General features: G+C 40.7%; 1 protein-coding gene and 1 long non-coding RNA gene across 2 annotated transcripts; both read left to right on the top strand.

Annotated features, from left to right (window-relative positions):
* The first annotated feature begins 27,843 nt into the window (after positions 1-27,843).
* LOC129643162 (uncharacterized) lies at positions 27,844-117,074 on the top strand. The gene is made up of 3 exons (XR_008710126.1): positions 27,844-28,033; positions 28,334-28,510; positions 116,877-117,074. It is a non-coding gene; the product is annotated as an uncharacterized LOC129643162 (long non-coding RNA).
* A 15,865-nt stretch (positions 117,075-132,939) lies between these two features.
* Positions 132,940-144,038, top strand: TLR3 (toll like receptor 3). The gene is made up of 5 exons (XM_055570170.1): positions 132,940-133,134; positions 135,589-136,040; positions 137,547-137,738; positions 140,615-142,464; positions 143,234-144,038. Exons 2-5 carry the CDS (start codon positions 135,597-135,599, stop codon positions 143,460-143,462), a joined length of 2,715 nt encoding a protein of 904 aa, XP_055426145.1. The 5' UTR covers positions 132,940-133,134; positions 135,589-135,596; the 3' UTR covers positions 143,463-144,038.
* Positions 144,039-144,179: the final 141 nt, after the last annotated feature.

Genomic DNA, 144,179 nt, shown 5'->3' with positions numbered 1-144,179 from the left:
CAGATCCGCAGAGGCCAGATTATGCAGAGCCTTGAGCCTTACAGGTCGTGGTACAGGATTTAACTCATCTGAGAATAAGTGCAGAATGGCCACGTGGTTTTCGGCAGGAGCCTAAAGAGATAAACTTGACTGAACAAAGCTTGCCATTTCTGTGACTCCAGGGCAGAGAGGGGTGGGAAGGTCACCAGGCCTGAGCTCAGCACAGAGGTAGGAGAGCTTCTCGAGCTGTTTGCTCCTGAACCTTGAGCCTTGAGTCCCTCACGTGGCAGAGATCACCGCCTGCCCTGCTGTGTGATTATTTAGACATGGCCCTCACCTCTCGAACTAAATTCTTTGTGCATTGAGGGTAGCAGCTTATGTGACTCATTCCCAAAGCATTTGACAATAATATTCAAGAAAACATATTTCTTGAATGAATGTTCCAGTTACAGGGTCCTTCTTGCTCTGAGGTGAAGCTTGGCGACTCCGCCTCTTCTTTCTCTGTCCCTGATTCCCAGGTCCCCCTCGTGTTTCCCTTACTCTGGAAGTGGTGACGGGGGTGTCTTCCCTCCTCACACGCACCTGCCACCTTCTGGACAGGTGGCTAAGTCTGGATGTAATTGCTGTCGAGCAGCTGCTGAAACTCATCTTTGTACCCTCCCAGCCTGTTAGAACCCCTGCACCTTTGCAGCTCAGCAGCCCAGTGGTCCAGTGCTATCCTCTGCATCCTCTCATCCCCACCAGGGTCCACCCCTGCACCCCAGGCCAGTGGAGAGATGGGCCAGGGAGAGGGTAATGGAAACCTCTCAAATAGCATCAATTATCTGTTATTCTAACATGCTCAGTGCTGAGGAGATTAAATGCATGATCCCCGCCTCCCACATGGCATTTGCATTTTTATAATAGGAGAGGCACGATACTAAAATTTTTTCAGAATTATAGGATCTGCCTTCTTTCACCAATGTCTATAATCTGAACAACAATAAACATTTATCCAGTGTCTTTATATGCCAGGCAATGTGCTGGATACTTTTTTGTTGAAAACAAAAAAGAGATTAAAGAAAAAAACTATGCAGTCCTATGAGACTACAAAAACTATTTTCATTTAGTCAGGGAGACAGATAGGTGAATAGACAATTGCAACCCCGTGCAAAGCCCTGTCCTCATTTCATGAGGGAATTTATCACCATTTACCATCCACCATCCTTGCAGCTTTAACTCATCATCAAAAGACCACATGTTAAATGTACCATTATCATATCCATTTGGGATTAAGTCATTTCATAAATTAGTTTATGAATATCAGTGCTACTGCATACAATTATTATAATTATTCAGTCTCTAGGTTTCTTATTTAGTCAGGCACCTTAATTTTATTTATTATTCTTCCTTTTGTTTGGGATTGAAATTCCAAACAGCCTTAATGGTATTCTTGTAATTTTTAAACAGAATAGGGTCCCACAGGAAAAGTGGAGATAATATGTCATCTTCAAAGGGAAAGAACAGCTTGCCAATTATCACATTTTTATTAACATATCAAATGTTTATGATTATGAATTCAGTGTGACCACTTCATTATAGGATTTATTTGCTCTTCATTTTAGGGTTATTTAGAAAAGACTATATTCAGAAAAACTGTATTCTTTGTTTAATTTTTTGGCTGTGAAATATAGCATAAAAGGAAGATAAAAGTCCCTACAGGAACACAGATTATCATTTACAAAGACTTAACAGCAAGTTCACATGCTTTCCACCCTATTTATTTTGCTCCACGAGATAAGGGGAGGCATGCAATGGCTAACTCTTACGTTATAGTTAATTTTAACTCCCATATCAATAAGCAGATGCCTTTTCAAGTTATAAAAAGTATGTCATTATTATCAACTGGAGAGAATGAGATCATTGTGCTTATCATACTATAAAAAGCCAGAAGGGCGAAAACATACCTCAGGAAAAAAAAATCTCATCCAACCAACGAAATACCTTTGAGGCAAAGAATATCACACTGAATTTTCCCCACGAGAAAGGGTTCAATTCAAAGAAAGAGATTAAAAGCCCCGAATGAGTCACAGGAGTGTAATGTACAACTTAGGGAATATAGTCAATATTTTATAGTCAATATTTTATAATAACTTGGTCTGATGTTTAATCTATAAAAGTATAGAATCATTATGTTGTATACCTGAAACTAAGTCAACTGTACCTCAGTAAATGAAAAATAAAAATAAATAAAAGCCCCAAATGAAAATGATCTCTCAGAAACAAAAGGATTGTTGTATGTAAGCTTATTTCATGATGCTGTATTTGTTTCTTGTATGGTAAGGTTTTCTCCCTATTGATTTACGAACTCTTCTACAAAGCAGAAAGATTAGGATAGAAATATCCAGTTGACAGTTGGATGATTATCACGTTTGAAGATTGAAATCATCACCCCTATCACTAGATTGGTTCCATTGGATTAAGCTCTATGGATTTGGGAGGGGGAAGCAGGAAGGATATTATTTAACGATTTACCAAAAGAAAGTAACGCGATGGAGACAAAGCAGACATCCTGTGGAAAGTGGGTTGTATGTAATGAGAGTGGGAGGTAAAGATTAATAGAAGCTGGCACACAGCAGAAGTTCGGGTGGGCGCTTTAGGATAAACCTTCTCCTTGCCTTGCCCAGTCCATGTTCTTGTAGCTCTCCTATCTCCCCAAATAAATGCTTAGTTTAGACATTACCTAAGGCATCTTTCTGGTCTGTATTTTCCTGTCTTTGATGTGGCTGCCAAGGTGGAATAATTTAGAATTGCCTTTCACAGTAAAAGAGAATAATTCACATAAGTTTAATTATCAACCTCCAACTCAAGTGACTGCAACGTCAGCCACGGAAACAATGGCACAGTGGCTGGGCCCTGCCCAGGAGCAAAGCAGCCCAGGGCCCGTGCGACCCGGGACCTCTGCCGTGTCTTTCCTCTGCCCCTTACTCCCTGCCCTTGGCACCCCTGCCCTCACCAAGGCCCGCTAATTAGCTTAACAATGCTGGAAATAATCCTCTTTGCTGAAGTGCTGTATACAAATCTCAGACCTAAAATCAGATTAACTATTTCCTATTTCTATTTACTCTTTCTCCCCAAGACCCAGAAAAAAGTAAAACTCTGAGGGATTTAGAATATACACACACACACACACACATAGGCTTTGAAGAATATTTTATATACTTTTATTTATGTATTTGTGTATATATGTGTATATATATATGTGAGTGTGTGTATATATAGACAGATAGGCTTTGAAGGTTATCACAGTCTAGCTAGGCTGTTGTTATTCAGTCACTCAGTCGTGTCTGACTCTTTGGGACCCTGTGGAGTGCATCATGCCAGGCTTCCCTGTCCTTCACTATCGCCTGGAGTTTGCTCAAACTCATGTGCACTAAGTCGATGATGCCATCCAAGCATCTTATCCTCTGTCACCCCCTTCTCCTCTTACTTTCAATCTTTCCTAGCATCAGGGTCTTTTCCCATAAGTTAAGTGGAAGGCATTGAAAATCCCACCATACCTTTCCAAGAGTATCCTTACTAAAACAATTATTCACCAACTCAGAAAATATTCATCTTATTCCTACCTTCACCCTTAAGAGTTTCCTTCCATTTCAAACACTTTGCGTTTTGTGTCTAGTTCTCTTTGATGTAAGCTCTGGTTCTAGTCTCAAAGAACCCCAGTCAGGGTGTAGCACCATCAGATTTTAAATTCTGCTCCCAACTTTTATCAGATACCCAATGCAAAAGTTCTAGCTCTTTCTTCTTCTTCTTCTTTTTTGGCCACACGGCATGGGAGGGGGTGGGTCTTGGTTCCATGACCAAGGATCAAACCCGTGCCCCTGCAGTATAAGCACCGAGTCTCAACCACTGGACTGCCAGGGAAGTCCCTCTAGCTCTTTCTGGATAAACGTAACTTAGTTTCTCTTGCCCATGGTGCTAAGATTTTTATTTTAGCAATGAAACAGCTCAGAGCTACAGACTGTCTACAAGCTGGTCTCAAACGGCATGATTTAACTAGGACTGTTGCCAGGTGTCGTCCTGAACTCTCATCCAGGAAATGCAGATCACGATTCGGACAGATTTCTAAGGGAAATTCTAGGTTTAGAAAGTATCAGAACTGTAGTCATGTTTGGGAGGGTTTTGATCGTTGTTGATCCCTGCGTTGGTTTCTGTAGTTACCAGCTGGTGGGCATCGTAAGACACAGATCACTATTACTAAATGGCAGCTGAAGGAAGCTGGTGTTGGGTGGGTACCAGGAGAGACAAAATGGGCCAGTATTTCCAGCTGCACAGCAAACAAAGCAAGTACATCAAACAAGCCAAAAAGGAAGACTTGCTCCAAATCAAATTTCATTTCACTTCTAATTCAATTAATTTGTTAGCAACAACACTTCATTAAAATAAAACATTTTACAATGGAAATGAGATCAAGTTAATTGGATACACACAGTTAAACTCAAACGCACATACATAACATAATGCACATTCGGTTTTTAAAAGGCCATGAACTTGATTCTAGAGGCCTAATTTTTCTTCTTCCTGTTTCTTGTCCCATCATATATGTGAAATAATAACAGATTCAATGGACATTGTTTTATATGCTACAAAATGCATTTAGTTCAAATCACTTAAAAAAAATTTCCGGATGAGGCAGAGTCAGTTTTTTTTCTCATTTCCCCTTCTTTCTCCATCTCAAGATTCTTAATTCTAATCTGTGAAACAAATCATATTTTATGACCAATGTATCTGTTTTCCATCCTGATGGCTGGCTAGAAACCTCAATAAAAGACATAGATTTGTAAGATACACATTTGCAGATCTTTCATTTCCTCTAGAGATGATATAGGAGGTGAGAATCTCTGCCTAAGAAGTCAGGTAAGAAGGAATTGTGGTGACCCAAGGACGAAAGAGCAGATAAAACCAAGGAGAGTCTTGGAATTTGCAGGAGGGGAAAGACCAGACCCTTATTGTCCTTCCCTCCCCCATGTTGTAACCATAAATGGAACAGTACAACCTGTCTCCCCTCCCGCCCCAGAGGGAGAAGGGATTTTCCCTACTCTTCCCCCACCCAGTATAAGTGCCTCATCCAATTAGCAAATGACCCATAAGACCCCATCCCACTCCTTGTACCCTGGGTATAAAAGTGGACTAAGGACCCCTGTTTAATGTCGGTTCTCCCTTGAGCTGGCCTGCTGTTCTAACAGCATCTCCCACTTGAATAAGCTTTATTTCCCTCTCATTCTGTCTCATGTCCGGAAATTCTTTTCCAACCCGCGCCCAGACCACGACAGGAATGTTTGGTTTAAGTCAACTTATATTTGATTTCAACCACTGGTCTGGCAAGAATTAAAACCTTAGTCATTTTGAGCGATTTTTTTCTTGAGCCCCATCCTCGCCTTGCAAAGAAGCTGGTGTCTTTATTTGTTCAACAGGAAGCAGCAAAGTGGCAGAGAAGAAAGTAGCATGGAGTAATAGAGCAGAAATAAAATGCTTCCACTTTCTACAGAGCAAAACCTTCAAATCTCAGAAAAAAGAGATTCGTATTGAGGGGAGGCGCGTGGAGATAAAAAACAGAGAGAACACAGACACTTTTAATATTTTAATAAATTACCTTACCACTATTTAAGATCTCGATTGTTGGCTAAGGACCAACCATCTTTTTTGTTCTATCTCCTCTTGTAATTTTTTCCCCTTGACCCCTTTCTATAGAGCCTGATTAGTGGAAGAGAGGAAAAACCAAAAGTATGGGGCAAAATTCTGAGGCAAGGAAACTGTCTCCATGATCAGGAGGATGTCACATGGTATCCGATTCCCACCAAAAAGTATTGCTTCTGAACCAGTATGCCAGATCCCTTGTCTTGGGCAGTGGTTGGACAACTTGTCAGATAGAAATCTGATGTTCATTATAGATAGGTCAGAATGTTCTGCTATGAGTACACAATGATAAAGACAAACAGAGTCTCCTGGAGTTAAATCCAGAGGCGAAACAATGGTGACTTTCTGAAGCATAACATAAATACACAATCACCACAAGGTTCTGAATGCTCAGGAGGTTGGGAAAGAATTTGCCTCTGGTGGTGAATGAGATTTAGAAAACACAGTGGACAAGGATTTGGGGGAAGGATGGGGACCACGGCAAAGATGCTGAGACAGTGCTAGGCAGGCAGTTTTCTATTCTGAGCAGCAAAATCTAAGAACAAAGCTGATATAAATAATTGATAAAAATGCTGTTTTTCTAACTTTTTGATTTACTAAAGACTGCATTGGGATATGCTTTCAGTTAGGATAGCCACTCAATTGATTAAAAAAAAAAAAAAAACCTGAAAAGCTACCGCTTAAACAAAGGAAGAGTTTATTTTTTTTCTATCAAAAGTAGTAGGTAGGCAAGTCAAAATTCATATGAAGAATCTGCTACATTATTACTGTTGCAGGCTCCTCTGTTTTTTGCGTTTTGCCATCCTCAGTTTTATGGCCTCGTACTTGGCTCATACAGGATGGCTCCTGCAACCTCACCTATCAAAGCAAGAAGGAGGAGCAGGAAGCTAAGGCACATATTCATGAAACCCAGGCAGTAGCGGCCACTCCCATTTCATTGACTCAAATTGGCTGCAGTGGCTGCTGGGAAATGTAGTTTTCACCCGGTCATGTTTTCACTTCAAATGCAACTGGGGTTCTCTTAGTAGGAAAGGAGATCGGATATTGAGTAGACAACTTGGGGTACATGCCAGAGTCACCAGGCCCGGAATAAAGTCTCATGGACAGTTTCAGGAACTTGGAGATGGAGCTTTATTTCTGCTTTTGACTCTGCATATTAGCAAATTTCCCAGCTATAAAATGAAGGGTATTTTTTTTCTGGTTCCTGAAAGAATGAGTTTCTTTGAGGAATCATTTAAATGTGACAGTTATTTTAATAATATTTTCTTCAAATAAAAGATAAAGTGAGGTGAAGTCGCTCAGTCGTGTCTGACTCTTTGTGATCCCATGGACTGTAGTCTACCAGGCTTCTCTGTCCATGGGATTTTCCAGGCAAGAGTACCGGAGTGGGTTGCCATTTCCTTCTCCAGGGGATCTTCCTGACCCAGGGATTGAACCCAGGTCTCCTGCATTGCAGGCAGATGCTTTAACCTCTGAGCCAAAAGATAACCATGATGATAAATAATGCTATTGAAAAGTATTTAATCATGTGGAAACTGTAGCTACATTATAAGTATAAAATATTCACACCATGGTTTTACTTTTGTGAAGAAATACATACATAAATGCAAAGAGAAAAGAAAAAACAGCTAAAGCCCAAACTATAAATTTTAGTTCTGTATTAAGTGGTAAAATTATGGAGAATCTGTTCATTAGAACATAAGCCTCCTGAGGACAAGGATTTGGGTCAGTTTTTCCCACTATTTCGTTCAACTCCTGGGACAGGGTCTGGTACAGTGTAAAAACCCAATAAATGCATGTTGAGTGACTTCATATTCTGTTCTCCATATTTATATTTTTAATTTTCTATTGCTTATTATAGTTAAAATGCATTTTCAGGAACCTACTAATGTTAGGCATAACCTTTAGGGCCACATCATTCTCAAATACCATCTCCCCACATATTTTCAACTCCCTATTGCTATTTTTAGATAGTTTAGATAAAGGACCTAAGGATAAATGAGTTTTGCATATCTTTAAGTATTCTAACAATTGTTTTCAGTTATTTGTTGACCTCAAACTTCCATTAGTTGCCCTTGACTATAATTGTGTGAATGACCTTGCTACGAATACAGGGACAAGGCCATTTATTTGATTCCAAAGTTAAATAGTTATTATCACATTTTACCATATTGTGTTTAGTGTAACACTTCACACGAATGAACATTCATGTATTTTAAACTTCTGGATCTTTTTTATGACTGAATATCTGGTTGAATGGAATCAGATTTCATTATAAAAGTGTAGGGGTGATTTAGAGAATGTGCTAGGGAGGCAGTGTTCTGGTGATGCCCTATAAGTTCTCACATCAGAAGTCAGTCCTGAGTCTCTTGTTTTATAATCTACCCAACTCTGAGGTTAAAACTCTGCTAGATAAAAACCAACCAAACAAACAAAAAACAACAACAAAACAGAAACCTCTCTTGGAGCCTTTGGAGGCTTTGGAAGTCCCTCTGTGGTCAATCCGTGTTGCTGAACCTGAGTGATACTTCATGTTAAGAACATTGGCCGATGACCATGGTTAGTAGCTTTCCAAGTGGAGCTAGCATAAAGAACCCACCTGCCAATGCGGAAGACATAAGAGACGTGGGTTCAATTCCTGGGTGGGGAAGATCCCCTGGAGAAGGGCATGACAGCCCACTCCAGTATTCTTTCCTGGAGAATCCCATGGACATAGGAGCCTGTTTACAGCAGAGTCAGATGTGACTGAAGCAACTTAGCACGCTCGCACAGAGTGGCTTTTCTTTATTCTGTGTTTAGTTTTTAAAGATCATACACAATAGATGTGATTGTATTTTCTCTGTTAATATCTCAAACAACATAGCTACAGAAAGAGTAAATATAGATGTCAACTCCTTGGCTTCCGCCTTCCACTCATTTCTCTCTCTAAAGGTCAAGGCTGTGAACAGTTGTGCCTGGCTGCTTCCAGGACTTTATCTGCGAGATGCTTACACATACATATCACATGTACACACTGACACGTGTATACAGTTGTTGCTTTGTTCATCATAAATGTCATTCTAGAATCTATATTGCTTTTTGCTGCCTTGCTTTTTTTTTTCCATTTAATAACATAACTTGCAAGATTTTTTTTTCTTACCTCAATATATACAAATTTAGTTGTTTCTAAAAGTTTCATAGTGTGGTATAATATGGAACTTATGTACTTGAAAAACTGCAACCCACCCTCTGATGTTCGTTCATAGTCTCAGGTTTTCTTCAGGAGAAACGTTCTCTATATTTGTCCCTCTTCTCCATACGCCTTTTGGTCTGAGTCTAAAGTACTTATGTGTAACAGAATTGTAGAAGAATTGCAATAACTTTTATTTTAAGGTTTAAATATTTCATGCATTTTAGACTTTGACTTTTACTGGTTGAATGCCATAACAAAAGGGGGTTTCCTACTTCATACTTCCACTAAGACTAGAAGGCATTATCTCCCCCTGGCTGCTTATGTACCCCATGCATTTCATCATGGAGTACCCTTCATTCTATATTTGAAAGGGATTGATTTTAATATGGCGAAGAGTTTTTCTAAAAGACAGAAAGGTTGTCAGTGGTCTGCTTTCAGGTTTAGTCCCATTCTAAATAAATCCTCTTTTTCTGCTAGTATATCTTACACGTGAACAGACCAGACCATGGCCGAACCTGGAAGAATACAGAATATAATAGTAAGTATTATACTATGGGTTTATTTAAATGAAAATGCTAATAACAAATGTTGTTGCAATGCAAATACTAATGCACTGTGCTGTTAACAACAACAACAAAAATAAGAATTCTGTTGAAATGAAAATTCCAGGACAAATGCTAAACCAGTTGGGATGCTGGAACAATAGACATAAGTTTGTACTGGGTAGACTAGAGTGTTATCAAACTCTTCATGTCTCTCTAAAACCAAACTTTAAGAATCAGAGAAGGTGCTGATGACATTAAAATAACATGGTATCTTTTAAGTCGATTAATACTTTATAGTCATGATTTTGTTTTAGGATTGTTTTCAGTTTTGAAATGCTTTTTCTCTTGGATGATGAGACCGTAAGTCAAAGATCTGCTTCGAGAAAAGAATAAAATTTTTTGTAATAACCTCTGGATCATGAAGGATAAAAACATAATTACATTCCTTTAAAAATGGTCTCCTGGGGGCACAAATAAACAGCAGCCATAGTAATGTCATATATATAACTATCCACGAAAGAGCCAGAAAGATAAAACCTATTATTACAATTTGCAATCTGTTAAACCATTAGCTATAAAATTAAAGGCTGGTTTTTTAAAAACTTAAAATTTATTTTTTATAAAAGAGCCAAGATAAGCATAAAAGAGAGATTTGTTTAATAAGTTGCTTTTTAAGGAAATTACTTCAGTTATATAACAATTCAAATGCATTTACAAACCATATTAAACTAACTAGTAGTTTAATCCAGGAGTCAGCATCACATATATTTGATTTGATAATTTTAAAAGTACAACTCTCTCTCCTAAAAATCATAGAATTTTTAAAATCAGATAATCATTGAAAAGGCAGAATTCAACAGTCAATACTCATTAAAAATAGAAATAAATGGAGACAACCAAATACAGCAACTCTTTACCAAAAATCAAAAATACATATTATCCAAAAAGGCATGACATTAAAATATTTTTAACTAAGATAAAGAACTAGACAGGAATATTTCCTACTCCTATTATCATCCCTGAAGGTTTCAGTATATATCATTAAGTTATAATGTGACTGCATAAGCATTGCAAAGAAAAAGATCAAACTTCCTCTTATTCCTGGTGATATAATTTTATATCTAGAAAAGCCAAATGATTCTCCCAAAAAGAAAGATATGAATGTGTATGTATGTCAGATAAATAATAAAAAATAATATTTGCTCTACTTGAGTGATTGTCGAAGTGGGGATGTAAAAAAAAAACTATTAATATAATTTGAAAAGCTGTAAAATTTTCAGGAAATCCATATGTGAAGATCACTATAAAATTTTGTGATGAAACATAAAGCAAAGCATTTGCTCCTAGCCCATTCTCTTCCCACCCCCACCTTGTCCCTTCCTCCTTTATTCCCTTCCTGGTAAATAACACCTCCTTCTACCCAATTTCTTAGGCCAAAAATCCAGGAGCCACACCTGGTTGCTGCCCTTTTTCTCATCCCCACATCCAAGCCCTCAGCCAGTTTTATTGATTTCATCTCTAACTACTTGCTGAATATAACTACTTCCCACCACCTCCAATGTCAAGATTTTAACTTCAGCCATTTCGGTCTCTCCAGGATCATGGCACCCGCCTCCTAGCAGGTATTTTTGCCAACCCTCTTTCCCTTTTGCAGTACATTTTCCACCCAGCAGCCAAAGTAATCTAGAGCTCAAATCTGATTCTATTGCTCCCCAATGAAGACCCCACTGTAATGGAATGAAATTCCAGCTTCTTATCTTAGTCTGCACAGTCTGGGCTCTGCTTCCTTCCTTAACATCGTCTCTTGCCCCACCCTCCACTCATTTAAGCCACTGCAGCCGCACCCATGTCTCTGTCCCTTGACCAGGCCAAGTTCATGTCTGTGTCAGGTCTTTCTACAACCGCAGCAGCTACTTTAATACCAACTCTCCAATTTCTTTTTGTTTTCTTCATGAGTACTTACAACCATCTGAAATTATTCATTTATTTGATCTTGGTTAAAATACCTAGCACCAACACGAGAAAGTAAGCACCATAAATGGAGGATGTTCAGGTAGCTGTCTCGTTTCCTGCTTTACCCTGGTGTCTAGACGTACTGTGGCATGTAGTAGGCTTTCAGTGTATGCCAGCTGTGTGACTGAAAGAAAGAATAAGCGAAAACTGGAAATGTTCTCATTTTACAGACTGAAAACTCGAGACTTGGCAAGATATGTCAATTGCACATGATTCAGTAGCTAAGATTTGGCGAAGTTCAGACTCAAGATCAGTTCAGTTCAGTTCAGTTCAGTCGCTCAGTCATGCCCGACTGTTTGCGACCCCATGAATCACAGCACGCCAGGCCTCCCTGTCCATCACCACCTCCCGGAGTTCACTCAGACTCCCGTCCATCGAGTCTGTGATGCCATCCAGCCATCTCATCCTCTGTCGTCCCCTTCTCCTCCTGCCCCCAATCCCTCCCAGCATCAGAATCTTTTCCAATGAGTCAACTCTTCACATGAGGTGGCCAAAGTACTGGAGTTTCCGCTTTAGCATCATTCCTTCCAAAGAAATCCCAGGGCTGATCTCCTTCAGAATGGACTGGTTGGATCTCCTTGCAGTCCAAGGGACTCTCAAGAGTCTTCTCCAACACCACAGTTCAAAAGCATCAATTCTTTGGCGCTCAGCCTTCTTCATAGTCCGACTCTCACATCCATACATGACCACAGGAAAAACCATAGCCTTGACTAGACGAAACTTTGTTGGCAGAGTAATGTCTCTGCTTTTGAATATGCTATCTAGGTTGGTCATAACTCTTCTTCCAAGCAGTAAGCATCTTTTAATTTCATGGCTGCAGTCACCATCTGCAGTGATTTCAGTCCTGTCCAATTCTAATTATTGCACAGTTTCCCCTATGCCTGCTACCTCCCCACTCTACCACATTGCCATCTATATCTTGATTTTTCAGATTCAACCCCTCTAGAATCAGACATCTTATTGTTTAGGGAACCCAGTTGCACTAAATGATTTTAGGAGCCAATTGTATTTTGAATCTTCAAATCAAACATGGATTATGCTGAGTCTGTGTAGTTGGAGAGCATGTGAAGTTTGATATGGTTTTCAGATGCATTTGAATTGGTCTATAATTGCATTGATTTCTCGAGAAAAGCAATCTTATTAAAATAAAATGAGGAATATTATGCCCTGTCAAAACTGATCTATCATATTATAACAAGAATAAAGTAATGAATGGTGCCTTGAGGAAAAGAACATGGTGTGATTATTGTGGCGGTAGTCCTTAAAGACAAAGAATGTCTTGAAAACATATTTTTACACGAAGAACTCTAGACTCTGAAAACAAACCTTCTACAAAAATTGCAATTTGTTATTTATAAACAACAAGGATAAATGCAAATTTCTCATTGATGTTTTCTAAAAAACATTGTGCTTAAGGCCACTTGGCACTTTCTTTTCTTGCCAGACTCTCAAACTACAGGAAACTAAATAGAACACAATTGCCAATTTCAGCTGATAGCCTAGAGGAAAATAGACTTTGGAGACAAGGGCTGATAAGTGGTAACTGGTTCGGGATCTGGAAAGTATTGCCTATGGTCAGCATAAGCATCGTGAGAATTGGGATGATAGCTGTACAAACACAACACTGAGAAGAAGGAGGAGCCAGAGGAGGGGGTGAAGAGATAAAAGATGAAAAGGAAAGAAGAAAAATAGAGAAGAAAGATAATGAACGGGAAAGGAAAGCAAACAAGGAATCAGTGAGTACATGTCTGAATTTAGAAAGTAGTAAAATTTAAATGATGTTACACAATGAGACGCCTTTCAAATTCTTAGCGCTGTCGAAGGATCTAACATAACTTCAGTAAAACAAAGTTTGCTGCTGCTGCTAAGTTGCTTCAGTCGTGTCCAACTCTGTGTGACCCCATAGACGACAGACCACTAGGCTCCCCATCCCTGGGATTCTCCAGGCAAGAACACTGGAGTGGGTTGCCATTTCCTTCTCCAATGCATGAAGGTGAAAAGTGAAAGTGAAGTCGCTCAGTCGTGTCCGACTCCTAGCGACCCCATGGACGGCAGCCCACCAGGCTTCTCTGCCCATGGGATTTTCCAGGCAAGAGTACTGGAGTGGGGTGCCATTGCCTTCTCCAAAACAAAGTTTAGATGGTCATATAACAAAACTATGATTTAAAAAGTGATATTTCAAGTTAAGTAAATTGAGAAACCCAATAATAGCCTTCTACAGAACAGTGCGTTAGAGACAGCAATAAACAGATAATGAGAGCAGAAGTGCTGGAAAAGAGATTAAAAGCAAATGGAGAGAAGATAATAGGTTTGCAGCCTAGGCAATGGTGATCAGAAGAAAGAGTATTGAGTTGGCCAAAAGGTTCGCTTGGGTTTTTCCAAGCGAAAAACCCATGGGTTTTTCCACAAGATGTTTCCAATATTTTGGAAGAAAGAGGCTATCATAGCACCCAACATTTCCTTCTTTTCTGTTTTTTTGTTTTTGTTTTCCTTTCTAGAGTTTGTTATACAAAAATGCTTTTGTTTTATGTTTTGGTTTTCTGGTTAAGACACATGTGCAGTCTGAGCTTCCCAACCAGGGATCAAACTTGCTCTCCATGCATTGTAAGTCAAAGTGCTAGCCGCTGGACCGCCAGGGAAGTCCCTCAACATTTCTCTCTCTAAGAATGTTGTACCAGTACTCTTTACGCTGATCACCATTGTCTAGAAAATTCTCTGAAATTAGGGACAGAAACTCTGTTCCTGGAAAAATGCATATAGAACAACTCATACCAAAATACATTCTTTTAAAATGATTTAACATCAAACATTAAAAAAAGAAGAATTTTTAGACATCCAGATAGGAAAAAAGGAAGTTATCTACAAGTGATGGGAAATTTGGGCAAGTCACAGACCTCTTCAGAATTCAGGGAATATGGAACAAATGAATTCTTCTTGGAAAAAAGTGCCAATGACTTTTGACTAGATATCTGACAAAATATGTTATTAATCAAAGCGAAAATGTCAGGAATAGAAAAACAGTTATGAGAGGATGGGTGTGAGGATGAATTTTTTTCTTACAATAACACTGAATTTAAAGTATATTAAATCTTTGCAAAATGAATATAATAATATAACCAAAGAGCAGCATGTAAGAAAAGCAAAAGAAGAAGGTATGAAGTTGTTAATTTCCTTAGTCTTTCACATGATTGAGTTCATCGATAATATCTAAATTTAAAATGAAAGTATAAAAAACTAAATGAACCTAATTGCTTAATGATTTTCAAAATATTTTTTCATCTTGATGTGATCTTTTATACACTAATATTTCATGTGACAAAGAAATATTTATCTGCATTTCTACAATTCACTCAACTTTATGTAATTTCTTGCTTCCATTAGTGCAAAGTAACTTTTAGTACCTATTGAAAGTTAAACTGGTGAAAAAGAAATGAAAATCATACTGATTGGAAAGGAAGAAAAAACTGTCTTTATTCAAAGACAAATACGATTGCGTGCATAAAAATTCCGGAATAATCTACCAGAAACTACTATATTCATGGATAACAAGACTCAATATTGTTAAGATATCAGATCTTCCCAAACTCATCTGGAGATTGAATGCAATCTCAACAAAAATTCTTTAATATATATATATATTATAAAGAACTTTCAGAATTCACTAAGAAAACAAGTAAAAAAAAAAAAAAAGAAAACTCAATTTGAAAAATGGATAAAAGCTTTGAATAGATTCTTCACCAAAAAAGGCATATTCATAATAAATGAAGCATGCTTAAAGTAAGTCATCAGGAAAATGCAAATTAAAGCCATCAGGAGATACCACTACGCACCCATTAGGTGGCTCAAATTACAGCTTGACAGTACCAGTGCTGATGGGAATGCAGAGAACTATACCACTCGTACATTGCTAGTGAGATTGCAAAATGGTTCAGCTGCTTTGGGAAACAGTTTACCAGTTTCTCATGGCATTGAACATCTACTGACAAGAGCAATTCCACTTCTAGGTTTTTGCCCAAGAGAAATTAAAATATTTAACCAAAGTCCTGAGTACAAATGTTCAAAGAAGCTGTATTTATAGTAGTCCAAACTCAAATGTCTTTTGACTGGGCCTTTGAGTTTGAACAGATAAACAAAATGTGCTACATTGATACAATTCAGCAATAAAAATGAAGATACAAGCTATTATTACATCAATATTGAGGTAGAATGTCAGAAGCACTATGCTAAGTGAAAGAAATCAGACACAAAAACTGCATACCGTGTGATCCCATTTACAAGACTTCCTGGAAAAGCAAAACTAGTGTCAGAAATCTGGTTAGCTTTTCCAGGATCTGGGGGAGGGAGAAGGTGATTGACTAGAAAGGGGCACGAGGGAATTTATGGGGTGACTGTGATATTCTGATATTTTGATTGTGGTGCAGCTTACAGGACTGAATTTGCCAGAACTCATAAAACTGTACATTTAAAAAGAGTGAATTTTATTGAATGTAATTATTCCTCAGTAAGCCTGACTGTAAAAACTAATTTGACATGTTTGTAGCTCCTGTATATGGAAATTGTTCCCATTGATCTTTTCTATCTGGATGTCCTTATAGAGAGATAAATATTAATAGTAACACTAATGATGATTATATATCAAGCTGACGGGACTTCGGGTGACATTTTGCATTCTTTATACACTTCTGTACTGCTTGATTTTTAATATGAATATATATTATTTTTAATAAAACAATAGTCATCTGTCTTTTGTTAAAAGTTCAAAATAAAGGCTCAAAAAATAGAAAGGATCAATAAGATCTGAACAAAGGGAATCCAGACCATCACTGAGATTCCCGAGAGAGAAGATATATTTTCACTGGGGGATGAAGTCAGTCTTTTTTCTGGGTTTCAGGTCACGAGATGGGCAGGTATTTTGTAGATGAGTCATCATATAGGTTGTTACATCTTCACAAGATGACCTGCTTCCTGTTATCTCTCAACATTCTTTAGTTCTAAACATACGCCTGACTCATAAGTTTCTAACATTTAGTCTTTTTTGAAGTCAGTGTATTCTTGGAATGCTCATATAATGGAAAGTTTCTTTAGTATTTTTATGTTGTCTACACAATCTTTTCTCAGTCTTTGGGAGAAATAATTACACATTATACATATATATTAAATATGTAACAATAAATAACATGTACAATTGTACTCGTACTTATGTTAGTCACTCAGTCAAGTCTGACTCTTTGCGACTCCTGGACTGTAGCATGGAATTTTCCAGGCAAGAATATTGGAGTGGGTTGCTATTCCCTTCTCCAGGGAAGCTTCTTGACCCACATAGCGAACACAGGTCTCCCACATTGCAGGTCAGTTCTTTACCATCTGAGCCATCTGGGAAGTCAATAATTATGTAATAAAGCTATAGTCATGCTACTGATTCCCCTACAGAAAAGCTAGCAACTAACCTAGTAGCACTGAATAAATTGATATATCATATCCACCATCTGATCTCAACCTGTGCATCAGCTCTTCCACACCTGTCCTACAGTTATCTTGGGAATGACATCAATAGGAAGAAAAAGAAAAACCAAAATGTTCAAGTAATGTTGCTAGAAACGATGGTACCAGTTAGTAAAACTGAACATTGCAATCATTGGAACCAGTTCACAGGTTTCTCCTTAAAGCTCTCAACACTTGAGCTAGAAGCAAAGATTCATAGTTCTTGTTTGTGGCCTTCTGATGGCATGCTGCAGATGTGTAAGATGCTCTTTTGTGAATTACATAATCTGAAAGCGAGGCCAAAGTCCACTCCTGCCCTTTCACGTTCCTGCCTCCAAAATAAGATGCAGCCCCCTGGGGCACTTGCTGCTTTGGCTTATGCAAGCCTTTCAGAGTGGTCAAGACCATAATGAAGGCTTAGTTCAGAGTACTGGAGTGTTCTACGGCCACCCACTGAGGTTCAAGGGCCAAATCTTACCCCAGATCCCTTCTAGTCTCATGGATCCCATTCAGCTTATGAGATTATCTTCGTTGCCAAATACACTTCAAAAGGCTAGCATTTCATAGTTTACTTTTCAAGTTCTTTAGACCTACCATCTATGTTACCATATATAAACTCAAAAAAGAACTAACCAGTTATTTTTATCACTTCTCATCACGCGCTTCAAAATTTTTAGGAAAGGATAAAACGTGTAATAATGTAGGCATGAACTTGAACACTTGGCTCTTTGTTTAGAATTTCTCTAGAATATCCTTGGCATCTCTGTAGAGAAAAAAAAGGGTAGGGTGATGAGTGCCAAATCGTGCTTCACACACACCCACTCCATTTTCCATTACACTTTTCGGGGATATCTTTTTTGGAGGAAAATAATTTGGCCTTATTCATATAAGTTTCCATAAAGATGCTTAACCTTAAAACTTTATATTTTTTAATTGCAGTATAGTTGATTTACAATATTGCGTTAGTTTCAGCTGTGCAGCAAAGTGATTCATCTGTATATATATTTTTCATCTTCTTTACCATTATGGTTTATTACAAGATATTGAGGATAGTTCCCTGTGCATGTGTGTTCAGTCACTCAGTTCTGTCCAACTCTTTATGACCCCATGGACTGTAACCCTCTAGGCTCCTCTGTCTATGGTATTTTCCAGGGAATAATACTGAAGTGGGTTTCCATTTCCTCCTCCACAGATCTTCCCCACCCAGGGATCAAACCCACATCTCCTGCATTAGCAGGAGGATTCTTTACTACTGAGCCACCAGGGAAGCCCGATAGTTCCCAGTGCTATACAGTAAATCCTTGTTGTTTATCATCTATTTTATATCTGTTCATCCCATACTCCTAATTTATCCCTCCTACTCTCCCCTTTTGCAGCCATAAGTTTGTTTCCTATGTCTGTGAGCCTGTTTCTATTTTGTAAATAAATTAGTATTATTTTTTAGATTCCACATAAATTATATCATATGATACTTGTCTTTCTCTGTCTGACCTACTTCATTTAGTATGATCATCTCTAGGTATATCCATGTTCCTGCAAATGGCATGATTTTATTCTTTTTTATGGCTGAGTACTATTCCATTGTATATGTATCCCACATCTTCTTTATCCATTCATTTGTCAATGTAAATTTAGGTTGCTTCCATATCTTAGCTATTGTAAATAGTGCTGCTTTGAACATTGGGGTCTGTGTATCTTTTCAAATTAGAGTTTTCCTCTTCTATGAATATATCTAGGAGTGGGATTGCTGGGTCATATGGTTGGTTTATTTTTGTTTTTTAAGGAAGTTCCATACTGTTTCCCATGTTGATGTAATTTACATTCCCACCAACATTATAGAAGGGTTCCCTTTTCTCTACACCCTCTCCAGCCTTTACTATTTGTAGACATTTTGATGATGGCCATTCTGACCAATGTGAGGGGGTTTTGATTTGCATTTCTCTAATAATTAGTGATGTTGAGCATCTTTTCATGTGCCTCTTGGGTATCTGTATGTATTTTTTGGAGAAATGTCTATTTGGGCCTTCTGCCCATGGTTTTGATTGAGTTGCTTTTTTTTTTTTTTATATATTGAGTTGTATAAGTTGTTTGTATATTTTTGAAATTAACCCCTTGTTGTTGCATCATTTGCAAATATTTTCTCCAAATCCATAGGCTGTCTTTTCATTTTGGTGATAGTTTCCTTTTCTTTGCAAAAGATTTAAGTTTGATTGGGTCCCATTTGTTTTCCTTTTATTTCTTTTACCTTGGGAGACTGATCTAAGAAAATATTGCTACAGTTGATGTCAGATAAGACTTTTTATTTTAACATAAAAGGACAAAAGGGCGGCTCTCTCAACTTAGCATTCCTATTTAAAAGTTCTGAGTCAATCCATGGCACTTAACATTCCTTTTCTTATAAGTAACTGTTGTCCTTGGTAAACCATCTGACAAGCTGGTAAACACAAGGGTTTTCAAGCAAATGCAATGTGTTACAAGTGGACCCAGCAAGTCCATAGGCAAAGATGGAAAATTATGAACTGAGAAAGCATTTAGGCTGACTGATGACTTGCTCCCTGACTATGCCTAAAGAGTTTTAAACCCCTGCTAGAAACTCTTTTGAAAGAAAAAATGAGGTGGACAGCAAAAAGGTAGGATATTTTAGGCTGTACTGAGAGAGGTATACTATTAATGTGGTGCCGTCTGGTTCTGCCCCACCAGCCACTGCTCAGGCCAAATCTGGGACGTGGGATTCGGTGCAGGGAAGCACACACTCAAAGGGACTTAGAACCTGTAACAAGGAAAGGAAACATCATAATGAGAGGACTGGGACTCATGAGGCATAAAGGATGCTCAGCGCAATCTGGGTCACTTAGCCTGGAACAAACTCAGCATGGCAGGAAGGGACATTGTCACCAGCTTCAAGCATCCGATGAACTGTGGTTTGATGGGAGGTACATATTGTTCAGTGTGCCCTATATGGTATCAGTTCAGTTCAGTTCAGTCACTCAGTCGTGTCCAACTCTTTGCGACCCCATGAATCGCAGCATGCCAGGCCTCCCTGTCCATCGCCATCTCCCAGAGTTCACTGAAACTCACATTCCATCAAGTCGGTGATGCCATCCAGCCATCTCATCCTCTGTCGTACCCTTCTCCTGCCCCCAATCCCTCCCAGCATCAGAGTCTTTTCCAATGAGTCAACTCTTCGCATGAGGTGGCCAAAGTACTGGACTTTCAGCTTTAGCATCATTCCTTCCAAAGAAATCCCAGGGCTGATCTCCTTCAGAATGGACTGGTTGGATCTCCTTGCAGTCCAAGGGACTCTCAAGAGTCTTCTCCAACACCACAGTTCAAAAGCATCAATTCTTCAGCGCTCAGCTTTCTTCACAGTCCAACTCTCACATCCATATGGTATAACTTAGACCAAAGGGTTGAAAACTGCAGAGAAACAGATTTCAACTCAAGAACAACCGAGGATAGAGGAAGAACCTTCCAGCCAGTCTCAAGACAGAAAGAACTGCTTGGGAGGTACGAGCTGGGTTTGTAGCTACTCTGGGGTCACTTTAGCAAAGACATGCTAGCCATGCAGTGGGAGCAGTAGACAGCATTAGCGGAGCAAGGAGATAGAGTCCATGGAACAAAGTGAGATTGTGGAGTGAGAGCGTGGGTGTACTCCCGTGCTTAAAGACTCACAGTTCAATTGATGAAAAAAGAAAACACAAAAACATTTCTTTCTGCTAGTAGAACGCTATATGGGCTGGGAAGAAAAGGTGCTGTGTGTACTGAGGAAGTCTTTGAGCAAACCAAATCACAGTATTGGAAGAAACACACTTCCCTCTTTCACACAGTTCTGAGGCTGTTATAAAGATTTGATTGTTTGAAGAGCTGAAAAACTACTGCTTAATGAACAGCCACAGTCTGGTTTCAGGAAGGGGAAATCACAACTTAGGGGCCATTCTAGACTGTGAGTTTTGCTATTTAAGAGTTTGACACTGTAAAGTCATGCAAGGCGGTGTGCACATTTATGGACTAGAAACATTGTGGTTTGTTAAAAAATATTTTTCTTGCAAGTGATTTGACAAAATGTTATTTTTGATGTTTTAGCAAAATGAGCTACTATAACTTAAGTAAAACAGGTTAGCATTCTTAACACAGGGAACTGTAACCTAACAAGTTTTGGAAAAGCCTGAGGAGTGGCAAGATCCTTCTAATTTAGGAAAACATTCTTCGGGTATTTTTATTATTGTTGCTAGCATCATTTTCACCTTCTACAGAGTTACCAATAAGATGTGATTACTGACCTTAATAACAAATAATCCACTATGTATCTGTGATTTTTTCCCCTCAAAAATTTTATCCATAAGGATAAACAACAGTTGGGTAGAGAGAGTTACTTTTTTGTTTTTTGTTTTACTGAATTATCATGGTTAAATCACACTATATATATATATATATATATACACATACACATACACACAGACTTTGCATTGTTGTAAGTTTTCATTATAATTTTGATAAGCACAAATTTTATGAAACCTACCATTCTAGATTTTTTTGTCCTTCAGCATCCAACATGTTGTTTGTCCACATTTCTTAATTCTGAACTCTTATTGTGTTAATCTTACTCTGTAAAATGTTTTGCTGAGTGTCAATGACTTGCAAAGATAAGTCTTTGTACAGAGTCCCAGAATCTGCAACTGTTAATTTATTTGGAAAAAGAGCATTTGCAGATGTGATTCTCTGGGTGGATCCCAATGCAGTTGTATGTATCCTTATGAGAGAGGCAGAGGGAGTTTTGAAAAAGACACAGAAAGGAGAAGGTGATGAAAATGAAGGCAGAGGTTAGAGTGATGCAGTCACCAACCAAGGAATGATGGCAGTCACCAGGAGCTGGAGGAGGAAGGAGCTGAGTCTCCCCTATACCCTCCAGAGGGAGTGTGCCCTACTCACACCTTGACTTTGGACTTCTGGCTCCCCAAACTGGGAGAGAACACGTTTCCTATGCTTTACTGCCTCTCCATGAGACATACTGAAGTTTTCGTTACTCACTTGTCACCTGGGCTCTCACAATTACTGCCTAACACACATTCTACCTCCTGCTTTCCTTCTTTTCCACCCCTAACCCTGGCAGATTAATTTTTTTTAACAATGTGTTTATTAGCATAGCATTCATTTATACAAAACCCGCTAATGGCTATCCATTTTCTATTGGATTCAGTGTATTCAATTCACTTTACTTCAACTGACATTGAAATGCTCTTTGCAGTACAAAAGTCACCACCGTGGCTCGCGTTTACAGTGTCCCTGTGTTCCAGGCACCATGAAGCCCTCCACAGAGCCTGCCTCCTTGTCTCCTTTGATCTCCACAACCCCCCAGTGTGGCAGGAACCATTAACATTTGATGGTTCTAAATAAGGATCCCGAGGGTGAGGCAGGATTAGACCTGATCCTTCTAGCTCTGCAGACTAAGGAGAGAGTCCAGCAAAGAGACTCCTCCACACACACTCCCTTCCTGAGTCTGCCTGTCCCCGGCCCCAGAAGCCTCCCTGTTTCCTGACTTCCTGTCCTGATCACGTCCTCAGCTTTCTCATCTCTGCCTATCCAGCTCATCCACATCCTCTGAAGTCTGTGATGGGTACTAACTCTCTCAGAAATGGTACTGTTGAGCCTGTTTGCAGGGCAGAAATAGAGATGCAGATGCAGGGGAGCAGACTTGTGAACATGGGGGTGGCGGGGAAGGAGGGGGTGGTGGTGGGGAAGGAGAGGGTGGGGTGAACAGAGAGTGGCATTGACGCATATGCAACTATCATGTAAAATAACTAGCGGGAAGCTGCCGTCTAGCCCAGGGAGCTCAGCTCAAGGTTCTGTGATGACCTAGAGGGCTGGGGGACCGAGGTGGGAAGGAAGTCCAAGAGGGAGGGGCTGTATCTATTGTTGCTGCTGTTCAGTCACCCAGTCGTGTCCGACTCTGCAACCCCATGCACTGCAGCATGCCAAGCCTCCCTGTTCCTTACCATCTCCCAAAGTTTGCCCAAGTTCATCTCCATTCTATCAGATATATCCATGCATATAGCTGACTCAAGTTGTACAGCAGAAAACTAATACAACATTGTAAAGCAATTATACTCCAATTAAAAATAATAATAAAATAAAAACTTTTTTTTTAAGGTCGCTTATTTTCCCCTAGTGTGTTCCCACCTCCTTCAAGTCCCCATGTGCCGCAAGGCCTCACCTGGCCCTTTCTAACAGTCCAGAGTTTGTGTACCTTGTCTCACTGTTGGCTTCCACGCTCACTGACTCTGGCTCTGCCTTTTTATATCTTCTTCAGTACAGGGCACACTGGACATAATAGTGACTCTGTATTTGTTGAACTTCAATGCCTAGCATGTCTGTCCTGCTAGAGGTAAGACTCTTTAAGGATAGGAACAAAACTATAAGCACTTTGGTATGTTTTATGGTCTTAGAGACAGTGCATCATATATACTTGACTCTCAAATATTGAATGAATGATGAATAAAAGAACAGAGTGAAAAAAGGAATCACATAAGCTCTCTGGGTTTGGTCAACTATGAAATAAGGGAATTGAGATAGACTGTCTCCAAAATTCCTTCAGATCTCAAATGTTATGAGTTGAAGATTCTGTCTATTCTAGTATTTCTCTTTTGCAGCAGGCAACAACAACAACAAAAAAAAAGTGAAAATACCCCCCAGAATTTAATCTAAGAAACCATTTTAAAAAAACCTATTTTCATACTTTATATTAAATTTGATACCAAGTTAATTTCTTTACTCTCATTTATACCAGAAATCCTTAAGCATCAAAGTGAACTAGAACATTTCAATTGTTTTAGAAGATTATCCTGAGTGTACAGAAGGATAATGATTAAAATCTTGATTACAAGAAAATATACATCTATGAAAGAACTGTGAAGTTGCTACTATTTTAGAATCAAGTCATGTATCCTTAAGGGGTAAAGGTTGGACATAATGTAAAATATCCACTCAGGAAGTTCTACGGAATTTCCTTTTCACAAATGCCAAGCAATCAGTGTCAGTTATTCCTCAGAGCAGTGGCAGATTTCCAAAATTTTTGTTTTATTAATGAGGACTCTGATTGTAGACCTGTGTTCATAGGATCAGTGTACATAATAGCCAAAATGTGGAAGCAACCCAAATGTCCATGACTAGGTAAGGAAAGTATGGTGTATTCGTACAATAGAATATCATTCAGCCTTAAAAAGGAGATTCTGATGTACGCCACAAGGTGGATGAGCCTTGAAGACACTGTGCTGAGTGAAAGAAGTCAGTCGCAAGGGATGAATATTGTATGATTATATGAGATATCTAGACTAGTTGCATTCACAGAGACAGACAATAGAATGGTGGTTCTGGGGGTGGGGTAGGGAAGAAAAGTTAATATTTTGTTGGGGGCAGACTCTCAGTTTTGGAAGAGGAAAGAGATCTGGAGATGGATGGCGGTGATGGTTTGCACAATAATGTGAATGTACTTAATGCCGCTGAAGAACTATATATTTAAAAATCGCTAAAATGGTAAATATAGTATTATTTATAGTTTACCACACACACACACACAAAGGGAACAGAGATTTTGAGCAGGGAAAAGGGCAACTATATCAAGACACAAGAACGAGGGAAGTATAGAATGTATCTTTCTCTGGTCCATGTACTCTGACCAGATGTCATCCAGATCAGTGAAGAGACTCATCTTGGGTTTGCTCAGGTTGCTGTATGTGAAAGGCAGAAATAAAGAGACAATTCCGCATGAAATGAGGGAAAGTATTCAATACAATGATTTCTGTTGCATCATGAGGAAGAAGGATAAGAGGCAGGTCCCATTAGCCTTCGGCAATGGGCTGTCTTGTGCTGTCCTCGACTATTATGGACTGCAGTGTATATCTCCGGAGAAGGCAATGGCACCCCACTCCAGTACTCTTGCCTGGAAAATCCCAGGGATGGGGGAACCTGGTGGGCTGCCATCTATGGGGTTGCCCAGAGTCGGACACGACTGAAGTGACTTAGCAGCAGCAGTATATACCTCCGCCACCCCCACCACTCATAGGCTGAAGCTTTACATAGCGATGAAATGGTGTTTTGAGATGAGGCCTTTGGGAGGCAATCAGGGCTAAGTTAGAGTGTAGGGATGGAGCCCTCCTGATGGGATTCACTAAGTCTGTTCTCCTTCCTCACCCCATCCCTGAGTGCACACACCAAAGAAAGACCATGTGAAGAAATAGCCAGAAGTGACCTTCCATAAGCCAGAAGAGCCGGCACCTTGATTCTGGATGTCTAACCTGCAGAATTGTCAGAGAGAAGGTTCTATTGTTAGGACAGCCACTCTCTGGTATTTTGTTCTGGCAACTCGAGCTGATTCATGCATGTCCTAGAGACACGTGTGTGGTAGGGAGGTTTGATGTAGGGTGCTGACATTTGCACCCTCGAGCCTGGTCGAAGCAGGTTGTTGTTGCTGTTTTTATTGTTTAGCTGCTAAGTCATGTCTGACTTTTTTGGCAACCCATAGAGTAGTCCTCCAAGCTCTTGGGTCCGTGGGATTTCCCAGGTAAGAATACTAAAACAGGATGCCATTTCCTTCTCCAGGGGATATTTCCAACCCAGGGATCAAACCAGTGGCTCCTGCATTGGCAGGCAGATTCTTTACCACTGAGCCACTAGGATTGAAGCAGGGTGGACAGGTTTAAATACAGCAAACACCACACCTTTTGCCACATCCAAGGTGAGGTGCCGGGGACTGAAGGCTGGTGCTGAAACACACCCAATAGAAGGGCTTGTGTTTGTAAAACTTCATCCTTTGCTGTGATCCTGAGACATCTGGGCCCCTCAGCACCTCATTTATGGATATTATGAAAGTCTGCAAGGGAGGGAATATACGTGTGCATAATTCTAAAGAGTGAAAATAGTGTGGGAACACATTAAAGGAGGAAAGATGAAAAAGAATAGAGCAAAAGGATCAAACGTGGAAGAAAATGTTGGCAGGGCATGTGGGGTGTGGAAAGTGGGAGTACGATCTCCCAAATGCTTCATGGCCCCCGGCATAGTCACATAACATTAAAATTAGATTTTGACTAATTTTCCAACATACGACTTGGCTGCAGAAGTAAGAAACATAAAGAGATAGTCATTTCTGTTATTAGAAGTCTGCAAAAATAAAAATAGATTTGAAAATCTCACTGCATCTTTCCAGTTCCCCAGACATTGTCTCCAGCCCCTTTGAGATTGGTCTTAACCCAGGGCAGCTCCGTCCTTTCCAATTAAGCCACACGTTCCCCTGGAGACTCAGTCAAGGGTATCAGAGGCACACAGATGTCTTATCCACAAGGCACCAATTTCCCCCTTTAATTGTTTGCCTGTCAGAATCAATATCTCTCTGGGGTCTGCTTTTGGGGCCCAGCCAATCCGCTCCATGCTGCTGATACAGCTCAGCTTATGCCAAATGGAGCTGCCGCCTCAGTCCCCATTAAGGGGACAAAGCACACCATCATCCCAGACGTCACACCCCATGGCTATGGCAGACACTGTGACTTGAAAATCATAGACTGTCAGAGAAGGAAGGGGGTCTGGAGACTGTCTCATCCCAGCCTGGCATCCTCCTGAAAAAGAGACTGAGGGGAGCCCTCACACACACTGTGAGTTCCTGCCAGAGTCTGGCCCACACATACCTCTGATTCTCAGGCCGGTTCTGTTTCTACCCTGCCTAGTACCTCCAGAGCATCAGGTTTTAAATGATCTCTCCCTCTGATCACATGGCACATTTACCTTTGATTTTAGACCTAATAAAATATGATTGGGCTTCCCTGATGGCTCAGATGGTAAAGAATTCACCTGCAATGCAGGAGACCCAGGTTCGATCACTGGCTTGGGAAGATCCCCTGGAGGAGGGCATGGCTACTCACTCCAGTATTCTTGCCTGGAGAATCCCCATGGACAGAGGAGTCTGGCGGGTGGCAGTCCACGGGGTTGCAAAGAGTCAAACATGACTGAAGTGACTTAGCACATGCACACCACAAAATATGATTGACCAGTTGCATGCTTCCAAGAACCCAAGACATCGAAAAGAAAGAAGAGTGGATTAGAGCACACTGGAGACCAAAATTCTGACCATGATCCAACCTCTTATGAGTGACAGGCCAAAAAGGTGATGTCACTGAAGCAAAGGCAGCTGATTATATTAAGGTCAAGGTGTAGAGGACATTGTTTTGACCACACAGCATCTTCTGAACTCAATGCCTGATCAAGCAATTTCCTACTGTCATGTTTGATCAAGCATGTTCCTACTGTCGGAACACCTAACTCTACTAAACCATTCCAATAAAGGTTTTAAAAAAGAAACATAGGGGACTTCCCTGGTGGTTCAGAGGTTAAGAATCCACCTGCCAATGTAGGGGACACGGGTTCGCTCCCTGGTCCAGGAAGATCCCATAAGCCACGGAGCAACTAAGCCCATGTACCACAACTACTGAGCCCGCACATCCTAGAAACTGCTCTGCAACAAGAGAAGCCACCACAATGAGAAGCCCACGCACCACAACTAGAGAGTAGGTCCTGTGCAGCAATGAAGACCCAGTGAAGCCAAAAATAATTAATTAAAAAAAAAAGAATAAAAGCCAGGTTCACACTTGCCCTGGCCCCGTATCCCAGCTCAGCCTATGCTGCAGCCTCAGACATGAAGTAGGGGGCAGATAACCAGAGAGGTGAGATCTGTGGAGGACAGGGCAGTAATGGGCATCTGTGTCCCAGGCTGCCAGGGGTGGCATCATGGTGATGGCCTCACACCAGTCAGGAACCCTGACAATGTCATCCCAGTGCCTGGCAGCCTTCTTGCTCAGTGTCCGGGTCTCAGTGTTCTTGGCCCCAGACAGCACTTTGTGACTGGCCCAGACAAGGCAGCTGAGAGGGAAGGGCTAGGGGTCTTCTCTGAGAACTTGGCCGTAACAATAAGAAATCTGAATATTGTGACTTCAGCACACTGTAGCATTAGTAATTTTTTCAGAGAAGTCAAATGTAGGCAGACTATAGTTTTTGTTTTCCTTTCAAAAGTATTCTTAATGAAAAAGTTTGATCACTAATTTGTAGCGCAAACCTTCACCTGGATTGTAAATAGTAAGAGTTGATGAAAAGACTGTATTGGAGTGATTTGAAATCCCAAAAAAAGGTATGGCCATAATTATTCATCTCTGAAGAAGGATCAAGTGATCATTAGCTCTCCCCCCTCAAAGTTTTGAATTAGTCAGAGTGATCTCATTTAATGAAAATGGGTAAAACAAAGACTCTAATGGGTTCCATAGTGATTTTCTTGTGAAATTTGTTATGGGAAGCAGGTGGAAAAGAAAGATTCCCCTGAACTCATGCATAAGGAAATACACTTAAAGAAAATGGGTAATTTTATGCGTCAATGGGTTCTGAGTTCAAAACAAACTCTGAGAAGTGATTTAGTCACCTTTACACCTATTAGTATATTCAGCAGGTGTCAAGAATAAACAGGCTGCTGGATTAAAGGGAATAAGAGTAGTTACTGATGACTGTATGAACACCTTCCCACGGAGCAAGGAGTGCGTCTTGAAGTGGTTTTCACAGGAAGAACAGGCTGTGATGGGGGCTGACCTCCGAGAGGCTGGAGACAAAGCTCAGGGTAAAGGAAATGCCAGTGGTGTTCTGCTTTCATTTAATCATGGACATTAACATCGCAAGTTAATTTGGAAAGCAAGGGGAACGTTCTGACAATGGGCTTTGTACCTTCTCAAACAATTGCAAGAATGAGAACTCTAAAAAGGGAAGAATACCAGAGTAATAGAAATATTTGAGGGATTATTCATACTGAGATTAACTAGACCCTTAATATGCTGATAAGGTAAAACCTGCAACAGTGGAATTTTCCTGAGCTAGCTTCTTTCAGAAATACAAGTAAAGTTTAACTTGGAGGATAATATTTATGTCAGTTGCACTGAGGTTACACATTATAGAATAATTTTCTTTGAACAGTTAATAACTGATTTTTGAGATATGGAAATTCCTTAGTTCTGACTTCAATTTACTGCTCTTTCCGTAAACACAGAACTACCTTGTGGTGTAATAAAATGATGGATAAAGGGTGTTGTGTGACCCCCTCTGGGTGTTTTTATACCCCTTTGCTAGGCACACGTGCCTGCAATGTGTGTGCACTTACAGAGTCATGTCTTCTGCAGATGCTGCAGCCAGGAGGTTCTTATTTGAAGGATGACTTCACAGGAAAGTAGTATCAGTGTGTTGATGAATTTCATTCAACAGTTTCCAGCTACTCTGATGATACCTGTCCTCCATTACATGAACACTTGGGGGAAAAAGTTACCACATGCCACTGATTAGTATGTATTACTGAACCACTGGAAAAGGTGTAGTCATTAGTAGCGACCATAAACATTAATGGTTGAAAAGGATATGCCTCACAACCTCTTCCATGTAGCCATGAATAAAAAAAAAAAATTCATGGAACACTGATGGATATGGTTTCAAGCCAAGAAATAAAGAGAATTCAAAAGTTTAAAGGGTTTGACAGTTCCATAGCTGAGGTTAACATTCTACCTAAGCACAATGACTATAATACTATGACTTTTTGACATATAAATAGACTCTGTATCTTTAATGAATATTTTCTTATTAACACACTATTTCTGCAAGAAGACAGAACAAAGATTCTGATAATACATCTAGTTGTGTGATATCCAGGAAACTCATAAATATCCTATGCCATCGAAAGTTTTAAAATTTATATTGTACATAGATCATTCTGGCAATGACAGAGAGGGAATATAAGAAGGGAGATTGGAAAGGAAAATATTTCAGTAGTCTGTGTCAAAGAGTCTTGGAGAAGACTCTTGAGAGTCCCTTGGACTGCAAGGGGATCCAACCAGTCCATCCTAAAGGAAATCAGTCCTGAATATTCACTGGAAGGACTGATGCTGAAGCTGAAACTCCAATACTTTGCCCACCTGATGCGAAGAACTGACTCATTAGAAAAGATTCTGATGCTGGGAAAGATTGAAGGCGTGAGGAGAATGGGACGACAGAGGATGAGATGGTTGGATGGCATCACTGACTCAATGGACATGAGTTTGAGCAAACTCTGGGAGCTGGTGATGGACAGGGAGGCCTGGTATGCTGTAGTCCATGGGGTTGCAAAGAGTCAGACATGACTGAGTGAATGAACTGAACTGAACTGAACTGTGTCAAACATAAGAGAAGTCTGAACAAATGCCATGTGCTTAAGGAAGGAGAGACAGGGAGTTGTTGTTTTAATTTAGAAGTTAAATCTGTCATACTCAGTGACTCATTGAATAATGGGCTGGATGAAAGAAATAGAAGAATCAAGAATAATTCCTGGGTATTTCAAAGACAGTATTGCTTAGGCTTAGTCAGAGACTTGTGGTAAAATAAATATAAAGGCTACAAAAAAAATCATTAAACTAACTTGTGGCTTCATCAATTGGCATGTTGGCCTTATTGCATAGTCATTATCCCTGGGACAAAAATCAAAGATGAAGTAGGGATAAAATGAGCAGTGACATGGAAAAGGTGTCAGTTCCAAGTCTTCAGGAAAAGCAAAGCAGGTTGTTTGAATGCTGTGAGCTTCAGTATAGAGGCCAAGGCATCCTATGATTTAATTAAGGTGCGTTGATCATAAATCTGAAACCCAATTGTCTACGATGTTCCACACATTGTTGTGCTGATATGATCAGAGAGTAATATCCTGAGAGACTCTTGCCTAGGGATCTGTTTCATTTTTAATGTGTGTTGTTTAATGGAGACACACAGAATGCCAGGCTTTGGGTCAGTTTGGTACAATATTCTGTATGTGTGTGTATGTGTGTGTGTATGTGTGCATGTATGCTGAGAGAGACAGAGAGAAGAAACATTGCAATCGTTCAGACTAAGCATCTGATTCAGTAACTAAAAGAAAGGACTAAGTTTAATCCAGAGCCCAAGGATAGTCCAATGAAAGCAATGCGATGACCAAGTTGTCTAACACCATTTATAGACATCTGTTTTTTTCTGGGTCAAGGCTGACCTCATTTGGTACAAATCCAACATCTGCAATTGCAACCAAATGAAACAAGATAGAAAAATTAGGTTTGCATTTATTTCCTAAATAATTAGCCCTGGAATTACCTTGTTCAGTCTAAAATGATGAAGCCATTTATAAAATGTAATGCCTAGCCATCTTTTCAGAATACATGTATTATGCAGAATGGTTCCAAAACCAGATTTTTCCCCTTACTTTACCCAAAAATTTGAAGAGAAAAATTTCAGTGAAATCATTTATGGCAGAAATGTTTTTAAAATATTAAGGGGCTTTTGGGGGTAATTATATATTCTTATTACTCACATCCTCATATATAGAGAGTTTTCTAGCAATGGTTATAGGATTTTTGGTTAACATGCAAAGATAAATTTCTGTTTGCTAAATTATTCTTATTAAGGCAAATGTTGAAATATTTATTAGGTTTCAAATAATGAGTTAAAAGCTCCTTAGCATGGAAAGAAATATGTCTTTACTGGACAGTTCTTATGAGGCAGGCATTGAAACAAAATCTCAAGGTTAAAGTTTAATTGTTCAGAAAATACATGTAACCAAACCATTGGAAACCTGAATTTTGTGATTAAAAGAGCATCCTGCTTTCTTGTTATTTTAACTTTTAAGTCTTCAGTTTTACAGAATGTGAAACAGTCACCTCTTAATAAAAGTGTAAGTATGATAAGAAAGATCTATTGTGAAAAGGGCTGTCATGTGGATTGTCTGTCAATCAGAATTATTATGAGTAGTTTGCCCTATTCTTTGTAAATTCTATCAGGAAGTAATCTTTTTCCTGGAAATAATATTTTCAATGAGCATATTAGATATTTTTCTATCTGTTCCTCAAAATCTGGGTTAAAAATATTACTTGAGATAGCAGTTTTGAATAAGATGCCACTTTGCAATAATATTACTTTTTCAAAGCTCAATTTTCTGAGTGTCTCTTTGAGAAATACAAAAAGATAAATTATTTTTAAATCCTTTATTTACATATTTTCTACTATATTAAGATAACAATGGTAATATTAGAGGCTGCTGCTGCTGCTGCTAAGTCGCTTCAGTCATGTCCGACTCTGTGCGACCCCGTAGATGGCAGCCCACCAGGCTCCCCGATTCCCTGGGATTCTCCAGGCAAGAATACTGGAGTGGGTTGCCATTTCCTTTTCCAATGCATAAAAGTGAAAAGTGAAAGTGAAGTTGCTCAGTTGTGTCCGACTCTTAGCGACCCCATGGACTGCAGCCTACCAGGCTCCTCCATCCATGGGATTTTCCAGGCAAGAGTACTGGAGTGGGGTGCCATTGCCTTCTACAAGGTCTCAAACAGTTATTAAAGACAATATAAAAAGACCATCTTTGGTAAGGCTGAGATTAAAAAGAAATTCTAACTTCATAGTTGGAATTATAAATATATAATTAATATATAAACAGCATATACATTAATATTATATAATGATTTATGCCTATAAATCAATTATACATATGCACCATGCATGTTCAATCCTAATTGCTTTCTGTATCTTACTAAAGATGCTGTAGTAAAGCACCTCCTAAGGTGCTGGTTTTGTATTCTCTAAATTACTTCAGTTCACCTCTATTGAGAGCAAATGGTTTAGCTGTTCTGGGCTTTATGCGTCATTCCCAAATGGGATATTAATTCTGTGGCAAAGTAATTAAAAGCTCCTGCTCTGAAACTGGCTTTACCGTTAACGAGTTGCGCACTTTCAGAGAGGCTACTTAACCTCACTAAGCCTCAGGTTCCTCATCTGTGACTTGCGAATAACAATAGCACTGATTCCATGGGGTGTTTTGAGCTTTACATCCATGGAAGCTTTCTGTGTGATGACTGCCTGGCGCAGAGTAGGCATGGGATAAATATCAGCCATCATCACCATTATTACTAAGAACCAAAGAGAATACAGAGAAGCCTATGTTCCATGGGGCCACAAAAGAGTCAGACTTGACTGAGCAACTAAACAATAACAACTGTATCAATTAACTATGAACATGACTTCTCAGGGGAAAAGACCTGCATAAATATCTACTTCCCTTTCCATAAAAGAATAGCAGGGTCTCTGTTTATATACACGGAGAAGGCAATGGCACCCCACTCCAGTACTCTTGCCTGGAAAATCCCATGGACGAAGGAGCCTGGTAGGCTGCAGTCCATGGAGTCGCAAAGAGTCGGACACAAGAAGGAATGCTACGACATTGGGAGACTGTATTTTTGTGTTTCAGAAGTAGAGACAGAGATGGGGAGGGCTGTCGAAGCTTGTAGGCACTGATGAAGTGAGTGTGTCCCACCTCCCTGCAGATGTGCTAAATGGAATCCAGAGGGGCCCGAAGGAAGAGGCTTCTTGCTAACAGTGGTTTCTTCAGCCTCAGAACTGTGTGGAGAAGCTGTCTATCTCTGAGCAAGTAAAAAGCCTTCCCTTGGGTGACTGTATGTAATACCCAGAGGCAGGTAGGAATGAAAAAGACTGTTCCAGGGACTTCCCTGGTGGTCCAGTGGTTAAGACTTTGCCTTCCAAGGCAGGGGGCACAGGTTTGATTTCCTGGACGGGAAGCTAAGACCCCACAGGCATGCGTGTGTGCTAAGTCACTTCAGTCGTGTCTGACTCTTTACAGCTGCATGGACTGTAGCCTGCCAGGCTCCTCTGTCCATGGGATCTTCCAGGCAAGAATACTGGAGTGGATTTCCATGCCTGCCTCCAGGGGATCTTCCCCACCCAGGGATCAAACCTGTATCTCTTACATCTCACGCATTGGCAGGCAGGTTCTTTACCACTAGGGCCACCTGGGAAGCCCAAGAGCCCACGTGCCCTGCCGCCAAAAAACATAAAACAGAAGCAATATTGTAACAAATTTATTAAAGACTTTTAAAATGGTCCACATTTAAAAAAAAAAAAAAAAACCTTAAAAAATATTTTTTTAAGAGATCGTTCCTCTGACTCGGTATTTCTCTGAAATTTCTGATTAAACAGATAACAGTACACACAGCCCAACGACAGAAGCAATTTGTCAACATCTCATGCTGACATGTGTGAGATAATCTCAAATCCAATTTTGATATTGTGGAGTGAACTTGATGTTTCATTGGACCAAGAAGAGGAAAAGCACAAAACCATGCAGTTTCCCAGGGAGTTATGGCAAAGCTCAGGCCTCTAAACAGAGACATAACCACCTGAGACACCCAGCATCATGTAGGGGCAAAGCAATAACGCCAGCTTGCTGGGTGATCCAACAGTGACTGTGTCATGCCCGTAAATCAGCTGTCCCCAATCCGTAAGCTTCAAGCCCCTGGGGATAAAGGGTAATTTCAAGGAGTTCATAAAACAATCTAAATTGAGCTTGTTGATAAATGATATATATGTATATATACCTATGCATACACAAAACATACATAATACAAATGCATATACATAATACTTTTATTGTGTGTAGCAGCTACATAAATATACTGTCAATGTTAGTGTTTTATTTTCTCCATCAAGAGATACTAAAAATTTTTCATTACAGAGATCTGTAGAATGTTTTGGCTCAGAAAAATGACTCTCGTGTGAAAATGCTGGAATACACAGCAAAACAATATTCCATTCCTAAGACATAACACTCTTCTATCTCTGAAGCATGATGACGCACCTGTGAGAATGGTTAAACACTTGAGTTTGCATTTGGTTTTAATTGTCCTCTCTGTCTTTTTGTAAGTGTTTGCACATACTAAGTCATGACCTCATATGTATGTATGTGCTTATGTGCTCAGTATGACTCTTTGTGACCCCACGGACGGTAGCCCACCAGGCTCCTCTGTCCATGGGATTTTCCAGGCAAGAATACTAGAGCCGGTTTCCATTTCCTTCTCCAGAGGATCTTCCCAGCCCAGGGACTGAATCCACATTTCCTGCAGTTCTTGTATCGCGGGTGGATTCTTCATCCACTTAGCCATCAGGGAAACCTGACCTCATATGAATCACCAAGTCCAAGACCACAAGGGCAAGACGAATAGCATAGTCAGGGTTCGTTAAACAAAAATCAATGTTCTCTGCTGTCAGAAGAATAAAACACAAGCTCATTTGGGCCCAGCAGAGGGAGAACGACCCTCTGCCTCAGCTGCATATTCGTCCTGAGCCCAAGGTAATAGTCCAAGTGATTTCAGGACAAAGCTAATTTGGGACAAGATTCACTGGCCTTACCACACTCACTCTGTTTTACTCTCAGGTAAGAACAGCAAAGTAAATATCAAAGTTATTCCAGGAGAAAGCTGGGAGACTTGATTTAAAATGCTCAGACATCTCAAGGTCAAGAGCATGTGTGGAAACTGGAGTGAAGCTGTATTGTCTGCACTGTGATGGCTGAGTGTGGACCATGGCCGTTATCCTCAAACAAATGCTTTGGAGGCAGGACTGCTGAAGGGGAGATAGGAAGATGTCAGCTTAGTTTATGGCCAGTGTCCACACGCAGAATATAAAAGCTACATCATCTATATAGATGCAATATTGCTGTTTGCTCTCACAAGCAATGATTTGTTTTATACATCTCCAGAATTATTCAATATTATTGAATTGGAACTCCATCCAAAATTGAAACAACTTTTGTTGTTTATTTATTGATGCTTATTTGAACCAACCCCTTTAAAGACATTGGAAAGTTACTTATAAATATTTGTGAAGATATTTGAGTCTGAACCAGAAAATTTTAAATCACTTTTGGCAAGGCTATTTTTTGGTCTGAAATAAATATTGCAGTTATTTATAAAGTTGTCATTCATAAACCATTGCTTAAGAATATGCCTACTATAACATGCTATAAATAACCATCAATGAATCAATGAATGAAATATGCCCATTCTTCATATGATTCTACACATATCTGGGATTATATGCAGAACTCTGATTCATATGAATATGATAATATTATATCTGTATCGATATGAAAAGGTGAAGATCTTTCTTCTAATAAATAATTTTTTATTATTATTACACCCCAAATCCCCACTTGAGAGGAAAAATTTACATAGAATTATGGAATATGTGGAATTTATGTGGAGGATTTGTGGTTCATCCATTCCTTCAGACACTCACTCATCATTGTTGGTTGAAACCAGACCATGGGATAGTGGAGGTTCAGATCAAATTTCCTTCATAGTCGGTTTCCCAGCATTGCCTTTTGGTGTTATAATGTTAATTTTTGTGCTGAGAAACTATAAGAAGTAGCCATCTCAAATCCAGTATATGTGTACATACATAGTTTTGGAAGTTTCTAAACTTCATATGTAAAGATATACACTATATGACTATATATAAGTATATAAAATTATATAGAGAGATCTCCACCAGTGTATGCCAATGCCAGCATATACCTACTCTTTCATTAAGAGCCGTGTGACCTAAAATTCCATATAAGAAAAACATTTTACTCAATTAATGAAAGAGTAAAATATTGAGTGACACCAGATTTTACTTGCTATGAAATGCTTAGAGTGTGGCTGTGTGATACAGCCTAATTCAGTAGAGTCCATATGTCTCAGCACTTAGTTGAGCTGGGAAGAGATTTAACAGTCTTTAGTGGAAGTTGGGGTGACTAAAATCCACTAATACCACACTGTTTAATTTATTGTTGCTCTAGAACACATTTTAAAATCTGGGCTAATCCTCTTTCATTTTGTTCTTTTTTTCTCTCAAAATATTTTTTCCCATTATTTTATCTCACCCTTTAAGTTCACTCATGGCTGAAATGATCTGTTCTATTATCTCTGTGTATGGTTTCTTTAAGTCTACTTTGCCCAGGGAAGTCCAGTTTATCCCTGTTGTCCCAGCATATTATTTCATTCTCAGAAGTGTCCAGATTCAGAAGATAAAGTATATGCAGTAAGTCCCCTACATACAAACCTTCAAGTTGGGAACTTTCAAAGATGTGACGATGTGGCCAGCCCCCGTGTGCCAGCCATTGTACTGTACTTTTCCAGGTACTGTACTATAAGATTAAACATGCTTATTTTTTGTGTTTTTATGTATTATTATTTGTGTCAAAAGTATTATAAACCTATTACAGTACTATATACCTGTAATTTATACGAACTAGGTCTACTCTGAGTGTGTTCATAAATCCAACTTGTAAGTTCAACAAACTTAGCTAGGTACCCAACTAACACAATACCTAGTTCGTATGAAGGGAACTTACTGTAGTTCCCAGTTCTGTCCGTTTTGTTCTTGCCCACAGCGCTCGCCATCCCCTGACTTTCCTGCCTCCCGGGTGTCCATCCAGCTTCATCGCCTATTTTGTTCCATCCTCCTGTATCCGTTCTTCCTCTGCCACCGTCTCTACTTTGCAGTCCTAGTGAATGTCCCCCTTCTGCTTTAAATGGCCTAAAACATGTAATAAATAATGAATAAATTAGCTAATCAATTCTCATGTTTCCCCCAAAATGTTTTACATTTATTTTGTCAAAATTCAAGAAACATCTCTATTGAAATTTTCTGCTTGTTGGTCTGGATATTAGTATTATTGTTGGTTTTGATCCAATAATTAAAATGTCTATAGTAGAACTTTTGTCTTGATTTCTAGTCCTATTAATGTCTTTGTGAGGCAAAATAAATTAATAAAGAACTAAAATTTGACATAATTAATGATATAAATTATGTTTAATTCTCAAAAAGTCTTTTTTTTTAAACTGCTTTTGTTTCTACTTGGAGATCAAGTATATCAGTTTAGAAAAATTGGTAGTAATATGGTCATAAAAACATTTTGTATACTTTATCTTTTCTCAATTGAAGTAAAGAAAAGTTTGGTTTAAGTGGGACAAACCCTTTAGGTTATGCAGAGTGTTAAAATATAACTCCTATCCATATGTCTTAATAGTCTGGAATGCTATTTATTTTATATACTTTATAATCATCTAAAGGTGGCCACTTTCCATCTTTAAGCATTTCTACTTAGTCAAAGTAGGAGAGGATGGAGTGTATCCAAAATGAGAAGCTGAACCTAGATGGAAAAAACCATGATTACCACTGAGATCCTAGCAGCTGCTTTTTTTTTAAAGCCCTCCATTTCACCATGTTGATTTTAAAGAAAAATAAACTTCGGGCTTTTTTTGCCCTGGAGAATAGCAAGAAAAAAAACTTGACCACTGACTAAGCGCTTGATAGCACGAACACTTTGAAATGTTAGCCGACACATAAAAGCATCAAGCACTAACCTTGCAGGATTGAATGTTACCAAATAAACAGCCGGATACTGCTGGCATTAACACCTACTATTGTGTTGCATTAGTTTTATGGATACAATAAACCCTCCTGGATGATGAACATTTTGTAATTCAAAGAATGACTCATGGAAAAATATAGTTTTCATTTACTAAAGTGCTGTAGGATTGAATTTAGAAATGTCTTGCTGTGTTGAAATTGATTCAATTTGAATGGCAATCCGAAAACTACAATAAATGTTAAAAATGTACGAGTATGTTTTGCTTCTTTTGTCTATTTGAGAAAACAGAAGCAAACAAATATAATAATGTTCCTGGGACCCACTGCACAGTTATACCTTATTACATAAGCAAGCATTATCTAAAACAGTCACGATATCGCTTCTGTTTGTGCAACAAATTAAACATAAATGAAATAAAGTCAGTTTCTGAAAGGTGTTAGATGGCATCCAATAAAGCATCGCAACTAAAGTTCATTCTGTCAAAAACTCTTTTGAATGTTTGTATATCTTGATTTGGGTTTCCCTGGTGGCTCAGTGATAAAGAATCCACCTGCCGATGTGAAAAATGCAGATTTGATCCCTGGGTTGGGAAAATCCGCTGGAAAAGGAAATGGCAATCTGCTCCACTAGTCTTGCCTGGGAAATCCAATAGACAGAGGAGCCTGGTGGGTTATGGTCCATGGGTTTACGAAGAGTTGGACACGACTTAGCAACTAAACAAGACCAATACCTTGATTTAGATTGACCTAATGGGACAACATCTGGATTTTTTGTTGTTGTTTAGTCACTAAGTCATGTCCGACTCTTTGTGACCCCATGGACTGCAGCATAGCAGGCTCCTCTGTCCTTCACCATCTCCTGGAGCTTGCTCAAACTCCATGTCCATTGAATCAGTGATGCCATCCAACCATCTCATCCTCTGTCACCCCCTTCTCCTGCCCTCAATCTTTCCTAGTATCAGGATCTTTATCTCCTTGCTGTCCAGGGGACTCTCAAGAGTCTTCTTCAGCACCACAGTTTCAAAGCATCAGTTCTTCAGCACTCAGCCTTCTTTATGGTCCAGCTCTCACATCTGCACATGACTTCTGGAAAAACCATAGCTTTGACCATGCAGATCTTTGTTGCCAAAGTGATGTCTCTGCTTTTTAATATGCTGTCTAGGTTTGTCCACTGCAGATGGTGACTGCAGCCATGAAATTAAAAGACGCTTGCTCCTTGGAAGAAAAGCTATGACCAACCTAGACAGCATGTATGGATGTGAGAGTTGGACTATAAAAAAAGCTGAGGGCCAAAGAATTGATGCTTTTGAACTGTGAGGTTGGAGAAGATTCTTGGACTGCAAGGAGATCAAACCAGTCAATCCTAAAGGAAATCAGTCCTGAATATTCATTGGAAGGACTGATGCTGAAGCTGAAACTCCAATATTGAGGCCACCGGATGTGAAAGACTGACTCCTTGGAAAAGACCCTGATGCTGGGAAAGATTGAAGGCAGGAGGAAAAAGGGATGACAGAGGATGAGATGATTGGATGGCATTACTGACTCGATGGACATGCGTTTGAGCAAGCTCTGGGGGTTGGTAGTGGACAGGGAAACCTGGCGTGCTGCAGTCCATGGGGTTGCAAAGAGTTAGACCCGACTGAGCAACTGAACTGACTTATAGGTTTGTCATTGCTTTCTTCCAAGGAGCAAGCATCTTTTAATTTTGTAGATGCAGTCACCATCCACAATGATTTTGGAGCCCAAGAAAATAAAATCTGCCACTATTTCCACTTTCCCCCCATCTATTTGCCATGAAGTAATAGGACTGTTGGGCTTCCCTTGTGGCTCAGCTGGTAAAGAATCTGCCTGCACTGTGGAAGACCTGGGTTCGATCCTTGGGTTGGGAAGATCCCCTGGAGAAGAGAAAGGTTACCCACTCCAGTATTCTGGCCTAGAGTATTCCAGGGTCACAAAGAGTCAGACACAACTGAGTGACTTTCACTTCACCTAAATGGAACTGTATGCCATGATCTTAGTTTTCTGAATGTTGAGTTTCAAGCCACCTTTTTCACTCTCCTCTTTCACCCTCATCAAAAGGCTCTTTAGTTTCTCTTCACTGTCTGCTGTTAGAGGAGTTCTTTAAAGTATCTGATAAAGTCATATCTAAGGATTCACCAAGTGATTCTTTGAAGATAAGTCTAAAGCAACACAGTTAGACAGAATCAGTTTAAACTCAGAATCTGTACTTTGCTTTTATCTGATCTCAAGAATTAAAAGCCTTAAGCAATCACCTACCACTAATGATTTTCTCATTTCTTCTTGAGGATTTAATTAGATCAGACTCTAAGGAGCATAAAGACTTGTTGGTCATCCCAGCAAGGGAGCAGTTAGAGGAAATGATTTCTTAACACCAAGAAATGTCTTTCTTTGGGATCTTAAAACTAGAGTAGATTCTCATCATTCTGGATTTTAGGATGCATGAATGACTTTTCAAAGACTCATTCATTGCAATGGTTTACTTTGAATGCATTCCCAGAAAAATATTTTTTTGAGTTCTGAAGGTTAAATTTTTTAAAAGTTCACACAGCAAACATAACTTAATCTTCCCCTATGGGAGAGGGTTAACTCTAAATCACACTGAATTTAATTGCAGCAGGTCCTCATAAAACCATACAACTTTCTCAAGGCTTTCAACATACATACCTTCCAATATGTATAACTGTTTATATACAGAAATTAACAAAAAAAAGAAAGAAAGCAAAAGAAAATTTGGAGTGCCAAAATAGATATGTCTTCAAGTAGTCTCTTTCTAGTCTGAAATTCCATGATCCTGGGACTGGGTTGTTTTTACAACAACCTTGATCTTTTTACAACAAGCTTGATCTAATCTTTGCCAAAGTTGCAACATCCAGCTATAAGCAAAGAAACACAAGAAACACAAAGATTAGAAAACTGGACTACAGTGTCCCTTTTTCTCTGGGCAACTTAAAAAATCAGTACATTTTCTTTCCCTTTAACTTTGGGAAAAGAAAAATAATACTGTATCATTGCATTTGGTTGCTTCACTAAATCTCAGTTGAAAAAAAAAAAGTTGTACAGTACCATTTTCCCATTCCGGTGGAATTTCTATATACAGATCATCTTCAATATTCCACTCTTTCTTGAAAGTATGCTTTGATAATCCAGTCAACAGAGTTGCCATTCTAATATGTTACCTTAGAGAAGCCACAGGTAACTTTGCTGTATAACAAGTTACATAGTCACACAGCGGAATGTTATTCAGCAGCTGGTTCAGAGTTTGATGGTTTATAAATCGTGCAAATATCTGAGATTTGGAGATGAAAGGTACTATTATGTTATTACCATGAATGTACGATTATTTAAAATACTGTGGTGTAACCCAGGCCTGCAAGAATCTATTAAGTTAACATTATGCGTTCTTTGGGTTTTGAGGTTTCTGAAACTCATCCATCATTCAGTGCCAATTGAGATTTATAAATACCACAAAGGCTAACGATCAGGCAGCTTTGTTTCATTTTTTTGCTGCTCCCTCTCCCTCTTCCTGTTCCACAGTCTTCCTGACCTCTATAACCAATCATTACTTCTTTATAGTCATTTGAAAAACAGTGTTGAAATGTGTATACACAATCGATTTATAATTAATTGGAAATGACTTTATGGGGCTGTCTGATGCCCGCTGGTAAAGGAAAGCCTGGGTTATGTCTAATGGGTTTCTTTCCACCTCGTTCAGCTATAACGTGTGACGAAAAGATTGTAAATGAAGATGGACTGTGTAATGAATTATGGCTCTCCAGATTGACATGAAGGACAGGGGAACAAAAGGCTTTCGTCCGAAAGGATGCTCCATAGAACAAAGTCACAGGTTCCCCTTTTCAATTCTTCACATTATTTTGAAAGGTTCTTTGGCCTTTATACCACTTTTAACAAAAATTTTATGTAATCAAGAGAACCAAATGAATGGCAGCTTTAAGAGAGATCTGAATGGAGCGTTTATTTTCCAAGCAACTTTAGCTGTGTTCAGTTTCATCTCCCATGAGTCTGCTTCTAAGGGCATTCACATGTGCTCCATACGTGTTTTATCTAACACCTTGCAAAGCATTTTCTTAAAATGTAAGTCTTGGCAATATTTTGCATATTGACTCAAAGCCTAAAGTGATAATTAACTCAAAAAACCATTATGATGTATGGAAAAATCGTTGTGCATTGGAAAAAAGCCATCTATTTAGTGAAACAGTGTAGAACCTGGAGAGTACAGATAGACGGGTTGGATTGCAATCTCACACTGACATTTGATGTCTATTTATTTATTTGCTTTTCATTTTTACCTTTCTTTCCTTGCCCTTCCTTCCTGCCTCCCTCCCTTTTGCTCCTTCTTTTAGAAATATTAAGAATTTCCTATGTGCTAGACTTAGACCAGAGAGAAAAAATTAATAGGTCCTGATGAACAGGCTTTAGGGTCTATTGGAGAGAGACAGTAATCAAATAATTGTTTCACTGAAAATGTATAATTGCAGAGCAAAATATATATTCCAAATGAAAGGAACATAGCTCTATAATAGGGTTAAAAAAACAAACAAACAAATCTAACAGTGATAGCTTAGAATGTTTGACATCTGGAAGTCATGTATGAGGAGCAGCATTTGAGTTAGAATATGAAATATGTGGAATTAGCTCAATGAAAGGAGGATGGAGGAAGAAGTAGCATATGCAAAGATCCTGTGATGGGAGGTTTATATGAATTGTGTACCAGAGAGCAGAGTGAAATGGTTTAAAATGAGACTGGATAAGGAGTGTGAAAAGGTGCTCGATATAGTCGTAAAGAAAATGCAGACAATGAAATATAACCTCATGCCTGTTATGATGGCTGTTATAACAAAATTAGGTAAGTTTTGGTGAGGATGTAGAGAAATTGCCGCTGTTGTACACTGTTGGTAGGAAGGTAGAATGGTATAGGCACTCTGGAAAAGAGTACAGGAGTTCCTCAAAAATTAAAAATTGAACTATCATATGATCCAGCAATCCCACTTCTGCATGTAAATCCAAAAGGGTTAAAATCAAGATACCAAAGAGATATCTACATACCTATGTCATTTGGAGCACTATTCACAACAGCCAAGATATGGAAACAATCTCAATGTTGATAAAGATGATGAAGAAAAGATAGTATGTACATATAATGGAATGCATGCATGCTCAGTTGCTCAGTCATGTCTGATTCTTTGTGACCCCATGGACTGTAGCCCGCCAGAGCTTCTCTGTCCATGGAATGTATTCAGTCTTCAAAGAAGGAAATCCTACCATTTGCAACAGCATGGATGAACCTCGAGTTCATTATGCTAGATGAAATAAGCTAGTCATAGAAGGACAAATGTTGCCTGATTTTACTTATATATCTAACATAGAGAATGGAATGGTGGTTACCAGGGACCTGGGGGGATGGGAAGAGAAATGGGGAATAGTTGCTCAATGGGTATAAAGCTTCTCATATGCAAGATGAATATGGTCTAAAGACCTGCTGGGCAGCACAGTGCCTATAGTTAATATTGCACTGTGCACGTTAAAACATAGTAAGGGGGACTTCCCCGGCAGTCCAGTTGTTAGCACTCCATGCTGCCACTAAAGGGTGCAACAAGTCCAATCCCTGGTTGGGGAACTAAGATCACACCAGCTGTGCAGTGCAGCCAAAAAAAATAAATAAAAAAGTAAAATATATTGAGGCTAGAACTCTTGTTAAATGTTCTTACTACAATGAAACACAGAAGAACACACATTTTTGGAGGTGATACATGTATTTAGTATCTTGATTGGGCGATGGTGTCACAGATGTAGATATATGTCCAAACTCACCAAAATGTATACATTAAATATGTGCAGATTTGCGTTTATCAATTTATATCTCAATAAAGCTTAAAAAGTTAATTAAATGAGGCTGGATAAATAAGGAGAGATCAGATCTCATAGGGTCTAAAGGGTCATCAAACTGCTGAAGGGTTTCGAATTAGAGAATGCCAAGACTCAATTTTTTCACTGTAAAAGGGCCATTAAGTTGCAATATGAAGCGTGGATGAGATGGAAACAAGAGTGAATGCAGAATAACTAAATGCAGAGGTTATTTCCGAGTCTAAGCAGAATGAGGTGGACTCCTATCCCTAATTATTGAAACTAAATTAGAAAAATAGGGTCATCACAATGGTCTTTGGTCTGTTTCCATCTAGGAAATATTTGCATAGATGTGGCTTCCCCTCTAGGAACTGACCAGAAATCATAGCAGGGAGAATGACTGGAAGAGTTATACTGAACACATCAGGCTTAGTGCCTCTCATACCCAACATCACTTTCCAGTTAAAGCCACCCAGTCACCTGCTCAGAGAAGTCATAGTCATAAGTTGCTCAGTTGTGTCCGACTCTTTGCAACCCCATGGGCTGTAACCTACCAGGCTCCTCCGTCATTGGGATTTTCCAGGCAAGAATACTGGAGTGGGTTGCCATTTCCTTCTCCAGGAGATCTTCCCAACCCAGGGATTGAACCCGGCTCTCCTGCATTGTAGGCAGACACTTTACCATCTGAGCCACCAGGGAAGTCATTGCTCAGAGAAGTACAGGGAGGCAATTCTTTAATAATGACTATCAGAGTTGATCAGATTAACCTCCCAATTAAAGGTAGTTCTGTTTATGGGCTGATTCTTGAAGTGATCTGCTATGTGAATAGAGTGTTTGATGCCCAAGATATGACACTCCAAGTACATCTTCCTTCGAATAGCGATTCTCAATGGGAGCAATTGTACTTTTCAGGAGGTATTTTCAGCATCTGGAGACATTCTTTTTAGTCCTAGGCTAGAGGTATCGGGTACGTAAAGGACAGTTGTTGTTCAGTCGCCCAGTCTTTGTGACCTCATGGACTGAAGCATGGACAGGGATACTAGTAAACACCCTCCAAAATGCAGGACAGCCCCACAGCAAAGAATTTTCTGGCCCCAAATATTAATAGTATGGAGGCTGAGAAATGCTGACTTCCAAGAACTGATGGAGACACCCATATACCAGGAATGTGTTCATGCATGCTTAGTCATGTCCGACTCTTTGCAACCCCACCAGGCTTCTCTGTCCATGGGATTTTCCAGGCAAGAATACTGGAGTGGGTTGCCATTTCCTTATCCAAGGGATCTTCCTGACCCAAGGATTGAACCCACGTCTCTTGAATCTCCCGCACTGGCAGGCAGGTTCTTTACCACTGGTGCCACCTGAGAGTAACATATCATGAATATGGAAGACAAAAAACAACTCCTCGTTTAGCCATGGAAACTACATAAGAAATGTGATGATTAAGGAAAACAGTCTAGACATGATCTAACAGGGTAGCAGTTATCTGCAGCACCTTGGATATTTATCCAGCCTTGTAACTGATGCATGAGTGGTATGGATAGCCTGTCCGAGTAAGTCAGAATGAACCCACAGAAGCAGCGTCTCATACACAAGCCTCTAAACAAAATCAAAGCAGAAGCCGGAAGAAAACCTTTGTAGCTCTTAAGATGGTTCCAGGTGTCAGCAGAGCATTTGTGTTGTTCGCTGAGAACAAGGGATGTTGGGGGAATCTTGAAGAATGAATTCTTCCGTGAACTTATTCAGCAACATCAAGTCCTTTCTCTTATGGCCCAACATAGTCAACTGGTCTCCTAAAGCAGAAACTTATTATTATTTAGTTCAAGCTCCAACTTCCTTGGGAGATTGAAAACTATCTCTCAGATATTTGAGTACAAGAGCATTCTGCCTAGAAGTCTGTCTCGAGTCTTCCTTTCTCCACTGTCCTGTCATACTGAAAGCAGATGCTGGCCAGGTCCTTAAAGTGAGATGGGCACAGGTTCTGCATCCAGACAAAATTTTGTTCAAATCCCAGCTCAGCCACTAGTTAGATCTGTGGCTGTGAACACATTCCTTAATTTTTCTGAGCCTTAGTTTCACGGTATGTTCAATGTAGTTAATATCCCATCCTAAGCAGTTGATAATTAAATGAGATAATAGAAAATGCATGGGCCTTTTGCCTGTATAATTAAAAAAAATTTTTAATCCTAATTTCTGATTTGGAAAAGCAGTCAAAGTGAGAAAAGTAAAATACATACTGTACTAGAAGCAATTGGACACCCACAGGCTATTTAACCACTTCACAGAGACATGACATTAGATTGAGGTAACTTGAAAGACATGATACAGTGATCTAGCTTCACTGCTTACTGGCAGTCTTTTTATCATCTTTTTCATTTTTATTTCAAAGATGTCTTATTCCCTTCCTGTCCTCTTTCCATATCATGCATCTCTGGGAAACCCAGCCCAAGGTGACACATATCTGATGCTCAAAATTGCATGTTGAATTACATAAGTAAAGTGTCCTCTCTGCTTTTCCTATGACTTACCTTTCTTATATAATCACAGCAACATCAATTACTTCTGTCATAATGCTCCTAGGGTCATTCCCAATGGCTTTTACATACATTATTTCCTCAGAAATAGGGTAAATAATTTCTGGCCGTATGAATATATATTTCAGATTCTACCAACAAGCAAAAAAACTGACTACTATTCTGAACTATTATTCAAAGAAATGAATAACTTTAGCTGTCTTCATTAATGTCCTTCCTCATTAATCTTCCTCAATAATATGAATATTATTAGAATTTCCATTTAAGGAAATGCAGACTGTATGTCATTCGCATTGGATTAAAAGCAATTCTAAGAAAAATATTATAAAATCAGATAAAAATCGTGATGTTGTATGTCACATTGTTTTAAATATTAAAGTAGCAAAATCTTCCTAGTTCTAAATTCAGGATGTTTGGGATATTTAAATTGGTCTTCATAGTTTCTGTAAAAGAAAACTTTTAAATTCACTTCTTTTATAGATCGTGAATGGCCAGATAAAAATCAGAACTCAAACCAATTCCCACCATCTCTGATGTAAGCTCCCATTCTGCGAGCTAGATGACTTAATGGAAGGCTGGGGCAGATCATTTTACTGGAGCACAAGATGTCTCTGTCCTGTGATTTTTGTCCTGCCTTCGCAGCAAGTCCAGTCATATATCACACACCTACTTTGGCTGTAACTGGAGACAGCCGATGCACAATAGGGCTGAAAGAAAGGTGCTTTTTCAGCCAGGGAACTTTGTAACAGATTCTACTGCATCTAGTGTTACCACATAAAGTACTCCTATTCCATCCTTCCTAAAAGGGCTTGTGTGATTGAAAAGGAAACAAACAAAGCAGAATAGAGTGGGTATGTCTGAGAGAGTCTGACCACTCAACATTCCAAGTGTGATGCAGCTTAAATCTTGGAATATTCTAATTTTATTTTTTAACTGGCAAAAGACATTTACAAGAAAACAGTGTGTGTGTGTGAATTTTCACTAGTTTCCCTCAAGAAGCTAGGATGTTTCAAAGACTCAAGATGTTAAAACTGGGAACTTAATGCAATTAATTTTGAATTTTGAATCAGTTCAAAATGTTGACTTATGAATCAAGGCAACATTTGGAATATTGAATCTTGATTAAAATGAAAAGAAAGAATGTTGCTCTTCTTTTTCTGGTAAGAAAAGTATAAGAAAAGTCATCTGCACAAATTCACAAAATATGTTAGTGCTAAAGATGGGTCATCAAAATGCTTTTGAATGACCTATTTAATGAGACTTGCTGTCATGGTGGTTTGAATATTGAATATGAAAAAAAACTAGGAGACTTCTACTTTTGTTGAGAGTCCCTCAGCCCATGGAAAGCAGACTTGGATGAAAATGCCGACACGTTCCTTGGCAATTATATCTGACTTCCTCTTCACTGAGGATACAGAAGATCAGAGAGGCAGAAAGCAGGTAAACCAGATAGCTCTTGGCTTAAGTAGTACTTTTGTGATATTTGTGGGTTTCAATTTTCTGTGGCTCTCTTCCTCAGAGACATTAGACAGCTACCCTTTAATCTTTTCCTGGGCAGCTTTAATCTTTCTCCACTTAGCCATTTCTAAATTGGGGATAACACCAATACCATGAGGATTAGCTAAGCATATTTGTAGGTACTTAACAATCAGTGTAGGATTTTTTTTTTAACTTTTCAAAATGTCCCTTGAACATTGAATCTCATTTCTTATGGAGCTGATCAAGTTAGCTATCTCCTAAGAGTGAACTGTTCATGAAGTGAAGATGAAAAACTCAAATACTTCAGAATGGTGGCTTTGAAAAAAGATTTCATTACATGGCTCCCTGTTATCCTGGGAGAGTATGTCTAACAATAAAGTTTGGAGAGAGGGAAAGAAAAAAAGAATGGGATCTATTTTAACTGGCACAGTAAGAAATAGTGAGACTATCCATGAGAAGTCACAGATCTATAAGATCCTGAGCTCATAGGCTACCACAAAGAAATTGACATTTATTCTTTTATCAGCCTGCCACTAAGCTGGTTGCTATTTTTAGCCAATTCTTTAATGCAGGATGCTTACAAGCCTGCTAGGATTTCACAGGGACACTGGGGGTCTTCTTGAAAATAAGTAGTCCTGCATTCCTCAGCACTGCGAGGATCAACAGTCTCCAGAAGCCTTCACTCCTAGATATTAGTTTATTCAGATACTCTACTATAGGTTCCACCTGTTACAGGAATATCATTGATTGCATTAAGCCACTCTATGGCCCCAAACACTAGTTAACATGGGGAAAATAGGAGTCTTTCACATCATGTAAAGCATTCTTCATCTTATGAACAGATTCAGTTGGCAACACAGTCCCTTAATAAGTGAGCTCTTGGTTCAGTTACCAGTCACCACAGCCCTAATCAGGCACATGATTAGGGAAACATGAAGTTTCCCTACAGGTTTGACCTCTCTGGAGATCAATGACCTCTCTGGAGGTCATGGACTTAGCATTAAAGATCATGGTTAGCTCACCACATGATCCTGCACTCCCTCTCCTGGCAATATATCTGGAGAAAAGCATGATCTGAAAGGATACATGCACTCCAGTGTTCACTGTAGTGCTGTTTATAATACCCAAGACATGGAAGCAACCGAAATATTAGCTCATAGACAGAGGAATGGATAAAGAAGATGTAATACATATATACAATGGAATATTACTCAGCCAATAAAAAGAATGTAAGAATTCTGTGATGGAAAAAATAGCAATGATCTGCATAAGAAGTTTTGTGAATTTCTGCCTCTCTCTTCATTAATTAATTCATGAATGCAACGTATTCTTATAAAAGTTCAAGTGCCTGCAAAATGTATGTCTCTAAAAACTCAATGCATTAATACGTCCACCCTATTGAAACATAATTTCCTTAGTAGCTAAGTTAGAGACATACTGATTAAATGAAGAATAACACATAAATATATTTAAATTGATAAATCATGTACAATTTTATGATATAATTAAGTGAAGACTTCTATGTAAAATTGCACAATCATATTAAAGACAGTATTATGATATTTCATTCTTATTCAGAATAGAGAAGGAAAAAGGAAGAAGGAGGGAATGAGGAAAGTGGGAAAAGAGAAAAGAATCAATCTAGCAATAAATGTTAGTTGAGCAACTACTATATACACAACACTATTTCAGGAGCTAAGGAGAACGTTTTTGTCCTGAAAAAGTTTATAGTCTGATTATGGTAAAAAACAAAAAAAAAAGTATTAGACAAAAAATAAAGGAAAGAAAGAAGAGAGCGACAGAGGGAGAGAATAAAATCATAAATAACAAGGATATGTAAACAAATGGTCTGGTCTCAGTATATAGGTGTTCAGAGTACAGGAATAAAAATGGGAGAAAAACAATTCCTTTATGAGCTTTCTCCAAGGTGCCTCTTAGGGAGGAAACTTATTTCATACTAAAACCTTGACAAAACACCTTAGGAAGCCATTTGGACTTTGAGGGCCCCAACGTCAAGAGGCAAAGAGATTACTTAGAAACAGCTGCACAACTCTGCTTATGGGATGGCATGGAATCTGTGTGAGGGAGAGCAGAGAAGGCAGTGGATACAGGGGAAGAAGGGGATTGATCCCCTAAAATCTGGAGAAATCATGCTGAGGACATCAGAGGGTTCAGGAGGTGGTGCTCGGTCATCCTGTTGTAACCCGCGCCTGATTTTACAGTGCCGGCGGCTACGGCCAGCAAAAAGGCAGGGTTGTGAGTCTAAGCTCCTCTAAACTCTGTAGGTGAGGATGATGACATATGTACGTCGGCCAGTGACTCCTGTTGCCATGAAAAAGAGGATCCTCTCACATTGTGTTAGGTCACCTAAATATAGTCCGATAAACCTTTGCCAAACCAATGCCATTAAGGATCTAAGCCAACTGCATGGCTTGTTCTCTTTATCCAAAGCCAAGTTTTTATTAGAAAATGTGAAAAGAACAGACAGTCTCCCCAAAGCATTTTTCTTGCGTTGCAGGGCTGCGTTCCCTGGGAGCGTCTGAGACCAGCGTCTGTGCAGACTCCCTGGAACAGACGGGCCACCCTGTATTCAGGTCTCGCCGTTTCTGGCCTATCCTCTGAAAGGAACACACCCTTTCCCAGCCGCTCATGAAGAGTTTTGCTGTCCATTTTAGATGCAGATGTTGAGGAGTCACTTGTCAATTATCCCTCTGTGATGTGTTCAGCTCTCTGTAATCAATACCTTAGCACTCATGGGGAAAGCAGAATTCTTCTTAAGCCTTCTGCTTTAAAATGCTCCTCCTGAAAATGCCTTCCTCTGCTAATTCAGTGTGTGTGTGTGATTACAGCATGGAAGAAGCATGTAGATTCCATGCACTCAATGCTCTGACGGCTGTTTTTAGCCACTCCGTCAGAAAGACGAGATGGTGAAACATCATGGTGACTAATAATGGCCAATTTCCTGAAGGAATGTCTGAAACACTAGCACCCATACTGCCTTCAAAGGCAGCACAGAGCACGTGGATAATTACATTTTCATGTTGGTGGAAGCACCATCCACCCAGTGATTTTATGTCTCCTTTAGCATGACAGCGCTTTTACAGTGTTCTTGCAGACTCACTATGAAGTGTGGTGTTTAGCAGTAACCATTGAAGTAGCAGGCAGGGCTGCGATTGAATGACCTCTATGGGTCTATTAGCTTCCCAGAGCTGCTGTAACAAATTCTATGACTCACACAATAGGAATTTATTCCCTCCGAGTTCGGGAAGCCAGAAGTCCAAGATCAAGGTGTCAGTGGTGTTAGCTGTGGTTGTTCCCTTCTGAGAGTTGGCAGGGAGACTGTCCCAGGCCTCTCCCCTGGTGTCCAGTGGTTTGCTAGCCATCCTTGGCATCCCTTGGCTTCTTGATGAGTCACCCGCTCTTTGCCTTCATCTTCACATGGTGCTTTCCATATGCGTGTGGGTCTGTGTCCAGATTTCCCCTTTTTATAAGGACAGCTGATGTGAACAGCAAACAGTCGACTCATTGGAAAAGAACCTGATGCTGGAAAAGACTGAAGGCAGAAAGACAGCAGAGGATGAGATGTTTGGATGGCATCACTGCCTCAGTGGACATGAGTTTGAGCAAACCCCAGGAGATAGTGAGGGACAGGGAGGCCTGGCATGCTGCAGTCCATGGGGTCACAAAGAGTTGTACATGAATTGGCAACCCAACAATAACAACGTAAGGACACCAGTCGTATTGGATTAAGTGTCCACCCTCTTCCTAGCATGACCTCTTCTTAACTAAGTTAACAACAACCTATTTCCAAATAAGGTCACATTCTGAGTCCTGGGAGTTAGAACTTCAAAATATGAACTTGGTGTGGGGAACACAATTTAACCAAGAACGGTGGTATTATGGTAAAAGTAGGCCACCTGAAATTGGAATCCTTCTTGAAAAGATCATAAAGCTTAGATATAGGAGCTCACCTCTGACTGGCTGTTCACTCTCTCTAGCCTGCTGCGCTACATGCTTTCCAAAGATTCCAGTTTTATTCTACATCGAAGAGTTCTTCTTCAAAGCATTTTTCTCCAGAGGTTAAAAAAAAAATTAAGTCTTTAGGGAAGATATGTCCTCAAACTTTGCCCAGTAAGTTTCACTGGAGGCCTTCTCTCCAGCTGGCAATTTTGCTGGTTTTTCCTTTAACCCTCACACCCTCATTGGATAATTTGCTGCTGTTGTTGTTCAGCTGCTAAGTCGTGTCACTCTTTGAGACTCCATGGACTGTAGCCCACTAGGCTCCTCTGTCCATGGGATCCTCCAGACAAGAATACTGGAGTGGGTTGTCATTTCCTTCTCCAGGGGATCTTCCCAGATCAGGGACCAAACCCGTGTCTCCTACATTGGCAGGTGGATTGTGTAACACTGAGCCACCTGGGAAGCCCCATTGGCTAATATCGTAACTCAAAAGCTGTTTGAATAAGCATCTAGAGGATGAAGGGACTTCCCTTCTTTTCTTCATGTATTCATTCCACAAATGGCTCTGAGGACCTCTCTTGATGATATGACCTCTTCAGACCCTTAAGGATAAAAACATAAATAAGAGACTCTCCTCGCTACGAGGACTTATACTCTAGACTTATACTCTTGTAGTAAAGCCACTAGAGTCCTACGTTCTTCTCATTCAAGAGCCCATCAAGTGATGCCTATTTAAAACCATGAGACATAAGCCACCACTTCACTTTAGTAAGAAAAGGAAGAGGTGGCAGGGAGGGGAAGCGTGGAATACAGTGTGATCTGAAAACACGATGCTGCCCCGGGTGTCACTGGAAGTCAGTCCCAGACCGGGGTTCCTACAGTCAGCTCCCGCGCCTCCCACTTTCCGTGCAGTGTTAGTGGAGACTTGCTCATCTCTTCTTCCGTACAACATCTCCTATTCTCTCTACCCTTTCAAACTCAACCCCATTTTTTTTTTTTTCTGAATAGCATGTTCATTATCTTACTCCTGCTCAGATGCTTTCAGTGGTTGCCCACTTCTTAGCGTCTAGACAAGTAGTTATTAACATTTTGCAGTTCAGATATGGTTTTGATCATCTGAGAGAACCTGGGATCCTAAATGCACACACGCACACACCCTTATTCTGACTCAGTGCTCTTCGGTCCATCAACTCCAAGTTAAACCATTTGCTCAAGAAGATAAGAGCCCACACTTCCTGCCCCAAAAGTCAAAGCTCTCTCTCACCTACCATTCATTTCCAATGACTTGGCCATTGCTGAAATCTCAGTTGTAACTCTCCACTCTGATAATTATCTCCTTTCATGTTAGATGACTTATTCTAGTACTGCCGCTCCAAGAATTATTTATTTCCTTGAGAATTCCAGGGCATTAGCTCTACTAAGTTCTCACTGTCCTTTCTTCCCATGTGCTCCTTTTCTTTCTTTTATAATTTATTTAAACTTTTTGTTTTATGTTGGAGTATAGCCGAAGAAGGCAATGGCAACCCACTCCAGTACTCTTGCCTGGAAAATCCCATGGGCGGAGAGGCCTGGTAGGCTGCAGTCCATGGGGTCGCTAGGAGTCGAACACAACTGAGTGACTTCACTTTCACTTTTCACTTTCACGCATTGGAGAAGGAAATGGCAACCCACTCCAGGGTTCTTGCCTGGAGAATCCCAGGGACGGGGAGCCTGGTGGGCTGCCGTCTATGGGGTCGCACAGAGTCGGATACGACTGAAGCGACTTAGCAGCAGCATAGCTGATTAACAATGTTGTGATAGTTTCAGATGCACAGCGAAGCAACTCAGGTATCCATTCTCTCTCAAGCTCCTCTCCCGCCCAGGCTGCCACCCATATGCTACTTTTCAACAGCATGGTTGCCATTTCTTGTTTATGCAATCACCCCCTTGTATTCTCCCTTAATTCCTTTGTCCTTCAGTTTTCCCTTTGTATACTTATCTGACAATATACCAGTCTGGTTAAGCCCAACTCTCTAACTACTTTATATCTGATTCAAATAACAAATGCAACTAAGGAAATACACAGAAGCATGCTTATGGGTCTTACTTTAAGAATATGACTACACATTTCAACATAGGTCTTTCAACATAGGTCAACTATACACTGACATAGGTCTTAATATTGCCTGGCAATTGTAACAAATTTCCCAATCAATATTCTTGTTCACAATCCCAGAGAACTTTCTACTGATATCGTCTTTTTAAATTTTCAATCTGTACCCTCCAGCCACACGGTATCAGCTGAACATCTTACTTTATGCTTTTTTGAGAAAGCAGAAGTATTCTGATGAGAATTGCTTCGTTTTCTACCCCCAGTACACCACTTGACCTAGATTTCTCTCCTCTTCCATTTTACTGTGGAGAAGGAAATGGCAACCCACTCCAGTATTCTTCCCTGGAGAAGTCCATGGACAAAGGAGCCTGGTGGGCTACCATCCATGCGGTCGCAAAGAGTCGGACACGACTGAGCAACTGTCATTGATGCTCACTCCCTTGTATTGAATAGTCTCTCCTTCCGTCTGTAGAAGACAAGCCATTCCACTGCATCCTGGAGGTTTTACCTCTTTTACTACTCAGTACACATGCGATTATTTCTAATGTCTCTTGGGATCACTCATTTCTTTCTCTTCACTGTAATGGTTCCATCAGTGTTCGGATATGCTGTATCATTTCCCATCTTCACAAGAGAGTGCCTCTCCTAGCCCACATTCTCCGTAACTGCTGCCCCATCTCTTTATTCCCCTTCCCAGCAGCAGTACCTGCACTGTGTCTCACTTTTCCAACCTCGCATTCTCTTCATTATCCTCTCCACCCTTTTTTCCCCATCATGTCAACAAAACCATTCCCGTCATAGTCACCGAATCCCTCCATCTTGTCAAATCCAAATGGAAAGTCAAAATGCCCTCTTCTTCCTTGACCTTGCAGTAGCATTTGACCCAGATGACATTTTTTTAACTTTTAATTTTATATGGACTGTAGCCAACTAACAACATTGTGATAGTTTCAGATGGACAGCAAAGGGACTCAGCCATACATATACATGTATCCATCCTCTCCCAAACTTCCTCCCATCCAGGCTGCCACATAGCATTGAGCAGAATTCCATTTTCTATACACTAGGTCCTTGCTGGTTATCCATTTTAAATAGAGTAGTGTGTACACGGATGACAGTTTTTTTCTTGAAGCATTTCTTATCTTCCAGGACGCCCCACTCCCTGGATTTTTCTCCTGTGTCACTGATGGCTCCTGCATCCTCTACCTCTACGTGTAGGAATGCTTCAGAACTTGGGCCTTGGTTTCCCACCTTTTCCTCTCCTTTGGTGATCCCACATGGTCCTGAGGTTCAAATGTCACTAAACGTGGATGACTCCTAAACATATATCTCCAGCCCCAGCCTCTAGTTTTATCTCCATTAGAGTCAACAGCCCAGTTGCCACCAGAATGACTAATGGGAGCTCAAACTTTATAAAGCCAGAACAATTGATTTATTAAACTCCTTCCCTACACACTTGCTCCTTGCTGATCTGCCCTTTAATCCTCAAACACTTGACCCATTCTATAGGCTCTTCCACCAGAACATATCAGCATCCTGTTACATTTTGCTGTGTCTACAACCAGGTCCTATAACTACCCCATCCAGTCCCCTCCCTTCTCACTGGACCCTGCCTTCATCTCATCGCTGTTTTCCCTGCTTCCACGGCTGCCCTCTTGCGTCCAAGAATAAACTTAGGCATCAATTCATATTATTCTTCTGCTTAAAATCCTCTAATGTCTTCTCAGCACATATAGAATAAAATCCAAATTTATTACCATGGTCTTTGTTGACTTTTATACTCTGACCCAACCTACTTCTCTGACATTTTCTGTACCCCTTTCCAGCCAAGCTCGCCTCACCAGCTTGTTCCTACCTGGGGCCTTTATCCTGCAGAGTTTTCTATTGGGACACTCTCCCCTGCGGTTTTACCTGTTTCTTTCCCATCATTTGGGATTCTGTTCTTACTCCTCTGCAAAGAACTCTTCTACATCACCTTTTCTGAAAACACTGCACCTGGTTTATTCTCTAGTCTGGTAGTTCTCAACCAGGGGTGATCTTGCCTGCCAGGGGACCTTTAAAAATGGCTAAAGACAGATTTGACTGATGCTACTAGGTGGGTGCTCCTCACATCTAGTGGGTAGAAACCAAGGATGCTGCTAAACATCCTCAAATGCACAGGACTGCCCCCTACAACAAAGAATTATCTGGCTCCAAATGTCAATCATGATGAAGTTGAAAACCTAAGCCATTGCTCTGCTTCATTATTATCACAGCACTTACTGGTGTAAATACTAATAGCCTCCATGGGTTTCAGATTTACCCTGTGCCAGGCGCTGTCTGTACATACAATAAAAACTCTAAAGCTTTTCATGTGTTTTTCTCATTGATCCTCACACCAAACCTACGAGGCAGGTACTATTATTATCTTCATTATATACATAAGACACCGAGGCATGGAAAGCTTGAATATCTTGCTCAAGGTCAAACTGGGGAACTGGGATTTGAGTCCAGACCGTCTGGCTCCAAAGCCTAGTACTTTCACCATTACATTACAGGGCTGTGAGCTTACGTTTTTGACTATGTGTCTATTATCTGTCTTCTCCTTCTGGTGTATAATCTCTACAAGAACGGAGGCCTTGTCTGTCTTATCTCTGGACCCTATCTAGACATGTAGTAGGCACTCAAAAATCTTGACTGAGTGATGGGTTCCCAGTAGTCTTCTAGCATTATTTCTCGTGATTTTCTGGAACAAAGTCAATTTCCCAGGTAATGACACCTTTCCTCTCTATCCTTGAGGCATTCCACTTTCTTTCCTTCTCTGTGGCTCAGCCCACACTCTCCCCCAAGTCTAGTTCATCTTCCTTACCTCTTTCCTCAATCCTTGCACAGTGTGGACCCTTTTCTCCAGCCTCACCTCAAACCTTACATAACACACTCCTAGATCCATATTGTCTTCTGCTGGAAAGAACTTTAGAGATCGTAAACAACCCAAATTATTTTGCATTTGGGAAGAATAAAACTCAGAAAAAGCTAAATATGATACCAACACAAAGCCCCCTTTCTCTTTCTTCTCTTTGGAATCGGCATGTAACTGAACTGCTGGTGGCAGGAGGTAATTTGTAGAAGCTTCTGGGACAGTATGTCCTCTATAACTTAGCAAAGTACTTTTCTCTTCCTCAAGTCAAGAACTGCATTTACTTAGCTGACTACACTTCCCCAGTTTCAAATTTTCTTTACTCCTAACCTTCTGGACAATGTGTCCTCATGTTCTTATTTAAAATAATTCCCACCTGTGCCCCTGCTTTATTTTTTTTTTTAATAAGAATTATGGTTCTTGCCTTTAGGGAGTTTGGAATAGACAGCAAGAGACAATATGTGTTCTCATCTGAGATCTTCCTTTGTGATTCATGCTGGTTCATAATCTGAGGGAATTACTGGAAGAACAGGTCATGACACTCCAAATTGTTCTGATTATTTCTGGGATTGTAACAGAAGAAATGTGGCTTTGATTTGCACCTAGATGATGAACAGATGTTGGCATACTTAATACGTAGGACAAGAGAAAAGAAATTCCACAGTTAACCTGTGTAATACCATCAATATATCCTACGACACACATGGTTCAATTCAACAATAATTTATAGGAGACTTTGGCACTTCCTCTGATGGAATGGAATTGGATAAATGGTGTTTCTAGAGAAATACTCTCTTCTCAGGTTACGACACACGTTCAGGAAAGATGTACCCAGAAAAGCTTTCTAAGTTGCTTAAGGGCATTTCAGCGTGGACAAACCTGGTAGTTAGTTAGGAAACAAGACAGTCCACGTGGGACAAATAACCATCCTTCGGACTACCTAAGGAATCAAAGAGGAAAACCTTTCTTTAGAGTAGGAAGATCTGGCAGTCACCACCTTAACCAAAAGATCAAACGCAGCATGGCTGAAATTTGACATCATTAGAGTGTGACGCCATATAAAGCGTCACTCAGGACTCTGCCTTCCCCCAAACTGACAGACAGGATCTGCTCAAGCTGAAAGAACCAACTTCCAACTTAGGGGAGACAAAAAGAATGAACAATAACGTGAGCAACATTGCAAAGCGGCACCCACGCAAATCCTGATCGTGGGACATTTTACAAGACAGCTGGTTTGCTCTCTTCAAAAGTCAGTGTCATGGGGAAAAACAGTGGAGGGCAGTATACTTGATTAATGGAGACTAAATGCATGAGCCTCCAATATAACCTGGTTGAAGAACAAAAGAATAAAATCGTTAATAAGGAATAAAGAAGTTTGAAAATGAAATAAGATATTAGAGGGTATTAGGGAAATACTAATTTTCTTGGTTGTATGTTAATATTAAGGCTAGGTAGGTAATGTCCTTATTCTCCGAGTCTCCATATCTAGGAAAGAAAGGTGTCATAATGTCCACAGCTGAATTTCAAATACTTCTTCCAGACACACACGTGGGGATGTAGCAATATGACAAATATAATTGCTTTACAATGCTGTATTAGTTCCTGCTGTACAATGGCATGAATCAGCTATATATATATATATATGTCTATCCTCTCCCTCTCGAGCCTCCCTCCCACCCCACCCCATCCCACCACTCCAGATCATCACAGAGCACCGAGCTGAGCTTTCTGTGCTTTATTGCAGCTTCCCACTAGCTAGCTATTTTATACATGATAGTGTACGATACATGTTAATGATTGCATCTAGGTGGTGGATATCTCTTAAGCTCTTCTGTTTGTTTGAATATTGAGTGCAAAAATGTTGAAACAAAGCTAATGGTGGTGTTCTGGAAAATTGCCTACCATCTATTAGTTTGCTTTATTTCTTAGAAAGCATTTTATGAAAATTCTCTATCCTGTGAAATTACTTAAATAGCTATCTACTTTCCTTCTCTAAATCTGCTGCAAATTCTAATTAGCAGTTGGCAAAAAAGTATCAGAGGGCTCCAAGCAGAGGTATTAGGTACAAGATTAGAGCCATTATATAGATGCTGGCTTGGGAGTATCAAGATCTGGATTCCAACACTTTCACTTCCATTTGTTGTTGGCCAAACCACTTAAATACCTACATAGATTGAGCCCCAATTGAATTTTATTTCAAAGGATCTAGATTTCATGGTCTTCCATTCCTAACAGATGATTCCAGGCTGTGAATTTGTTTATTAATACAGTAAAATTAGATACTAGAAAGACATAGCATGTCTAGAATTTGGATCTGCAATGCATAGTGCAGAAGTCTCACAGCCCTTTGATGCATGTACACTTTTCACACTGTGGAAAATTTAAATGTGGCACAGAGTCATAAATATTTAACAAGGGAAACCTGGCATACAAAAAGCATTCAGCAACAAGTGTGTGTGAAGCTTTGCTGAAAGCGGTCATTGGGCAGGCAGAGCAAGTGGCCTTATGTCCTAGAAAACGAAGAAAGTATAAAGGAGTATGAGTGTGAATTTTATAAAAGTCATTGGTAGGCCAATAAATATTATGGTGTGTCCAGCAATTACTAAGCGTGTTTTCCCTTTAATCCTATGGCACAGGTAAATGTGGGACTAGAAGTGCCATCAACAGCAGAGACGTTTAGTATCAAATATCTGTTACAAATCCCCTTCTTACTGAATTCCTCAAATATAGCAATTAATAGTTCATGACTTCCCTCATAGCTCAGTCAGTAAAGAATCTGCCTGCAATGCAGGAGACCTGGCTTCGATTCCTGGGTCGGGAAGATCCTCTGGAGAAGGAAATGGCAACCCACTCCAGTATCCTTGCCTGGAGAATCCCATGGACAGAGGAGCCTGGCGGGATACAGTCCATGGGGTCGCAAAAGAGTTGGACACGACTGAGCCCAAGCACAACTAAAACTAACTAGGGCTCTGGGGACCTTGGGGCTTATGAATCACATTAAACTAAATAGTTATATATGTCATTGTGTTCCACACTGTACTCAAAAGTTAGTGTTGATTTGGGAAGGGGCCCTGAGCATTAAATAGAATATTGAGGGAATTCCCTGGCAATCCAGTGGTTAGGACGCTGTGCTTTCTTTGCCAAAGGCCCGGGTTTGACCCTAGTCAGGGCATAGAGTCGGACACGACTGAAGTGACTTAGCAGTAGCAGCAGCAGGGAACTAAAATCCCATAAGACACACAGTGCAGTCAAAAAAACAAGAATATTGACCTGTAGCAATTATTAAAATAAACATCAGAGCAGCACTTGTCAGATTGCTTGGAAGCTTATTTCACCTATTTGATTCTGTCCACTAGTTAATACAGTGACAGTTACAATGAGAGGTTGACCATTTACCAAGCATTTATGCTGCTGCTGCTAAGTCGCTTCAGTCGTGTCCGACTCTGTGTGACCCCATAGACGGCAGCCCACCAGGCTCCCCCGCCCCTGGGATTCTCCAGGCAAGAACACTGGAGTGGGCTGCCATTTCCTTCTCCAATGCATGAAAGTGAAGTGAAAGGGAAGTCGCTCAGTTGTGTCCGACTCTTAGCGACCCCATGGACTGCAGCCTACCAGGCTCCTCCATCCATGGGATTTTCCAGGCAAGAGTACTGGAGTGGGGTGCCATCGCCTTCTCCTAAGCATTTATAAGCTCTCTGCAAACAGAATCATGTTGCATAAATGAGGAGGCCAAACCAAATGTACAGAGAGAACTACCAACATGTAAAAGTGTGCCATGTTAATTAGCAACAGTTTAAACTATCTCCTCAAAACTTGTGATTCAAGTCAAAAGGAAGCACATTGAATGGGCCGCATTTTACATCACAAATGAAAAATGAAGATAAATCCCAAGCTATATCCTGATCGTTGCACAATTTTGGTGAATCTTTGAGAAGGATATTTGATTTCACATACAGCATCTCTTATGGCATTCCACTTATCACATTTTTATAGGAAAAGTGCTTTTCATTGCCACTTTCATTACATAGTATTCTTGTTTTTCTCATCAGTATTTATTTATTCATTCAGCAGTTATGGAGAAGCAGGAAAGCATAAGTAAACATGGTCCATGTGTTAGAAATATGAATAGGGGGCTAAATGAGATTGAAGGACATGTAATCCATGCTGGGTATGTGTGTAAGCTGTGGACAGAGTGAACGGGGATTGCTGTAGGATCTGACATGCCAAGACCGAGGTGTTAGGGGTAGAAGTAAGGAAGTGATTGGATAGAGGAGATGCAGGACAGTGAACCAGGTAGAAGCAGCAGCGCTCAGAAAAGCTGGAGGAGCTGTAACAATAAGATATGTTTGGCAGCCTATAAGTAGTTCAAAATGAGTGAAATATAGAGGGCGGGCACAGAGGCAATTAGGAGAGAATCTCACATATTGAGAGGTGAACAGAAAAGACTTTGCAGTCTACAAGGGAGCTGGACTTCATTCTGAGAACACAGAGCTATCTAGGATGTTATTAATACTAACATGAGTAAAATGGGTTTTAGGATGAGAATGCTGGCTTTTATGTACAGGTTGAATGGGGTGGGCCTAGGGATCTGTCCAACGTCATTGTTGTAATCTGAACAAAGCAATCTGAAAAATGTGAATTAAGACAGTTGTGAAGATGAAGGGGGAAAGAGGTGGTTTGTAAAGAGCAATAAATGCACAACGATGTTTTTAAGTTTAGCTCTCTGAAAAAATCCACAGAGCGTGAAGCATAAAAGTCATGATGAGAGTTAGCTGTAGATATGAATTCCAGAAAAATCAATGCGTGACATTTATTGAGCAGTCATGTTTCAAAATATTTTCCCTTGGTAGACAATGTTCTAATCAAAATGTCAGCAAAGGGAATACAAACCAAACCAAATGAAAAACAAAACAAACTTCCATCTCCTCATCTACCTTATTTTCTCTCCTAAATAACAGATTCACTCTTTTAAAAATTTATCAATGGAAGAAGTTCAACACGATGTCCATCTGAGCCTGGTTTGTGGACAGCGTGTATTTTATAGCATGCATCTTTAAAATGGGAAATATAAAGGACTGAATAAGATGATAAAACCTTCTCCAAAATGTCAGTTAGCTTTTTATTTTATCAAACAGATAAAAGATAATTCAACAGAAAATGAAAAATTATGACCCACTGGACTGCTCCCTGACTCCAGAACTTATCCTTCGTCCATGTATCAGGGTGATAAAACCAGACACCTCTCCCTGGGCAGTAACCCGAAGCTGGGTCCCAGGGCTAGACACTGTCACCCCCCAGTTTCTACTCCATCCTCCAACAGCCAGACACCCATGGCAAGGATGGGATCAAAGGAGAAAGGAGAACGCTTGCCTCTACAATTCACGCTCCTGGCGCCTACAGCTCTTCCCCTCCCAGTTTTCTTGAATTCTCTCCCCATCCTCTCCCTGCTCCCTCAGCAGAGGGGTGCAGTCCACATATATGGTCAGTCTCCAGTGTCCACAGTCATGGGACTCTTAGGGGATGTGTTCTATAGATGGAGAAATTTTGCAGCCCTCAGTTAGTTTAGCCTGGAATGAAAACTTTTGTCTCCTCTAATATCTAAGTCCCCTTTGCTTTCAATTTCCTGATTTTCCTCCAGTTCCAAGCCTTGGGAATGAGTTTATGTTTTTTCTTCCAAAGTAATTCACCTTTCCTCTGGCCTGAGCCATCTCCCACCATTTAAGAGCCAAAACAGCAGAGTGAGAAAGGGTGTGAGCTCTAGAGTTAGAGAAACAGGTTCCAACCCAAGCCTCCTCATTTCAGATTCTACAATCTTAGATGAGTCTGACCACCTCTCTGTTCTCTCATCTATAAAATAGAGGTTGCAAAATCCTTTCTCCCTTGGGGTTTTTTAAGTACATTTAAATGAATCAATTCATGTAATATACTGAACATATGGTCCAGCACCAAGGAAGTGCTAATCTGAATACATTATATTAATTCTGGAAGCAATTGCTTCTTTTTCTGTCTATCTAGACCTCTCTGGTTAGTTTCTTTGGGGGTCAGGAACTCACATTAATGCAGTCCGAGACTCCTTCCTGATCTAGCTTCTCCACTGTTCTCATTTTTAATGTTGTGTATGAGACCAGCTCTACTTACCTGAACCTCTCCAATCTCAATCAGTCCATTCTGGTTTAAGTTTGTTTTGTTTTGTTTTTTATTTATTTACATAGGATCTTCTCTGAAACCTCTGGGCTTCATTATCATTTTCTCCCTAAATTTAGGCCCATCTCGGGGAACAGTTTCACGTCTTGTAACACACATCAGTGTTCCCTTCCTCTTCTGCCCATCTGTCTTGCTGTTCATTCATTCATGCAAACGATGATAATCATTTTTTCCTACATTCAAGGGGTTCAAAGTGTAATGGGAAGATGGATGATATATTGTGATGAGTAGAATGATGAATTTCAACTTTAATGAGATAGCATGTGTAACATACTTACCTAAGAGAGCACCTGACAGGTAGTAAAGATCACCAAGTATTAGTTATCTTATTATAAGGCATAAAGAATATCACTGAAAAGAAGCACGTAACTCTTGAGTTACATGTTCAGTGGTGAAGAGGAGATTTCTGGGAAATAGGAGGAGGAGGAAATTCTGCCTTCCTTGTCAAGGAAACAAGACGTATAAAGGTAAACATGGGGGAATACAGACTAAAACAGCACTTAGTGTTTGCAAATTTCAAGTATTTCTAGAGGATAAAGGGAGAAGCGGGTAAAGGATTGGTGGAGAGATGAGGCTGCTAAGGCAGGCAGATGTCGGATAGTAAAAGTTCCTTTTCACTTTGCCAGGTATCATGTTTGAACTGGAGTCTTGAGTAGAAAGAACTGTTCCAAATTATTAAATGCCTACTCTGCAGCAGATGGCATCATAGATATTTGACATTCATTATCCTATTTAAACTTCCTGTGAAATACAAGGTAGATAGATAATCAGTCTGGTTTCATTGATATGGAAATCAAAGGTCAATTGAAAAAAATAGTACAGACGGGATTTGAATGAAGGTCACTGGATTGAAAGTTCATATTCTATTATACCACATTTTGGAAGAGATTGGACTAAGTTAGTGGGAAGTGAGGAGTTGTATTAAGAAAATGAATAATGTGAATACATTTGCTTTTTAAAATTGTAACTCTGCAGCAGTGGAGAATAGATTAGAAAAGGGAGAACCTGGAAACAGAAAAACCCATTAAAACCAGAAGCAGTAAGTTGGTGAGAGGTACAGGAGTCTAAACAAAAATGGGGGCAAATTCAAAGAAAATGCCAAATCTGAGATCTATTGGGGAAAAATAACTGACAGCGTCTCATTCTCAAAATACTCACTGACATTTTATCACATGAGGCCCATCTTATGGAGGGTCAACCATCCCACCATGGTGATCAGAGAACAAAAAGAGGGGAAGGAAAGAACAAAGAGTTTTTGCTGTAATTGGTAACTGGTTCCATAAAGAATATTTTGGGCTGGGACTTCCCTGGTGGTCTAAGTGTTAAGACTCCATGCTTCCATTGAAGGGGCCATGAGTTCGATCCCTGGTCGAGGGAATAAGATCCCACATGCCACGTGGCCAAAAAAAGAGAATATTTTGGAAGCTCCCTGGTGGCCTAGTGTTTGGGCTTTGGGGCTCTCACTGCCATGGTCCAGGTTCAATCCCTGGAGGTGTGCATCACAGCAAAAAAAAAAAATAATAATAATTAAGAATAAAGTTTTCAGCATCAGGCTACAGCTCAAAATTCAACCTATTTTTTTTAATAACAAATAAGGACATACTCCCAGATCTGATGAATAAAATGAAATTATAGGCAGATAAAGGATCAATTTTTAGAGAGACTCTTACCAAGGGGAAAATTTACAATTTTGCTACAGTTAGTAAAAGGGAGACCAACCTGGGTTGTAGAAACTGTATTGATGTGCAGGCTGAGAGTTTTGAGGCAGTTTTTATGAGTTATTTACAGAGATTCTTTATTCAACTCGAATGTTAATATTTACCTGGTGCTTCTGTGTGCCCAGCAGTGTGACTGGGCAGTGGTAAGTGTCCCTGCCAGGATCCCAGTGATGGGTTTTTTTTAATGCATATTTGGAATCTTAAGAAATACAAGACCATGCTAGGAATAACATTTTTAATTTTTAATACACATTTTGACATGTTGAGAATTTCTTATGTGTGTGTGTGTTTTTTAATTAGCATTGCATGTTTTTCCACTATGAACAAGCAGAGTGTGCTTTTAGAGAGAGACTCTTCAGGAGTTGTCCAGAGACCTTTACAAGGGGCGATCCGATCTTACAGTGATGACTGTAGGGAGCTCAAAAGTCCCCATGAATGAATTATGAACGGATCAGAGTCTCAGATAGTTCAAGAAGAATCTGGATGTCCACCAAATGAACATACAAATGTTTCCCTATAGCTGCCAGGAGGAAGGTGTCTAATGGTACACTTTAAAGAGAGTAAGGAAGGATGGATAGTGCCTTAGAATGACTGATCTGCAGGTCATAAATCCAGACTCCCCCTTCAAATAAGCCCAAAGCATCACACTAGAAAAAAACAAGACTGCATTTCTGGGTAGTGCTCCAGCAGACTCACTCCCTTGTTTTCCATGACCTATATCAGAGGGATTTGATATTATAGTAACACAGAGCTAGTTGTTCGTTCACAGGCAGGCCCCATCACATCACCACTCAGGCATAGTATGGAAAACTTACACTTGGCTTCCTTTCTCAGTCCATGACAAGGATTTTGAAAAGCCCTGAGAAGGGTTTACAACATCATGAGGGATGAAACTGGACTGCTCATACAATGCCTGAAACTGGCTTTCTGTGTTTCTAATGACGAGTGGGTGGATCACCCAGGCTCATTCCAGACATCTTCATCTGACTTGAGAAGCCCAGTTCACTGCCTGGCTGGTGTCCTGAGGTCTCTGCCTTTTACCCCTCTTCTGGAAGCCAACCTCACCTCCTGGCTGGTGTCTTTTTATGACTATTCCCACCAGCCTTCCCTGACATGGAACATTCTAGACTTGGCTCCTCCACTAATGAGAGCAACCTCTTATGGAACACTTTATCAGAGCAGACTTATCAGATCTGCTTGGGCAGTTCCCAGGTATCAGCCGTACCATGAGTATGCCAGAACACATTGACCTGAGGCTTCTGAGAGATGCCGAACAAAAGTAAATTCTTCCTAATTCACAGATTTTATTGCAAGGGCCAGTTGAGGCTATGAATTCAACCACTTTACTCTTCATGTAACTTAGCTACCTAGTAGCTTGGTAGTTCCACATACATACATTGAGGAGCTTCTTGGGAAACGGAGTGTGTTAATAAGTTGAACAAACACTTATGTAATATTTTCTATGAGACAGGCCTTTTGCCAGGCAATGGTAAATTTGAAGTCAGCCTCTGTCCTTTCCCTGGAAGAACTCCAATCTGGGTAAGGAAACAAACAAACATCTCCAAAGCTCTAAAAAGAAGGCAGAGAATTGAAAGTGGTAGAATAGAAAAGTTAAAACAGCTTTTCATAGTGTCACTTTATTGGGAGTGGTATTAAAGGTAGAATTTAAGACACTAGGCAGTGGGTGGGGTTGACCTTGGAACCACCAGGACCCTCCTGTCAGCAAACCACCTGGCCAGTGCCCTAAAGTTTCAAGTAGCCAGCAGGCTCCTCTCTGCATTCCCTAACAGGTCGGGGCAGAGCAGTGAATGGGAGTTAATTTTAAGAAAATCAAGGAGGTGCGGTTGAGTTACCACGAATGGGAAGAGTTTTGAGGGTTTCACAAATGTGAAGATCATTCCTTTTCAGAGGCTGTATTGACGTTCTAAGACCTGTTTAGGTCTAAGTTGAGTGTGCCTACAAGCCAGCATTAGTTTTCAACAAAGCTACATGTTACATTATCTCCTCGCGTGCATCCTGGCAAAAATAGTTGTCATAAAAAAAGTAAACATTTTGCTCTTTCCCTTAGATTTTATTTTCTGTCCCCTTGTTTATTCCCCTTCAAGGCAGTAAATAAGTTCTTCCCAAGAACAGCATGAGGTCACTGCCTGCAAGCAAGCATCTTCCTAGGTGACCGAGGAAAACAAAGTGTGTGTGTCTCACGTTTTCTCGCCACATTGCTAACTACCGAGGCTTTCTCCTTTACTTAGGACCCACAGCCCAATTTTATGTTCCCAGTCAACCCACTGTCTCTGTGTTTATTAAGTTATCCTGGTGTGGTAAGATGTGTCCCAGCCTTCAATGGGTGCTTCTTCTCTCAACAGCATCCCCTTTCGCCTGCACTCTCCACCTCCCCACTACTCAGCATTATCCCATCAGCATCTGCTCCCAGGTGCTGCCCAAAGACCAAGGTGTAACACTATCTTCAGGTAGTCTTGCCAAGGCTATTTGCATTTAAATAGGATTCAGAGCATTACACTCAAGGCATTGCTCTCACAAGGCAGAAATTTAGACAGTACTGGGGAGATGGAAGAGAATGGAAGGGGTGGAGGACAGTGATGAGCTAACAAGGGCCCTTCTGCTTCTGCTGTAGTCAATCCCCTCTTCTAAGTGTAAAGAATAATCACGTGTATGCCCAGTCAACCCCAGGGAGGTCAGACTTGACTTTGATATCATATCTTCTTAATTACACCCTTCTCCTATTTACATAAACTCCCAATAATTATGTGGATTCCTCTAACTCTCACAAGCCAGGCAGGAAGGGCTAATCTACCTATGTTTACAGGTAGCTGGCAACGCCAGGACTTAAGCCTGGTCTGTCTGGAGCCAAAGGCCAGTCTCCATTCATTATTTTATCCCCACATAGCTTCAGGGGAAAATGCTCCTTCTTTTACTTTAATTCAATCCCTTTAAGCTGTCTCTTGCTGACTTAAAATGCTTTATTGACTCCAACCTTAGTTTTTAAAACTATATTTTGCCTGTTCCTTTTATTCTTCCTTTAGTAGAAATCCATGTTACATCATCTCAGGTGTAAGGACACTTCTTACAGTTCAAGACATCACCTTTCCCTATTCTTTTCTGCAAAACAACACTGATTCCTGTATTCCCATTACCATTCATCAAAGTTGCTAATGAATTCTCTATGGTCATCCAGTTAAGTGGCTAATTTTATGTTCTCCAAAGCCATGTCTTTTAAACAGAGAAATAAAAGGGCAATAATTTCATATATATGAAAACTATTTTATTGTATAGTTGATTTTTAAATTTTAAAACTTAAAATTATAACTTTTATTATGATGAATGTATTGTATTACATATAACTAGTGACTTTTGAAGTTTAAATAGTGGTTTTGAAACATTAGCTATACATAATTACCTTTATTTTTTATATACTATTCTATAAATAAAATCATACATCTTATAAATATTTATAGAGCCTGAAAGTCACAAAGTGTGCCACAATACATAATTGATGATGTTACAGAGGCAAAGTGTATTTAGCTCCACAGACCATAATGAATAAATAAATGAATAAAAACAAGGATAAGAAAATACCACAGGCCTTGAAATTCAGAAACTATAATCAATGCCTTAATATCCCCCCTCTTTTAAAAGATACACAAAGAATCTGCATTACTTAAGAGAGCTTGCAGATATATAATATGAAAATGTTAGTCCTGACAATTAGCTATGGAGATTAAAATGTTAATGGGCCATGCTTTTCCAAGATAAGAAAATGAAGCAAAGCACTTCTTGTATTCATTTCTGCTCCCTAAGACAACAGTTTATCTCAACTTCATTCGGGCCACCATTGATAATCCACCAATGTGTAATTTCAAATGTCCCACAGAGGATAATGGACCACTTGCCATATGACTAACAATTTAATGTCTCAGCCATAAATTAAATCTTGCTTAATGTATGGTACATGATGGAAAGCCTCTGTTCTATCCGTTTCTTCCAACAGATAATTGATGCAGAGGAGAAACAAAAGAAGGGGCTTCCTCTAAAAAACAAATGCTCCACAAAGCAATTGCCTGCCTCACCTAATGCAATACGTTTCTCATGGGTCTTTTGTTACCCTGTAACATATTAAATTATCCTGCCAATTACCTTGGCAACTAAAACAAGAGCTTCTAATATGCTGATGACTTTTGGACGATTACACCAGCTGTCAGTAAGAAATGATAATTAAGGTATCTTAATTATTAAGCATGATGAGAATATGCAAAATGTGTGTGTGTGTTTTAATAAAACTTGTGTCTAAAGCACAGAGGAATCCTCATACTGACAAAATTCTCTTTCTCTGCCTGAGATCATCTACGTGGCCCCTTTTCTCTCTGAGACTAGCAGACAGCTGGATAAATTTCAACAACCTTTGAGATATGTAGTCTTGCCCTCACCTCAGCCTCCCAGTTATTTCCCTGGGTCTCTTTTAGTTATAAATGTAGCAGACTGTGATGATTTTAAAGCTACGTTTTTGGCCAGCTTACCTTCAGAACAATAGCAACAATAACAAAAGAGTCAGTCCTAATAAAGGGTCTTTGAACAGTCAGTTTAAACCACCTAAAAGTGTTCTTTTATGCTGCTTATTACTGTCTCCCCCGGAGGTTAACCGTCTTAAAAGGCTGGCGTTTAGACTGAGACTAGGAACAAAGCATCTCTAGAAAGCAGAGCGCTCTTCCTCTGGCACCAGCATCTGTACTTCCCGAAATTCTCAAGAAATAATAACGACTCAACGAAAAAGAACCGATACCTTTGAGTGAGAACATTCCAGCACAGGGATACCGTCTTGCTGGCTGCTGTGTAGAATGAGCTGCTTGGGCATGTATCTCTCTCTTCTTAGCTACGGTGTCTGCTTGGTGGCCGCTGCCAACATAGGCAGCGTTACAACATGTATGTGGTGTTCGTCCGCAATAAAAGCAGACTAACCAGCCCAGCTTGGTGCGGCTTGCCGGAGGCATCAGATCTTTAGACCCTCGCCATCTGATTGGCTGCTTCCTAGTCTCACTGTACTCGGCTGCCTTAACCTTCCACTGTGTTCAATATATTTTCCCCGGGGATACAGTCCGAGAATTGCTGGTTAGGGAATCAGAGGCAGGTTAAACTGAGTTGGTTTCAAAAAAGCAGTGACGTGATTTTCTGTGAACACGTCTAATGTTTAATTTTCCAAAGTTCTACACAGCCTATCCTGGAGAAACCTAATAAGATGGATATAATTTAACCATCGCAATTTTATGTTTCCTCTCTGAAAATACCTCCGGTTTAATGCACGAATAACACAGCACTGAAGTGATCAGGTGGCCTCTTGCGATGTGGCATGTCTGTATAATCAACATTAAATCAAAACAGATGGGGATGACAGAATATATTAAGAGGGTTATTAGAAATGCCAGACAATGCTGTTGAATAAGGCTGTTGAGGCCATCTAAAGAAAGTGTTATAAATCACTTACACAAAACACTCTTAAAATATTTATGGTTGACTTTATATAGCTATGAAAACCTAAAGATCAATGACAAACAATAAATGCCTTGTTACCATCTCTAGAAGAAAAGTGCCAGGAAGAAATATCAAATCTGGTATTCTATGAAAACAGGCCGAACTAGAAAGGAGTGAAAAAGTACACTCTTATCATCTCCTGTCCACATATTAGGTTCAATTTTATACATGACGTTGGCCAAAGATTTAGAGTATTTAAAACTAACCACTGGTATTATATTATTTTTTAAAAATAATCAAATGATTTATATCTTCAAATTAAAGATAGTACATTGATTGCATATATTTAATCTTCTCTTCTTCATAAGACCTCACTAAAATGACAGTAAAGTTTTTATTTTAAAAGCCATAAACCCATAAAGACAAAGAAATAGGTAAAGTTTGCAACCAAATTTAGAGAACTAGAAAGCAGATGGAGTGGTGGTAAGTGAACAGGGAAAGCTGAATCCCAAACTAACAACGTACATAGTCAAGAAATGACAAAATTTGCAACATACCGACCTGAATAAGCTCTGGAATTGGTGACATAATGAATATTTGGAAGTGGAAATAAGGTGGGGCTAAAAACGGCAGGTGCTCTGACCGCCCATGCTTCATCTTAGCAGAACACTAGAGGTTTATTCTCTGGAGATACTAAAAGGATCTCTCTGGACTAGCATGGTTTTTTGGTTTTTTGTTTTTGTTTTTTTTTAAAAAAGATAGTATAATGAAAATATGAGAATTAATGAGAAATGGGTCTCCTTTCCTGCACTTATCTCCTGTGAGACAAGTAACAGTATGTAGACTCTTCAAAAGAGTGCTCTCTGGGGACTTGACCTTCCCAAAACGTTAAGACTTCAAGGTGCTAAAATTGGACCTTGTTGTTCAGTCACTCGGTCGTGTCTGACTTGTTGCGATCTCATGGACTGTAGCCTGTCAGCCTCCTCTGTCCATGGGATTCTCCGGGGAAGAATACTGGAGTGGGTTGCCCTTCCCTACTCCAGGGGATCTTCCCAACCCAGGGATCAAACCTGAGTCTCTTGTGTCTCTCGGATTGGCCTGCAGATTCTTTACCATTTATGTCACCGGGAGCCCTCTATTTCCGAGTTTGCTCAGATTCCTGTCCGTTAAATCGGTGATGCCACCCAACCATCTCATCCTCTGTTGTCGCCTTCTTTTTCCTTCAATCTTCCCCAGCATCAGGGTCTTTTCCAGGGAGTCAGCTCTTTGCATCAGGTATTGCCAAAGTATTGGAGCTTCAGCTTCAGCATCAATCCTTCCAAAGAATATTCAGAGTTGATTTCCTTTAGGATTAACTGGTTTGATCTCCCTACAGTCCAGGGGACTCTCAAGACACTCCCTAATAAATTACGCAACCAGATGACCCAGCAATGAAACCACATTGATAAGCTCTACACGTGAGATTTATTCATTTGTTTATTCATTTATTTATTTGTTGATTTATTGGCCATGGAACTTGTGGGATCGAATCTATGCCCTCCACAATGAGAGTACCAAGTCCTAACAAAAGGGAATTCCCTACACATGAGATTTAGTGCCCCACTCTTTTGTATCTGTGCATGCATGCTAAGTTGCTTCAGTCACATCTGACTCTTTGTGACCCCATGGACTATAGTCCGCCAGGCTCCTCTCTCCATGGGGAATCTCTAGGCAAGAATACTGGAGTGGGTTGCCGGGCCCTCCTCCAGGGGATCATCCCAACCCAGGGATTGAACCTGCGACTCCTGCATTGCAGGGAAATTCTTTACTGATAAGCCACCAGGGAAGCCCCACTCTTAAGTATAACAATTATCTAATATCAAAGCAGAGACCAGACCAAAAGAAACAGGCAATAAACAGGCAGACAAATAAATATGGAAAAAGTAAACCGGAGGAAACAATGGGTGTATAAATGCTGTCATTAACGCCGTTGTTGAAATGAAAGATGCGCAAGCAGCTGTCACTCTGCATGAGTGTCCCCAACGAGCGTGACTATCAGTTACACAGTGCAGTTCATAGTGCAGTCCCCTGGTAACACAGCTCAGATTTCAGTTACCATGGCATATTAACTAACGGTAATTGCACAGTGTACAAACTTTTCTGTTGGCTCTTCTGCCCTGACTGTGGAGTCTCTTGTAGTAATAGGGGCACATTGTGCTCAGGGACCAATCACATCACTTCCTTCAGCCACTCTTGGCGATTGGGCACTGCCCATCTGTTAGTTCACTCCCAGACAGCAGAGTGCGTAGTCATGTCACCATGTTGGTCCCAACGATAAACCCATGTGACATTTTCCAGAATCGATAATGGAAAGAGGACATCGGCCAACAGAGACGAAAGCACAGCAGTAAAATGAAAAAATGGTCACGGTGATACTGCCCTGCACTTTTCGTTGTTGTGTGATGTCCTTGTCTGCATTTGGTATCAGGGTGATGGTGGCCCTGTGGAATGAGTTTGGGAATGTTCCCCTCTCTGTAATTTTTTGTATGAATCAGAGAAGGATAGGTATTAGCTCTTCTCTAAACATTTGGTAGAGTTCGACTGTGAAGCCATCTGGCCCTGGGCTTTTGTTTGTTGAAAGATTTTTAATCACAGTTTCAATTTCAGTGCTTGTGATTGGTCTGTTCATATTTTCTATTTCTTTCTGGTTCCCACCTTTCTCAAACTGTGGTTCTCTCATGCATTTCTTTTTAAATCTCAAGCAAATGTGATAGTTGGTTACATAATATCTATTTTGTGAGAAGTATGCTCACCATCCCAAACTCAAAGAATGGACTTGGAGACAGAGGTCCAGCAGGAAGCAAGGCTTTCATGACGGTCTTGCAAGACTGGGTGTCTGGTGGGCACACACCCAGAGTTGTTACACGGAGCAAGTTATCCCGCACATGCAAGCCCCTCCCCCAGTTCCCCATTGACTAAGGGGTGAACAGCCTTCCTGGATATCACCTAGGTTTGTTCCCTCCCTCTTTGTGGGCTCACCCCTCCCTGACATCTTGTTTCCTCCCTTCCTGTGCACCTATTCCCATTCTTATGCTTTGAATTCATCAATAGAATGAACCCGCACAAAAATCCTAGGCGTCCCACCCTCCCGTTGTTTGCCCGCTTTTCCAGTTTTGTAAGGCTTATGGTTATCACACACGCTAGCAATGTCATGCTCAAAATTCTCCAAGCCAGGCTTCAACCTTATGTGAACCATGAACTTCTAGATGTTCAAGATGGATTTAGAAAAGGCAGAGGAACCAGAGGTCAAATTGCCAACATCCGTTAGATCATAGAAAAGGCAAGAGAATTCCATAAAAACATCTACTTCTGCTTCATTGAATGCACTAAAGCCTTTGACTGAGGGGATCACAACACACTGTGCAAAATTCTTTAAGAGATGGGAATACCAGAGCACCTTACCTGCCTCCTGAGAAATCTATATGCAGGTCAAGAAGCAATGATTAGAACCAGACATGGAACAATGGACTGGTTCAAACTTGGAAAAGGAGTGCATCAAGGCTGTATACTGTCACCCTGCTTATTTAACTTCCATTCAGAGTACATCATGTGACATGCTGGGCTGGATGATGCATAAGCTGGAATCAAGATTGCCAGGAGGAATATCAATAACCTCAGATATGCAGATGACACCACCCTTATGGCAGAAAGTGAAGAGGAACTAAAGAACCTCTTGATAAAAGTGAAAGAGGAGAGTGAAAAAGCTGGCTTAAAACTCAACATTCCAATAACTAAGATCATGGCATCTGGTCTTATCACTTCATGGCAAATAGATGGGGAAACAATGGAAACAGTGACAGACTTTATTTTCTTGGGCTCCAAAATCACTGCAGATGGTGACTGCAGCCATGAAATTAAAAGATGCTTGCTCCTTGGAAGAAAAACTATGACCAAAATAGACAGCATATTAAAACGCAGAGACATTACTTTGCCAACCGAGGTCCACGTAGTCAAAGCTACGGTTTTTCCAGCAGTCAAGTATGGATATGAGAGTTGGACCATAAAGAAGGCTGAGCACTGAAAAATTGATGCTTTTGAACTGTGGTGCTGGAGAAGATTCTTGAGAGTCCCTTGGACTGCAAGGAGATCAAACCAGTCAATCCTAAAGGAGATCAGTCCTGAATATTCATTGGAAGGACTGATGCTGGAGCTGAAGCTTCAATACTTTGGCCACCTGATGCAAAGAACTGACTCACTGGAAAAGAACCTGATGCTGAGAAAGATTGAAGGCAGGAGGAGAAGGGGACGACAGAGGATGAGATGGTTGGATGGCATCACTGACTCAATGGACATGAGTTTAAGCAAGCTCCAGGAGTTGGTGGTGGACAGGGAAGCCTGGCGTGCTGCAGCCCATGGGGTTCGCTAAGAGTCAGACACAACTAAGGAACTGAACTAACTGAACTGAACTATGGCTATTTCATCAGCAAGCTGTCACTCAAAGTTAGCTATTCTTGAACATGGACCACTTTAAGTTTTTTATTTCTTAAAGATACTTTGCTTGATATTGCAAATTATGGAAACTAATATAGATGCTCAATATCTAAGCACTTTATTACTCAGTTCCTGCTTAATTTCCAAGATTATCTCTGTCTTAGTGGCAAAAATTGTGAATTCTGCTTGGAATCCTCCACCAAATATAATGTTTGTTGGCAGCACTCTCTGTTTCAGATACGTCAATTTCAGTCACTTTCTTGTTAAGGGAATTTCAGAAAAAATAACACATCTTAAAATCAATGTTAGGACATTCAGATGGCATGTTCAAAATTCTCAAGTGATGAAAAGGTGAAATAAAATTAAACAGCATTTGAGAGAAACATACAAATATGTTCAGGCTATTTTTCTCCAAAATATTTATAATTATTCTAAAATAAATGAAAAACTAATTTACAAATGAGAATCTATAAAATAAGTTATACTACTCCTTTAACATGAGGTGAATTTCATGAAATGATACACATAATTTCAGTTACATATTTTACCTCTTAATGATTTTTAAGCAAATGAAAGCAAAGTTAGTAAAAAATTTTAAATACCTATTTGATGATTATTAATGATTATTGAGGAATTTTAAGAAGGTCAAGGATACTTGCTCCATTTGCAAAGGATTTGGCCACCACAGAAGATACCTGTTTAAATCAACCTTTTTGGTTAGAAATAAAATAAGCATTCCTTTAGTTTTACATAAAACTAAAAGTTTACCTCAAACTTTTTTTACCATTACCTTCAGAATATAATTTGTATATTATATTTGTTTATATAATATAATATAATATAATATATATATAATTTATATATTATATATATAATATATATATTATGTTATATATATTATATATATAATATATATATTATATATATATTATATATATATAAAATATAAAATATATATAATAGAATAGAATAGAATAGAATAATCTGTAAGACTAACATTATAAAAGATGGCTTTTCACAGCTGACATTTCATGCAATCATATATTCATTTAGTTATTCATCAAACATTGTATGCCTCCTTCATGATGGCACCAGGATTTGTGTGGAACTGTGGATTTCAAGGTAAAGAAAGAGAGGAAAACTGGAGGAAACAGTACTGGAAGGAACAGACTGATCCATCCTATACTGCCATCCATCTGGTCCACCCTACGCCCTCTACGTCATGTGTAGGATGTTGCATGCTCAGAGATGCCCTTTAAATTTACTTTTCCTATGCCTGTGTAGTCCATATAAGCAGATAGTTTTCATGTCTTTCCAGGTTTAATTGGGGCTTGCCATGAGTGATGACAGACTTCCTATGCAGATGTAGAAAAAGGACTTGTGGACACTACAGAAGAAGGAGAGGGTAGGATGAGCTGAGGGAGTACCATTGACATATATACACTCCCATGTGTAAAATGGTAAAATAAAAAACGTGTAAAATAGGTAGCCAGTGGGAAGCTGCCGTATAGCACCGGGGACTCAGCTCGGTGCTCTGTGACAATCTAGATGGGTGGGATAGCAGGTAGGGTGGGAGGGAGGCTCAGGAAGAAGGGGAGATGCATTGCACAGCAGAAAACCAACCCAACATTGTAAAGCAATTATACTATAATTAAAAAAAAATAAGATGTGGCCTATAAAAAAGAGAATTGAATAATAAAGTAGCTTCTACCATATGGAAGTGAAATAACTACCTTAAAACGGCAGACTGCCTATTTCACTGATTGAATTTGTGTTAATACATGTTTAACAGAAGCTTTACCATAACCTATGGGAGTCTCTAAAGTTTTGAAATATAAATGTTAACTGCCAGTTCCAAATCTCAAAACAAGGCTGCAGAACAGACTTTTGGTAATTAACCCAGGGTACCAAAAAGCAGCCCCTTTCCTTTCTCCACACACACCCTCTGTTTACAGTGGTTTAGTTTTTTCAAGTCTATCACTGCTTTTGTCTGCTCACTTCAAAGCCATGTTCAGCTGCAGGTCTCAAGCACAATGCAGAAGGCTGGTGTCTGCTTACGAGAGCCTCATGCTTTGTTTCAGAACTGCCTTAACATCTAAACTTATTGGTCTAGATTTACCACCTTGACCTACTTCATTCATTTATTTTCATGAAAATGGAGACTTCTGATGCTGATGCATTCACATGAAAGGTATCCTTTAGATGAGTGCGCAGATAAAACTAATTATTCTTCTGATAAATTGCTCCACTCACATTAGCTCTTCTGGGCAATAAGCAGCGGATGTAAAATACTTACATCTCTATAAGCAATTCTGGGGGACACTGAGGTCTCTACTTAAAACATGTTTAAAAGCATCAATTTAGTCCCTGATAAAAATAAATCATCCCTCAGCTAAACTCCTTACTGACTCCATCCCCTTCAGATCCATTTACATCCTAACCATGTCCACTACAGCCCTTGCCATCTACTTCTACAAAGAGCAAATCATGTGCGGCTGCAGCTGCTGGTTTTCAACACCCTCTGAAAGGAGTTCAGGGTGGACACGGCAGAAATGAGGCACTCTGTGCTCGGGTGGGAGATGGACGAGCTGGCAGGACAGGTCTTCAGAGAGTTAGATACTTTCAGGAGCCGATTTTAAGAGTCCGATTCTTGTATCTCCGCATATCTAGAAAAGCACTTAAATTGTTCATGCTGACAACTGTTCCTTGTGACTAGCAAAAGTTTCAGGAGACTAGCAGAAACCTTCTGGAAAAATATGTGTCTAATTGCACGTAATCCCCCTTTACCAAAATCGCATATACACTGACCTCTCCACTCTGCGTCTTTGGAACAGTTTCTCAGAGCTACCTGAGGTGCTGTCTCCTGGGCTGCAGTCCTCATTTTTCCCCCAGTAAAACTTAACTCACAACTCTCATGTTGTGCACTTTTTTAAGTCAGCAACCACCTGCTGTTAACACTTGACCTCCCATGAAAACAAAGGAAGATGAGGATAAGAGAGGATTTTTTAGAAATAGTGGAAGACATGATTACTTATATAGAAGGCACATTGAATTCCGAGCAGGATGAATATATGCATACCTACACTCACATTAAAACTACATAAAGTCAAAAATAAAATTGTAAAGATAGAAAGGACAGTTTACCTACTCAGGTAAAGCAATTGGGTAAACAGCATCAGTTCAGTCCCTTAGTCGTGTTCGACTCTTTGTGACCCCATGGACTGCAGCATGCCAGGCTTCCCTGTCCACCACCAACTCCTGGAGCTTGCTCAAACTCATGTCCATCAAGTCAGTGATGCCATCCAACCATCTCATCCTCTGTCGTCCCCTTCTTCTCCTGCCCTCATTCTTTCCCAGCATCAGGGTCTTTTTCCAAGGAGTCGGTTCTTTGCATCAGGTGGCCAAAGTATTGGAGTTTCAGCGTCCAGCATCAGTCCTTCCAGTGAATATTCAGGACTGATTTCCTTTAGGATTCACTGGTTTGATCTCCTTGCAGTCCAAGGGACTCTCAAGAGCCTTCTCCAACAGCACAGTTCAAAATTTCCAAATGGGTTCCAAAATGAGTAAACAGCATACTTCTCATTAATAAAAAGAAACGTGGAAACATTATAGAATAACATCTTCAAACTGATGAGAGGGGAAAAAACACCTCTCAGTTAAAATTCTAAATACTGCTGAAATATTAATTAAAATAGAGGGGAGTAAACAGAAGTGAGGATTAACACCAAAAAGGACACTCACTGAGAGCTTAAAGTAGAAATTCATGGCCGTGGTGCTAATTGTTGAACGCCTACCAAATTCCATGATCTATATCATTAAAGGCAGCTAAGCATTTGAGAAGCTTCGAATTTAACAATCTTTCGATTTGTATGTGCGACTCTATGTCCAGAAATAGCCTTTGAAAAATGTGGTATTCTAATTATACTTCATGCTCATACCAGCTATTCATTATTTTAATTATGATTTTATTATAAAACCCCGTAAGGGAAGAGACCAGGGCTGTCTTAGTCATCATTTTATTCCCAGCTGCTAACACATTGCTTGGCACCTTGTAGGAATTCAGCAAACAGTTACGGGCTAAATACATGAATTCTTTGTCTAAATCTACCTCTACAACTTTTCACCCTCCCTGTCAATATTCTTCCTGAAGGTTAGAAAAAAAATACTCTCTTTTTCTTAATCTGCTACTCTTTTGCATATGGTATGGAATCTGTTTTTTCTTAAAAAATGCAAGAAGTACCTTTTTTTTTTTTTTCCTGGAAAGAAGGATAAGAAATTAAGAAACTGTAGAGTTGGAATTAAGAATTCCAGAATATATTTAAATAAGACACAAATTTATTACTCACCCTCTCATTGAAAGCAAGTCTTGAAGTCAAATTTCTTAAAGGGCTAGACAGATAATAGCTAGAAATGTTTAGGACTTCCCTGGTAGACTGCAGTTCCACTGTAGGGGGTCACAGATTCCAGCCTTGGTAGAGGAACTAAGATCCTGCATGCCACTTGGCACAGCCAAAAAAAAAAAGTTATACATGTTTAAAAAGAACAGATAGAAAGCAATAGAGAGGGCTGTGACCCATGAAAATACAATGAAAATATACTGAAATTTACTTCCCCAAATACTATGGATTAGGTATTCTGGAATGCACCTCTTAAAAATCTTTTTAAATACCAGAAAAAAAATGCAATAAATATTTAAATCCTCCATTGAACTTTAGCTGAAGGAGCTGATTCTATTTCTAGGTGTTTAAACAAGGGCTAATATATTGAGGCTCTGGAATTGCTTGCTGACACCAGGAGGCAAGGGGTTAGAGGTGAAGCTTTGTTTAGGTCAGCACATGGTGGAGTGCCAGAACTGAGATTTCTTCATAAATCTAAAGTCCATAAGATATTAGACCTTTCATGGTAAAAGAATGGGTTAGAAAAAAAATCCTCGTGTCAAAGGGAAAGAGGCGTCTTTCTCAGTTTCAGATCTGAGTGAGGAAAAAATATATATTGTAATTTTAGGCATGGCCATACGAGTTTGTGCTTCCCCTATGACTTTTCAAACCTCCAAATGAGAAATTGGAATATTAGTTCAGGATTGAGGATGCCCTCAGGGATACGGTAGAAGCAAGTTCTTTCTGGAGTCATGGTCCTTCAACCCAGGTCTCCTAGAGACTCACTAGATTTCAGTTAGTCGAGTAAACCAGCCTGTTGTGTTGGTACCAAAAGACTTATGTATAGATAGATCTTTCTAGGTGTGAGCAAGAATAAAAGTACATTTTAAAAAGCAGATTCAACTCATACATGGTTTGAATTAATGTATGTAGGATTAATGTTAAATTATTTTCAAAGTGAGTGGTAAAATGACAAAGAATGTACCATTGCAGTAAAGGCTTTGCACGTGGTTTTGACTCCATGAGAGGAAAGGTAGATATTCAGCTAGAAAGAGCACTTTATGACTTTACCAGAGGACATATACAAATGCCTCAGAAATTACAGCTTTGTATCATTTCCAATAGCCTTTCAGAGGGTATTACTTACAAGCTATACAGTGGACTCATTCATTCTTACAATATTTACTTAATAAAGAAAATTTAATCTCAAAAAATGAAATAGTCAAGTGGGCTAAAAATGGCTCTCTTCCTCTTAAAACCTTCTGGAGAGTCCGACTCTATCAAACGAAGTTGTAGGACTGAAATGTTTCTTAAGGTCACTTCCAACTAGGGCTTTCTGTCTGTCCAGTGTGGCTTGTACCAGAAATCTAAGGTTTTTGCAAGCTGATGTCATAGTAATTTCAAGTCATTGGAAAACACTTAAGTGAATTTTCCAATGTCTGTTTTCCTATAATGTTGCAAATTATCTTGGTGCTTGATAACACTGAAATTAACATGATAGAAATAGAAAAAAATATTTATTTGATAAATTTCAAGCTATAAGCAATCCTTGTCCATATTATTAGAAATCTTACTCTATTAACAAGACAGGCAACAGCTTATCTAAAGAATTAGCAACCAAATCAGCAGGAAATTTTACTTGAAGCATTTTATGTAAGCAATCTGGTTCTCAATTCTGCATAAAATGAAAGCAAACATGTTTTGGAGGTTGTTTTGAATTGAATAGAATGACATTCACACCTATATATAGCAAGCCTCGCCAAGCTGTGGAAACCACTCTAGTTAATGTGATTGAAAACCTCAGTAGTGGAATTCTTTTTGCTTCAGTTTCACTAGAGCTTTACAGGAAGAAAAATATTTCCAAATGGGTGGAAATTTCATTTAGCACTGACTACTTTTGGCCCTATTTTCCTAGAAAATCCATATCGAATTGTCTAAGGCATTTCTGGCACAGGCAAACTGCGAGCAAGTCATTTATGTACCCAAAACGAACTTTGAAAGTGAAGCTGGGCTGAAAGTAGGCAAAAGGAACCATAGACTTTTTTTAAAATGAAAAACACACAAAACTCAAACCGTTTTTAGAAATTCAAGTTTAAAGAGGAAGAATCAGCAGAGAGATAGCGATTGTTTGCATCTATTCTAGGAAAGTGCAGTTCAGTTCAGTTCAGTCGCTCAGTTGTGTCCGACTCCTTGCAACCCCATCAATCGAAGCACGCCAGGCCTCCCTGTCCATCACCAACTCCCAGAGTTCACTCAGACTCACGCCCATCGAGTCAGTGATGCCATCCAGCCATCTCATCCTCTGTCGTCCCCTTCTCCTCCTGCCCCCAATCCCTCCCAACATCAGAGTCTTTTCCAATGAGTCAACTCTTGGCATCAGGTGGCCAAAGTACTGGAGTTTCAGCTTTAGCATCATTCCTTCCAAAGAAATCCCAGGGCTGATCTCCTTCAGAATGGACTGGTTGGATCTCCTTGCAGTCCAAGGGACTCTCAAGAGTCTTCTCCAACACCACAGTTCAAAAGCATCAATTCTTCAGCGCTCAGCCTTCTTCACAGTCCACCTCTCACATCCATACATGACCACAGAAGACACCATAGCCTTGACTAGACGAATCTTTGTTGGCAAAGTAATGTCTCTGCTTTTGAATATGCTGTCTAGGTTGGTCATAACTTTCCTTCCAAGGAGTAGGCGTCTTTTAATTTCATTCTAGGAAAGACTGGAACATAATTCTTCACTAATTGCTTACATCAGGACAGGTCACTCACTCCCATGATTCATTTAAAAAAAAAAACACACACCACAAAACTTTACAATTCATTCCTGCTGGTCTGTAAAGGCATGTTGCTTTGCACTTATATCATTCTCTGAGTTCTAATAAGGTTGTGGAATGAACTCAGGTCTAAAGCTTATTGGGGCCTTGGGAAACTGGGAGGGGGGCATGAATGTTTAGGGCACCAAGAAGAAGAATCATTTCTTTCTAATATATACAATCCTCAAAGAAGTTTTGTTAGGTTCGAGTTGAATATCACGGAGTTGAGTCGAGTTGAATTCAATCTAAATGAATCAATCGTAGATCACACTGTTGATTTCTGGAATAAAATTATTTTTTTTTCTGAAAGTGTCCTTGAAGCCTGTCCTTCAACAAGAGCCAAGAATGTCTATTGTTAAGTTTTTCCTGAGAACAGTTAACCGATTTGACTTGGGAATAGGTGGCTTCCTCTTACTATAATGAAAATTTAAAATTGAAATCAACAAATCAGGATAAAAAAGGAATGATTTCATCAATATCTTTATTATGCAATATTAGTTATCTTTCACAATCATTTCTTTTTCCAGTTAGAACCACGAATAAAGTGTTTCTTGCTGTGTTTCTCGTTAGCATCTGACTCTGTGCTGTGCTGTGCTTGGTCGCTCAGTCGTGTCCGACTCTGTACAGCTAGATTGTTAAGATCCGGGAGGATAGGGACTGTGTCTGTTTTGGTCACCCTTCCATCCCAGGACTGGCTTAGTGCCTGGCATACAATAGCTACGTCATAACTACACAGTAATGGACACTTCGTTGGATTCTGACCCCTCCAATTCCCACTTTCCCACTTTCCTAGACGGGGTCACAGGATTCACCACATAAACTATTCGCATTTAAACTATTTGTCTGGTTATGGTTAAGGGGAACCCAATTCAGACAGGACATGTCTTCATAGACTGCCTGTCGCTTCTCTCCTAGCAGATCCAAACTTCTCTTCACAGTAATATCAACGCTTCCTGTGTCCTAAGGTGGTACCACTGCTTTGGGAGAAAGCACCTTGCGAGTTATGCTTGGACCATAGTAGAGCCTCCATTGGAAACTTACATCACCATTTCTGAACACTTACCCAATTACCATCCATCCCTGTATCAATAGATATTTGCTCTCTGAATCATATGCTCCCTGCTGCTTCTCTTTGGGTCTTGCTGTCACTTTTCATGTTCTCACTGCCTTGTTCTTGTGGCCCTCACCCCTGCCTAGAGATGCCAAACTGAATGCCATCTGAAGTCAGGCAGTAGCTCAGAGGGTATTCAAGGAAGCCAGGAAACCTTGTACCAAGCAGCCCTCCAGATTTTTTATTTTATTTTATTTTATTTTTAACCTTTACAATATTGTATTGGTTTTGCCAAATATCGAAATGAATCTGCCACAGGTATACATGTGTTCCCCATCCTGAACCCTCCTCCCTCCTCCCTCCCCATACCATCCTCTGGGTCGTCCCAGTGCACCAGCCCCAAGCATCCAGTATCGTGCATCGAACCTGGACTGGCGACTTGTTCCATATATGATATTATACGTATTTCAATGCCATTCTCCCAAATTATCACACCCTCTCCCTCTCCCACAGAGTCCAAAAGACTCTTCTATACATCAGTGTCTCTTTTGCTGTCTCGTATACAGGGGTATTGTTACCATCTTTCTAAATTCCATATATATGCGTTAGTATACTGTATTGGTGTTTTTCTTTCTGGCTTACTTCACTCTGTATAATAGGCTCCAGTTTCATCCACCTCATTAGAACTGATTCAAATGTATTCTTTTTAATGGCTGAGTAATACTCCATTGTGTATATGTACCACTGCTTTCTTATCCATTCATCTGCTGATGGACATCTAGGTTGCTTCCATGTCCTGGCTATTATAAACAGTGCTGCGATGAACATTGGGGTACACGTGTCTCTTTCCCTTCTGGTTTCCTCAGTGTGTATGTCCAGCAGTGGGATTGCTGGATCATAAGGCAGTTCTATTTCCAGTTTTTTAAGGAATCTCCACACTGTTCTCCATAGTGGCTGTACTAGTTTGCATTCCCACCAACAGTGTAAGAGGGTTCCTTTTTCTCCACACCCTCTCCAGCATTTATTGCTTGTAGACTTTTGGATCACAGCCATTCTGACTGGTGTGAAATGGTACCTCATAGTGGTTTTGATTTGCATTTCTCTGATAATGAGTGATGTTGAGCATCTTTTCATGTGTTTGTGAGCCATCTGTATGTCTTCTTTGGAGAAATGTCTATTTAGTTCTTTGGCCCATTTTTTGATTGGGTCATTTATTTTTCTGGAGTTGAGCTGTAGGAGTTGCTTGTATATTTTTGAGATTAGTTGTTTGTCAGTTGCTTCATTTGCTATTATTTTCTCCCATTCTGAAGGCTGTCTTTTCACCTTGCTTATAGTTTCCTTTGTTGTGCAGAAGCTTTTAAGTTTAATTAGGTCCCATTTGTTTATTTTTGCTTTTATTTCCAGTATTCTGGGAGGTGGGTCATAGAGGATCCTGCTGTGATGTATGTCAGAGAGTGTTTTGCCTATGTTCTCCTCTAGGAGTTTTATAGTTTCTGGTCTTACATTTAGATCTTTAATCCATTTTGAGTTTATTTTTGTGTATGGTGTTAGAAAGTGCTCTAGTTTCATTCTTTTACAAGTGGTTGACCAGTTTTACCAGCACCACTTGTTAAAGAGATTGTCTTTAATCCATTGTATATTCTTGCCTCCTTTGTCAAAGATAAGGTGTCCATATGTGCGTGGATTTATCTCTGGGCTTTCTATTTTGTTCCATTGATCTATATTTCTGTCTTTGTGCCAGTACCATACTGTCTTGATGACTGTGGCTTTGTAGTAGAGCCTGAAGTCAGGCAGGTTGATTCCTCCAGTTCCATTCTTCTTTCTCAAGATAGCTTTGGCTATTTGAGGTTTTTTTGTATTTCCATACAAATTGTGAAATTATTTGTTCTAGGTCTGTGAAGAATACCGTTGGTAGCTTGATAGGGATTGCATTGAATCTATAAATTGCTTTGGGTAGTATACTCATTTTCACTATATTGATTCTTCCAATTCATGAACATGGTATATTTCTCCATCTATTAGTGTTCTCTTTGATTTCTTTCACCAGTGTTTTATAGTTTTCTATATAGAGGTCTTTAGTTTCTTTAGGTAGATATATTCCTAAGTATTTTATTCTTTCCGTTGCAATGGTGAATGGAATTGTTTCCTTAATTTCTCTTTCTGTTTTCTCATTATTAGTGTATAGGAATGCAAGGGGTTTCTGTGTGTTGATTTTATATCCTGCAACTTTACTATAATCATTGATTAGTTCTAGTAATTTTCTGGTGGAGTCTTAGGGTTTTCTATGTAGAGGATCATGTCATCTGCAAACAGTGAGAGTTTTACTTCTTATTTTCCAATTTGGATTCCTTTTATTTCTTTTTCTGCTCTGATTGCTGTGGCCAAAACTATGTTGAATAGTAATGGTGAAAGCGGGCACCCTTGTCTTGTTCCTGACTTTAGAGGAAATGCTTTCAATTTTTCACCATTGAGGATAATGTTTGCTGTGGGTTTGTTATATATAGCTTTTATTATGTTGAGGTATGTTCCTTCTATTCCTGATTTCTGGAGAGTTTTTATCATAAATGGATGTTGAATTTTGTCAAAGGCTTTCTCTGCATCTATTGAGAGAATCATATGGTTTTTATTTTTCAATTTGTTAATGTGGTGTATTACATTGATTGATTTGTGGATATTGAAGAATCCTTGCATCCCTGGGATAAAGCCCACTTGGTCATGGTGTATGATCTTTTTAATGTGTTGTTGGATTCTGATTGCTAAAATTTTGATTAAAAAACCATCATGGAAAACTCAGACCATAGATACACCATGGAGAGAAGCACCAGACAACTGCTTGGCAGGCAAGTCCAGAAGGCACCAAGAACCAGGCTGGACACAGGCAGGATCACATTTTAGACAAAATGAGGATCTAGAGACTTTCCCAGGCTTCCCTAGTGGCTCAGACGGTAAAGAACCTGCCTGCAGTCAGGAGATCCAGGTTCAATCACTGGGTCAGGAAGATCCTCTGGAGAAGGGAATGGCAGCCCACTCCTGTATTCTTGCCTGGAAAACCCCATGGACAGAGGAGCTTGGTGGGCTACAGTCCATGGGGTCACAAAAAGTTGGACAGGACTGAGTGACTAACACACACACATACACACTGAAACTTTCCTGGGGGTCCAGTTGTTAAGAACCTGCCTGCAGGGGACACAGAATCGATCCCCGGTCTAGAAAGATTCCACATGCCTTGGGGCAGCTGAGCCTGTGCTCCACAGCTACTGAGGCTGAGCTTCAGAGCCCACCAGCCACAACGACTGAGCCCTTGTGCCCTAGAGGCCGTGCTCCACAGCAAGTGAAGCCACCACAATGAGAAGCCAGTGTGCTGCAACTGGAGAGGAGCCCCTGCTCACCACAAGGAAGGAAAGCCCACGAAGCCAAGAATAAATAAATTTGTAAAAAACGAGGATCTAAGGGAGTGATTTCCCTAACTTCCCTTATGACAGTGAGAATTTCAAAAAAGAGGCATCTATTTCCTTGCATAGCTTATTCAGCATTACTTACAAAGATACCCATGACCCTAAAAGATAAAATAAGAACCAACATTAACCAATACTAATTATAAAAAGCGATCTAATCTTCTGACTAGCACAATGCCAATATAAAGAAAACTGCCTTTTCCAGCTTTTTCCCTCCATAGAGAAATTATAAGCATATATAGTAAGATTTTAGGTAACCAGGTGGATTTTAGCAAGATGAATCAAAGAATATGCCTTCTGAAGTATATATTTCTAAAATATATATTTCTAAAGTTATTCATGGCTATTTCCTTTCAAAGCTTAACATGTGCCAAGATATGAAACGATACCTTCACCCAGTATTCCTTACAGTCATGGAATCTTAGAGTTCTAATACCCTTGACTAAAATATTGCTTTAGTAAAAATTCAATTACAACCTGATGTATATGGAAAAATCCCAGAATATAAGCATTTGAATTTAAACTGGCATTGGGTATTCTGTGCTTTTATTTATTTATATCAAAAAGTCACATTATCAAAATGTTGGCAAATAATTTTAACATCCAGTAAGGAAGGCAAAATAAACATATCTGTTATTTTTTTTAAAGAAAGTTACATTCCTGAGAAATTTTAGTATGCTTAAAAATTAAGCATAAAAATATGTTGTTGTGCAGTCGCTCAATCTCATTCGACTCTTTGTGACCCTGTGGACTGCAGCAAGCCAGGCTTCCCTGTCCTTCACCACCTCCGAGAGTTTGCTCAAACTCATGTCCATTGAGTCAGTGATGCCATCCAACCATCTCATCCCCTGTAATCCCCTTCTCTTCCTGCTTTCTATCTTTCCCAGCATTAAGGTCTTTTCCAATGAGTCAGCTCTTCACATCACATGACCAAAGTATTGAAGCTTCAGCATCAGTCCTTCCAATGAATATTCAGGACTGATTCCATTTATAATTGACTGGGTTGATCTCCTTGCAGTCCAAGGGACTCTCAAGAGTCTTCTTCAACACCACAGCTCAAAAGCATCAATTCTTTGTCACTCAGCTTTCCTTATGGTCCAACTCTTACATTCATACATGACTACTAGAAAAACCATAGCTTTGACTAGACAGGCCTTTGTTGGCAAAGTGATGTCTCTGCTTTTTGATATGCTGTCTAGGTTGGTCATAGCTTTTCTTCCAAGGAGCAAGCATCTTTTAATTTCATCCAGCAAGGTTCTAAGTCATTTTATTTCCTCCCATCAGTCCCAGGCTCCAGTCACCATACACAAACCCTTTTCTGCACATAGTTCTTAGGCCAGCTTTATTTCCTGGCTTCTGGGATGTAGAGGCACCTATTATGATGGCATTTGAAACAGCCAGTTTATACGTAAAGGCAACACTCTTAATCTGATCTCTTTTTTTACTTTGGCTTAATGGTAAGTCTTTGAGAAAGGTTCTGAGAAACAAGAGCTATGAATCTACTGTTGTTTGAAGTAGAGACATGGGAGGTATTTTCAACCCCATCTGCTCTGTTTCATCTCTGCTTTTCAACTTGTCAATTCTTGCCTGTGTTTATTTCGTTCTTGTGATACCTTGCTAAGTGCAGCAAGGACTAACCAACACAAGTTAACATTCTAGCACTCTGCCCACAGCTTTGATAGGTACACGTGGTCTGTCTTTTAAGTTATCACATGCGTGAGTGCATGCTAAATTGCTTCACTTGTGTCCAACTCTTTGTGACCCCATGGACTATAGCCGGCCTGGCTCCTCTGTCCGTGGGGTTCTCCAGGCAAGAATCCTGGAGTGGGTTGCCATGCCCTCCTCCAGGGGATCTTCCCCACCCAGGGATTGAACCTGCATCTCTTACATCTCCTGCATTTGCAGGCAGATTCTTTACCTCAAGCACCACCTGGGAAGCCCTAGGTTGTCATAAATTTTATCAAATATTTTACCAGTCTCCTAACTTGGTGTGTACATGCCCTCACTTCCCACCACATGGCTGTTAATCACAACTATTTTAGGACCTGTTATGTTAGCATCCAATTCCAGGTGCCAGTTTCTATGTAGAGAAGCTGAGCTACTATATAAAGACGTAGCCTGAAACACTGATTTAAAACAGGGTTACCATGTAATTTATTTTGACATCATGAAAGAGAACGCCATTTATCATTATGCCAAAACAACGCACATAAGGGGCTTCCCAGGTGGCTCAGTGGTAAAGAATCTGCCTGCCAATGCAGGAGACATGGGTTCAAACCCGGGGTTGGGATGGTCCCTTGGAGAAGGATATGGCAACCCACTGCAGTATTCTTGCCTGGAGAATCCCATGGACAGAGGAGCCTGGTGGGCTACAGTCCATGGGGTTTCAGAGTCTGACATAGTGAGTGACTGAGCACACACACACACACATAAGGCAGGACTGTCCTAAGCAAATTGGGACCGTGTTCACCCTGTGTCAAATTTAAATGAAGTTGAAAAGTTTGTTTTCACCTCTTGTGATGGGACTAAGGTGTGTGGTCTGGATGGGCCGTGACCCCTCTCCTCTGAACAGGCCTCCAGGGAGCCAGGTTCCTTCCATTTTCTTTTACCTCCCTTCTCTAGAAGCCATTGTTATGAGTTTAGCTCAAGAGAAGGAAAAGTATGGAAGTGTGCTTGCCCAGTATTAGACAAAGAACAAGTGACAAACGTCACTTCATCCATGTTGTACTGAGAACTGAGCTTCACGGTCACACCACATGCCAGGAACACTTGGAAATGTGCTGTCCGATTGGGCAGTTCCGAGTCCAGCAAAAACTCTGGTGTGAAGGGAAAATGAGATTTTGTGCTATGGACAAATGGAAGAGAGGTTTTGGTGGATTTTCAGCAACCTCCACCTAAACAACAATCTTCCTTCTAAGGAATTATTTCCTCATTTGCCATTTAAAGGTAAAATTCCCAACATTCCTGGGCTTTTGTGAGTTGTCTTGGATGAAATCTACTTGTGTTTATCACCTCCAGTTCATTTACTAAATTATTCTAGTTTGGAAGCAACTTAGACCAAAGCTTTAACCAAATTTATTGTTTTATGTATATCGTCTTACAGTATTATTTTTCACACTTACACTTAGTTTTGTGATATTCTGATAGTATGCTATCTTTCTAGGTGATCTATCTTTGATAGAATAGTCTATCTTTAATCTCCCCTTTTCTGGGAGAGTTGACGTTACTCTCAGTTATTATACCGAAATCTTCATTGTTACATTAGTCAGAGAATCCTGGCTTTTCCTGCTGAAGGAAAAATCGTGTTTTTAATCCTCTTTTCCCTAATACCTTAAACATATTTTGTGTTTTATAGTGCATAAGAGCAGAGGGACTGCTTAGGAGGAATAAACATCCAGTGTCCTTTGCTGGCTTTTATTACTTTCAAAAAGTTACTGAAACTTATCTAATAGTAATTATCATTAAATTGTCTTTATTCCATTTTAGTAGGAGAACAAGTATTTCTTTCTCTGATGGATTCTCATCCCTCTATCTACCCAGTGGGGCTAATGGTTGATCTGATACTTCCTTTTCCCAGGAATGAGGGTTTTCCAGCACTTTTCATTATCCACATAATTAACTTTGGGGCTCAGGGATTTACTAATTGGAGCCTTGACAGTCTTGTGCTGGTAGAGAGATTTGTTTTGGCAAAACCACTTAGAGGCAGTTTTCGCTGGATTGGGATGACTTACGATTTCACCATATCTTGAGGGTACTGAGGCTCAGTTCTTAGGACTTGTTAATCCTTCCAACATTCCCTACTTCAATTCTACTGTGCAGAGCAAAAGAAGCTCCAAATGCCTCCTAAAATCTTCATGGGAGTAGAATACTAAGTGTGGAGTAATCGAGTTGGGCAAGATGCTTTTTCCGCTTTAGCTTCTCTGGGGTGCATTATCCAGCCTTGAAGTCAGTGAACTCTTCAAGTGAGCCAGCCAGTGCCGCGCTCAGACTAGGTCACCGCTGCAACAGCCTGAAAGAGCCCGTGTACTTTGCAAAAGTTAGGACTTCTTTTTGAGGTAGAAACAGCCGAAGGAGCCTGACTCACTGTGGTGCTGAGATAAAATCACTTTGCCTAAAAACACCTAAAAGGTGAAAATGCCAACTTATTGATGTATTATGCAAACATGAATTTATGAAATCACCGTGTGAAATGAATGATTAATGAATAAAAGCTGAAAGGCTCACACTTACACATTGATTTTAGTTATGGTAAAGGTGACTTCTGAGGGCACCCTTCTGATCCTGCTGTTTTATTTCCATAAAATATTATCTGAAGCATGATGGTGCCTTTTTTCTTTTTTTTCCTTTTTGGATTTCCCTAATACAGTATAGAAAAATAAAGCCTTTCATGGGAATTAAAATGAAAGAGTCCTTTCAGAGTTCCAAAAATATTACCCCAACTCTGCCAAGATTAATATGGTCAAAGTTTCCATGAAAAGCATAATTTCATGGGAGTTATGCCTGTTCAGATGTGTACAAAAAACACCGACTTAGTACTCCTTTCTGATCAATATGTACTTGAAGGAATGATTAATTTGTTTTATCCTACTGTTCATATTGCCATGCGGACTGTTACTATAGGTTTTTGTCATTAGATGGTTGAAGTTTATGTTTTGGGTTTTAACATAGCAGAAACTTGCACTTTGTAAGTCTTAATTGTTTATATGTTTATGTTGTATTCCTACAAGTTGAAGGTAATTTTGGCAGGTAGGATTATTATTTCTTTTCCAATTTTTAACAACCAAGAAAGTAAAACACAGAGGACTTCAGAGACTTAAGCAAAACCATATAGCAAGTAAATGGTAAATTAAAATTCAGCTCTCCAAGTTCAATATTTCAGTAGACAGAAGTCTACTGAAATACCTCTACAATATACCCAAATTCTAATAAACTGAATAATATGAAACAGTGGGTTGCACTTAACATAGTTTGAGTCAGGTACCTTCACTTTTTTCTAAAGTCATGTCTTCATTTGCAGAACCTTCCCTGGCCACGTCAAAAGGTAAAGAAAACAAACCTCGTGAAAAACAAGGTTAAGTTCTAGAACTGGAGTCTCTGGGTCTGCCCAGGAGAGCTTGAAGAGGATGAGAAGATGATTGGAGCCTTCACAGTAGCTGTGCCGCCTTTGAGAGATAAGATAGCATCATTGTAACCAATACCATGCTCTCATTAGCGCAAAGTCTAATCTGGCTTTGTGTGAGATTTTCCATTCTGTCCTTGGTTATTGTCCTTTGGTGGAGAGGCCTGGCAAACGGTCTTTGAGTGACCTCATTCCACTGAATTGTGGGTTTGAGCCAGAAATTGAATTCTGCAAAATGGACATGGCTTAGAGGAAAGAGAATATGAAGACGATGCTATAAACGAGAGGCTGTAGAGTGAACAAATGAAAACCATCGCAGCATTAAATCTGGCATCCCTTTTTAGGATCAATTAATAGGTGATGCAGTTCCAGGTGCACTGGTTAGAGAAAGAATTTACCAAATAGAGGAGAGTTAGGCTTGGTCAGCTGTATACCAGATTACCTCTAACGACCATCAAGTTTCCTATAAAATCATTATTTAAATGTGGCAGAACATAGTAAGACTTCCGTCATATTCTCCTAGAATATATTTGCAATAAATTACCAATAATACCTGTAGGTCTTATAAACTTCAAAAATAATCACCAGTATATTGACAATTAAAAGGCAAGAGTAAATTGTATCTTGAAATATCCTAGAATTATGATGCTTAAAGTGTAATAGGACTTATCGTGTGATGTCTTAGGGAGAATTAGAAAGTGAAAAAATGAAAGTGTTTGTTGCTCAGTCATGTCCAACTCTTCTGAGCCCATACAGCCCATAGACTGTAGCCCACCAGGATCCTCTGTCCATGGGATTCTCCAGGTAAGAATACTGGAGTGGGTTGCCATGCCCTCCTCCAGGGGATCTTCCCAACCCACGGATCAAACCCAGGTCTCTTTCATTGCAGGCGGATTTTTTACCATCTGAGTCATCAGGGAAGCCCCTGAATTAGATCAGATTGATAAAGACAGACACATACACACATACTCATACCAAAAGATGTTAAAAAATGATTCTAAAGTATTTATGGAAATACAGATGTGAAAAAAGTACCAAATCTGGAGTAAATGTGTCCAGTAATATATGTGAGCACACAGAAACTGGGTTTTCTCTTTGTAAAGAACAGCAAAAAGGTGGTTCTCAGTGCACCTTGGTGTGACTTTATGTGGCCAAAAGTCCAGACTTTGTCCAGCCTGGTGACCCAGCTGGACCTCTGCTCATATCTCAGGTTGGTAAATTTTTGTATGACTTCAGACAGAATTCTTAATCTTTCTGACCCTTGATTTGCTCATCTGTGTAATGGGGCTGGTAATACAATGAGATAAGAAGTACTTGACGTGCAGCAGGCACCTTCCCTTTCTTACTCTTGGTATAGTTGTTGCATATGGTGAATAAGTTTTGGCACCTAATACCTGATTTATTAGCAGGGTAGAACTTTCTAAGTCCAACACCATACATTAGTGTCCTGCAATATCTTTAAGAACCATCGTTTTTGCAATATGAACATTTTTGTGGAATGTAAATTTACATTTTAATTGTATATCACATTCTACTGTATGTTCACAGATCGACTTATCTCAAACTTCTGAATTTTCATGAGTCAGAAATTTAACATAGCTCTGCAAATAATTTTTTTAAATGCTATTTACAAAAGAAATTGCTTGTCCCCTAAATTTTCAGTACTTTCAACCAATTCTCTTCCGTGTTCTGGTCATAAACCAACCCTCTATTCATGTGTCAGAGATGGACAAGAGGAATGAATGAACACTGGATTATAACCCAGCAGAGTAACTAACATGCTCTTGTTTGGTAAAACTAAGACTGTGACTATTGCTGATTTTAGGACATTAGGAGCCATATTCTCTGTGAGGGCTTCCCTTGGGGCTCAGCTGGTAAAGAATCCACCTGCAAAGTGGAAGACCTGGGTTCGATCCCTGGGTTGGGAAGATCTCCTAGAGAAGGGAATGCCTACCCACTCCAGTATTTTAGCCTGGAGAATTCCGTGGACTGTATAGTCCATGAGCAAAATTGCTTAGAGTCTGAAAAACAAGGATTCAGATAAAACAGATCACTCACAAACACAGTTTCGTGCTCTGGATTTTTTTCCTCAGTTATGATAATATTGTGGGAGCTGCTGGGTTTCAGATCTGAGTCACTGGAAACTTTAAGGCTGAGTTACATTTAGTGTCAAGCACTGGAGGCATGTGTTCTAATGTCTAAGGTTCCTTGGGATGGTTTGTGTTTAACATTTACAAAGCTATTTCATTTGTACTGACATGTAAAACTCTACGAGCCATTTCTCTTTTTAATTTTATTATATTATTTGTTTATTTTGGCTGTGCTGGGTCTTCATTGCTGCTCGGGCTTCTCTCTAATTGTAGCGAGGAGGGGCTACTCCTTTACTTGTGGTACTCAGGCTTTGCATTGCATTGGCCTCTCTTGTTGCAGAGTACTTGCTCTAGGGCCTGTGGGCTTCAGCAGTTGCAGAACATGGGCCCAGTGGTCATGGATCCCGGGTTCAACAGCACAGGCTCAGTAGTCGTGGTGCATGGGCTTAGTTGCTCCATGGCATGTGGGATTTTCCTGCACCAGGGTTCAAACCTGTGACTCCTGCCTTGGTGGCCAGATTCTTTACCAATAAACCACCAGGGAAGCCCAAGGAGCTACTTCTTTATGACCATAAAAACCTAACTATTTTCCTTTATTTTCTACGTCAGTTAATTTGTTCATATTTTCAACTAAATATAGTGACTTTCAAGTTTTATTATTTACAGCATTATACTATTGCCTTTGGCCATAAAACTATGCTTTATGTAAAATTGTAGAAGACAAAATGTTAATCAGTAATTTATAGGACAATTGGGTTTTCCATTAAGTTTATAGTAGCAAATTAGTATGATTAATTGTGGGTGAAGTGAGCCTGAATTTCCAAACACCCTAAACAGAACAACCCCCCAGTGATTGAAAAGAAGATTCAAGTTGGCTTGAAATGATCTATTGTTTTTGCTGCTAATTCAGTCACCTGCCTTTGATGACAGCGTCCTGATTTTCTTTTGGCAAGCCATGGCTTTCCTCTTTCCTCTCAGCCCTGTAGACTGGGGGTTCCTGAGGCCATTCCCAAGATCTAGGTGTGAGGGTTAATCCTGCTCTGGACCCTGGTGTACCCCATCCTTTGGCTACTACAGCTAAGGATGGTCCCATGACCTAAGCTGTTCCAAGAAAGTTGACCTCAGGGTTGTTACTGAACTACTAAGGAACAGGGAGCTCTCTTTCCTGTGGGGCTACCAAACTACTGTCATGTAAGCCTGGGGAAGTGAGAGACATCTTGCCATCATGTTGACAGAATTTGCCCTAGAATGAAGACCCCGTCTTAAAAACCAGAGCTGAGATGTAAAGACAGGCTCTTAAAAACCAGAGCTAAGACAAAAAGACAGGCTCCTTGCAACAGGATTAATTCTGGGTTTGCCTGAAATGGTAAGACAACATTTCTCCTGAAGCCCCCCCAAACCATCGATTCATTTTTGACATGTTAAAATGATCCCATAATAAAGAGACACAAGTATAAAAGTTAGAAGCTTTGAATCATCCTGACTGCAATCTCATTTTAACAATGTGATTGGATAAGCACTGTTGCTTATCAATTTCCCAATCTATAAAAAGTGGGAAGCATGTTAAGATGTGTGCATAATAAGAAGACTATTTATCTGTACTGAATGACAGAGGTAAGTGGTGGCTTTCATACCTCCACTATAGATGAGCCCACAGACTTTCCTGACAAATTGTTTTATGCCTAAACTATTCCAGCACTTACCTATATGCGTTCCTCACTCTGGCATCCCGTCCCTTCCTCACAACATAATTCTCCTGTCACTTGTAAGATACCCATGATGTAAGAGCCTGCTTCTGAGCGTTTCTTACAAAGTCTTCATAAAAACGGCAGCTACTTTCCAGGAGACATCTCCGCTTAATTCTTCTCCAAGTATTCTGAAGGGGTTTCTTCAAATAATTTAAAAGCGTCTATATTTAGGAATAAAAAGTCTAAAGATGACCTCTGCAGATTTCTTCCTTCCGTTAAGCGCAGTTTTATTAAAGATATATTTTCATTCTCATACTGAATGCTCCCCAACTTCCAGGACCATTTGATGTCAAATTTTGAGGCCTGATAATACTTTTACCATCCACAAAGTTTTTACGGACTCCACACAGACTTGTCAACGCCTTCGTTGTTATTCCTTTCAGAGGTTATATGTAAATATTCCATGCAAATCTAACAGACTAGTAAAGTCCAAGAACTTGATGTTCTTGGATTTTTGTTTTGTTTTCCACAGATTCATCCTTTTGAGAAACTAGGGACATAGAATATACTAGTTTGGATGGCTGTGGATTAGCTTAATCCAAAAGTTTAAAGTGGGGGGAAAAAAATCATCTTTTACCTTCTTGTCTTTTATACACACACACACACACAGACAAAATATGTACACAGTTTCAGCTCCATTTTTTTCTTGTACATAAAGGTATAAGGAACAGACCAAGTGATATCTAGATCCCTGAGACTAAGTCTATAATTTTATAAAATGTATTACTCATTGCTGATCATGATCAGATGTACAATTCTGTCCTTACTGGGAATACAGAGGTAGAACTCTATAATCATTAAAATATAATTTAACTGAGACTACATTATTAAATTTACCAAGTACCTAGAATCTTTGCTTTTCATTTATTTACTCTAAAAAATGATGGTCAAATGAAAAGAGGGATTTTTAAATGTATGTTTTAAATCCATGGTTTCCTGAGTCTTTGATTTCATCATCATGTAAAAACCCTTTCCTCTCAGCTATTCTGTATCTGAACTATTGTGGAAAATAGCCCATTACAGTCCAACAACTCTCAGGTCATTTAGTCCCCTCCCCTTGGTGGTGGTGGCTTAGTCACTAAGTCATGTCTGACTCCTTTGTGACCCCATGGACTGAAGCCCACCAGTCTCCTCTGTGCATGGGATTTCCCAGGCAAGAATACTGGAGTGGGCTGCCATTTCCTTCTCCAGGGGATCTTCCCGACCCAGGGATTGAACCTGCATCTCTCACATCTCCTGCATTGCAGATGGATTCTTTACCATTGGGCTACCTTCGAAGCCCTATACCATTATTGAGAGGCAAAACAGTAAAGTCTAAAATAATGTGGCTTAGTAAAGGTCACTCTTGGCTGGATCAGGTCAAATGAGGATAGAAAATAGAACTTCAAGATAAAGCTCTTTCTCCAATATTACATTGCCTCAGTGCAGTTAAGCTTCAGGTTAATGCTAATGAAATACTGCCATATTATCCAAATACAAGTTAATCATACTCAGCATATTATGTTATTAAGGAAAGAAGTCTATTTAAATACCTTAAAACTATTTTCAACAAGGGATTCATTAAAAAGGATTTTCTGGCAAGCATATGTTAAGTAGAGAAATCAATTCATCTGAACGTTTGCCTCCAAAGTATTCTTATTATTCAGAATTTGATTCATCACAGGCAAGACCACAGGTATTACCCAAGTACGTCAAATTCATGGGTGTTTCAGATAAGCAAACAGCTGGAAGCAGACTGCTTTTCATCTGCTTCTGTGTCTGCCTAGCTCTTCAGCTTGGTGCTACTGCTGCTAAGTCGCTTCAGTCGTGTCCGACTCTGTGCGACCCCATAGACGGAAGCCCACCAGGCTTCCCCATCCCTGGGATTCTCCAGGCAAGAACACTGGAGTGGGTTGCCGTTTCCTTCTCCAATGCGTGAAAGTGAAGTCACTCAGTCGTGTCCGACTCTAGCGACCCCATGGACTGCAGCCTACCAGGCTCCTCCGTCCATGGGATTTTCTAGGCAAAAGTACTGGAATGGGGTGCCATTGCCTTCTCCAGCTCTTCAGCTTACCTGTATGTAATAAACATCACACACACCTGCTAAGTGTTATCCCCATTCCTCTAACTGAGAATCACCTAAGTACTTTGGGCCTGTGGAGCCAGAAAATGGCCAAGACAGGGAACCCTACGATGCACTATCTCTGCCCCATCTCCTCCTCCGTCCTCTGGGAAGATCACACATATTTCTACCTATCTCAACCCTTGATTGGAAACAGCTCTGTGAATTCCACACTAGCATGTTCTTTCTCATAGATACTCCTTCAGTAGGGCTTATTGAGCCTCTGCTGGGTGCCAAGCACTTCTCTGCTCTGGTGTTACAGCAGCGAATCATTAGACAGGGGTCCTGGCCCCCTAGCACTCCCATTCCAGAGAGAGAGACAGAAAAAAACACAGAACTGACCGTATAAAAGTGATGAGGACCATGGAGATAAAGAAAACAGGGCATAGGGGACATGAAGAAAAGGGACGCTTGCCAAGAAAAGAAATGTAACCTCAGGACGTGATTATTTCTGCAGTAAATCAAAGCTGCAGAATCAGGACCATGTACACAGTGTTGAAAGAAAGTGGAAGCATTAGTTGCTCAGTCGTGTCTGACGCTTTGGGACTGCATGGGCTGTAGCCCGCCGGGCTCCTCTGTCCATGGGATTCTCCCAGCAAGAATACTGCAGTGGGTTGCCACTCCCTTCTCCAGGGGATCTTCCCCACCTTGTGATCAAACCCACATCTCCTGCACTGGCAAGCAGCTTCTTTACCACTGGGCCACCTGGGAAGCCCCTGTTTTAAGATATAGGTTTTATGGTTTTATAATTATTGAGGTATGGCAAGACCAAAGCATCAGGAAATGATTACCAGTGAAAGATAGTTTGTTACTCACAGGCCCCAAGAAGAGGGGCCACACCACACCACAGCAGGTACCTAGGGGGCATTCGGGAGGCAGGGAAAACAAAGGAAAAAAGTGGGCAAGAACCTTTCTCCTGGCTTCTCTGGGAAGGAGCAGGCAATGCTGTGTGAGCAGTCTTAGGGATCACTAGTTTGAATGATTTTTCACAGGCTCCAGAGCATAGAGGCTGTGCTGATTTCTGTGATAATTACTGCAGGAACTCGCCCTGAGTCTAAGAAACCAATAGAGGAGGCGGTCAGGGTTGTGGGCTCCAGGATAACTGGTTTTCTTTTTGAAAGGTGAAACTTTCGAAAGGCCAAGGAAGAGATGTGTTTTATTATCTCTAGCAGTTGGTTTATCCTGGAAGAGGAAGTCCCTCCTCGGTCAGCAAGGACCCAGATGCAAAGCAACAAAATACAGATAATGCGAAAGATAAAAACTTCCAATTATAGGATGAAAAGTGCTGGGGATCCAATGTAGAGCACAGTGACTATAGTTAACAACACCGAATTGCATACTTGAAAGTTTCTAGGAGACTAGATCTTAAATGTCCTCACGGCCAAAACCACAACAAAGAAACAGGAATTCTGTGACCTGAGAGGTGTGTTAACCAGCCTGGATGTGGTATTATTTTTTTCATACATACACAGGTCTAATCACCACATTGTACATCCTAAACTTTATAAAGTTATATGTCAATTATATCCCAATAAGGGCTTCCCTGGTGGCTCAGACAGTAAAGAATCTGCCTGCAATGTGGGAGACCTGGGTTGAATTCCTGGGTGGGGAAGATCCCCTGGAGGAGGGCATGGCAACCCATTCCAGTATTCTTGCCTGGAGAATCCCAAGGACAGAGGAGCCTGGTGGGCTACATCCTGTTAAAGCTGAAAAAAAAAAGACATGGGCGGTACACCTATATTCTCAGTGTCAAATAACACTTGGGGCAATGGGATAGTCATATCTAATCTCTCCCACTAGGAAGGAAAAAGGGAAATATTAGTAAGAGTTAGTATTGAAAAGTATTAATTACCCCCAATGAATACTCTCCATCTTTTGTAACACAGAGCCTTGCTAATTAAGACAAGATCATCATGTTATGGATGCATAACATGGAGTTTCTTTCATATGTTTCCCTGCATTTGTACAGTATGAATGCTTTACACTACATAAATGGTTTTTGAATGCCTGATTCCATTAAAGAGTCCTGCTGTACAAATTGGTTTGAAACCCCTGAACTGATCATCTTAGAAGCCCAGCTAGTTCCAGGGCCTTCCGTGATTCCAGTCCCAAATTCTTCATGTCAAAGCATCCTTTGCTTATTTTGCTACCAAAAAATAAAAGGCATTTAAACTGTTTCTGGAGATTTGTAACGGGTGGCAAGCTTGCACAGGCTCTTCTGGCCCCATGTATAAGGGACCCTTGACCTTCCACTTCCCTGAACCGATGAAAACATAACTGTATTAACACAGATAAATGAGTATTTCTTAACTGCCCACTGTGGGGAAATGCTGTGTTAAAAGCTTGATTTACTGATTTATTCAACACATGTTTATTGAGTGTTGATTATGTGTGAGACACTTTGGGGGGCATTGAGGCTACAGGAGTGAACGAAATAGACAAAAGCTCCTTTATGGAACTGATTTCTTAGGGAGGGGGGTATGGCAGTAAAAATTGATGGGGTGTCAGAGGTGATAAGTGCCACGGAATGAAGCAGAGGAGAGGAAGCTTGGGGAGAAAAGTTCTCTGTGGAAGTGACATTCCCATTGGAAAGGATTGTTGGAGACGGGGACAGGGAGGGAGAGGAGCTAAAAATATGAGAGGAGCGGTTAGAACGTGGGATCCTTACAATGGAGGTTATGGGGTGAGTATATCATAGCAATAAAACCCATTCCCTGACCTGGAGAACTGCATGATCACTAGAGAGATAAGGTTAAGATGAAATCACTAGAAATCAATCAAAGATGGATTCTGCTGTATGGTCCATGCAAACAAGTGAATTCAGTGTTAAAACTCTAAAGGATGCTTATGTCAGTGCCTGCCAGTATAGTCATTAACCAGATGACAGGCTTGGTAACCCCTAAAATTAGGGCACATGCCCACACTTGTCCTGGCGACTCTCTGCAAATCCTCAGTGTTTACTCCAGACAGTTTACTAAGTAGTGAGAACTGGCAAAGTCACAGCTGTGAACTTACTGATGGACGGTATCTTTTGTGCTCTGTTTCTGTGGGGAGGCTGTGGCGGGATTGAGAGGTGTCTGAGATGAAGGGGGGACAGGAATCTGTGACTGAAGAGAAGGAGCCAGGGGTTGTCACAGATTGTCATTGTTGCTGTTCAGTCACTAAGTTGTGTCTGATTCTTTGCAACCCCAGGGACTGCAGCTCGCTTGTCCTCTGCTGTCTCCCAGAGTTTGCTCAAGTTCATGTCCACCGAGTCAGTGATGCTATTCTAATCATCTCATCCTCTGCTGCCTCCTCCTCCTCCTGCCTTCAGTCTTTCCCAGCATCAGGGTCTTTTCCAATGAGCCAGTTCTTCACATGAGGTGGCCAAAGTATTGGAACTTCAGCTTCATCCTCAGTCCTTCCAATGAATATTGGGTTGATTTCCATTAGGATTGTCTGGCTTGATCTCCTTGCAGCCCAAGAGACTCTCAAGAGTCATAGATACGTGGTGATGAAAAGAGAGGAGGAGAGTTTAGCTTTGATTGGTTGGTCCCTCAACCTGGATGTACAGGGAGAGACGGTGAGAAAGGACTGTCCTGGTCTACTGAAGACCCCGAGGCGGGTCAGCAGCTCGGGCTCCCTGGGACACACTCCCTCAGGACTTCCCTCTTCTGTAACACAGGCAGCAGCCCTAGAAGAAAGCCTGGCTCTCATGGGGCTTTGAGGAAAACAGACGAGAACAAGGGAGGGTGGGCAAGGCAGAACCTGGGAGGGTGTTGGTGAGACCGTTCCAGGATTCCCTGAGATAGCGGAGGGAAGCTGGGCATCACCAAGAGGGGCTGCCTGGAGAGCGTGTGTCTGCAGGAAGCAGGACCAGCAAAACAGATCACTGGTGTCAAAGGGCTGCCCGAGAACTCAAAGCTTGGTTAGCTGTGTAGAAGCCAGCCTCTTACATCAAGACACTTCAGTTCAGAGCTCAGCGCCTGTGCTGTAAGACATTTGTAGTCAGTTCTTACTGAATTGAACTGAATCTTTAATCTAGTCTCCCTGGAAATTGTTTAACACACAAAGTGGTAGAAGGTGAGTGCCAGATGGACACAGATACTCAGTTCAGAGGAAGGAGACCTTGAAACTCCAAATATGAGTGAAGACTTAACCTGTAAATAAGATGTGGTGTTCCAGTATTCTTGCCTGGAGAATTCCATAGACAGAGGAGCCTGGTGGGCTACTGTCTATGGTGTCACAAAGCGTCGGACACGACTGAGGGACGGCGAACGCACAGACATGGCTTCATCTCGTTGCAGAAATTTCGCAAACCCGTAGTTAATATCTGCTGTCAGCGCTGTAACCGGCACCAGCCTTCCTGGCCCTGAAGCCAGGCAAAGTTAGGGATCATTTCTTTCCACAGTAAAAAGTTTTACAGGCTACTTTTATATCCTAGAAACACTCAGTTGTAGCACAGTCGTGAGAAACATCTCTCCCCCTACGCACCCACAGAGGCATTTTAAGCATCAGGAGAAGTAGGTTATACTTAAGGTACAGCAATATATTTTTTATGTAGTGGTTTTTATATAGTATTTTTATGTCATAGTTAATCACAGGAGCAGAGAATTGTTTAACTCTCCTACCTCTTATAAATTTTTTTTTGATGCCTAATAATGTGATTAGAGCAATACATTCATCGTTCTCTCTAGGAAATGAATCAGGCTAAAATCTTTGAGCCTATGGTAACAATTACTCATTGATAGCTTAACACTTAGGAAGAGGACTCAAGGTTTTCAAGACTTAGTTAGAGCCCCCACGTGGAAACTGGTGAGTGAAAAGAGACACTGTCTCCTGCCCTCCACCCAAACCACACGACGTGGTATAGAGGCCAGTCATCTGCTAGTGCTTGGGGCTGGCAAATGAGACATTGTCTAGAACTGGGGATTCAAAGCCAAGTCCCTGACACTGACTGCGCCAGTGCACCCTCTGAGGCAGTGGTATAGATTGATCGCAGGACTCCAGTCTTTTAGAGTTCAGTTCAATCGCTCAGTCTTGTCTGACTCTTGGCGACCCCATGGACTGCAGCACGCCAGGCCTCCCTGTCCATTGCCAACTTCCGGAGTTTACTCAAACTCATGTCCATTGAGTCGGTGATGCCATCCAACCATCTCATCCTCTGTCGTCCCCTTCTCCTCCTGCCTTCAATCTTTCCCAGCATCAGGGTCTTTTCCAACGAGTTAATTCTTCGCATCAGAGTGGAGACTGGTTAAGATGTGCAGAGAACAACACTGCACTCTAGTGGTCATAGTGAGAATTGGATGTCGAGGCACTTGTTTTTCTCTAGCTGCCTGATGCTGCCAGTAACTTCCAGAGCAATCTGCTGCCACCAAAGTGAAGGAAACAATGGATACAATTTACAGGATAAAATCCAGGCCCAAATAACCCTGGTCTTGTCTGACTTGTCTGGGTAATGACTGCCTGATCTGATGCAGCCTTTGGGGAAGTGAGTCATGTGTCCATTTTATTCATAATTCAGCTTTTCTAACGACAAATCCAAGATGCCTCTGTCTCTATCAATTATGTACGTAGGTTTTCATCAGATGAGGCACTGATGTCTGCTGTCCATCCCCATGGCATTATGATGAGGATCAAGTAAAAGTATATGAAAACAGTTTAAGAGTATAAAGCTCTTACCAACTGTTGTTATTGAGGAAAATGCATGTTTATCTATTTTCAGTGAAAAGAATTCGCAAATTCAACCCTGTATTTTAGGATTTTTACCTACAGATAAACCATAATAATGAAAAATTTATGTATACACACACATACATACACACACAAACAATTAATGGAAACAATCTATATTCTATGCAATATTCTGCCTTCTAGACCTACTAATGAAAAGTCTTGCCAGGAAGAAAATGTTTAATTGATGATTTTAAACTTTGAGAGATATACATCCTTACCCTTTTGTGATTCACCCAAAGAGATTTTCTTTAAGGATTGTATAACCCTTATTTTCAGAGGAAATTTTTTTTTTTAATATCTTTAAGTTTCAGGAGTTACAACTTGTTCATTGTGTCATCTGACTTCTCATTTTATAGAAGAGGATGCTGAGGTCCAAAGTGAGATTCATGGCAATAGCTTTAAGTGGCTTTGCCAGGTGGAAGTCAAAATGAAAATAAAATTGGTTATTTCAGTAGAATAAGGCCAAAAACCATCTAGTGAACACTGGTTATGCGAAGAAAATTAAGAAAGTGTGTCAGTTATAAGATCCTCATAGCAATCTTCTCTACTAATTTCTTCCCATTTCCGTAAATTTTAAACCCATATTTTTATTACCATTAAAGTAGGCAACAAGTCGACAAAGGAACAATGCCCCAGTGTAGTGCCATTATTATACACACAGATGCTCAGTGTGGAAGGACACAGATGGCAGAGGCAGTTGCCCAGGTAACAGTAGCTTCCTGCTAAGTGTCACCACCAGACAAGCTTGTTTTAAATCACTTCCGGGTCATTAAAATACAAGGAAGAGCATGATCATACATAATAGCTTGGATTGATGAATTTCCCCCTACATTAGGGTTAAAAGCTGGGTGCTGACACTTCCATTCAAAGTATGTAATATAATGGTCTTTTGGTTTTTATTTTTTTCTGCCTTCACTGGAAAAATATTCTCAGTAAAATCTCAGATTCAGAAGCAAAACAAGAGGACACACTCTCGTCTGCTGGGCTGGGGAAGATAGACTATGAAAGAATGTTTCCAACCAGGAAAACAATTGCTCAATGTAATTTGGGGGGTGTGTGGAGGGTTCTTTTATAATGACTTCAAGATACTGAAGGTCATGTCAGGCAAAAGTTGACAGCTATCTTACTTCCTGCTTATCTGAAAGCTCAAGGTAACCGCATGCATGCGTTCTTAGTCTCCTCAGTCGTGTCCGAGTCTTTGCAACCCCATGGACTCTAGCCCGCCAGGCTCCTCTGTCCATGGGATTTCCCTAATACTGGAGTAGGCTGCCTTTTCCTCCTCCAAAATAACAGCAAACGAGATCAAAGCAATGCTGAGACAACCAAGAAGCAACCAGCTGTTAAATTTGCATGTGGAATTAACTTTCTCTCTGCAGGGCTCAGCACCTCCACCCCTGCCCAAGTGGAACCTTAAATACCAAGGCATGAGGACATGGAGGTGCCAGCCTACGCAGTGCCACGCTGTAAGATTTTCTACAACATCCATTTCTCATCCTCTTCTATAGTCTGATTCTCTCTTCACCAGCTTGTTTCTTTAGTCAATGGTTAAAGGAAAGGAAAATCTTTCAAATGCTAAAATATTTCTCTCTATTTTATAGAATTACAATGCTTGAGCCTTTACTATAAATTGTATCCATAGTTCAAATGTTACTTTTCAGAAGGTATTGTCACCAGGTTGAATATTTTAAGGTACATCCTGTGGCTTCCCAAGTGCACAGATTCATGCAGTCCGCTGGGCTTGACTTGCTCTGTCTTGTTCTGGTTCAGAATGTGTGGCCCATGTGTTTTTGTGTGTCTGTCGAACACCGCTCTTAGGAATGATAGGCAAATGCCAACGGAGACGAGGCAAACCTGGCTGAGTCTGTGATCTCCAGACAGATTCCACCGACCACTCACCCACCTCATGAGACCCCGGGGGCAGCCTAGCCTCCCATCCTGCCTTCTGTCCCGTCCTTGTCTGCGTCACCAGCTTCTGCTCTTGGGTTTGTCCACAGACTGACGCGTTGCTGTGCTCCCATGCCTGGTATTTGACATCCTCTGCCCTGCAAATATTCTGATTACTGTTGGCCTGTGTCCCGTGCCCTCACCTGGGCATCTCACTCTGGCCAGTCCCTATTTGGCTCCGATAGTCCTGTCTTGGCACTGACACATCGGACTGGGCTGAAAGGGACGCCAAAAAGAGAGCCTTGGCCACCGCGTGGCATCCCTTTTCTTTTCTGAGCCAGGCTGCCATCTCCTTCCCGTGGTCTGGATTGAGCAATAGCCAGACATCCACGCACTTGTGTGCGTGCTAAGTCGTTTCATCCATGTCTGACTCTTTGCGACCCCACGCACTGTAGCTGGCCAATCTCCTCTGTCCATGGGATTTTCCAGGCAAGAATACTGGAGTGGGTTGCCATTTCCTTTTCCAGGCAATCTTCCCAACCCAGAGATCAAACCCATATCGCATCTCTTACGTCTCCTGCATTGGCAGGATTCTTTATCACTCAGTTCAGTCAGTTGAGTAGCTCAGTCATGTCTGACTCTTTGCAACCCCACGGACTGCAGCACGCCAGGCTTCCCTGTCCATCACCAAGTCCCGGAGCTTGCTCAAACTCATGTCCATTGAGTTGGTGATGCCACCTGTGGTCTTTATCACTGGAGCCACCTGTACTTGGGGTACAACAGGTTACATAAAAGTATGCCTTCCATTCCTCGTTCACGAATAAGGAACTGAAATTCTGACTCTTATTTCAGAGTTAGCCTGCATCTGAATTCTCTTCTTGAGGTCTAGCAGGTCAAGGCCATCTTAGCCACAGTCAGCTCTGAGCCCTCCAGGTGAACTCAGCCTTTCTGTAAGATGAGCAGGTTCTAGGTCAACCAGACTTAACTATAGGGGATGCCGCCTGTAGCCTTTATCTCGAGCGCCACCTGTACTTGGGCTACAACAAGTCTAGAGGTTCCAAAAAAAAAATGAAAGGATATGAAAATATCCTTTCATAAAATATGAAAAGGATGGTGTGAATGAAAACATCCTAGATATTAGTTTTCAAACTTCTGTTTTAAGAAAAACATACTGATTTTAATCAAATACCCTCTACTAGATTCCCTGTTATTAGAGCTGACTGTGGCTAAGATGGGGTTGACCTACTAGACCTCAAAAAGAGAATTCTGATCCAGGCTAACCCTGGAATAAGAAAAAAAAGACAGAATTCCAGTTCCTTATTTGTGAACGAGGAATGGAAGACATACTTCTATCTAAATGCTTTTATTTACATAAAACACTTTTGTGTAAATTCTTCATAAATGCCCTTCACCCTTTCTGAGTGGAAAACTCTTGCCCAAAATTTCAGAAATAACTCAGAAAATTACACATCCTCGGTGCCCTGTGTCCTGTTTCCTCAGGCCAGTGTTCCCTCTGTGTCTGCTTCCACTCCTATTATGGCTTCATCACTCAGCTTCATCACGCTTGTTTATGTCCATTGCTGTCCTTGGGTTGTGAGTAACTGCAGGGCAAAGACTGTGCCTTATTCATCTTTGTGTCCTCAACTCTTTACATGGTGATGTGCAAATAGCAGAAGCTTCATAAATGCTCCGTGAAGTAAGGAACGATTCACATGGGAAGCTTTTAGTAGCGCAGGTGCTATGATCTCTGGTCAGGGAGAGAATCACACTCCAGACACCCCCCGCCCCTCAAAGAGATCTCTGCCTCTGCTTCCGCTTGGATGTGGACAGCTTGGAGGAGATGTCACCGCCCCCTCCCCCGCCCCCAGCGGCAGCCTTCAGCAGTGAGAAAAGGCCAGCTAACCTACAGAATCATAAACATTTTTTGAGCACATCAGAAAGCAATCAAGTGAACTCTATTCTGAGAAGTTGACAAGCCCGTGGAGGCGAAGTGGGTGGCAAGACTCACTTTGACAGAGCGCGGGGGTGGGGGGTGGGGCGGATGGAGCTGCCAAAGCGGGTGGGAGAAAACAGCTAAAACTTTCACAGATGCTGAGAGGCCGATGGCAGGCCAGTGAGAGGACTAGTAATGTCCGGGAGCCAAAGACGCAGGGAGCAGGTGCCCTGGTGTCTTTTCCGCACGGCCCTCCTCTGTGGGCGCAGGAGAAGGGTGCAGGGCGAAGCAGGAAACGGGCCTGGCCCCAGCCTCCGCTTCGGAGGGAGGAGCAAAGGGAGATCTCTGCTCTTAGGGAAGGGCCAGAAAGTGCTGGGCCTGCCCCGGGCACAAGGAAGCCATGGTCTTTTCGGGCTGAGTAGTATTCCACTAAAGGACTTCCCTGGTGGCTCAGACGGTAAAGTGTCTGTCTACAATGTGGGAGACCTGGGTTCGATCCCTGGGTCGGGAAGATCCACTGGAGAAGGAAATGGCAATCCACTCCGGTACTATTGCCTGGAAAATCCCATGGATAGAGGAGCCTGGTAGGCCCATGGGCTCACAAAGAGTCGGACACGACTGAGCGACTTCACTTCAGTATTCCACATAATACCAGACCACCTGACCTGCCTCTTGAGAAACCTATATGCAGGTCAGGAAGCAACAGTTGGAACTGGACATGGAACAGCAGAGTGGTTCCAAATGGGAAAAGGAGTATCTCAAGGCTGTGTATTGTCACTCTGCTTATTTAACTTATATGCAGATTACATCATGAGAAACGCTGGGCTGGAAGAAGCACAAGCTGGAATCAAGATTGCCAGGAGAAATATCAATAACCTCAGATATGCAGATGACACCACCCTTATGGCAGAAAGTGAAGAGGAACTAAAAAGCCTCTTGATGAAAGTGAAAGTGGAGAGTGAAAAAGTTGGCTTAAAGCTCAACATTCAGAAAACGAAGATCTTGGCATCTGGTCCCATCACTTCATGGGAAATAGATGGGGAAACAGTGGAAACAGTGGCAGACTTTATTTTGGGGGGCTCCAAAATCACTGAAGATGGTGACTGCAGCCATGAAATTAAAAGACACTTACTCCTTGGAAGAAAAGTTATGACCAACCTAGATAGCATATTGAAAAGCAGAGACATTACTTGGCCAACAAAGGTCCATCTAGTCAAGCCTATGGTTTTTCCAGTGGTCATATATGGATGTTTGAGTTGGACTGTGAAGAAGGCTGAGCACAGAAGAATTGATGCTTTTGAACTGTGGTGTTGGAGAAGACTCTTGAGAGTCCCTTGGACTGCAAGGAGATCCAACCAGTCCATTCTAAAGGAGATCAGTCCTGGGTGTTCATTGGAAGGAATGATGCTAAAGCTGAAACTCCAGTACTTTGGCCACCTCATGGGAAGAGTTGACTCATTGGAAAAGACCCTGATGCTGGGAGGGATTGGGGGCAGGAGGAGAAGGGGACGACAGAGGATGAGATGGCTGGATGGCATCACCGGCTCGATGGACATGAATTTGAGTGAACTCCGGGAGTTGGTGATGGACAGGGAGGCCTGGTGTGCTGTGATTCATGGGGTCGCAGAGTCGGACATGACTGAGTGACTGAACTGAACTGAACTGACTGAGTACTCCACATCGTCTTTATCCATTCATTTGGTGATGAGCTCTTGGGTTGGTTCTTATCTCCGCTATTGTAAATAGTGCTGCAGGGAACACTGGGGGTTGTGTATCTCTTCCAGTTAGGGTTTTTGTTTTCTTCAGATGAATACCCAGGAGTGGAGTTGCCAGATCATGTGGTAGTTTGAGTTTTAGTTTTTTGAGGTACCTCCATACTGTTTTCTGTGGGGACTGCAGCTGGTTCCATTCCTACCAACAGCGCACAAGTGTTCCCTTTTATGTGCGTCCTCACCAACGCTTGTTAGTATCTTTCTTTATTTTTGGCTGTGCTGGGTCTTTTGCTGGGCTCGGGCTTGCTCCAGTTGCGGTGCGCTGGCCTCTCACAGTGATGGCTTCTTTCATTGCAAAGCACAGGCTCTAGGCCCACGGGCTTCAGTAGATGCGCCCCCGGGCTCTAGAGCGCAGGCTCCATTGTTGTGGCACGCGGACTTAGCTGTTCCACCGCACGTGGGATCTTCCCAAATCAGGGATTGGACCCATGTCTCCTGCATTGGCAGGTGAATTCTTTACCACTGAGCCACCTGGGAAGCCCTTGTTATTATCTTTTTGATGATAGCCATTCTGACAGGTCTGAGGTGGTATCTCATTGTGATTTTCATTTGCATCTCCCTGATGATCAGTGATAACTGAGCACCTTCTCACGCACCTGTCGGCCATCTTTATCTCGTCTTTGGAAAAATGTCTGTTCAGGTTGTCTGCCTATTTTTTGGTTGTTTTTTGTTTGTTTGTTTGTTTTGACACTGAGTTGTAAACCTTGCCATTTGCAGCCACGTGAACGGACTCAGAGGGTGTTACGCTAAGTGAACTAAGTCAGATAGAGAAAAAAAAATGCTATATGATTTCACTTACATGTGGGATCAGAAATACAAACACACAAAACGAAACAGAAGCAGACCCATAGATATAGAGAACAAATGGGTAGCTGCCAGAGGGGAGGGTATAGGTGAGGAGGATGGACAAAATAAGTGCAGGGGATTAACAGGTACAAACTTCCAGCTCTAAAATAATGAAGTCATGAGGATGTCACGACAGCACAGGGAATATAGTCTAGAACATTGGAACAGCCTTGCATGGTGACAGATGGTACCTAGAATCATTGTAGTGATCACTTCATAATGTTATAAAATTATCAAATCACTATATTGTAAACCTGAAACTAATATGATATTGTGTTGTTATTGTTGTTCAGTCGCCCAGTCATGTCCTACTCTTTGCCACCCCGTGGACTGCAGCACTCCAGGCCTCCCTGTCCCTCACCATCTCCCGAAGTTTGCTTTATAACTTAATTTAAAAAAAGAAAGGAATCACCTCGGGGCCATTATCTCGATGTAGTTCTTGTGCTCGTGCTCAGTCATGCCTGACTCTTTGCGACCCCATGGACTGTAGCCCGCCAGGCTCCTCTGTCCATGGGCTTCTCCAGGCAAGAGTACTGGAGTGGGTTGCCGTTTCCTCCTCTAAGGGATCTTCCCGGCCCGGGGATCAAACCTGAGTCTCTGGAAGTCTGCTGCACTGGCAGGTGGATTCCTTACTGCACCACCTAGGGTAGTTACCATGGGGAGAGAGGCAAGGATTGCCCTTGAGCCAAGGCTGCCGGGAGCTTTGTGGTCAGGGGCAGCAGCTGGGGGGGGCGACACAGCACCAATGTGTCCCTTGTCAGTGTCGCTGCTGCCAGCGGCCACTCGGCATGTACAACGTGGAGATCAGGAGACAGTTTCTGGGCGAGCAATCTGGATGAATCTCACGGACTGGCAACTGAGTGCAGCCCTTCACTGCATGGCACTGCTCATCGCCTCCTTGGGGCCACAGTCAGCCCTTCGCTACAAGGGAGCCTGGGGAGTGCCTTTTGAATTTTTTATTTTTTGGCTTTTCTGCTGCTGCAGTTCAACGTAGCATTGTAGCTAGACTTCAGGAAGGGATTCTGTAAGTGGGTTGGAATAGGAGTCGTAAAAGCCAATCCATAACATTTACTGCTCCTACCACCAGACTAGATGCGTGTCCATTACCCTATTGATTTCCTTCTAGTGCCAGGGCCCTCAGAACAAAATAAAATACATGTGGTTGTTTGTTGAGTTTTATTTGCTCAATGTGTCCTCCTACCTCATTCATTTGTAAGTTCCACTTGCTAGTGGTAAAGAACCTGCCTGCCAGCACAGGAGACGTATGAGACTTGGATTCAATCCCTGGGTTGAGAAGATCCCCTGGAGGAGGACATGGCAACCCACTCCTGTATTCTTGCCTGGAGAATCCCATGGACAGAGGAACCTGGCGAGCTATAGCCCATGGGGTCTCAAAGAGTCGGACACGACTGAAGAGGCTTAGCATGCACACACGCACTCATGCAGGGACACTGTCCCCCCTGTCCTCAGCTGTATGCTCACCATAAACCACAGTGCCCAGCATACAGCTGGCCCTCAGGAAATATTGGAGAAAAGTCAGCAGACCCTTTGAGAATTAAACAAAAGCAAATGATGGCCCTTTCCATGGAAAAATACTTCTAGTTGCAGGCACAGCATTTCCATCCTGCTTTCTGAGATTCCCCAGGAAGAAAGCACAGCAAGGAGACAGAGATGACATGTGTGCCTTCATCACTTGGCTGTAAATGCAGCAATTTTGCTCCTAGAGTGACTACAACGTATGGGACACCCTGTCCCCTCGAGTAGTAGAAAGCCCAGATTAGAAATGCATCGGCCCTCTGTGCAGGTGGGAGAGCGCCATGGGTCCCTGGCCGGTCACTGCCCTAAAAGTGCAGGCCAGCAGCTCACACCATTTTTGGAAACGCCTGGCTGCCTGCAGAAACGGCAGTAGATCTCTATCCGGCATTTACACAAATTCCTGGAACCCGTGCCAGCTCGCCTTTCAGAGGGATTGCTGGCAACACAAAAGGAAGAAAAAGAAATCCTAGGTCTTAGGGTGCATTTTTTTCATTCTCTTTCTACAGCTTAAAGAGCCTAAGAGCCTGAGAAGGGATTCATTCGCAGTCCTTGAATAATAGCCAGAAAGGGAGATTAATAAGAAAAGAAGGTATGTGAGTTTCAGAGCACAGGGGGAACTTATCTGGGTTTTAGTATGAGAAGAATTTAGGGCACTGCCTGTGCGTTCAGCTTCCTGGTCCTGTTGGTATCTCTCAGCGCTTAGCTTCGGGGGCCCCACTTGTCTTTTCTTTCACCAGGAAGGGACAGAAGTCAAGGTCAGTCCCAAGGTCACAGTGAGGTGGTCTCCCAGCCCCCACGGGAGGGCTCAGAGCAGGGCCTCTGGCCCTGGCTCTCTCCTCTGGCTGCTGATGGAGAATAAGCAAGACTCCTGCTTTGCTCCATCCAGTGCTCATGGGCACAAGGAAAAGTTCTGCAGCCTCCAAGAAATCTGGCCCGGAGACATGCTCCTTTCAAGTGATGACTCTGCCCCCAACTTCCATATTTCAAAGGAGAGTCAGCCATGAGCAAGCAAACAGATGTGCAGCTGGCTAATCAGAGGGGCTCCAAACTTCTGGATAACGATCAGCTTTCTGCGTTAGTTCTCTTTTTCCAATGGGAATTCTTCCTTCATGATCTTCCTCTCCCGCCAAAAATATGTCATTTGGCCCATTTAACAACCTGATGGACTCATTTTTTTCCCCCATATGAAACATGGCAATATTCATGAAAAGAAAGTTCCTTATCTCCCTTTATATGAGGGATGGTTCGTAATAAGCACAACGGTTTTTGAAATGTATTTTCTGACCTAATTCCTTTCAAACATGATTTCCATTTCGGGTAAATCTCAATGGCCAGCCATCCCAGCCTTGAGGAAGTTTGTTTCAGTGCTTTGGGAAAAGGTGGAGTCCTGCTTGCGGCAACAATGGAATTGGAATCGTGTTGCTGTGTGCAGTATGCAAGAGAGAGACCAAAGGCTGGACTTTGGAGAGAAGAGGATGAGAAAGAAAAAAGAGTGAGCCGGAGGGAGTGAGAGAGACACGGAGCTGGAGAGAGATGTAGAGAGAGGGGAAAAGAGAAAGAATTTTGTGCATCTCTTAAGCGTTATAAAGGTGCTGGGATCCCAGAGCTTCTGCCCTGATGGTAGAGAAGAGACCTTGTGGGGAGCAAGGCTGGTCAGGAGACCCTACCTGCCGTGCTAGGAGGATGTGGTGAATGCGGGGAGTTTTTGATGGGGGAGAGCGAACCGTTGTGTCTGTTCCCTTGGTGTTGGGAGAGGGTGGGAAGAAGCTGAGAGAGGCCACCTGAGCATCTAATGAAGGGGGATTTTAAATTAAAAAATCAGGTTGAACTAAATCTGGATTCACCATCCTACCTCGTCTTCATCACCAGCCCCAGCAGATCAAAACTCCTAACTGGGATGTGATCGGTTATAGAGAAATTGAGAAGCTACGTTTTCTTTACCCACCCGAGTGCAGTGTGGACAGTTTTGCTGCCCACTCAGTTCAAGTTAGCCAGCAGTTAGTGTGTCTACTTTGTTGATGAATAGTCCTGCGGGAGGCAAAAGGAAACGGAGAAATGACACCTAAAGTCATCTTGATGACCAAGTCCTTTCTTTTTACTACAAGGTACTGAGTCAGAAGGCTGTTTTTTTTTTTAAAGAAATGGAAATTGGGCACATCAATTTCTCTCTAACCTATAATCGCCCACAGAGAGGCAGAGTTTTCATCCATCTGAACTCCACTCAAGCCCAAGTCAGTTTAACAAACATCCTGAGTTATTTTCAGCTGGGATCGGTGCTGAGATTAATTTCCAGGCCCAGATTCAGTCTCTCCTGCTTGGACATGACATCAGCAAGCCAAGGCATAGATGATTTTTCTATCCCATTCATCTTATTACAAGTAGTATTAAATTGTTATGAAACACTTTATAGTGTGGAAAAAAAACATTATTTTTACACATATTAACTTTTTGATAAATACTTCTTAAATATATAATTACCTATCAAAATCCCAGCCATTCTTAGTTTTAAATATAAAGAAGTAAATGTGCTTTTGTACATGAAAAGTAGTGTTAGTCACTTAGTCATAGCCAACTCTTTGCGACCCTGCTGGTTGTAGCCCGCCGGGCTCCTCTGTCCCTGGGATTCTCCAGGCAAGAGGGTTGCCATTCTCTTCTCCAGGGGATCTTTCTGACCCAGAAATTGAACCCGGGTCTTGTGCATTGCAGGCAGATTCTTTACCGTCTGAGTCACCAGGAAAGTTTTGTACATACTCCATGGCTCTTTAAATGGACTGTGCATCTTGGGAGAAACTTTGCTCCCAGCATTTAATATAAATAATGAGAAACAGTAGAGAAATAATTGGCAGAACACCAGTTATCTGTTGGTAAAGGCTGAGAATTGCCCAGATGGAGGTGAGCAGCAGGCCCAGGTCTGTCATTTTTATTTGCTTCTAAGACTGTTGACCTGCGGACTGTCTTCTGAAGAATTAAAGCTAACTTGTTTTTTATGTTTACCTGATACTCCCCAATGATCCAACTTACCAGCTCAGTTTTATTTTTACAATCTTATAGTCAGATTCCGATTTCATTTGCAAGCTGAGTCCAAGTCTGCCACTTCAATAAATATCTCAGTTAATCCATTTTAATGAGCAGAGACCTAATGCACGTAAGCCAGAGACAAATGTGGAAAACAAAATACCTAAACAGCAGCAATTAAAATGACACAGCAGGGAAGCAATAGGAGAGCACAGGAAAGATTACACGAATGAACTGACTTGAAAGGGAGGAATCTGAGTGAGGGCCCTGCATTCAGTCACCGGCAAAGGACAGTTAAACGATCAGGACAAGTAAGTAGAAGGGGAGGTAGGAGGTCTGGTGGGAGAAAACAGGAAAGTCAGTGTTAGAGATGGACGAGGTTAAGGGAACTAGCCTTTCATCCACTTAGCCATCCCTTCATCTACTGAACCAGGGCTTACTTAGAATAAACGTTGTAGAAGGCTGTATGCAAGATGAAACACAGGAAACAGAAGGGAAGAACAACAAAGGGATAAAACTGATCTCGACCAAGAATTATGAGCTCTTTAAATTGGGGAAGTGACAGCAGAATTATACAGTCTGATTCAGTTCATCTGTTACACACGGGAGGGGACTGATGAAAAGTTGGGCTCTTCCAGGCAGGGATGTAGATAAGAGAGATGAAGCTGTAGAAAACAGGGAGTGATGTACAGTGAAGGCTGGGGGTGGGGGGGAATGGGAGGGAGCGACTCCTGTGATCCAGACAGCAGCTCACTGTTGAGCTGGACCCAGTGAGGGGGAGGGGAAGGATGCTGAAGAAAGGGGTGGGCCATAGGCACAACTTAGCAGCCCTACAGACTTAGTTCTGACAGGCAGCAAAACATACGCATGTAAAGCAGACGTGGACATCGGTCTCCTGAGTTTCCACGGACATAGGAAAACTGTCCCTGTACCTCTTACGCTTACTCCTGGACAATCAGCAGGAAAACCCTCTGCTTTTTCTACCACTGCCACGGAACCCAAATCTCAAGGCTGCTGCAGGTCCAAACAAGGAGAATGAGTAAAGAGAGAAGAAAGGAAGGAACAAAGAGCAAACTCAAGTATCTAATGACTCTAATCTCTGGGTAGCCTATCTGGTCACTGAATTTTAAAATGAAATTTAATTTTGCCAGCATTTAGAATTTTCACATTAAAACAAAACAAACAAACAAACAAAAACTGATCTCTTTGCTCCATCTAGCGTTGTATGTTGAAATGACATGCTCCCTGACACCTCTCACAACCCAGAGGAACAGCTAAGTCACTTCAGTCGTGTCCGACTCTGTGTGACCCCATAGACAGCAGCCCACCAGGCTCCCCCGTCCCTGGGATTCTCCAGGCAAGGACACTGGAGTGGGTTGCCATTTCCTTCTCCAATGCATGAAAGTGAAAAGTGAAAGTGAAGTCGCTCAGTCGTGTCCGACCCTCAGCGACCCCATGGACTGCAGCCTTCCAGGCTCCTCCGTCCATGGGATTTTCCAGGCAAGAGTACTGGAGTGGGATGCCATTGCCTTCTCCGAGAGGAACAGCAGTGTTACCCAACCACAGAACCGGAAGTTGAATGAGGGACCAGGCAAGATGAGCCTCTTCTGTTGAAAAACCCTGAGAAGTGCTCTGAAGCAGAAGATCAGGCATTCAAAGCACCAGTTGAATTTTTTCCATTATAGCCAAGGAAATCCCCAAACCTAAGGTGAGACAGTGATTGTGATCCCCCTACTGACTTGGAAGTTCAGATGTGAGACATGACCCTAGCTGCCAATACAATGAGAACAAGCGTAGCCTAGAATATAACCTTACAGGTTAACTTGAGCATCAGCAGATACTCATACACTATGGAGACTTATGTGTATTCTAGAAGGAAAGAAGAGAGCATATCATACTTGTATAACCATATCTGATTTAAAAAAAGAACACATTAAGTAAAACAAAGTCTTAGGGCTATTTAATTGTAATTGCTAAAAAGTATTAAATAGGAAACTAAAATTACCACTGAAAGATACTAATAATAGTAATGACCATTCATTGAATATTTACTATATGCCGGACATGTGCATACACTATTTCATTTAATCCTCACAATAGTCCTCTAAGGTGGGTATCACTAAAGCTGTTATTCAGATGTAGAAGTTAAGGCCACTGAAGGTCATTCATAGTCATTAACTGACAGAACTGTGATGCGAATGTCAATCTTTCTGATTACAAAGCTCTGGTTTTCCCTGCTGTGCCTCTTTCTGTCAGAAATGCTTTAAATTCATGACTATAGGTGTAAAAGTTCAACTTCCTATCTGTTTCCTATTTCTTCAATCTGTTTCCTGTCATTTTCATTCAGTTCAGTTCAATTCAGTCACCCCGTCGTGTCCGACTCTCTGTGACCCCATGGACTGCAGCACGCCAGGCCTCCCTGTCCATCATTTTCATTAGACTAGTTTAAAATGATACCCAGAAGTGATCATCTGATGTTGCAAAAGTGCAGCATAACTAAAATGATCACTCTAAACTTGGACCGCACCCAAACTGTGAGGCAAAGGAAGAGGATTTTCATAACTGTGTATCTCATTTCCAGATGCCAAGGAGCAGGTCCCCCCACCTGAGGAGCTGGTGGTACCAGGCACCGACATTATCGACACGTCGATCATGTGAGAAGCAGGTTCGTTGCAAATGAATGGCTTCTCCAGAAACCTTGGCTCATTAACTTAATGAAGCAAAGGTGGTTCTGCAGTCTCAACACAAAAAGGAGGATGGTCAAATTCTCTCCTTGCTTAGCAGATTAGCCAGTTCCTCAAAGTCCTGTGCCTTTTGCTAGGCCTCATCAGGAACTTTCCAAAGACATAAACCAAAAAAGATGGGAGAAATGTTCTCTCAAATTGCATTTGATTGGTTCATGAGCACTCTTTAAACTATCTTCAGTTAATTATGTTCCTGTTGAGAGAATTTTGTTTTCTGTACAAGGACCAATCATTCCATGATGCCGGGTCATTAAACTTCCCAAGTTTGGAACAAAAATGTCCTCTGTGAATGGATGTAAAGGTGTGTTGGACCAAAGTAACATATTTTAGGTCTTCAAAGCATCTTAGAATAGTTTGGTTTAGTACTAAAGTGTGTTTATTGCTAAAGTGGTCAAGCTTGATGGCAGCGAAATGTTAAAAGATCTCATCTTCCTCTTTTAGAACTTTATAGTTGGGTTTTTTTTTTCATATTTTAAGGATAAGGACATTGGTATATTCAAGTCAGCAAGAAAACAAAAAGAGATTTGTTTCTTTAACATTCCTGGGTTTATATGAGGGGGAATTTTAGAGATCTGGCTAAATGTAAACTTCCACATCCAAAAGCTGAACGTTTACTTAGATTTGCCAAATGCCATATGCCTCTAATTTCTTCTGTGTGGATGCTGCTATGATGCTGTTGATAGCTTATACTTACCCTCTGATACTTTGCCAACTAGTTTTGCTTATGATGCAGTCCATGGGTTTGAGGTTTTGCTATCCAATTGCTCAATCTACTTTAAATCTGCTCTTATCTGCTGCCACTGCCGTATCTTCAGAGCCTGTACATCTCAGTGTTCATTCTTTTTATTATGATTCATTCATTCATTCTTTTTATTATCTTTCTTTATTTTATATGAATTATTATCATTCATTCTTTATTATGTTAATAAGAACAGAGTATGGGCATGATAAAAGTTTAAACAACGTGCAAGTGTTTACTATGAAAATTAAATCCTTTTTCCTTCACACATATACCTAGGGTTCTCCCTTCTCTGGGAGTAACTACTATTCACACTGTCTTACATAATTTTCTAGAGCTTTTCTAAGACTATAAAAGAATATTCTTTAGAGATATAGGTGCTTTTTTCTCTTTTTATAGAAATGGAGTATACCATATATTGTTTTGCAGTTTGGCTGTATCAGTTAACAACATAAATTGAAAACCTTTCTAAAATGGTAAATATATACCTACCTCATTTTAACTCCCCTGCAAGTATTCTGTTTATTGAGTTAGCAAATGTTATGGACCAATCCTGTATTAGCGCAGTGAAAGTTTGTTTTAATCATAATGTTTTAATCATTCTGGAGAATATATTGAGGAGTTAAACTCCCAGAATGAAATGGAAGAGCATAGAGTTGAAAAACTTTTCTAAGCAAGAAACAAAATTCAGATGCTGTGAGCAGATGGATAAATATGATTACACTAAACATTTTCATGGCCTAAAACAACCCTGAAAAAAATTTAAAGACAGGGACTTCCCTGGTGGTTCAGTGGTTAAGACTCCATGCTTCCACTGCAGGGGGCCCAGGGTCGATCTTTAGTGGGAGAACTACAATCCCATAAGCAGTGTGGCCAAAAAAATTAAAAGGCAATTAACAAACCAGGGAAAATGACAGGGTATATAATAAAAAGTTTCATTTTCTTAGTATTAAAAAACTTCTTATAAATACTAAAGAAAATTACAAAACAGTAGAAAACCCAGAAAGTAACATAATCAGAAATGTTAGTGAAAAACAAATAAAGATGAAAAAATTCTCAGCTTCGCTCAGTTACCAAGGGCCAAAAAGAGGGGGAGGGAAAATTGGGAGATTGAGATTGATATATACACACTACTAGAAGTAAAATGACTAATAAGACCTATTGTACAGTAAAGGAACTCTACTCAATACTCTGTAATGACCCATATGGGAATAGAATCTAAGAAAAAGAGTAGCTATATGTAAATGTATAATTGATTCACTTTGCTGTACAGCAGAAACTAACACAATGCTGTGAATCAACCATATTCCAACAAAAATTAATTTTTAAATAAGTAAATGAATGAATAAATTAAAAAAATAAAATTTCCTGATGGCTTAGTGGTAAAGAATCTGCCTGCAATACAGGATACACAGGTTTGATCCTTGGGGCCAAGAAAATCCCCTGCAGGAGGAAATGGCAACCCAGTCCAAAATTCTTCACTGGGAAATCCCATGGACAGAGGAGCCTGGCAGGCTGCAGTCCATGGGGTTGCAAAGAGTTGAACATGACTGAGTGTACACACACACACCAAAGATGCTATTTTTCATTTATCAAACTGTCGAAGTTTAAGTATCCTTGAAACTATATGAAAGAAGGAACTCTCAAGATCTGTTTGGCAGGAATATAATTTGAAGATTTGTATAACATTTTGGATGAAGATAGAACAATAACTACCAATGTTAATGGCATATTCTTATTTTTAAAACATACACTTTTAAGTCTCCTAATATCTTCAGGTCCTTGTCAATGACATCTCCTTAACCAGTCTCCCCTTTGATGTGCTGGTGGTGTGCCCTGCGACATGTGGGCACCTGGCTGTAACAGTATCTGAATGCCCCCAGGTGGTGATTTGACAGATAAAATCAGGTCCTGTTTTCCTAGACTATCTATGGGTACTCCTCAAGAAATTCAAAATTGTTAATCTGCTGAAATGCCGTTTATGTGCTCACAAGCTGTTGTACACAATTAGCTTGTTTGTTTTGAGTGTTCAGAACTCAGAGGTACTGCCTATCTAGCTTTCTTATAAGAATTACTTGATTGATGTTAGTAGAAAAAAACAATCAATAGCTATAATTTATTGAGTACACTCTATATGCCAAACATTGAGTTGAATCATCCCTAATCTTCACAGTAATTCTGTTAATTGGTTACACTGTCCCCAATTGACTGAGAAGGAAATTCATGCTTAGATGAGGAAAACTGCCAAAGATCATAAAGCTAGTAAGTGACTGAGTTATGATTTGAACTTGGGCTTGATAAGCTCCAAAATCACAGTATTTGCCTTTCTCAGTAATTGGGAATCATATTTAGAAATCACATGTGGTAAGATACCAACTTGTTGATGCTACTGTGAATGACACTGTTTTCTTCCTTCTTTTGTTCTCTTTTTGGCCATGTGGCTCCAGGAATTTTAGTTCCGCAACCAGGGCCTGAACCCCTGCTCTCGACAGTAAAAGTGAGGAGTCCTAACAACTGGACTGCCAGGGAATTCCCATGAAATTGTTCTGTTCATTTCTTTTCAGATTTACTTATTGTTAGTGCATAGAAACACAGCTGATTTTTGTGTGTTGACATTGTATCCTGCAACTCTGCTGAATTTATTGGTTCTATTAGTCTGTGTGTGTGTGTATGTGTGTGTGTGTATGTGTGTGTGTGATACTGTGTGTGTGTGATCCTTGGAGTTTTCTATATATAAGATCATGTCATACCTGTTCAGAGGTCATTTCACTTCTTTCTTCCTAACTTGAGTGTCTTTTCTTTATTTTTCTTACCTACTTTTCCTCCTGGGAACTTCCAATACTATGTTGAATCAAAGTGGCAAAAGCAAGCATCCTTGTCTTGTTCCAGATATTAGGGGAAAGGCTTTTAGTCTTTCATCACTGAGTATGATATTAGTTGTGGGGTTTTCATAATAGCTCTTATTTTGTTGAGGAAGTTTCCTCTGTTCCTAGTTTGTTGATCTCATATAATTTTGGTTTGTTTTGTGTTTTCTAACATTGTCTAGTAAAGTAATGCTTAAAATTCTCCAAGCCAAGCTTCAACAGTACATGAACTGAGAACGTATAGATGTTCAAGCTGGATTTAGAAAAGGCAGAGATTTCAGAGATCAAATTGCCAACATCTGGTGGATTATTGAATAAGCAAAAGAGTTCCAGAAAAACATCTATTTCTGCTTTCTTGACTATGCCAAAGCCTTTGACTATGTGGATCACAACAAACTGTGGAAAATTCTTCAAGAGTTGGGAATACAAGACCACCTGACCTTCCTCTTGAGAAACCTGTATGCAGGCCAGGAAGCAACAGTTAGAACTGGACATGGAACAGCAGACTGGTTCCAAATCGAGAAAGGAGTATGTCAGGGCTGTATATTGTCACCCTGCTTATTTACCTTATATGCAGAGTACATCATGAGAAACACTGGGCTGGATGAAGCACAAGCTGGAATCAAGATTGCCAGGAGACATATCAATAACCTCAGATATGCAGATGACACCACCCTTATGACAGAAAGCAAAGAAGAACTAAAGAGCCTCTTGATGAAAGTGAAAGAAGAGAGTGAAAAAATTGGCTTAAAGCTCAACATTCAGAAAACTAAGATCATGGCATCTGGCCCCATCACTTCATGGCAAATAGATGGGGAAACAATGGAAACGGTGACAGACTTTATTTTGGTGGGGGGGGGGGGGGCTTCAAAATCACTGTAGATGGTGACTGCAGCCATGAAATTAAAAGATGCTTGCTCCTTGGAAGAAAAGTTATGACCAACCTAGACAGCATTTCCAGTAGTCATGTATGGATGTGAGAGTTGGACCACAAAGAAGGCTGAGCACCAAAGAATTGATGCTTTTGAACTGTGGTGTTGGAGAAGACTCTTGAGAGTCCCTTGGACTGCAAGGAGATCCAACCAGTCCATCCTAAAGGAAATCAGTCCTGAATATTCATTGGAAGGAATGATGTTGAAGCTGAAACTCCAATACTTAAAGGTCACCTGATGCGAAAAACTGACTCATTTGAAAAGACCCTGACGCTGGGAAAGATTGAGGGCAGGAGGAGAAGGGGACGACAGAGGATGAGATGGCTGGATGGCATCACCGACTCAATGGACATGAGTTTGAGTAAACTCCAGGAGTTGGTGATGGACAGGGAGGCCTGGTGTGTGCTTGGTGTGTGCTGCAGTCCATGGCATCGCAAAGAGTCGGACACGACTGAACGACTGAACTGAACTGACTGAACCTTGTCTTGACTGTTTTGAGGTCCTGGCTTGAAGCTGGTAAATTGTCCTTGAGCAGTTAATCCACACCCCACAGCTTGAGCAATTAAGTCCACACCACAACCACTTTCCTTACAGGACTTTCTCACAAAGGCCAGTATACAATTACCCCAGTTGCCCTCAAATTCGGTACCAGACCGGTAGGGACAGCCCCTCGGCCCCAGATTCTGCTGAAATTATTCAAATTAGTCTATCCACAGAAAGCCACCAAAACTAGCTAAGCTCCCCACAGCCCAGCTTACTACTACGATGGTGCAAACTGCAACGCCCTGCGTGGGCCTGCCTGGCAGCCTTCTCTGGTTTGGAGCTGCCTTTCGACTGAATGCTACTGTGTCCTGCTTCACCATCAAAAGAATCTTTAAATCTTATAAAACAGGTGATTTTATTCTGTGAGCAGAATGCTGTGCATGGACTCGAGCAGCTCTGTGAACGGGACTGCGCTTGTCTTCCTGATTGGTTCCAAGCCCCCGTGAGAGCCACTTAAGATGAAATCTGTGCCTCTGATGAACTTGCCACATCCCTCCTTACGCTAATGTCCCAGATCGGGGAACATCCAAAATGCGTAGTCCTCACTAGCTAAATCGGGCTTCTAGATACTACCCCAGGTGGGCCCATCATAGGGCATGCTGGGCATGCTCCTGGGTTTCGGGTCACAGCCTGTGTTTGGCAGAGACTCGTTCCAGGGCCCATAACATCTCGGTGTTTATTATTATTTGGAGCAGAACCCTTGTTCTTCCCTGTGTTTCCTGGGTACCCTGTGGAGGAAGGTGTTGGGTGGCTCCCCCCCAGGGCAGAGAGTCAGCACCCCAGTCTCGATGTTGATGTTGCTTAGATGAGCTCTGGCCCCCGCCTGTCCTCATCCCACTATGGGCCTTATCTCTCTCCAACCAATATGCTCCCCACACTCTAGGGGGATTGTTATCATCCCGGGGACCAGTAGCCCAATGTTTAATCCAAAGGGGGCTCTTGGCATAAGAACACCAACATCTTACTCCCATACAGGACTCCCCCTCTCCAGAATGCCTACCTGAGTTACCCGATTGCTTGAATAAGGCAAAAAACCCTGAGCCACTGTGCTCAGACTTCAGTAAGTGCTGCCAGTATCAACATGCAGACGGGCTGATACTCAGGACAAGGGGGCTAACTATGCTGTCCAAGGTCAGGCTGCCTGCCATAGCCTCAAAGTGCACACCCCAGCCGCTGGGAGGTGGCCTGGGAACCCTGGGAAAGACAGACAGCAGCCTGCTAGGTAGGTCCTAGCCCTTCCCCTGCTTTCCCTGCATTCATTTGGAAGGTTCTCCAGTGGATTATCAGACAGAGATAGAAAATAAGAACTGAGGCTTTAAGCAGCTAGGAGCAACCTCACTGGAAACAATACAGAGGAATGAAATGTTTATGTATGTACTTCATTATATAAATTCTATATATTACTTAACTATATAAATTTCAAACAAAGGGCCATAATTTGACCCATTGGCAATCCAAAATTTACTTTGAAAATGTGTATAACAAAAAAATAAATTGATGCTGGTTGACTCTTGTGCCTCTGCTGCATAGGTTCTAAATTAACTTAAATATTTGCTAAAATATACCGATTGAACAAAGCTTCGTGGACTTAATCAGTATGGGAGCTCAAGTCATAATTGTTGGCCAATATCTGGGATGTGGTAAATTTAAGAATGGTGGCCTTTTTAATCTCAGGGAACCAATCAAATATAAAAGAGAAAAAAATAATTATGCCTTGCCTAAATTTCCACGGTCATAGCACCCTTTGCCTTAAAATATCTTGCGGTGACTCAGCACAAAGAGTAACACGCCTCAGAGTTCCAGACATGACTGATCACGACCAAAGCACACATTTCACTTCTCAAAACAAATACCGCTGGTCTCCTGTAAAAGGTACTGAGCAGAATTTACAGCCTCCAAGAGGTCCCTCCTAACAGGTTAAATTGAGAAAATTAATGCATTCCTCAAGAGCTTCTGTTCAAGTTACAAAATTACCAATAACCTATTAAAGAGGTCTCTGCCTTTTGCTGGGCCTTATGGCAACCCACTCCAGTGGTCTTGCCTGGAGAATCCCAGGGACAGGGGAGCCTGGTGGGTTTCCGTCTATGGGGTCACACAGAGTCGGACACAACTGAAGCGACATAGCAGCAGCAGCAGCAGCAATCTCTCTTAATTCAAGGTCCCTTGGTTGACTCATATTTTACACAAACTTTAAAAAACATTCCCATCACCCTTTCCTGTATTTAAAGGATAAAGTGTCTCTCCTCCAAGTATACAGACTTATATGGCCCTTTAAGATTGTCTCTGTCCTTTACTATGCAAAGATGGGCATAATAAAAGATAGAAATGGTATGGACCTAACAGAAGCAGAAGATATTAAGAAAAGTGGCAAGAATACACAGATGAACTATACAAAAAAGATCTTAATGACCCATATAACCATTATGGTATGATCACTCACCTAGAGTCAGATATCCTGGAGTCCAAAGTCAAGGGGCCTTAGGAAGCATCACTACAAACAAAGCTAGTGGAGGTGATGGAATTCCAGCTGAGCTAGGTCAAGTCCTAAATGATGATGCTGCCCTCAGTATGCCAGCAAATTTGGAAAACTCAGCAGCGGTCACATTACTGGAAAAGGTCAGTTTTCATTTCAATCCCAAAGAAAGGCAATTGCCAAAGAATGTTCAAACTACTACACAATTGCACTCACCTCACACACTAGCAAGTGAAGTGAAGTGAAGTCGCTCAGTCGTGTCCGACTCTTTGCGACCCCATGGACTGTAGCCTACCAGACTCCTTGGTCCATGGGATTTTCCAGGCAAGAGTACTGGAACGGGTTGCCATTTCCTCCAAGTCAGGCTTCAGTAGTACGTGAACCGAGAACTTCCAGATGTTCAAGCTGGATTTAGAAAAGGCAGAGAGACCAGAGGTTAGATTGCTAACATTTGTTGGATCATAGAAAAAGCGAGAGAGTTCCAGAAAAACATCTACTTCTGCTTTGTTGACTACACCAAAGCCTTTGACTGTGTGGATCACAACAAACTGTGGAAAATTCTTCAAGAGATGGGAATACCAGACCACCTGATCTGCCTCTTGAGAAATCTGTATGCAGGTCAGAAACAACAGTTAGAACCAGACATGGAACAACGGACTGGTTCCAAACAGAAAAATGAGTACGTCAAGGCTATATATTGTCACCCTGTTTATTTAACTTATATGCAGAGTACATCATGAGAAATGCTGGACTGGAAGAAGCATAAGCTGAAATCAAGATTGCCAGGAGAAATATCAATAACTTCAGATATGTAGATGACACCACCCTTATGGCAGAAAGTGAAGAAGAACTAAAGAGCCTTTTGATGAAAGTGAAAGAGGAGGGTGGCTTAAATGGCTTAAAACACAACATTCAAAACACTAAGATCATGGCATCTGGCCCCATCACTTCATGGCAAACAGATGGGGAAACAATGGAAACAGTGACAGACTTCATTTCTTGAGCTCCAAAATCACTGCAGATGGTGACTTCAGCCATGAAATTAAAAGATGCTTGCTCCTTGGAAGAAAAGCTATTACCAACCTAGAGAGCATATTAAAAAGCAGAAATATTACTTTGCCAACAAAGGTCTGTCTAGTCAAAGCTATGGTTTTTCCAGTAGTCATATATGGATGTGAAAGTTGGACCATAAAGAAAGCTGAGCACTGAAGAATTGATACTTTTGAACTGTGGTGTTAGAGAAGACTCTTGAGAGTCCCTTGGACAGCAAGGAGATCAAACCAGTCAGTCCTAAAGGAAATCAGTCCTGAATATTCACTGGACAGACTGATGTTGAAGCTGAAGCTTTGGCCACCTGATGCAAAGAACTGACTCATTAGAAAAGACCCTGATTGCTGGGAAAGATTGAAGGCAGGAGGAGAAGGGGATGACAGAGGATGAGATGGTTGGATGGCATCACCGACTTCAGGGACATGAATTTGAGCAAGCTCCGGGAGTTGGTGATGGACAGGGAGGCCTGACGTGCTGCAGTCCATGGGGTCACGAAGAGTCAGACACGACTGAGAGACTGAACTGAACTGAACTGAAGATTGTCTCACCCTCTTTTTATAGATTTTCCATCCTGCTCTCATCCCATATGGCCTGAGGCCAGATCCAGAGAGCACACTCTACTGAGATCCGTTAGATCCAGATTGTTCCCTGAGCCACACACCTGCCCATTGGATATAAGAGCCCCTGTAGCATAAACTTCCAGTACCCCAAATCTTCTTCTCTATTCAGGTTGTTGGGGGTAGATCATCAATCTTGCTTCCCATCTGATCCTCCCTAGGGAGTTAAAATAATTTTTCCAGGGCCAGTGCCTCTATATAGTGAAAGATCCAGAGGAGAGATATAAAACTCCGCTTAGTAAATGCAAATCACTTTCAGAGATAATAATGGAATCAACATCATACCCCATGATAATACAACTAGAAAACCTCTCTTTGATAAAAATACACAGGGGAGGGGTGCGCAGACCTCTGCCTTAGGCAATGAAATACTGTCAAGTGAAACTGCACACCATCCAGTCTATTGGTCATGAAGTTTTCATTAATTTGTGTTCTGGAGGCGTAAGCCTTTCAAATAAGCCCTTGTTTCAACCCAACATGATGTATTCTGAAGCCCACTTGCCATCCAATTTAGGCCAAAGACCTCACTAGCTTGCCTATCACCAACAAAACTGGCAAGCTATGACCAACCTGGACAGCATATTAAAAAGCAGAGATGTTGTTTTGCCAACAAAGGACCATCTAGTCAGAGCTATGGTTTTTCCAGTAGTTATGTACGGATGTGAGAGTTGGACCATAAAGAAGGCTGAGCACTGAAGAAATGATCATTTGGAACTGTGGTGTCAGAGAAGACTCTTGAGGGTCCCTTGGACGGCACGGAGATCAAACAAGTCAATCCTAAAGGAAATCAACCCTGAATATTCATTGGAAGAACTAGTGCTGAAGCTCCAATACTTTGGCCACCTGATGTGAAGAATCAAGTAGGGAAAGATCCTGATGCTGGGAAAGATGGAGGGTAGGAGGAAAAGGGGGTGACACAGGATGAGATGGTTGGATGGCATCACCAACTCAATGGACATGAGTTTGAGCAAACTCTGGGAGACAGTGATGGACAGGGAAGCCTGGCATGCTGCAGTCCATGGGGTCACAAAGTGAGTCAGTCCCCACTTGGCAACTGAACAACAATATACCCTCCAACAATGTAGCCAGACCCCTCACCTTGACTCAAGAAATACACCAAATATTATTGTTACAAAAACACAACTCATATTTTAATACACTCTTTAATCAGAATGTTTTTAGAGACCCCAGAAATTTCAGGTCTCTTTTCTTGACTGTGTGCTGTGCTCAGTTGTGTCCAGCTCTTGGCTGATACTGTATAAATGGGGAACTTGGGGCTCTTTGTACTTCTTTTCCTCCTTTCTACTCTCATGATTAATTGTTTTCTATTAAGTTTAGGGCAAATTATGCCCAATCTCTAGAAGTCTCCTCTGTTATTTAGGGGGCCTCAAATATACCCACAAAATGGAACTCAAAACTAATATCCAAACACCAGGGAGTCGATTATAATAAAGTTTTTTTAAAAAAATGCTCTCTTGACCCAGTTTGAGACCCTGATCAGGGGTTGGTCCGCTCCTCTTCTTGAGGAATTCACTCACTTCCTTTGAGGGCCTTTCACAGTCCAAGTTACTTTATAACAGGTAGTGTAAGAGGAAAGAAACATTACCATTTCTTTTGGTGATGTTAAAATGTACATTTAACTCTTATATAGGCCTATTTCTAGGTAAAGAATAAGATTAACATTTTATACAGACTGTAGACTCTGCTGCTGCTGCTGCTGCTGCTAGATTACAGCTTTCTGAGTTGTATTAGGTTTTTGTACTTTTTCTCCAAATCTTTAGCCTAATAAACCTCCCTTTCCCCCACCTTTCTTCCACTTTTACTTCTCATTTTTTAAGGACCAGTTCTCATTATAAATCATCCCAGATACAGTGTAGCTTCCTCTTAGGGGAAAGGCGAGAAGCATATTCAAAAGCAAATACCCATCCTTTCAACCCTGGACAACCTCTTTAATTTTCTGTGTTTACCTTGCCTGGGAAATGCCATGGACAGAGGAGCCTGGGGGGCTACAGTCCATGGGTTCCCAAAAGAGTTGGACACGACTTAAGAGACTAAACAATAACAAATTCAAAATTTGCTTTATAAAGTGGCAATCAATCTGCAGGAGCATTCAGCTCTCACCAATGACCATTTTGATTTGATTCCAGTAAATTATTAGTTGCTTTTGATACTTTGAACTTCCTTGTGTTAAGTGTGATTGTTTAATGGCTTTGTCTAATATTTATAACTCCATTCATTGGAAACCCAGTAGGCATCAATTCATTCAGATTTAATTAGGATATTTAAAGTGTGGTTGTTGTTGTTGCTTACTAAGTTGTGTCTGACTGTTTGCAACCCCATGGACTGCAGCACACCAGGCTCCTCTGTCCTCCACTATCTCCTGGAGTTTGCTCAAATTCATGTCCATTTAAAGTGTAGGATAATGTAATATTGCATATCAACTATACTCCAGTTCAAAAAAAAGGGGAAAAGTAAGAATAATAAGGACAAATGCTCTTGTCAGCAGATTTTGATTTGGAATTAAGCTGCTCCTCATATAGACAGAGGTAGCACCCCTAGGGTTATTTATTTAATCATAACTCTGTAGAACAATTCCAGGAGGCCAGTTTACTCATAATAATTACTGAGAAAATGTCCACGTTGAAAATAAATAAATAGTGTAGGATAATAGTGAAGTGGAATATTTTTTTTTTTATTTTGCTACCCCACATGGTATGCGGGATCTTAATTCCCCAACCAGGGATAGCACCTGTTCCCCCTGCAGTAGGAGTGAGCAGTGTTAACTGCTGGAGTTGGGATTTTATTTTTTAAATTAATAAATGAATACCAAATTTAAAGCAAAGAGTTTGAAGCACCTTTCACCATATCCTGAGACTGTCAGTGAAGAAGCGCAAGACCCATTCACACAAACCCACCTCCCTAGATTTACAAGAGAGAGAAGGTCTAACCTCTTTCAACCACCCTGTAAAATTACCAAGAAATAACAAAATAAAGTTCAAAGTAAGTAGATGCTCTGTGTGTCAAATGTTGTGTGTGTGTGTTGTTTTTTCTTTCAGAGGGGAAGTTCAGGTTCACTCTTGCTTAGTAGACATGAATGAATGTAACAGGAGGGGCACAGTGTTACTTCCTCTCATTAACATTCTTGCTGAGTTTGTTGTCTGGCCAACAACAAACTTAATTTAAACCGTCACTTCAGTAAGCAGAAATGGAAATGACACTGGCAAGAGGAACTGCGTCTTTCACTTTATTATTTTTGGGTTTTTAAAATTTATTTTATTTGCTTTATTATTTTTGGCTGCACAGGGTCTTCACTGGTGCACTAGGCTTTCTCTAGTTGCAGTGAGTCGGAGCTACTCTCCAGTTGCAGTGCTTAGGCTTCTCATTGTGACAGCTTTTCCTGTTGCAGAGCACAGGCTCTAGACTCAGAAGTTATGGTGCACAGGCTGTCGCCCCACAGCATGTGGGATCTTCCTGGACCAGGGATTGAACCCATGTGCCCTGCATTGCAAGGTGGCTCTTAACCACTGGCCCACCAGGGAAGCCGCATGTGCCTGTACTTTAGAGGAAGAGTTCACAAAGAAAAAGCAATGCCTCCTGGAATTTCAGACAACTCAGAGCAGGATTAATGTCCTTTCTGAACAGTGGTTGTGAAAGGAGACCAGTGCGCACAGTTCAAACTGACTGTCATCTGATGCTTTGAGGGAAATATAACTGTTTATCTAGGTCCATAATATACTGATCACATAATAAACTGATGGGAAGTTTTTTGTTTTGGAATCATCATTGACATACAATATTATATTAATTTCAGGTATACAACATAGTGATTCAGTATCTTTATGCATTTTGATCACAATAAATCAAGTTAAAATCTGTCACCATGTAACCTTGTTCTCAGATTATTGACTCTATTCCCTATCCGTTACATACTGGTGACTTACTTACTCTGTAGCTGGAAGTTTGTATCTGTTCTCCCGCCCACCCACTCTGGTAACCACCAGTTTGTTCACTGTATCTGTGAGTCTGTTTCTGTTTTGTTTGTTTTGGTTGTTTCAAGTCCACATATGGACACATATCACAGTTTTAATTCCCTTAAAAAGGGGAAAATAAAGTTTTTCACTGTAGCACCTACCGCCATAATAGATAAATAAGTTAATGCATAATTAAGAAACATACACTGGAGAGAAACTAACCTGTGTTGTTTTTAGAAGCCAGCATGAACTGAGGACTAATCATATCTCAATGCAAACTGGTATTATGCCTAAACTGATAATTGCATTATGAGATCACCGTAAAAATTATTTTGGGGAGCCATTCATTAGTTCAGCCAACATTATGGAAAGCCTAATATGTACAAGAAGTTATAAGGCATAAGAGATGGGTGTGTTGGATTATGAAAGAAATGAATTTTATGTAATAATGTCTAACACATCACTCCAAAATTTTTTGATTTAGTACATCACATAATTTATGTTTGTTCTTCTGGAATTGTTGGGGCAGGACTTGTGGGCACAACTCGTCTCTGCCCACTGGGGCATCAGCTGGAGTGACTCAACTGGGATTGGAAGACCCGGTCCCAATGTGGCATACTCAGTGGCCATCTTCTGGTTGCTCCGTTGGAGATACTGGCCAGACCCTCGGTTCTCCTCCCTGTTGCCTTGCACAAGGCTAGGCTGGGCTTCTCGCCACATGGCTACTGGGTTCTGAAAGGAAGCGGGAAAGTCCTGACATGCCAATGCTTATCCAGCCTTGGCTAGCTGCCTGCTTACTAATATCCCATTGGCCAAAGCTAGTCATGTGGTCAAATCCAGGGTCAATGGGGAGACCACTCAAGGGTCTGAATACTGAAGGGCAGCCTGGTCCGTTGGAGTCAGCAGTGTTAACCTACCATGGAAGAATGACCGAGAGTCACACACAAGCACATCCTGCCCTGCCTTTGGGGGCTCACAGAGGAGACACCTTCTGAATACTGGGAATGTTTTACTGCACATCCCAATGCGTAGATGTAGTGGATAAATCGTTTACTCAGGACAGTTACCTGCTTATGCTATTACAGCATAGATGTGACAACAGAAGCTCACAAAAATGTAGCCACAAGGTGGTAAGCCCAATGCTGGGGCCCAGGAAAGGGCATTTTGCATCTGAAACAAATGTATTTCTTGCTCTCATTTTTGCAGTCAAGTCAAGCTAGTGACAGTTTTCACCTGTTCCAGGCTCTTTTCTTCCCTTGTTTGTATAAAGCATTGCAGCAGCTTGCAGTATGTCCTCAGGCAAAGCCCTCTTCTCGCTGTGTTTCATTTTCCTCCTTTCTCTAACAAAGAAGCTGGATTCAGTGATCTCTACAGTTCCTGCCGATTGTTATATTTTACTACATAACATGATAGTGAGAAATGGAAAATTTCCTGCCGTATCAGTAAACAAGGATGTCAGTTATCAGCGATTGCAGCCCTCCAACCTGAGCTGTTCAGCCCTGAAGGAACTCAGGAAGGAAAGAATACCTGCCATTTAGCAGCCATCGGACTGTAGCCACTCCCCACGGTGAGCCCTGAGGAAACTGATGTGAAAACATAGGATTCTGGCCCCAGATAGCTAAGGTGTACATCAAAGGAATGATTTCAGTGGAACCAGACTCTTGTATCTTCCTATACATAAAAAGGTGCTAAATTCCTTGAAAAGTGTTAGACACTCAGTCTTGTCTGACTCTTTGTGACCCCATGGACTGTAGCCCACCAGGCTCCTCTCCCATGGAGTTCTCCAGGCAAGAATACTGGAGTGGGTTGCCATTCCCTTCTCCAGGGGATCTTCCCAACCCAGGGGTCTCCTGCACTGCAAGTGGATTCTTTACCATCTGAGCCACCAGGGAAGTCCTGAGAAACCAGGAAGTCTGGTTTCTTTAATTAGTGATTGAATTGATACTCCTGACTACCTGCACTTGGTTGGAAAACTCCAATATATCCTAGTTCCTCCTCTTGCCTCCTCTGAATAGTTTCTCAGAGCTATCTAAAATGCTATCTCCTGGGTTGCATTTCTCATTTTACCCCCAAGCAAACTTACCTCCCAACTCTAAAAAAAATTGAGTAATTAAAAAAAAATTAATCATATCATGTTACATTAACAAGGAAAAAAATGTGTTCATTTTTTTGACAAGCATATTCCTTACACTAGTTGAAGTCAGTAAAGCTAATTGATAACTAAATAGTGAATCTGAATTTTCTCTGGATGTGTCTGTTTGTTCCCTAACAGAGTCTGACCATGTAAAGTGGAACAGAATGAGTTAGGACCAGCTCGTAGCTTTGCCAAAGCCAGGTTTTCCTCTACTGTGAAACTTGGTCTCTTTCATCAAAAGGTTAATTTCTACATTATTTGCCTTCCAAGGTTGCTGAAAAGATAAAGTGAGATCAGAGAAGTGAAAGTACTTAGCTTTAATTAGGGACTGAGGTTTTTTTCTGTTCCTCTAATCACATTCTAGTAGATTCCTGACAGCCATGCATCAGACTTCAGTTTGAAAAAAAAAAAAAAAATAGAGGAATTCACTCTCAGTCAGATATTCATCAACCTCTAGAATATTAGCTCTGCTCATATCAAAGAGTGAAGTCTTAATCCTTTCAACATTCTCTGTCACTGTGTCTGTGATCCTTTTAATAAAACCAAAGGGACCGTGCATGAAAAAGGAAAAAGAAGACATTTTTAAGAAGCAGTATAAAACACTTCTGAGACTATGATGTTTTTCTTTTGAATGTACCGAGTAGAAAAGCTGTCTTTTTTTTTTTTAACTTTAGTTTCACTTTCAAAATTGCAGCACATTCCCCAGATGAAAACGAACTGGATTTGGACTAATGAAAAAAGGAACGGTCAGCTGTCGTCACAGTAAGTGAAGGTACATTTTTTACATTTCTTATTGGGATAGGAGCTCTCGTGTTGGGCAAAGCTAGAATTACGTTAGTTTGAACATTCTTTGGTCTTCATTTGATCTAGTGCTTGAAATGGGTTAGAAGCATTCAACAAGGAGAACAGAGGAAAGGGGAGAGGGTGAAGGAGTGGGGAGAAGTGTATGGTAAGAGGACAAGTGACAGCAGCAATTTCTAATTAACATGAAACATTTTGTGTGGTGTTCTTTTTCTTTGTGATGTTCTGTAGTGGGAAGGCACACTGAGGAACTGATAGAAATCATTTTGCAACCGCCTTCTTAAAACAAACAAACAAAAAATCATATCTTTTCTTAAAGACACAAAGCCTTCTGAGCTTTAAAGAACTTACCTCCTTTTCTCAGTTTTGTTGGCTGGAGAGGAGATAGGGGCTGACATTCTATAGTGAATCTGACTATGAGAAAACATTCAGGCTTTCCTAGGAGTAAGCAAACAGCTTTCTTCGGCCTAAAAAGGAAAACGGAAGAAGATGAGACATGGAACAATGTCCAGATGTGTAGAAAGGTCAGAAATGAGTAAATGTGGGTTGGTCAGCCTCGGGCAGTACTGGTTTGGGGAAGTTGGCTCCAAATTTTCAAGTAGGATTACACATTAGTGTGTGTCTGCATAAATTTAGGGGAAAATGTTGTGAATTTACAAGCCGAACTGTAAATAAAGATTAAGCAGCCTGGCTCCAGATGCCCTGTCCCAAACATTATTGGAAAAAGAAATGTATAATCCTAGGTTTTCCAAAATTGCAAGGCTCAGTGAACCTACTTTTCATCTCTTTCAGCCTTTCTTTGTTTCTATTACATCTCATGAAACATCAGCTCTTCACTCTCATCTCATTCTCTCGCTGTGTTTTTGTTTATTTTACCGAAGTACATTCTAGAATTAAAGTCCTTTTTGCAGGTTGCTTAGTTATAAACTTACAGAGTCTGTGCATATCTCAAAATGCTTTTTCTCCTTATCTTTAATTGTTCAGCCTGACATGAAATTTGAGGTTCAAAATAATTCCCCATCAATGTTTTGAAAGCTTATCACTATTGTTTTCTAGTGACTTATGTTGCTGGTGAAAAGCTTTGTAGCCATCAGGATCTCTTTCCTGTGGAAGTAATGGATCATATATGTTCTCCTTAGAGAGTTTTAGGATGTTTTTGGTGAGTGATGACAATTCTGAAGTTTCATAAGAGTATGTGTATTTTTCCTTTTTCACTCACCCTGCCTGGCATTTGGAGAGTCTTTTCTAGCAGATGAAGTGTTATCTTCAGATCTGGGAATGTCTTTCAGTCCTTACATGTTTTATAAATGGCTTAATCCTTCTCAGTAATTCTGATCTCTAGCTGTTGCCCTTCTGGAAGCAGTAAATGTCACCTAGACAAGGAGAGGAGTGTATTTTGGGGGCTGTGCCTGCTGCTGCTGCTGCTGCTAAGTCGCTTCAGTCGTGTCCGACTCTGTGCGACCCCATAGACAGCAGCCCACCAGGCTCCCCCGTCCCTGGGAGTCTCCAGGCAAGAACACTGGAGTGGGTCGCCATTTCCTTCTCCAATGCATGAAAGTGAAAAGTGAAAGTGAAGTCGCTGAGTCTTGTCAGACTCTTAGTGACCCTATGGACTGCAGCCTACCAGGCTCCTCCGTCCATGGGATTTTCCAGGCAAGAGTGCTGGAGTGGGGTGCCATTGCCTTCTCCAGGGACTGTGCCTATGAACTGGTAAATAGAGGTCCTACCCTTATGGTACTAGGAGAAGAGTTTTAGGAATAGGTTTTAAAATGAGAAATGTAACAATAGATTAAATGAAATAAAAAATAACTAATGAGAAATGTGAAGAGGATGAGGAAAGAATATAATTAAGTTCCCTATTTTTTGGGGTGTGGGAAGAAACTACTTAACGTCTGGAAATAAAGAAATGGAAACATAAGCATATCATTCAGGTTTGTGTAAGTGACCATGAGAATTAAAAGTAGAAGTTGTTAAGAGGTTCACCTTGGAAGGTTGCAACTGTGCCGTGTGCTTACTGCTCAGTTGTGTCCGACTCCTTGTGACCCCATGGACTGTATCCCTCCAGGCTCCTCTATCCATGGGGATTCTCCAGGCAAGAATACTGGAGTGGGTTGCCATGCCCTCCTCCAGGAGATCTTCCCGACCGAGGAATCAAACCCAGGTCTCTCATATTGGAGGCAGGTTCTTCACCACTGAGTCACCAGGGAAGGGGAGAGTTTGTGGGTTCCATTTGTGAGTTTTTTGTGCTGATTCAGTCCACTTGATGTATTACTTGTATAAAACATACTTGTTTATCATAAATGTTATGAGTATCAAGAAGACACATAGTCACGTTTGGTTGCTTATTATTACAAGGAATAAACCAATGAATATGAAAGCGTATGTTATTAATGCTGTCCATTATTTCTGTGTTTTTCTTTATAAGGCAAAATCATGAGCAGGCCTTTGCCTTATCACATCTACTTCTTTACGGGACTGTTGACCTGTTGGATACTGTGTACATCTTCTGCCCACAAATGTACTGTTAGACATGAAGTAGCCGATTGCAGTCATCTGAAGTTGACTCAAATACCTGATGACCTCCCAACAAACATAACTGTGCTGAATCTTACCCATAATCAACTCAGAAGATTGCCACCTGCCAATTTTACGAGATACAGCCAACTTACTATCTTGGATGGGGGATTTAACTCCATCTCAAAGCTGGAGCCAGAACTGTGTCAAAGTCTCCCTTGGTTGGAAATTTTGAACCTCCAACACAACGAGATATCTCAGCTTTCTGATAAAACCTTTATCTTCTGCATGAATTTGACTGAACTCCATCTAATGTCCAACTCAATCCAAAAAATTCAAAATGATCCCTTTAAAAACCTGAAGGTAAGAAGGAAATGAACATTTTCATGTAAGAAATGAAAAATATATTATCAAATATTGTTTTCAAGTCATTTATGCATCATTAGACTTCGTAGCTATCAAGGTGAAGAATGAGAAGTCTGATGTACATAAATGGGAAGAGGGGTACCCCACACTCAAATATGGCCATTATGAATGGAAATATTTTCAAAAGAGCAAATACTGTCTTAAGTCAGTTTCAATCTTAATTATAAAGAACTCTCCTCTCTTGCATCCTTCCACTTGAAACAGAACTTAGATACAAGATGTGGAGACCAGAGATGAATCAGAATATCCTATGATGAAAGGCAAATAAACTCTCAGTACTGCTGATTTAGTACCTGCAGGGATGAAAAAGTGTCAAGTCCAAAATCTGATTTAAATAAAGTTAACAAATTGATCCATTATAAAGCAAATTGTTCAACTAAAAATTATCTCCTTTTGATTTATGAAATCTTCTACAGTATTACTTATCCAATGGTTACCACCTTTTTCTTGTCAACACTTTGCTTGAATTGTAAATCCATGCAAAATGTATGCTAAATCTGACGCAATTATTAAGTGATTTTTTATATCAAGGTTATTTTCAGAACTCTTTGTTTTCTTCATTTTGTGGGCTAACAAAAAAACTGAGCATCCCTTGGCCTTAGGTACCAAGAATAATGAACACATTTAATACGCTTAGACATATTTATAAAATGATTCATTGGATAGCTGGGGACTTGAAATGCTTTCTTGTCATGCCTGATGTGGAAGAAATGTCTTTGGACTCAAAGACCTCAAAATCTGGTTAAATGCTCGCAAGATGTTATTTTTATTTTTAAAACATAAATTGAAGGCTTATGCTATTAATAGACATTATGTAAGACTTTGCCCTAACATGTATCAGCTTTTCCTTATATTTTACCTGAGTGGAAGTTTACATATTCAAAAGTAGCACGAAATGGTAAAACATCCCAAAGCACAGACAAAACAAATAAAAATGAGTATTCTGTACTAGTCAGGATGCAAAACTTACACAACCACCAATATTTCTCAATATAAAAATCCTTTTAGAATTTCATGGCCAGTAACGTTCTCTTCATGCCTCTTAAGACGCTGTTTCTTCAACTTTTTTTCTGTTGTTTAGATTCAAGACTAATGCATGACTATTTGTTTGATAAGCCACATGAATGTTTCCTACGTCATAAATGAAAGCTTATTATAAATAAGTAAAATGCTTATTATGAATATTCTTTACATCATGACAAATAAAACTTGTCCTTATATTTTGGAAGAGAAGTAAATTCTTTGAATTAAGAAATTCATCTTTGTAGCAATGGTGTTTTCAGTAACAATCAGGATTTCTTACCACTCCTACAGTCAGTTTTCTAGAGAATAATTGAGATGTGCTATTTTGCTGTCCAGTTATTTCTAAGATTCATGTACATTTAGAAGAACCATTTTTGATGCCAAGACTATAACTTACATACATATTTTTTTTCTCCTCAGAATTTAATCAAATTAGACCTCTCTCATAATGGCTTATCATCTACTAAATTAGGAACTCAGCTCCAACTGGAGAACCTCCAAGAGCTTCTATTATCAAATAATAAAATTTCTTCACTAGCACCAGAAGAACTTGATTTCCTTGGCAATTCTTCTTTAAAAAGATTAGAGCTGTCATCAAATCAAATCAAAGAGGTAAAGTAAACATTCTTGTGTTGTACTTCTCAGTGTGGGCAGACCCTAACTGTCTCATATGGATGAGAATCTAAAGCTAGAGATGAGGAAGGGATGATAACCTTTGTCATGTTTTCCAGAAATCCTTCACACATACTGCTTTGGGCCATAGACGTCAGCCTCACAAGAAAGTGAGTTTGGTAGCTATTAGAATCCAGACTCTGGGGCTGTGTTGTCAAAAAGAAGTGGAGAGTCCACTACAGACCAGAATTTTGGCCTTGGGGAACTTACATACTTTTCTCAGTCTAGTTTCCTTGCCTATAAAGTGGAAATAATGCTACCTATTGTACAGAAGTCCTAGAAAAGTTAATAATAGTATGATGGTTAAGAGCAGAGACTTTAGGGTTGGGTTGGCTGACTCCCTGTCTGGGTTTTATCTGTTAACAATTCTGTAATTGGGCAAATGATTCACATTCCGTCTGCTTCAGTTCCCTAGATCTAAAATGGGCATAGTAATTACACTTCCCCATAGGGTTGTGTGGGGAAGAATTTAGCACAGTTTCTGGCATGTAGGAAGTTCTCGATAAATGATACCTTGCATTATATTTTTACAAACATCTTCCTATAACGGAGTAAACCTAACCTTTTTTTTGGGTCTATGACCATCAATTTGCTAATTATTTTTGAATACAGGTATGTCTGTATTTTATTCCTTTACAAACCAAGAAGAAGAGTATCAGGAATTCTAAGCAAAATCAAATTTTTTTAAAGCTATATTGATTTTCAGATAAAAAAAAGAGACTCTGAATGAAATTATCCTGAGATAATAATTAAATATCTTACTCAAGCTATTCGTGTTCATTTTGAACAGCATTTTTTTGTTTAGAACATTTATTGTAGAAATACATAAATAAATAAATGTAAAAGATGTGAAGTAATGAAGGAAAAAAATCATCCAAATCCCCATGATCCAAGGCAACCAGTGTTAGAATTTGGATATGTTTGTATCCAGCTTTTCTCCACATAATAAAAGAAATAACAACAGCAACTGAAATTCATACAGTACTTATGTGTCAGGCATTGTGACAAGTTCTTTTTTTATTAACTTTATTTTGTATTGGGATATAGCCGATTAACAATGTTGTGATAAGTTCAGGTGATTAGCAAAGGAATACAGCCTAATTTTATACAGTTCTGTAACTAACTTATGCTTATCGTGGTTTTACACAGGAGTAAATTGAGGGACTTCCCCCGGCGATCCAGTGGCTAAGACGCAACACTCTCAATGCAAGGGGCCCAGATTCAATCTTTGGTCAAGGAACTAGATTCCACATGATGCAACTAAGACTTTGCATGCCAAAACTAAGTCCTGGCACAGCCAAATAAATAAATAACTTAAAAAAAAAGAGAGTAAATTGAGAGGAGGAAAAGTTAAGGAACTTACCCAGAATCTCAGGTGATGGGCTGGTGACTGAGCTGGGTTTCTAGAAGTGTTAGACCAGGGCATGTACTCTTCCCAGCTGTGCTGTATTGCTTTTCTGAGGATGACGGTGCATCCTGCCTTTTAAAATTAATATCATGTCATGAGTATCCTCCATGTCATTAAGAGTTATTCAAAAACTTAATTTTAGTGACAGCAAAATAACCCCATCATTTACATTTACTTTAATTAATCTGACCCTTAATTAATTAAAGACCCTAATGCTGGGAAAGATTGAGGGCAGGAGGAGAGGGGGATTACAGAGAATGAGATGGTTGGATGGCATCACCGACTCAATGGACATGGGTTTGGGTGGACTCCAGGAGTTGGTGATGAACAGGGAAGCCTGGCCTGCTGCGATTCATTGGGTCGCAACGAGTCGGACACGACTGAGCGACTGAACTGAATCTAACCATTTTCCTGTTTTGTATTTTGACTCACTTATGATAAAGCACACTTTCTTCGATGTCTTTGTTATTTCTTCCATTAGCCCTAAGGTCACAGAAGTGACACGTTAGAAACCAGAGCCTCTTTGCTCTCCCGGTAGACTTGATCTATCCTCTCTGGATTCCTTCTCTCCTGCCTTCTGCCCTCTTGTTCCAGCACTGAGTCCCAGGGCAGCCAAGGCTTCCGGTGAGGGACTGGGGGGCAGAGCAGAAGGCAGATGGAAACAGAATAATGAAATAGTCAGGAGAAAACTTATTGGAAAAACAGAGAGTGTCACTGGAGCTCAGAGTCACAGAAGGGAAAGTGCGTGTCAGTGAACACTTTGGTCAATGGGTGGTAATAAAGTCCGCTCATTCATTCCAGGGTGTTCACTGAGAGCAGTGATCACCAAGACAGAAACAGCATCTGCCCCAGAGCTTACTTTGCAAAGAGTTTACTAATTACAGTTATACTCAGTGTGGTGAAATAAAAGTGCTAAGTATGTGTGTTAGCCACTCAGTCGTGTCCAACTATTTGTAACCCCTTGGACTGTAGCTCACCAGGCTCCTCTGTCCATGGGATTCTCCAGGAATACTGGAGTGGGTTGCCATTCTCTTCTCCAGGGGATCTTCCCCACCCAGAGATCAAACCCAGGTCTCTCACATGGCAGGCAGATTCTTTACAGTCTGAACCACCAGGGATGCCACTTAACCTAGTCTGGGAGATCAGGGAAGACCCTCTGAAGAAGTGGCATGGAGGCCAAGATGTGGTGCTGAATAGTGGCCAGTGACCATGGAAGTACAGGCTGGAGCAGGAGGCAGGTGACCCAGGCACAGAGGAAGGAGCTGGGAGAGAAAGGGATAGAGTGAAAACCCGGAGGAGGTGGTGAGAGAGGAAAGGAAATTGAGTAAAGAACTGTGCCTGTTTTCCAAGGGTCATACAGACTCTACTGTGTTTTGACTATTAACCTCTTCTTCCATCCCACTCTTAGTTCTCTCCTGGATGTTTTCATGCCATTGGAAAATTATCTGGCCTCTCTCTGAACAATGCCAAGCTGAGCCCCAGTCTCACAGAGAAGCTCTGCTTGGAACTGTCAAACACAAGCATTGAGAATCTGTCCCTGAACAGCAACCAGCTGGACACAATCAGCCACACGACCTTCGATGGACTGAAGCAGACGAATCTCACCACGCTGGACCTTTCCCGTAACTCCTTACGTGTGATGGGTAATGACTCCTTTGCCTGGCTTCCACATCTTGAATACCTCTCTCTGGAGTATAATAACATAGAGCATTTGTCTTCTCGCTCTTTTTATGGGCTTTCCAACTTGACACACCTGGACTTGAGACGGTCTTTTACTAGACAAAGCATTTCACTGACTTCGCTCCCCAAGATTGACGATTTTTCCTTTCAGTGGCTAAAATGTTTGGAGTACCTCAACATGGAAGATAACAACTTTCCAGGCATAAAAAGAAATACTTTCACGGGATTGGTGAGGCTGAAATTTTTAAGTCTCTCCAACTCCTTCTCAAGTTTGCGGACTTTAACAAATGAGACATTTCTATCGCTCGCTGGTTCTCCTCTGCTCCTACTCAACCTAACCAAAAATAAAATCTCAAAAATTCAGAGTGGTGCTTTTTCTTGGTTGGGGCACCTGGAGGTCCTTGACCTCGGCCTTAATGAGATTGGGCAAGAACTCACAGGCCAGGAATGGAGAGGCCTAGACAATATTGTTGAAATCTACCTTTCCTACAACAAATACCTAGAGCTGACCACCAACTCTTTCACCTCAGTTCCAAGCCTTCAAAGACTGATGCTCCGAAGGGTGGCCCTGAAAAATGTGGCTTGCTCCCCTTCGCCTTTTCGCCCTCTTCCAAATCTGGTCATTCTGGATCTAAGCAACAACAACATAGCCAACGTAAATGATGAGTTGTTGAAGGGTCTTGAGAAACTAGAAATTCTGGACTTGCAGCATAACAACTTAGCTCGGCTCTGGAAGCATGCCAACCCTGGCGGCCCTGTTCAGTTTCTGAAGGGTCTTTCTCACCTCCGCATCCTTAACTTAGGGTCTAATGGCTTTGATGAGATCCCAGTGGAAGCCTTCAAGGACTTACGTGAATTGAAGAGTATTGATTTAGGAATGAATAATTTAAATATCCTTCCACAATCTGTCTTTGATAATCAAGTGTCACTAAAGTCATTAAGCCTTCAGAAGAACCTCATAACATCTGTTCAAAAGACTGTTTTTGGGCCAGCATTCAGGAACCTGAGTTATTTAGATATGCGTTTTAATCCATTTGATTGTACCTGTGAAAGCATTGCCTGGTTTGTTAATTGGATTAATAGTACCCACACCAACATCTCTGAACTGTCAAACCATTACCTCTGCAACACTCCGCCCCAATACCATGGTTTCCCAGTAATGCTTTTCGATGTATCACCCTGCAAAGACAGCGCCCCATTTGAACTCCTTTTCATGATTAACACCAATATCCTTTTGATTTTTATCTTTATTGTACTGCTCATCCATTTTGAAGGCTGGAGGATATCTTTTTATTGGAATGTTTCAGTGCATCGAGTTCTCGGTTTCAAAGAAATAGACAGAGCAGAGCAGTTTGAATATGCAGCATATATAATTCATGCCTACAAAGATAGGGATTGGGTCTGGAAGCACTTCTCCCCAATGGAGGAAGAAGATCATACTCTCAGATTTTGTCTGGAAGAAAGGGACTTTGAGGCAGGTGTCCTTGAACTTGAAGCAATTGTGAACAGCATCAGAAGGAGCAGAAAAATTATTTTCGTTATAACACAGAATCTATTGAAAGATCCACTATGCAAAAGGTAGGTGAACACTATGACATTTGAAATGTATTCTTATCTTTAAACTGAGCTTTTATTTTGTTTTAATTTTCTTTTATTGATTTGGCTGTGTCCAGTTTTAGTTGCGGCAGTCGGGACTGTCCATGCATTAAAGGGGTGCATGGGCTCTCTAGGTGGCCCATGGGCTCAGCAATTGGCGGCACGTGGGCCTAGTTTCTCCACAGCAAGTGGGATCCTAGCTCCCCCGTGCGTGCTTACTCAGTCACTTCAGGCGTGTCCGACTCTTTAGTTCCCCCACCAGGGATCAAACCCATGTCCACTGCATTGGCAGGTGGCGTCTTTACCACTGAGCCGCCAGGGAAGCCTCTGAACCACCAGAAGGAAAGTGAAAGTCACTCAGTCCTATCCGACCATTTGCGACCCCATGGACTCTACAGTCCATGGAATTCTCCAGGCCAGAATTCTGGAGTGGGTAGCCGTTCCCTTCTCCAGGGGATCTTCCCAACCCAGGGATCAAACCGAGGTGTCCCATATTACAGGTGGATTCTTTACCAGCTGAGTCCTTAAGGAAGCCCCTGAACCACCAGGAAAGCCCCTGAATCGAGCTTTTAAATATTATTAACGTTATTACTCACAACTCAAAGTATTTTAAAAATAAAATTAAGAAGAAACATAACCTGGGTTTTAGTGACAAGACTAAAGTTAATTACAAGGAGAATGTTAGATTTTAGAGCGTTGGGCTGTTAAAAACTGTGTATTGATATATGACTTAATAATGTTTTTAACTTAGATTCAAGGTTCACCATGCAGTTCAGCAAGCTATTGAACAAAATCTGGATTCCATTATATTGATCTTTCTTGAGGAGATTCCGGATTATAAACTGAACCATGCACTCTGTTTGCGAAGAGGGATGTTTAAATCTCATTGCATCTTGAATTGGCCAGTTCAGAAAGAACGGGTAAATGCTTTTCATCATAAATTGAAAGTAGCACTTGGGTCCAGAAATTCAGTACATTAAATTTATTTAAAGACTAAATTAAAGGAGTAAGTTTCCTAATTTAAAAAAGTTCCATGGTAAATTTACATTTTCCTTGACAATAATATAAATCTGTTCATTCATATTCATAAGTAAGAATATCACCACTATGTCTCTTCTATGGAAATATGTCTCCCTATTTCAGGCCTTTTGTTACCAATTGACATAATCTGACCCAAAATAAACATATAAGAATATCTTTTACTAATGAACACACAGGTTACTGAGGCCTATGAAAACAGTTTTGAAATAGTCCTCAATTTAAAGAAAAGTTAGAGGTATATGAGGGTTTGTGATAAATATATTTGTCATTTTTTTTCTGGATGCACTCAGAATAAAATATGACTTTTAATGGGTACAATGCTATTTCAGTTGTGAAAGGGTAAAATGTACACCTATATTTCTAAAAGTTTAATTACAGCAATTTTTTAACTGAAAACTTTGTGTTTTAGTGGTGCCTGTTGCAGTGTTGATTTTATTAAATATTAAATTCCATTTTAGTATACACATGTGTGTGTGCTCAGTTGCTGAGTTGGGTTTCTGACTCTTTTCGACCTCGTGGCTGGGCGCTTCGGTCCATGGGATTTCCCAGGCAAGAATACTGGAGTGAGTTGCCATTTCCTTCTCCAGGGGATCTTCCCGACCCAGGGAGCTAACCTGTGTCTCTTGTACCTCCTGACTTGGCAGGCGGATTCTTTA

The sequence above is a fragment of the Bubalus kerabau genome, chromosome 2 (assembly GCF_029407905.1).
Source record: "Bubalus kerabau isolate K-KA32 ecotype Philippines breed swamp buffalo chromosome 2, PCC_UOA_SB_1v2, whole genome shotgun sequence".
In the NCBI taxonomy this organism is placed as follows: domain Eukaryota; kingdom Metazoa; phylum Chordata; class Mammalia; order Artiodactyla; family Bovidae; genus Bubalus; species Bubalus kerabau.
The sequence above is the reverse complement of the archived record's forward strand: the minus strand, read 5'-3'. Positions and strand labels throughout refer to the sequence as shown.

Coding starts and splice junctions, on each gene's coding strand:
- TLR3 (XM_055570170.1), top strand. CDS start 135,597: ATGAGCAGGCCTTTGCCTTATCACATCTACTTCTTTACGGGACTGTTG. Junction 137,739..140,614: donor CATCAAATCAAATCAAAGAG/GTAAAGTAAACA, acceptor TCCCACTCTTAG/TTCTCTCCTGGATGTTTTCA. Junction 142,465..143,233: donor AAAGATCCACTATGCAAAAG/GTAGGTGAACAC, acceptor TTTTTAACTTAG/ATTCAAGGTTCACCATGCAG.